The sequence below is a fragment of the Tenrec ecaudatus genome, chromosome 12 (assembly GCF_050624435.1).
Source record: "Tenrec ecaudatus isolate mTenEca1 chromosome 12, mTenEca1.hap1, whole genome shotgun sequence".
NCBI classification, from domain to species: domain Eukaryota; kingdom Metazoa; phylum Chordata; class Mammalia; order Afrosoricida; family Tenrecidae; genus Tenrec; species Tenrec ecaudatus.
In genome coordinates this window covers 84,680,887-84,825,065 of record NC_134541.1, presented here as the reverse complement: position 1 = coordinate 84,825,065, position 144,179 = coordinate 84,680,887, and the positions used below count along the sequence as shown (strand labels likewise).

Below are 144,179 nucleotides of genomic sequence, written 5' to 3'. Positions count from 1 at the left end.
AACTAGGTTTAGGGTTAGGGTTTGGGTTAGGCTTAGTGTTAGACCTAGGGATAGGGTTTCAGTTAGACCTAGGGTTAGTGTTATGGTTAGGTTTAGGGTTAGGTTTAGACCTAGGGTTAGTGTTAAGGTTAGAGTTAGGATTAGGATTAAGTTTAGTGTTAGAGTTAGGCTTAAGGTTAGGGTTAGACCTAAGGTTAGGTTTAGGGGTAGGGTTAGGGTTAGGGTTAAGGTTAGACCTAGGGTTAGGGATAGACCTAGGTTTAGGGTTAGGGTAAGATCTAGTGTTAGGGTTAGGATTAGTCCTAGGGTTAGGGTTAGACTTAGGTTTAAGGTTAGGGTTAGACCTATGTTTAGGATTAGGTTTAGGGTTAGACCTAGATTTAGGGTTAGCGTTAGGCTTAGGGTTAGGATTAGTCCTAGGGTTAAGGTTATACCTTGGGTTAAGTTTAGGGTTAGGGTTAGACCTAGGGTTAGGGTTAGGTTTAGGTTTAGACCTAGGTTTAGTGTTAGGGTTAGTGTTAGACCTAGAGTTAGGTTTAGACTTAGTGTTAGGGTTAGGGTGAGGGTTAGGTTTAAGGTTAGGGTTAGTGTTAGTCTTATGGTTAGGGTTAGGGTTAGGGTTAGACCTAGGTTTAGGGTTAGACCTAGCGTTACGGTAAGGGTTAGAGTTAGTGTTAGGGTTAGGGTTAGGCTTAGACTTAGGGTTAGGATTAGTCCTAAGGTTAGGTTTCGAATTAGGGGTAGGGTTTGGTTTAGATGTAGTCCTTATCTTAGTTTTACGGTTAGTGTTAGGGTTAGGATTAGACCTTGAGTTAGGGTAAGGGTTAGGGTTAGGATTTGGGTTAGACCTATGGTTATGGTTAGGGTAGGGTTAGTGTTTGGGTTAGGGTTAGGTTTAAACCTACTGTTAGGGTTAGCGTTAGGCTTAGGGTTAGGTTTAGGTTAGACCTAGGGTCAGGGTTAGATTTAGGGTTAGGGTTAGGGATAACCTAGATTTAGGGTTAAGGTTTGGGTTAGGTTTAGTGTTAGACCTAGGGATAGGGTTTCAGTTAGACCTAGGGTTAGTGTTATGGTTAGGTTCAGGGTTAGGTTTAGACCTAGGGTTAGTGTTAAGGTTAGAGTTAGGATTAGGATTAAATTTAGTGTTAGAGTTAAGTTTAGGGTTAGGGTTAGACCTAGGGTTAGGTTTAGGTTTAGGGTTAGACCTAGGTTTAGGGTTAGGGTTAGTGTTAGACCTAGATTTAGGGTTAAGGTTAGTGTTAGGGTTACAATTAGGTTAAGGTTAGACCTAGGGTTAGGATTAGGGTTAGGGTTAAGGTTAGGGTTAGGTTTAGACCAAGGATTAGGGTTAGTGTTAGGATTAGGGTTATGTTTAGACCAAGGGTTAGGGTTAGGGTTAGACCAAGTGTTAGTGTTAGGGTTAGTGTTAGGGTGATGGTAAGGGTGAGGGATAGGGTTAGTGTTAGGTTTATGGTTAGGTTACGGTTAGCGTAGACCTAGTGTTAGGTTGAGGATTAGCGTTAGGTTTAGGGTTAGTGTTAGTGTTAAACCTTGGATTAGGGTTAGCATTAGACGGAGGATTTGGGTTAGTGTTAGGCTTAGAGTTAGGATTAGACCTAGGGTTATCGTTCGGGTTAGGGGTAGAGTTTGGGTTAGGGTTAGACTTTATTTTAGTGTTAGGTTTAGGGGTAGTGTTAGGGTTAGACCTAGGGTTAGGGTTGGGGTTAGGTTTAGGATTAGATCTAGGTTTAGGGTCAGGGTTAGGGTTAGTGTCAAGGTTAGACCAACGCTTACGGTTAGGATTAGGCTTAGGGTTATGTTTAGGGTTAGACCCTAGGTTAGGGTTAGTGTTAGGGTTAGACATAGGATAGGGTTAGGGTGAGACCTAAGTTTAGGGTTAGGTTTAGGTTTAGGGTTAGGTTTAGACCTAGGCTTAGGGATAGGGTTAAAATTAGGCTTAGACTTAGGATTAGAGTAAGACCTAGTGTTAGGGTTAGGGTTAGGGTTAGAGCTAGTGTTAGGGTTAGGGTTAGGGTTAAGAATAGGGTTAGGGTTAGATTGGGGTTAGGTTTAGGGATAGGGTTAGGTTTAGGGTTCGACCTAGGTATAGGGTTAGGGTTAGCGTTAGGTTTAGAGTTAGTGTTAGGTTTGCAATTAGGTTTAGGTTTAGGGTTAGTGTAGGGCTACGGTTAGACCTAGCGTTAGGGGTAGGGTTAGAGCTAGGTTTAGGGTTAGGCTTAGACCTAATGTTAGGGTTAGACCTAGGTTTAGGTTAAGGGTTAAGGTTAGGGTTAAGGATAGACCTAGTGTTAGGGTTAGACCTAGGGTTAGGGTTAGGGTTAGGGTTAGACCTAGGGTTAGGGTTAGACTTAGGGTTAGGGTTAGGTGAATATTTAGGGTTATTGCTAGGGTTAGGGTTAGTTTTAGGGTTTCATCTAGGCTTTGGGTTAGATTTGGATTAGGTTAGGATTAGACCTACGGTTAGCTTTAGGGTTAGGGTTAGTGTTAGGGTAAGGGTTAGGGTTAGGTTTAGTGTTAGGTTAGGGGTAGGTTTAGGGTTAGGTTTGGGCCTAGGGTTAGGGTTAGGATTAGGGTTAGGGTTAGACCTAGGGTTAGCATTAAGGTTAGTCTTAGGGTTACGGTTATGATTAGGGTTAGGATTAGGGTTAGTGTTAGGGTTAGACCTAGTGTTAGGATTATGGTGAGGGTTAGAGTTAGGTGTAGGGGTAGGGTTATGTTTAGGGTTAGAACTAGGGTTAGGGTTAAGGTTAGCGTTAGGGTTAGGATTGTTAGGGTTAGGGTTAGACCTTGGGTTAGGATTAGACCAAGGGTTAGTGTTAGGGTTAGGGCTAAGTTTAGTGTGAGGGTTGGTTTTAAGGTTAGACCTAGGGTTACGGTTAGACCTAGGTTTAGGGTTAGGATTAGACCTTGGTGTTAGGGTTAGGTTTAGTGTTAGATCTAGGTAAGGTTAGGGTTAGGATTAGGGGTAGGGTTAGGGTTAGACCTAGCATTAGGGTTAAGGTTAGGTGAAGAGTTAGGGTTAGGTTTAGGGTCAGGTTTAGGGTTAGTGCTAGGGTTAGTGTTAGGGTTAGGTGTAGGGTTAGACCAAGGCTTTGGGTTAGGGTTAGGTTAGGGGTACACCTATGGTTAGGTTTAGGTTTAGGGTTAGTGTTAGGGTTAGCGATAGAGTTAGTGTTAGGGTTAGGAGTAGGTTTAGGGTTAGGATTAGGGTTAGGGTTAGGGTTAGACATAGGGTTAGGGTTAGTGTGAGGGTTAATTTTGGGGTTAGGTTTAGGGTTAGGGGTAGGATTAGGTTTAGGGTTAGACCTAGGTTTAGGATTAGGGATAAGGTAAGGGTTAGGTTTAGTGTTAGGGTTAGGGTTAAGGTTAGACCTACGGTTGTGTATAGAGTTAGGGTTAGGGTTAGAGTTAAACCTAGGTTTAGGGTTAGGGTTAGTCCTAGGGTTCAGGTTAGGGTTAGGATTAGGGTAAGGGTTAATGTTTGACCTAGGGTTAGGATGAGGATGAGGGTTAGGTTAAGGGTTAGACCTAGGCTTTGGGTTAGGTTTAGGGTTATGGTTAGTGTGAGGGTTAGGGTTAGTGTTAGGCTTAGGGGTAGGGGTAGGTTTAGGGTTAGGGTTAGGCCTAGGGTTCCGGTTAGGATTAGGATTAGGGTTAGACCTAGGGTTAGGGTTAGTGTGAGGGTTATTGTTGGGGTTAGGTTTAGGGTTAGTGGTAGTATTAGGTTTAGGGTTAGACCTCGGGTTAGGGTTAGGATTAGGGTTAGGGATAAAGTTAGCATTAGGGTTAGTGTTATGGTTAGTGTTAGGGTTAAACCTACTTTTATGTTTAGGGTTTGGGTTAGGGTTAGGTTTAGGGTAAATGTTAAGGTTAGAGTTAAACCTAGGATTAGGGTTAGTGTTAGACCTTGGGTTAGGGTAAGGGTTAATGTTAGACCTAGCGTTAGGATTAGGGTGAGGGTTGGGTTTAGGGTTAGGATTAGCAGTAGGGTTAGGGTTAGACCTACGGCTAGTGTTAGGGTTAGCGTTAGCATTAGGGTTAGGGTTATTTTATTGTTAGGGTTAGGGTTAGACCTAGGGTTAGGATTAGTGTTAGGGTTACGGTTAGGGTTAGATTTAGACCTAGGGTTAGGTTTAGTGTTAGGGTTAGGGTTTGGGTTAGACCTAGGGTTAGGGTTAGACCTAGTGTTAGTGTTAGGGTCAGTGTTCGGGTGAGGGTGAGAGATAGGGTTTATTTTAGGGTTAGGTTATACCTAGTGTTACGGTTAGGATTAGAGTTAGGCTTAGGGTTAGTGTTAGGGTTAAACCTAGGGTTAGATTTAGGATTAAAACTAGGGTAAGGAATAGAGTTAATGTTAGGGTTAGGGTTAGGCTTAGGGTTAGGGTTAGACCTAGGGTTAGGGTTATTGTTATGGTTAGCGTTAGACCTATGGTTAGGGTTAGGGTTAGATCTAGCGTTAGGTATAGGGTTAGAGTTAGGTTTAGTCCTAGGGTTAGGGTTATGGTTATGGTTAGGTTTAGACCTAGAGTTAGGGGTAGGTTTAGGGTTAGGGTTAGTGTTTGTGTTAGGTTTAGCGTTAGACCTATGGTTAGGTTTAGGTTTAGGCTTAGGGTTAGGTTTAGGGTTAGACGTAGGTTAAAGGTTGGGGTTAGGGATAGGGTTAGGGTTAGGATTAGACCTATTGTTAGGGTTAGGGTTAGGGTTAGGTTTAGGGTTAGACCTAGGGATAGGGTTAGTGTTAGACCTAGAGTTAGGGTTAGGGTTGGTTAAGGGTTAGATCTAGGGTTAGGGTTAGGGTTAGAGTTTGGTTTAGACCTAGGGTTAAGGTTAGGTTTAGGGTTAGGGTTAAAACTAAGGTTAGGGTTATTTTTAGGGTTAGTGTTTGGGTTAGGGATAGGGTTAAGGTTAATGTTAGGGTGAGGGTAGGGTGAGGGTGTGGGTTAGGGTTAGGGGTAGAGTTAGGTTTAGGGTTAGGCTAGACCTAGGTTTAGGGTTAGGCTTAGAGTTAGGCTAAGGGATAGTGTTAGGGTTAAACCAAAAATTTAGGGTTTGGGTTAGACCTAGCGTTAGGTTTAGGGTTAGGGATAGGGTTAGTGTTTGGGTTATGTTAGTGAAATAGTTAGACATATGGTTATGGTTATGGTTATGGTTATGGTTAGGGTTGGGGTTAGGTTTAGGGTTAGAACTAGGGTTAGGGTTAGGGTTAGAGTTAGGGTCAGGGTTAGGTTAGGATTAGGGTTCAGGTTAGACCTAGGGTTAGGGTTAGTCCTAGGTTTAGGGTTTTTATGGGTTACGGTTAGTTTTAGGCTTAGGGTTAGACCTAAGGTTAGGGTTTGGTTTAGGGTTAGGGTATGACCTAGGGCTAAGGTTAGGGTTAGGGTAAGACCTAGGGTTAGGGATAGACCTAGGGTTAGGGTTAGGTTTAGGTTTAGAGCTAGGGTTACGGTTAGAGTTAGGTTTTGGGTTAGAGCTAGGGTTAGGTTAGGGTTTGGGTTAGGGATAGTGTTAGTGTTGGGGATAGGATTAGGGTTAGGGTTAGACCTAGGGTTAGGGTTAGTGTTAGGGTAAGGGTTAAGATTAGGGTTAGGTTTAGGTTAGTGTTAGGGTTTTGGTTAGGGTTAGGTTAGACCTAGTGTTAGGATTATGGTGAGGGTTAGCGGTAGGGTTAGGTTTAGGGTTAGACCGAGGTTTAGGGTTAGGGTAAAGGATCGGGTTAGTGTTGGGGTTAGGGTTAGGATTAGGGTTAGGGTTAGGGTTAGGGTTAGATTTAGACCTTGGGTTAGGGTTAGGGTTAGGTTTAGGTTAGACCTAGGGTTAGTGTTAGGGTTACAGTTAGGGTTAGGGTTAGATCTAGGGTTAAGGTTAGGGTTAGGGTTATGTTTAGGATTAGACCTAGGGTTAGCGTTAAGGTTAGGGTTAGAGTTAGGGTTAGGTTTAGGGTTAGACCTAGGGTTACAGTTATGGTTAGGGATATATTTAGACCTAGGGTTAGGGTTAGGGTTAGGTTTAGACCAAGGTTTAGGGTTGAGGTTAGGGTTAGTGTTAGGGTTAGACCTAGGTTAGGGTTAGGGTTAAGGTTATGGTTAGACCTAGCGTTAGGATTTGGGTTAGGGTCAGGGTTAGGTTTAGGGTAAGGTTTAGACGTGGGGTTAGGGTTAGGGTTAGGGTTAGACCATGGGTTAGGGTTAAGGATAGGTTTAGGGTTAAGTTTAGATTATGGTTAGGGATAGGGTTAGACCTAGGGTAAGGGTTAGGGTTTGGGTTAGACCAAGAGTTAGGGTTATGGTTAGGGTTAGGATTAGGGTAAGACCTAGGGTTAGGTTTAGGGTTAGGGTTAGGGTAAGACCTAGGGGTAGGGTGAGGTTTAGGTTTAGGTTTAGGATTAGACCTAGGGTTAAGGTTAGGTTTAGGGTTAGGGTTACGGTTAGACCAAGGGTGAGGTTTAGGGTTAGGGTGAGGGTGAGGGTTAGTGTTAGTGTTAGGGTTAGGGTTAGACCTAGGGTTTGGGTTAGGTGTAGGATTAGATTTAGAGTTAGTGTTAGGATTAGGCCTAGGGTTAGTGTTAGGGGTAGGGTTAGGGTTAGACCTAGGTTTAGGGTTAGGTATAAGTTTAAGTTTAGACCTAGGGTTAGGATTAGAATTAGGGTTAGGGTTATGATTAGGGTTAGAGTTAGACCTAGGGTTAAGGTTAGGGTTAGGGTTAGGTTTAGGTTTAGACCTAGGGTTAGTGTTAGGGTTAGGGTTAGAGTTAGTGTTAGGTTTAGGGTTAGACCTAGGGTTAGGGTTTGGGTAAGATTTAGACCTAGGGTTACGGTTAGGGTTAGGTTTAGGTTTAGACCTAGGGTTAGGGTTATGGTTAGGGTTAGGTTTAGACCTAGGGTTAGGGTTAGGTTTAGGTTTAGATTACGGTTAGAGTTAGGGTTAGACCTACGTTTAGGGTTAGGGTTAGGGTTAGACCTAGGGTTAGGGTTAGGTTTTGGGTTAGACCTATGGTTAGGATTATAGCTAGGGTTAGGGTAAGACCTAGGGTTGGGTTTAGGGTTAGGGTTAGTGTAAGTCCCAGGGATAGGGTTAGGATTAGGGTTAGGGTTAGCGTTAAGTTTAGGGTTAGGCTTAGTATTATGGTCAGGGTAAGTGTTAGGATTATGGTTAGACCTAGGTTTAGGGTTAGGGTTAGTTTAGGGTTAGGTTTAGAGTTAGGGTTAGGGTTAGGCCTAGGGTTAGGGTTAGGGTAGGGTTAGTATTAGGGTTAGACATAGGGTTAGGGTTAGGTTTAGGGTTAAGTTTAGGGTTAGGATTAGGGTTAGGGTTAGGTTTTGGGTTAGACCTAGGTTAGGGTTAGGGTTACGGTTAGGTTTAGGGTTAGACATAGGGTTAAGGTTAGGGTTAGGGTTTGGTTTAAGATTAGACTTAGGGTTAGCGTTAGGTTTAGGGTTAGAGTTAGCGTTAGGTTTATGGTTAGACCTAGGATTAGGGTTAGGGTTAGGGTTAGATTTAGACCTAAGATTAGGGTTAGGGTTAGGGTTAGACCTAAGGTTAGGGTTGGGGTTCGGGTTAGGGTTAGGGTTAATTTAGGTTAGACGTAGGCTTAGGGTTAGTGTTAGGGGTAGACCTAGTGTAAGGGTTTGGTTTAGATCTAGGATGAGGGTTAGGGTTAGGGTTAGGGTTAGGGTAAGACCTAGGGTTACGGTTAGGGTTAGGTTTAGGATTAGACCTAGAGTTAGCATTAGGGTTAGGGTTAGAGTTAGGGTTAGGTTTAGGGTTAGACCTAGGTTTAGGGTTAGTGTTAGATTTAGACCAAGGGTTAGGGTTAGGTTTGGACCTAGGGTTAGGGTTGGGGTTAGGGTTAATTTATGTTAGACCTAGGTTTAGGGTTAGTGTTAGGGGTAGCTCAAGGGTAAGGGTTTGGGTTAGCTCTAGGGTTAGGGTTAGGGTAAGACCTAGGGTTAGGGTTAGGGTAACGGTTAGTATAAGACCTAAGGTTAGTGTTAGGATTAGGGTTAGGGTTAGGTTTAGGTTTAGGGTTAGGGTTGGGGTTAGGGTTAGGGTCAGTGTTAGGGTTATTGTTAGACCTAGGGTTATGGTTATGGTTAGGGATAGGGTTATGTTTAGACCTAGGGTTAGGTTTAGGGTTTGACCTAGGGTTTGACCTAGGGTTAGGGTTAGTGTTAGCGTTAGACCTAGGTTAGGGTTAGTGTTAGGGTTAGGGGTAGGCTTAGGTTTAGGGTTAGGTTTAGACCTAGGGTTAGGGTTAGGGGTAGGGTTAGGTTTACGGTTAGACCTAGGCTTAGGGATAGGGTTATGGTTAGGGGTAGGGTTAGGGTTAGACCTAGTTTTAGGGTTACGGGTAGGGTTAAGATTAGGGTTAGAACTAGGGTTATTGTTAGGTTTAGGGTTAAGGTTAGACCTAGGATTAGGATTAGGGTTAGCGTTAGGATTAGTGTTAGGGTTAGAGTTACACCTAGGTTAGGGTGAGGGTTAGGGTTAGGGTTAGATCTAGGGTTAAGATTAGGGTAAGGGATAGATATGGACCTAGGGTTAGGTTTAGGCTTAGAGTTAGGGTTAGGGTTAGGATTAGACCTAGGCTTAGGTTTAGGGTTTAGGCTAAGATTAGTGTTCGAGCTAGCGTTAGGATTTGGGTTAGGGTCAGGTTTAGGTTTAGGGTTAGGTTTAGGGTTAGGGTTAGGGTTCGGTTAGGGTTAGGTTTAGACCTAGGGTTAGGGTTAGGGTTAGGATTAGGGTTAGGGTTAGGGTTAGCATTAGACCTAGGTAAGGGTTAGGGTTAGGGTTAAACCTAGGGTTAGGGTTACTGTTAGGGTTAGGTTTAGGTTAAGGTTAGGCTTAGACCTAAGGTTTGGTTTAGGGTTAGGGTTAGGTTTAGACCTAGAGTTAGGGTTAAGTTTAGGTTTATGGTTAGGGTTAGGGTTAGGATTAGGGTAAAGGTTAGGGTTAGACCTAGGTTTAAGAGTTATGGTTAGATTTAGTCCAACGGTTAAGTTAGGGTTAGGGTAAGACCTAGGCTTAGGGTTAGGTTTAGGGGTAGGGTTAGGGTTCGGGTTAGATCTAGAGTTAGGATTAGGCTTAGGGTTAGGTTTAGGTTTAGGGTTAGGGTTAGACCGAGCGTTAGGGTTAGGGTTAAGTTTAGACCTAGGTTTAGGGTTAGGGTTTGGGTTAGGTTTAGGGTTAGGATTAGGGTTAAGGTTAGGGTTAGCTTTAGACCTAGGGTTAGTGTTAGGGTAAAGGTTAGGGTTAGTGTTAGTGTTATACCTAGGGTTAGGGTTAGGGTTACTGTTAGGGTGAGGGTTAGGATTAGGGTTAGGATTAAGGTTAGGGTTAGGGTTAGACCTAGGTTTAGAGTTAGGTTTAGGTTTAGTTTTAGGGTAAGACATAGGGTTAGGGTTAGGTATAGGATTTGACCTAGTTTAGGGTTACATTTGGCATTAAGCTTAGGGTTAGGGCTAGTGTTAGACCTAGGTTTAGTGTTAGGGTTAGGGTTATACCTAAGCTTAGGGTTAGGGTTAGGGTTAAGGTTAGACCTAGGGTAGGGTTTGGATTTAGGGTTTGGATTAGGATTAGACCTAGTGTTAGTGTTAGGGTAGGGTTAGCTTTAGGGTTAGGGTTAGACCTAGGGTTAAGGTTAGGTTTAGGGTTATACCTAGGGTTAGGGTTAGGTTTAGGATTAGGGTTACGATTAGAGGTAGACCTAGTTTTAGGTTTGGGGTTAGGTTTAGTGTTAGACCAAGGGTTAGGGTTAGACCTAGTGTTAGGGTTAGGGTTATGGTTAGGGTTAGGGTTAGTGTAAGACCTAGGTTTAGGGTTCGGTTTAGGCTTAGGATTAGGGTTAGGGTAAGTGTTAGCGTTATGGTTACACCTAGGGTTAGGGTTAGGGTTATGGTTAGACCTAGGGTTAGGGTTAGGGTTAAATTTAGACCTAGGGTTAGGTTTAGGGTTAGGTTTAGACCTAGGGTTAAGGTTAGGGTTTGGGATAGGGTTAGGTTTAGGCTTAGGGTTAATTTAGGTTAGACCTAGGTTTAGGATTAGTGTTAGGGGTAGACCTAATGTAAGTGATAGGGTTAGACCTAGGGTTAGGGTCAGACCTAGGGTTACGGTTAGGGTTAGTGTTACGGTTAGAGTTAGACCTAGGATTAGGGTTAGGGCTAGAGTAGGGTTAGGGTTAGGGTAAGACCTGGGATTAGTGTTAGGATTAGGGTTAGGGTTAGGTTTAGGTTTAGTGTTAGGGTACGGGTCAGTGTTAGGGTCAATGTTAGGGTTATGTGTAGACCTAGGGTTAGTGTTAGGGTTAGAACTAGGTTAGGGTTAGGGTTAGGTTTAGGGTTAGGGTTATGGTTATACTTAGGGTTAGGGTTATGGTTAAGATTAGCGTTAGACCTAGGGTTAGTTTTAGGGTTAAGTTTAGACCTAGGGTTAGGATTAGGGTTAGGGTTAGGATTAGTGTTAGGTTTAGAGTTAGACCTAGGGTTAGGTTTAGGGTTAGACCTAGGGTAAGGGCGAGGGTTAGGGTTAGGTTTAGACCTAGAGTTAAGATTAGGGTTAGGGTTAAGGTTATGGTTAGACCTAGCGTTGGGATTAGGGTTAGGGTCACGGTTAGGTTCAGGGTTAGGGTTAGACCTAGGGTTAGGGTTAGGTTTAGACCTAGGGTTAGTTTTAGGGTTAGGGTTAGGATTAGGGTTAGGGTTAGGGTTAGACCTAGGTTAGGGTTAGGGTTAAACCTAGGGTTAGGGTTAGTGTTAGGGTCAGTTTAGGGTTAGGCTTAGACCTAGGGTTGGGGTTAGGGTTAGGTTTAGACCTAGAGTTAGGGTTAAGGTTAGAGTTAGGGTTAGACCTAGGTTTTAGTGTTAGGGTTAGGTTTAGTCCTACGGTTAGGTTTAGGGTTAGGGTAAGACCTAGGTTTAGGGCTAGGGTTAAGAGTAAGGTTTAGGGTTAGGGTTAGTCCTAGCGTTAGGTTTAGGGTTAAGTTTAGACCTAGGGTTAGGGTTAGGTTTAGTGTTAGGATTAGGGTTAAGGTTAGGGTTAGGGTTAGACCTAGGGTTAGTGTTAGGGTAAGGATTAGGGTTAGTGTTATACCTAGGGTTAGGTTTACTGTTAGTGTTAGGGTTACGCTTAGGATTATGGTTAGACCTAGGTTTAGAGTTAGGTTTAGTGTTATGGTTAGGGTTAGGTTTAGGGTTAGATGTAGGGTTAGGGGTAGGGTTAGGGTTAGACTTAGGGTTAGGGTTAGGTTTAGGGTTAGGGTTAAGTTTGGAGTTAGGGTTAGGTTTAGAGTTAGTGTTAGACCAAGTTTGAGTGTTAGGTTTAGGGTTATACCTAAACTTAGGGTTAGGCTTAGACCTAGGGTTAGGGTTTGGGATTAGGGTTTGGTTTAGGATTAGACCTAGTGTAAGGGTTAGGGTAGGGTTAGGTTTAGGATTAGGGTTATACTTAGGGTAAGGTTAGGGTTAGCGGTAGGTTTAGTGTTATACCTAAGCTTAGGTTTAGGATTAGGGTTACGGTTAGGGTTTGACCTACGTTTAGGGTTGAGGTTAGGGTTAGGTTTAGGGTTAGGGATAGACCTAGGTTAGGGTTAGTGTTAGGGTTAGGGTTAGAGTTAGGGTTAGGTTTAGGGCTAGACCTATTGTTAGAATTGGGTTTAGGGTTAGAGTTAGACCTAGGGTTAGGGTTAGGATTAGGTATAGACCTAGGGTTAGGGTTAGGATTAGGTTTAGATCTAGGGTTAGGGTTAAGGTTATGGTTGGGGTTAGGGTTAAGTTTAGTTTAGTTTAGACCTAGGTTTAGGGTTATGATTAGGGGTAGACCTAGGGTAATTGTTAGGGTTAGACCTAGGGTTAGAGTTAGTGTTAGGGTTAGGGTTTGGTTTAGACCTAGGGTTAGGGTTAGTGTTAGACCTAGAGTTAGGGTTAGGGTTAGTTTTAGGGTTAGAGATAGGGTTAGGGTTAGATTAGGGTTAGGGTGAGGGTGAGGGTTAACCCTAGGGTTAGGGTTAGGCTTAGGGTTTGAGTTATGGTTATGGTTAGGGAAAGGGTTATACCTAGGGTTAGAGTTACTGTTAGGGTGGGCAATTAGTTTCTCTCTCTCTCTTTTTTTTTTAACATTTTATTAGGAGCTCATACAACTCCTATCACAATCCATACATATACATACATCAATTGTATAAAGCACATCTGTACATTCCCTGCCCTAATCTTTCTCAAAGCATTTGCTCTCCACTTAAGCCCCCTGAATCAGGTCCTCTTTTTTTCCCCCTCCCTCCCCGCGACCCCCTCCCTCATGAGCCCTCGACAATCCACAGATCATTATTTTGTAATATCTTGCCCTATCCGGCATCTCCCTTCACTCCCTTCTCTGTTGTCCGTCCCCCAGGGAGGAGGTCACATGTAGATCCTTGTAATCAGTTCCCCCTTTCCAAACCACTCACCCCCTACTCTCCCACTATCACCCCTCACCCCCTGGTTCTGAAGGTATCATCCACCCTGGATTCCCTGTGCCTCCAGCTCCTATATGCACCAGTGTACAACCTCTGGTCTACCCAGACTTATGAGGTAGAATTCGGATCATGGTAGTTGGTGGAGAGGAAGCATCCAGGATCTGGGGGAAAGCTGTATTCTTCATTGGTGCTACATTGCACCCTGACTGACTCATCTCCTCCCCTAGACCCCTCTGTGAGGAGATCTCCAGTGGCTGACAAATGGGCTTTGGGTCTCCAATCTGCACTTCCCCTTTCATTCACTATGGTAAGATTTATTTTTTTGATGATGCCTTATCCCTGATCCCTTTGGCACCTCGCAATCGCACAGGCTGGTGTGCTTCTTCCATGTGGGCTTTGTTGCTTCTGAGCAAGATGGCCGCTTCTTCACCTTCAAGCCTTTAAGACCCCAGACACTATGTCTTTTGATGGCCGGGCACCATCAGCTTTCTTCGCCACATTTGCTTATGCACCCATTTGTCCTCTGCGATCATATCATGGAGATGTGTAGCCAATATATGATTTTTTGTTCTTTGATGCCTTATAATGGGTCAATTCTTCCCTGAATACTTGGTAGAATTCTCTTGTGAAGCCACCAGGCCCAGGAGATTTTTCGTTGGTAACCCTTGCTTGCCTTGTCTATTTCTTCCATTGCTATGGGTCTGTTGAGGTTCTTGTCATCCATCTGCGATAGTCTGGGAGGGATTGTCTTTGAAAATATTTGTCCAGGTCTTCCAAATTTTTGAATTCGTTAAAGTATAGACCTTAATAGTATTGTGTAATTATCCTTTTGATTTCATTAAGGTCTGTTGTAATGTCCCCGGTTGCATCCCTCAGCCTTGCAAATGTCATTTGTTCCTTCCTTTCTTTGGTTAGGTTTGCCAGAGGTCTATCAATTCTTTTAATTCTTTCAAAGAACCAACTTTTAGTAGCATTAATTTTTTCGATACTTTTCTTCTTTTCCCTCTACTGTATCTTGGCTCTGATTTTTATTATATCTATCCTCTTTCTATTAGTAGGGTTTTTCTGTTGACTCTACTCTAATTGGTGTAAGATTTGTGTCAGCATATCATCGACAAGTCTCTCTTCCTTTTTAATGTGTGTGTTTATTGCTATCAGCCTATCTCTGATAAATGCCTTTGCTGTATCCCACAGTTTTGGTACATCATATTTTCATTCTCATTGGTTTCTAGAAACTTCCTGATTTCATCTCTGACCTGGGTCAATACCCACTCCTTTTGCAATTGGAAATTGTTCATCCTCCAATTTTTGTATTTGTTTTCTTCACCGTCCTTCTGTTAATTTCCAGCTTTATGGCACAATAATCGGAGAGAGATGTATGTATAACCTCTATGTGCTTGAATTTACTCAAGTTCAACTTGTATCCCAGCATGTGGTCTATTTTCGAATATGTACCATGTGAGCTTGAAAGGAATGTGAATTTGTTTGCATGTGGGTAAAAAGCTCTGAAAAACATCAAGTCAATTCGTCCAATTGTGTTATTTAGATTTGTAGTCTTCTTGTTGAGTTTCTTTCCTGATGATCTGTCTTTTTCAGAGAGTGGTGTATTAAAGTCACCAACTATAATTGTTGAGCCTGTGATCTCTTTGTTCATCTTTTGGAATTTTTGATTCCCGAATTTCACAGGTCTCTCGTTAGGTGCATATATGTTTATTATACTCACTGTTCTTGGTTTTTTGTTCCCTTGAGCATTATATAGTGCCCCTCCTTGTCTCTTGTTATGGCCTGTGTCTTGAGGTCAATTTGGTCAGATATTAAGATTGCTACCCCTGCTTTTTTTACATTACCATTTCCTTGGTATATTTTTCTCCAGCCTTTAATTCTCAACCTGTTTTTCTCTGCAAGCTTGAGATGAGTCTCCTGGAGGCAGCAAATAGATGAGTTATGTTTCCTGATCCAATCTATTAGTGTCTGCCTGTAATGCCTGCGTTCAGGCCATTGTTATTGAGCGTTATTATATCCATCTGTGGACTCTGTGATATCATCTTGTACCTTTTGTGTTGGACATTTTCCTGTCTACCTATCTTATCTGCTTGTGTTGTGTGTGTGTTTTATGTTTGCCTTCTTTCCACTATTGAGCTGACGCTATCCTGGGGGCTGTTTTCTCTTTGTCGCCCTATGGGTGGAGTTGTCCTATGTGATGGTCTCTTTTTTGTCCTCAGTGAGTGTTGATCTGCATATACTGGATAGGCAAGGATCTTTTGTAGGCCTGGGTTTCTTTTTATATATTCTTTGAGGTTGTCCTTGTCTGGGAAGACTCTTACTTCTCCATCTATCGTAATAGATAATTTGGCTGGGTAAAGTATTCTTGGGTTTGCGTTGTTTACCTTCAATTATTGGAATATGTTACTCCATTCCCTCCTCTTCTTCATTGTTTCTGCTGATAGAGCTGAACATACTCTTATTGGGGTACCTTTATACGTGACTGCTTGCGTTTCCCTAGCTGCTTTTATGATCATCTCCTTTTCCTCATAGTTGGAATATTTGACAATTATGTGTCTTGGTGACTTCTTCTTGGGATTCAGTCTGGCTTGTGTTATTTCAGTCTCTTGAATGGTCGCCTGATTTTCATTTATTAAGCTGGGAGAGTTTTCCTCTAAGAATTTTCTTGCTATTTTCACTGTTGACTTCTGTATTGTGTCTTATTCCGGTAGTCCAATCATTCTAATATTGTTTCTTTTTAAAATATCATTTTATTAGGGGCTCATACAACTCTTTTTACAATCTGTACATACATCATTTGTGTCCAGCACATTCATACATATGTTGCCATCATCATTCTCAAAACACCTGCTTTCTACTTGAGCCCTTGGTATCGGCTTCCCCTTTCCTCCTCCCCCAAACCGTTGATAATTTATAAATGATTACTATTTTATATCTTACACCATCCAATGTCTCCCTCACCCAGTTCTCAGCTGTCCGTCCTCCAGGGAGGAGATTACATGTAGACCTAATGAATATCAATGCAAAAATACTTAACAAAATACTAGCCAAGAGAATACAAAAATATATAAAACAAATAATTCACCATGACCAAGTGGCCTTCATACCAGGGATGCAGGGATTGTTCAAACAAAAGAAAGACCATTAGTATTATTTGTCACATTGAAACGAAGAAACATGAGAACCACATGATAATAGCAATAATATTCTTTCTTTGCATAGAATCAGACATGGCTCTCACGTTTTCTTCAGCTATTTTGATTGTCTTATTTGACTACTTTTTCTATTTGCTGAGGTCTGCTTGGTTATCCACTAGGTCAGTGGTGCGATTCTCTGCCTCCTCAAGCCTAATGGCAAGGTCTGTCATTTTTTCACTGGATTCTGTTATTTCATCCCTTAACTCTTGTCTTTCCCGTTGGTGTGCTGCCTTTATCTCCGCTATCATTTCATCTTTTTTCTGCATTTCTTCCGTCATATCCTTTATGATTTCAGGCAGCATTTTGAAAATTTCTTTTTGTGGCAGGTCAATATCTGCTTCTTCTATGCCCATCGTTAGGTTCATGACTTCTTCTGGCATTGTCTTCTGTTTCTCCTGCTTTTTTGTTGTTGAGCTGTTAGTACTGGTTGTTGTTTACATGTTGTTTTAGAAGAGCCTGGAGCCATCTTCCTGAGTCGAAGAGCCCTGGGCTCTCTCTTTGGGGATTCATGTGAGTACTTCTATGAACTACCTACTGGTAGCTGTACTTAGGGGTCAGATTATTGCTATATCTTCCGGTGGTTTCACACTTATCCTAGCCGTCCAGTATTCTGTTACTTGGAAAGTATGTTGGATATTCCTCTTATGTGACACTGGTCAGGTTGTTGTGGGCCAACAAGGGCGTCGCTTCCCTGGACGATATTTAAGTAGGCTTCACGGTTCTCAGAGCACCTCAGCTGTCCTGTGGTGTTTTCCTCTGCAACTGTAGTGCTGAGGAGGGCATGTGGGTATTCCCGCCTTGGTGTAGAGCTCTGTAGCTGGCAGGGGGATTACCATTGACAGAGAGATCGCCTTTGAGGTTGGGTGGATGTTCCCGCAGTAGTGTGGAGCCCCACCAGTGGTGGTCAGGCGATTTCCTCAATCACTTGTAGGGCCTCCTGGTTGGGATGTAGGGAGAACCCCCTGCTGCTTGGTGTCTAAAGAGGATGAGCGTGAATTCCCAGCTGCTTGCCAAGCCAATAAATGCGGTTGGAGCTCCCCAGTTGGGCCTTCAGAGTTTCCCTAAGCAGAGGGGAGTGGCCTGAAGGCCGCCAGTGGCTTGTGACAGAAAGAGAGTGAAAGGAGAGGAGAAAGAGAGAAAGAGGAAGACACAGACTGGAGCAACAATGCCAAGCAAACTGACACCCACTCTCACATACACAACTAAAATGCACAGAGTAAACAAATGTGAAAACGGTTTTTTAAAAAAAGGAAAGAAAGAAAGAAAAGACAACAATGAAAAAAGAGAACTGAATCTGCTGAGGCTGGGGTAGGAAAAAGAAGAGCTAGAAGAGGAGAAAAGAAGAAAACATGAAAGAAGAACATAAAGAAAGAAAAAAGGAGCGAAAAGGAAGGCGAAGGAGTGAGAATTTTAAAAATAGATAAAGAAATAGCTGACCCCGTGCTGTGCTGTGATCTGCACTGTCTTAGGGGTTAGGCTGCCCACTGGGAGGACAGGGTTCCCCTAGGTAGGGGTCTGTGAACCAGCAGTGAAAGGAGTGAGAGGGCGAAGTGAGAATCATACAAGCAGAGAGAGAAGTGAAGAGAACAAAGAAAGAAAGAGGAAAAAGAGAATATAGAGAGAAGGGGGGGAAACCCCAATTGTGTTCACTAATATTGGCAGTGATGGTAAAGAGGGAGGAGAGAGAGAAGGAGGAGACCGAGAATAAATAGATAGCTGATCCCTAATTGCTTGAATGTGTGTCCAGAGGGGCTTAGACCCTGCGCCACAATGGCAGGTTGGTGTTACTTTCAATGCCGGGACCCAGTGGTGCTGAGCAGAATTGCTCTAGTTGACAAGATCACCTTAGAGCCCCAACTGAGTTTTCCTCAGCAGTGTGTTGTAGATGTTTGTCCCAGATGCCCTGTGTGATGTACAGCACTCCCACGGTGGGCAGGCTGGAGTTCCTCCTGCTATTTGGGTTGATTTGCCCTAAGTGGAGGATAGTGACCTGGAAGCCAGTAGGGATATATGATAGGAGAGAGTGGGAGAGAAGAGGAGAAAGAGGGAAAAGGAAGAAAGGAAAAACCCAACACAAACCTGAGCTCTTTGAGACTGACTGCAGTGGCAAATATGGGATAGTGAATAGAGAGAGAAGAAATAGAGTAGTAGGTAAGGAGGTAACTGGGACTTGATCACCTGTCCTTGAGGCTGGAGGAGTTCCAACTCTTCCTCAAGGTAGCGGGGTGGTGTACTTGTTTGATGTAGGGTTCCACAGATGCTGTGTGGGTTTACTTCAAAGACAAGATCGCACCCGTGGCCAGGCGTCAGTTGAGTGCTGGAGTTCACTGGTGTACCTGCCTTGTGCTGTGTGTAGCACTGCAGCAGGGCTGAGGGCTGGAGTGTTCCACCGCCCTGTCAAGGGCCCCAGGACAGGCAGGGCCTCCCCAGCTATGTGTAGAATCACTAAGAGGGAAGTTGGGCTTATTGTCCTATCTAGTCTACTGGTGCCTACTAGATCAATGGATTTTATTTTTTCTGTTATTTTATTTTATTACCCTGGCCAGCTAGAATAAAATCAAATTGAATTGTCTCCCAAAGTCTCTGGGCTGTACTTATGTGCGGTTTGAAGCTGACACTTGCTACAGCATGTCTTTGATATGCAAAAAGCCACCCAGCTCTTAGCTGAGTTCTGGCATTCCTTAGCTAGGTTTCTTCTTATGCTGATTTATGTTAAGCCCCCCAATCCCCCACTGCCCATGTGCTCCTTGGAGCTGAGCAACCAGACTTGGGTTTGAGTTTTAAACCAAAAATATATATTTGACTCTTTTGTTATTATTATGCTTGTGATGTACTCCGATTTGGGGGCTGTCAGGCTGACCCCCAGACGGGGAGATCCAGCTTATCAGGGGGGATGTTTCCTTCTCTGCCAATTGGAACTAAATTTGCTCCCTGGACTCCGACTATCTGCCTATTTTCTTCCACACCACAATCTATCTACCTGGGGTAAATACCTGTTTTTTCTTCTACTTTAAATTCTGGCTACCTGCCATTGCCGCTCCTGCATGGGGTTCTCGTGTTTGGGATTCTGTCCCCTTTAGGACTCAGCCCTGGAGAAATCGCTGCTCCCAGCAAGGGCGCAGCTGGTACCCGTGGGCTCGCCAAAGCTAGAGCACTTTAAAGCATCCTTGGTTTGCTTTGTGAGTGGAAATCACATGCAAAAAAAGGGGTTTAGGAGAGACCCTAGTGCCCTGGTTTTAATTTCAGGATTCCACCTGCCAATTTCCTTCACCTTACCTCCCAATTTTCTGGTCTGGCAGCAGGAGCTCTAGCTGAATGAGTCCTGTCGGGTCAACATTATTTTACTTCTCTCTTGGAGTTAATTACTTTCATTAAGTGCCCAGATGTCCTGAATTTTTAAGAACAACCCTGATCCCCTGCCTTTTTCTCTTTCCATTAAAGACCATTATTAAATACATAATGTCAATATATTTTTATCATTACCCTTGGTAAACCTTTTCCTGTCAAACCAAGCCAGTAGACCGTGCGTTTCCAAAATGGCAGCAGTGATGGATGTGGATACCCGAGCAGCACCACCGGTGGTGCGAGCAAGAACCGCTTCGAAGTAAAAAAGTGGAATGCAGTAGCCCTCTGGGTCTGGGATATTGTGATTGATAACTGTGCCATCTGTAGGAACCACATGATGGATCTCTTTAGAGAATGACAAGATAACCAGGCATTTGCCACGTCAGAAGAGTGTACTGTTATCTGGGAGTCTAAGCATGCTTTTTATTTCCACTGCCTCTCTCTCTGACTCAAAACATGGCAGGTGTGTCCATTGAACAACAGAGTGGGAATTACAAAAGTATGATGTGTTAGTCTGGGTAGACTAGAGAAACACATCCAAGGAGACTCATATGTGTGTAAGAGAGAACTTTATATCAAAGAGCAATTGTACATTAAGAAAACATCCCAGCCCAGTCCAGATCAAGTTCATAAGTCCAATGTTACCCCATACGTCAATACTAGCCCATAAATTCCTCTTTAGATTCACACAGCCATGCAATGATGCTGAATAATGGGAGATCACAGGCCAGTGGCGGTAAGTCTTGTGGATCCAATAGTGGTGGAAGCATTAAGCGCTGGCATGGGCTCCACGTGCCTCCTCCAGCTCTGGGGCTCTGTCTCCTTCAGTGTAGCTCCATGTGGCTTGTCAGCAGTAAGATGAAGCAGAAAGAATGTGTCTGGCCTCCAGTGCACTATTTATTTCCTTCGGGCCTCTGAATGAGGTCATCAGGCTGTGACCTGGTTGACAGTATAGACTCCATCTCTTCGCAAGTTGACAGGAAGTTATGTAACTGCCACATATGGGCATTAGAAAAAATGAATTCTTCTATCAAGCTTAAATGTTTTATTATTCATTAAAAGACTTGCTAGAACCACGTCTTTGTTCCTTTGGCTTTTCAGTTTGTTGTGCTCATGCAACTGTATTATGTTCTGTGTCAAATAAAAGTCCAGTTGTGTTCTGAACAACAACAACAAAAAGAAAGCAAACCAGTGTCTCAATGTCAAAGCACCATTACCTGAACTCTTGGTATTCTCGTGTGTGTAGCAAAAGGAAAGCCACTGCTCAGACTCAAAAAAAAAAAAAAGTACTTGGTGCAATAGCTTATGGTCCTTCCAAACCTGAGAGTTTGAGTCTCATAATATCACATACTGGGAAGCTGACACATTTATTTGTATTTTGATCACTCGTTTGCTACTCTTGTTTCTTCCTGGCCTGTGTGGGTATTATTTTTGTATTTCTTCTTCTTGGAGGTGGTAAGTTCCTAGGATGTTCATTTTCTTTTTAGTTGGCATTTAATACATATATCATTCCAAATTTCAATCACATTAAGTAGAATTGTACAATTGTTACCACAATCAGTTTCCAAGCATTCTTTTTCTATGGACTCCTTGACATCATCTCTTTTTTACCCCATATCTACCACTGTACTCCCTCCCCCCAAACCCCTTATCCTACATGCTCTCCCTCTAGGTTCATTGATCCTAGGTTTCAAGTACTGAAAAACAGAAACGCATATAACACAGCTTCAAGAAGGTGACCTCCATTGAATAACTCCTCTGAGATATACTCTAATATGAGCAAACAAAAACTGAAGAAAACAATATAAACTGAAAATTTGGGGAATCAGATCAGGTCCAGCCTGCATCAAAAGGGGTGGGTGTTGGGGGCGGGGCGGAGAACCTACTAACGAAGTTTTAACTGTTGAGGTCAGATTTATGCCTTTGGTTTTCTATCTCCTCTCTTCAAGCACCTTGTTTAGTGACCACTCTCCTCTCTTCCCTCAATTTTAGATAGGGGAGGTCTCTGGAGGCTTACTTCCTACGGAGTTCCACCAGTGGATCTTGGATTTCCACTATTTCCCATTGCCTGCTACACACAGGATTCTCGCAATTTAGGCTCTGATGCTTATCCCACCGTCAAGTTCGGATTATATGGATTCCATCCTAGGATGTTCTTCTGAGAACATTAGAAAGGCTTGTGAAAAAAGCATGTTTTTCTGGACAGCTTACTATTCTAAGGAAAATGCTGGCTGGCAGCAACTATAAAGGAAGGAATGATGTTGTGGAGCCAGCACTGAAGGAGTAAATGGAAATTCTCACAGGCAGGCGGTGCAGCAGTGGGCTGGGCTCTCGGAGCAGGATGTTGGCAGATGGTCTGTTCCGGTGGTGGGTTTGATGAGTCCAGGGAGAAATGTATTTTCTGTCACCAGCTTTCTTTTTCCCTCCCTGACAATGCCCTTCTTCTTACACACCCTGAAGGGGTCCTTGAATTAAAGAAGTCCTGTTTGTTTCATGACAGTCTTTTTGCTCTAGCTTATTTTAATATTGCCGGTAGACTTTTCTTTCTTCCCTTTTTAATGTGCACTGTTTTATTCTTGGGGTGTTTTTTTTTTAGTATGTGTCCCAGTTATGAAGCCCAGAAGGGGCAGATGTATAGAGACAACAAATGATGTAATCGTTAAAGGGGATACAGGTGTGTTGAGGGGAATTGGGAAGCAAATCATGAATATGGGAGTGGGGAGATTGCACCAGAACTGATTGTGCTGATGTGTATACAACTCTTCTTTTAAACTATGACTGAACTATGAAAGTGTGTGCTAAGTGAATTATATCTCAATAAAACTATTGTGGGGGGGAGCCAGTTGCTGTCTATTGGATTGTGAGTCACGGTGGCCCACGGGTGTCAGACTGGACTGCGGTCCACAGGATCTCCGGTGGCAGGGGTTTCTGTTTGCATAGTCACTAAACTTTTCTTCTGAAACTCCTCTGGGTGGACTCAAATCTCCAGCCTTTTGGTAAATAGCCACGCACATAAATGATTTGTACCACCAAGGGATCCCTGTCTGGATACTAGAAAAAATCGATGCTTCCCCACTCACACAAACCCACTTTAGAGCCCTTCGTAGGGAGTCAGACGTGTTCTATCACGCACCCTTTGGGCAGCGCTTTACTCGTGGTCTCTCTCTCGGAAGGTATGGTTCTCCTGTCTACTTCTCCTTGAAGGGAGCTACTGACTTGGAAACTTTTCTCTCTTGCTTGGTATTTCCTATAAGCTGTAGTCACATTTCCTTAGAATTTCCCAAGCCATTCCTTATTGATACCTGTCATCCAATCATGCTTATTAACAATATCTTTTTACTTCAAAAGTCTCTTGTGGTATGATAGGTTATATCACCACCACACACACTGTCGGAAGCCCTGGATGTCACACGCACTCACTGCCATCGAGTGGATTTCAACTCATAGCGACCCCATAAGACAGAGGAGAACGGCCCCTGTGGGTTTCCGAGAATGGAGTCGAAAGCCCCATCTTTGTCCTGTGTAGTTGTGCAAGTGTTTCTTACTGCTGTTTGCAGTCCAATTCATAACTCACCACACCAGCATAGTGCCATGCCTAATACGTTCACACATGAGAACTCGAACGTAACACCTTACTCCTATCTGCTGTGGTATCACTATTCTACCAGCAGTCAGATTTAACCAGCTTCCTGCTCTGCATAACCCCAAGGTCAATGTCCGCAGAAAACAAGTGAGGTGGCGCATGACCCTATGAAGCAAGACTTCTGTGTAGGGAGACAAAAGACACATGTGCACCGAAATATGCATCTGGTTTTGTTGCCCCGTCCCTACCTCATGAAAGTCTCTTTGCCTTCTCTTCAACTGGCTCTGCTCTGAAGCCATGGCCTGTTCGATCAGGCTTCCATGCCACCCCAGTCCCCATTTCTTTTTCCTAGCTTCCACTTTCAATTTTCATGAGAATTCAGCATCAATTTCTTCTCTGGCTGAGAGGTCCCAGCTACTCTTTGTAGATATAGAGAAGAAAGGATTTCAAAAGGAAGCAGAGAGCTGTTAAAAGCCTCTTTCTGTCCCAGACTCACCAGACATGCTCTGACTTTCAGAGGTACCTGCCTGCCTGTATCCTGGCCCCACATCCACAGATCCCACGCACCACTCTCTCTTCCTCTGTTGGTGGCTAAGATGTACTCCGAGGACATTTAGGTTTGGAAGATGATCTTCAGCTTCCAGAGCCCTAGATTGTTAGACTACTGGAGAACCTACTGTTTGCATAAAAAGTTAGGGCTTCAGGTTTAGAGGGTTTGGGGGTGTTTTTTTCCCCCCTCAGCCTTTTATTGCATAAACAAAAGCAAAAATAGACTCTGAAAACTTCAAGCAGTGCATAAAGTTGAGCCACTATTACTAGCCTTCAGACCCAATTCACACCTAACAGAGAAGCAGCTTCTCGTGTTCTTTTTAATGCTTTCTGTTGGGTAAAAATGTTCATCCATGATAACGTAGACACATTCAAATCTCAGAGAGCTCATTTAAAGGGCTCCTCACCAAATTTCCCTCTTCCTTTCTCTCTCTCTCACAAGCTGTCCTACCGAAGCATGTGAGTGGTCCTAAGTGGTATGGTCGTCGGACCCAGCCTGAGTTGTGCTCACTGGAGACTGAAGTCAGGCATGCAGCAGATAAGCAAGGACAGAGCAGCCTGAGCAGCCAGCTCCACCGAGCAACATCTCTGCAAAGTGTGGAGGTGGGTCAGAATTTCCTTCTCCAACTTGAGTGCCTAATATCAGGTAAATATCTTAGTTCACATGGTTGTGAGAGAATGTAAGCAGAGAGAGTCTCATTCCCTGGAATTTTAAGTAGACAGGTGCTAGGGTTACCATTGGGGAATAAGATCTCATTTAAAATAAGATCTGGGTCTAGTTGTCTCCATGTGACCCTGGACACAGAGTGCTCTCCTTCAGACATTGCAACAGCAGAAATGTTTTCATTTGTTTCTCACTCCTTTCTGACGCTAGTACTGTAGTGCTTCGAAACTGTAAGACAGGAAATACTTACTACTCCCCTGCCGCTTTGGGGGCTAGCTTCAGCTCCCTTCTCCCAGTTCATTAAGTTACTCACTTCAAGTACCTGGAGTGAATCCCAGACACCTGCTAAGGGCCAGGTCCTCACTGTACTCCATGTCAAGAAGCATATTCATGATGATGCATCACATGTCCTAAGTAAATCACATACTTGTTAGATCTGTATTCAAGGATTCCAGAATGTTACTGGTTCCTCCTTTATGTGCTGTCAGATTGAAAGACGAGACCATATCAAGAACCTATCTTTAGTAAGGTAACTTGGAGTCCTGAATTGATTTTAATCTTAAACATTTGTAAGGCAGGGGGAAACAAATAAGCACACGTTTAAATCCTAAATTTTCTTTCATGGATGCATGTGCTATGTTGGGCTACACCATAAACCCAGGACATTTGCTTTCTGTTCTCTTTACATTTGGATCTGAAGTATGGTGTGGGTTGAATTATCATTTCCTGGGCTAATGAGACTCTGTCTTCATGGGGGCTCTTCTGATTTTTGAGGCCTTTTTGGTACTCAAAACTGGGTATGGAAAGGGTATTTTTAGTTTTTCAGTGAGTGGAAGGCATTAGGGAAGTGGGACTGAATTTACTGGTGTTGCTCTGACTTGTCATTTAAATTCAAGGGTGTGAGAGCATTGGAGGGTCGGCCCTAGACCTCTGGTAGACAAGACACCTAAGCACTGTAGACCTCAGTTACCCCAGAGAGACAGTGGACAGGGTGTGAGCTGAAGGCGCTACCTTGTCCCTTTGTCGCATGCTGGACTCCATCGGTAGCACGATGCTTCTTTCTTTCATCGCTTCCGTAGACTCTTCCTGTTGTCTGCTCTCAGCTTTCAGTCCTCAAGATTGCTCCTGCTTAGAATGCTGAGTCTTGGTCCAACCCAAACCCAAACCCACTACCATTTAACCTACTTGGGTTCTTAGCAACCCCATCGTCCTTAGTAGAACAGCTTCAAAGGGTCTCCAAGGCTGGTGCGTTCAAACCAACTGACTTCCAGTTAGTAGCCTTGTGCTCAAGCACTATGTCACCAGGACTCCACCGATTCCATATGTGGGTATTCACTTGGTCACTACATACACCATAAGATTTTGACAGAATCAGATGCTTCTGGGTGTCCTCGTCTTTTCTCTTGGTGTAAGGTAACCAAGACAGTTGACTGCATGTGCCCACTTAAAGTGCTGATGACTTAGGGGGTAGGAACACCAAGTATGATTTCACAAAGTACGACATGCTCCCTATTGCCACTTCTGGCATTCTCACTTTCAATAAGGAATTTATGATCCACGTGCTGCTGGTGTACAGATAGCATGTCCACTTCAGTTACACAAAAGAGCTTTCCAGTGCTACATGTTTGTTTGGTGTTCTGCAACTGCTTTTGATATTCTCCAAGGGATTTATGTATCCTTTCCATTTTTCCACAGAGTTTCAAGTCAGATGAAGAACCTGATGGTGCCAAAGAGCCTCAGAATGAGTTATTTGAGGCACAAGGTAAAACCATGACCTCATGCTTGGTACTTTGAAAGATCCAGGACCTGGATTGTCAGCAGTGTTGCTGTGACAAGAATAGTTTCCTGGAGAGTGCAGTGTGGGTAATCTCCCTGGACAGCCTGTTCTCCGGATATACTTATATAGAGAGCGTTGCATCAAGAAAATAGCTCACACAGATGTAGAAGAAGGCAAATTCCAAGTTGAGCAAGTTCTAGGCCCATGATGCTGATGTTAGGGTGCAGGGTTATCATGACTGTCATAGCTTTGGGAGTTGATGGGCCCAAAAGGAGCTGAAAGACAAAGGTCTATGGCTACAGAGGGAAATGAATTCAAGGTTGGCAGATCAAGCCTGTGGCTAAAGAGACGAATAAGTCCAAGCTTGGTAAGTCAGGTGACAAGCTACTGATAACTCCCAAGGACAGCAAGCAATACAGGAGACCACTGACTCAAGTCTTAACCTGTGTACAACTGAATCTGGGCTAACCCCATTTACATATTTATTATTTTAAAATAGTTTTATTGGAAGATACAAGGAGTTACCAAAAATGGATTTTTTTCAAAGTTATGTATTTAATTTTTTTTTACAAAACAACCATGTCACCGTCAAAGTACTCTCCATTACACTTCATACATTTGTCACACCTGTGATTCCATTCTTGGAAACATTTTTCAAACTCATCTGTTTGGAAGGCTGACAGTACCTCTCCAATTTTTTTCTTCATCTCTGCTTTTGTCTTCAAATCTCTGTTCTTTCATTTCCCTCTTCATTCAAAGAAACAAAAAGAAGTCACACAAAGTGAGGTCAGGTGAATAAGGTGTGTGGGGCAAAAGAGGCATGCTGGTTTTTACCAAAAACTGGCACACTGAGATGGCTGTGTGAGCAGGGGCATTGTCGTGGTGGCAGAACCAGTCCCCTGTCTGCCACAAATCAGACCATTTTCATCACACACTATTATGCAATCTTTTCGGATCCTCTAAATAGAAAGCTTGATTAACAGTCTTACCTGGTGGAGCAAACTCCAAATGCATGATGAGTTGACGTTTTCGTTCATTCAGGAAGTTGACAAACATCCAGAATGAGGTTTGTCATCAATCAATATTTTACCTTTTTTGAAATGAGAAAAACACTTGAGTTTTTTCCCATAGCACTGCCCTTGTAAGCTGTTTTCAACATCACAACAGTTTCTGCAGTGTTTTTCCTTGAGTAGGAAACAAAATTTCACCACTGCACACTGTTTTCTTAAATTGGCCATCTCAAAAAGCAAGGTTTCAAGCAAAACTGCTTTTATGAAAAAATTCACCGTGACCAGAGAAAACCTTCCCAGTGCCACGGGGTGCACTAACTCAGAGCAAGTTGCTCGATGCATACTTAGCAGGAAACATGGGTACTATGAAAGCTCCACTCTGCCCAGCGCAATTCTGGTCTGGGGTTGGTGGTGGTGGGGTACTCCCTCATATTTCACCTATCATACAATTCAATTGTTCTATCCTATTAAGAACGTTTCTGCAGTTATCACCACAATGAATTTCAGCGCATTTTCTCATGAACTCGTTGTTAGTTCCTAATTTGCCACCAATCACTCCTACCATGCTCTACACAATTATCAAGCCGGTTACTACCTCTGTGAATCTACATAGCCTGGACTTTACATACAGAAAATCATTGAAAAGACAAACTGGAAAACAATGATTAGAACACAGAGAAAAACTTCATAGGAAAAAAAGCAAAATATTAAAAACTGAAACAACTTTAAAATGAGTCAAAAGGGAGATCAAATAGCAAGATATTAAAATGTAACCTAAGTACAATGGACTTAATCAACTTTGCAGTGTTCTGTCTCTAACAAGGCTCTTAATATCCCAGGACTTTGGTCCAAGAAGATTCCCCAGAGGCTTAATCCATCCAAGCGACCCTGCAATTGGATTTTTGGCTTTCACTGTCTTCTATAGCCTTCTGTAAACCACATGTCCAGAATTCAAGCTCTGATACTGTTTTCTCCTGAGATTTGGATGTTATTTACAATCCTTGGATTATAAAGGCAGGTGTGTTTCCTCATGTGGGCTTAGTTGATGCTTCACTCACATAGCTACCTGTTTGAAGACGAGCTTTTAAAACCTCAGCCACTATTCTGTCTGATAGTCGGGCACCAACTGGTTTTTTTATCACATGCTGTTACAGCCCTCATATTAGCAGTGACCTCTTCATGAGGGCAAGCATTGAGCGGGGCCAGGCTATGATGCATTGGGCTACAATTAAGTGCGAACCCCAAATCCATTCATATATCTATAGTTTATATGGCTCTGGTTAACTTCAGAGATTATTATGATTTTATGATAGAGAACTTTATAAATCATCCCCCTAGGGCATAAGGTAATGTCTTTTATTTAGCCAATTATATAGCATTTTAAAATGCTGAAGAAAAATTATTTAAGTATAGATAGGCTTCAGACTGTAAAATATGAATTAATGACATGTACATAACAAGACACTATTTATAAACAAGCAGTGGGATCAGTGATAAGACAAAAATTGCAGTAATTCACAGAAGCAGAATCATCCCTATCAGATGAATACATTTCATAAGAAAAAAGAAGGGCATTAAGTAGTAAATATATGGTAATCCCGGGCCACATTGAATGGGCATCATTAATAGAGCACCCTGAGAGCAAGAGAGCTGAACCACAGTCCAAAGACCACCAATTCCATAACCTTGGGATAGCAGTCATCTGCTTCTTCTCACACTAAGTCATATAAATATTAAGTCCAAGAAAGTCTGTCTGTTCCTTAAAACGGCTACAGGTGAGTGTGAACAGTTCGAGCAGTAGGACAGATGTGTGCCTTGAAAACACAGTTCAAGGTCCCAGTAGTCTACAGCGCATAGCCTGGTTCACCAAGGTCTGGATGGAAACTAGATGAAATGAAACCAAGTAGGAACATAATACCGGGCATTTTCTCCCATTGGATTCTTTACGAGTATTGTTCATTGTTTTTCTCCAGCCAGTTTAACCATTGATAGAAATGTAGTCGCCTTCTTCAAGACATACATTCCCCTGACCCCACCTCCCATCTTTTTTCTGTAACTGCCCTCAGGATTCTATCCTTTTTTTTCAAATTGGAGAATTTGGCTCTGATATTTCATGGTGGTTTTCTTTTAGCTTCTATCTCATTTTGGTTTTCTTAACTTTTTGAATAATTATGTACTCCTGTGTTGTTGGTCAAATTTTCTTTTATAGTTTGTCAAAACTATTTTCTTTGTATGTATTTTTGTTACTTCTTTTTCAGGGTTTTTAATGAGACATAGATTATTTCTCTTGATTCTTTTGTTGTTTTTTGGTGGTGGTTTTTCTTGTCAGTTATAGTCAGAGTGATCGTCTTTGAGCTCACTGATTTGATTTTCCTTTTCAGAAGGAAAATCTATTCCTCAAGTCATTTACTGTGTTGCCTAATTCTGTTATCTCATTGTTTATATTCTTAGATTCCCTTTGATTTAAGATTTCTTCTATTGTTTTCCTGAGTATTCCCTACATGTCTAAATCATTCTTCGGAATCCTGTTTCTTATAGTTCCAGGGCCTCTTTTTTCAGAATTCTCTATTGGATCTGGGCAATTTCCATTTGTTTACATTTGTTTTTCTTGATGTTTTGGGTTTTCTGTGGTTGATTGCTGTTTCCTCAGAATCCTAGTAGTAGTGCCAGTGATATGAACACTTAGTTGGCTTTGTCTAGTGATGTGGGAGAGGTCTAATAGAAGGTGGAAAATATGGTGAAATGAAGGAAAGGGGAGAGAGATGAGTAAGTGGTGAAAGTGTGGGGGAAGATACAATATTGTTTTTAGCTTACCATTTTCCTAGACAGTTTAAATGGCGTCTTCTTGGCATTTGGTTTTTCCTACCATTTTAGCCTTATTCCCCACCTCAGGGACCCAATGTGGATGTTCTGCTAGCTGCTGAGTATTCCAGTTATGTAAATCTGACTTACACAAAATGGATTCTGGAACTGGTTCATTTGCTACAGGGTGGGTTTGGAGAGCCACCAGCCCACCTGAAGATGAACTTGAAGTAAGAGACTCCGTTACAATATTGACCTCCATGTGCCCCCACACCAAATGGTGGGTCACAGTGATGTTTTAGGCCTTCTAGAATTGGTCTCAGTTAGAGCCAGTGTCCAATAATCCCTAAAAAAATCTAATTATTTCTTTTCCCACAGTGAACACTCACTCTTGTAAAATGCTGATGATCCATTTGAGGAAGGCTGACAAAAAAAAATAACAGAAAATTTTGTCATTATAGTGGGGGTCCTTCCACAGGGAAACATAGCCCCTGCTCTTTTTAATGGGTTATGGGTCTGTAAACTATCTCACCTCAGGGAATGATTGAACAATTATGACTCTTCTAATCATTTGAGTTTCACTGCTGTTCACTTGACCCAGATTTTTTTTTCTGCTTAGACAGATCAAGTAAATATTCATTAGGTTTCCTATGTTTTTCACTCCCAAGGACTTCCTGCCTAAGTAGACAATACCATGAGTCCATGACAGTCAAGCTGTTCTGATTCCCACTTTGACTCAGCTGTCCATTACAGTAGCCACATCCACCTGTCCCTGTCAATTAAGTGCTGCCATTTGGCCCCTACTTCCCTGCAACCCAATCAGCCCAAGTGTAGTTAGGTGTCACTATTCCAATAAGTCCATTTCCACAGTGAAATGTGACTTACATAAAATAGCAATCTTCAGAGATGCTGGGACTACATTTGCAATTGGGCTCCCTCCTCTTGCAGTAAAGGTGTGAGTTCTACTCCATGTGCGTCTGTAGACCCATCCTGATTAATCCATTATAGCATGCCCAACTCCTTAATCTTGTGGATACCTTCTGCTACAATATACTTTGACTGGACTTGTCATTGAGCATGATTTATTTATGCCATCATACAACCCACGAATCAGCTTCACTGAATCAACCAAAAAGTGTCTTAGATTGAAACATTAAATTTATATTCTGCACTTAGTGGGCCCATATCAGTAAACTAAGACTGATCCAACTTTATGTTCTACACACCATTATTAGCCATTCTTATATCTATATTCTCTACGTTTCTGGAAATTCTTTTGGAGTATAGTGTACCTCTGCCTGGGTCGCCATGTATATGTCATCTTTTAGAGCTTGCTGGAACATAAGTCTAGTCTTAGGTCTAGAAGCAATAATGGGTGGTGAATTCATTAACTGGAAACATTTATCAGTATCTTTTAAAGCATCTCCTCAAGCAAGGCTCCAGTAAATGCCCAGGATTCATATCAGCATGCACTATTGAGTTAATCTTTTCATGTGGTGGGAAGGGATAATAGTTTTTTTTACTGATCATGAATTAAGATGGAGCAATCTCTTCAGATGGAAACAATCTGCTGTTAGCTAAAGTAACATTATGGAAATTGGGGGCTCAATCCACCCGTCTTCTTAATTATCTGCCTGTATCTCCCCATCCCAAGGCGTAAGAGTCCGTTTTGTTCCCAATCAATATTCTCAATTTAACAGCATTTGAGGTTGAGAATTCAGTTGGCACTATAATTCATCATTCTTAGGATATTACTCTTGAGTTTATTTTTTCAGTAATATCACCTCTGTTACCACAAAAAGAAAACCTTTTTTTTAAAGAATAAATGTAAACTTTGAAGTCTTTTATGCATTTTTTGATCTTTGACTCTGAAGTCCTGAGTTCATGTCTTTCCTTCTACCAATTTATCTTTTGTAAGTAGGATAAATAATCAGCTTCTCCATACTGCTTACCCCGAAACAATTGCAGAAGAATATCAAACATGCTATCACTTAGAGCATCAATTTCCACCAATTCCTGATGTGCGGGTGGTGATACACTGCGTGCATCGAGTAGTGACTGTCAGACAGGGTAGAACTGCCCTCTGTGGATTTCTGAGACTAGTTATGGGAGTAGAAAGCTTCATCTTTCTCTTCCTGGTGGTTTTGAACTGCTGACACTGAGGTGAGCCCAATGTGTAACCACTACAGCACACCGCACACCACGATTTCACAGTGCCCTTTATACGCATGGGGGCAGTTATTAGTACCTTCAAACCTGATCAGACTTGGGAACCAATTGAGAAAATTGATCTGTACAACTTTGTTTCTCTAGAATCACTCTTGGAACCAAATGTTTTACACCGGGTTCTCCAGAGAAGCAAAAATTGTGGTGTGTGTGTGTGTGTGTGTGTGTGTGTGTACTGCTATACTGAACCCAGATCTGGATTCTCTCCTCTGGAACACCAGTTTCCTGTGAGCTCTTTTCCTATAGTTACACCAGAGTAGGGTTTTTGTGCTTGGTGAAGTATAGGGTAAACAGAAAAGATGACTCGCATTGAGATTAATTGACACAGTGGCTGTAAAATGAGTTTTAGGATGGTGCAGGACCAGGCAGTGTTTCCTTATGTTGTACAAAGTGTCACTATGAGTCAAAACTGACTTGATGACATTTAGCAATGTAATCTATATGTGTTTTTTATTTATTTTCTTTTTTAATATCAGTGATTGTTTATTTATTTACTTATTTGTTTTAAAAGATCATTTTATTAGGGGCTCATACAACTCCAATCACAATCCATACATACATCAATTGTGTAAAGCACATTTGTACATTCAATGCCCTCATCATTCTCAAAACATTTGCTCTCCACCCAAGCCCCTGGCATCAGGTCCTCATTTTTAACCCTCTCTCCCCCCTCCCCCCTCCCTCATGAACCTTTGATAATTTATAAGTTATTATTTTCTCATATCTTGGTCTGTCCCACATCTCCCTACCCCCACTTTTCTGTTGTATGTCCCCCAGGGAGGAGGTCACATGTAGATCCTTGAAATCAGTTCCCCCTTTCTAACCCACTCTCTCTCTATGCTCCCAGCAGCGCCACTCACACCACTGGTCCTGAGGGGATCATCTGCCCTGGATTCCCTGTGTTTCCAGTTCCCATCTGTACCAGTGTACCTCCTCTGGTCTAGTCAGGCTTGCAAGGCAGGATTCAGATCTTGACAGTGGGGTGGGGGGAGGAAGCCTTTAGGAACTAGAGGAAAGTTGTATTTTTTCACGTTGCTACATCGCACCCTGACTGTTTCGTCTCCTCCCCAAGACCCTTCTGTAAGGGTATGTCCAGTGACCTACAAATGGGCTTTGGGTCTCCACTCCGCACTCCCCTGCTCATTCACTATGGTAAGATTTTTGTTCTGATAATGCCTTAAACCTGATCCCTTGAAACTTTGTAATCGCACAGGCTGGTGTGCTTCTTCCATGTGGGCTTTATTGCTTCTGAACCAGATGGCCGCTTGTTTACCTTCAAACCTTTTAGACCCCAGATGCTATATTTTTTGATAGCCAGGCACCATCAGCTTTCTTCACCACATTTGGTTGTTCACCCTTTTTGTCTTCAACGGTTGTGTCGGGAAGGTGAGCATCATAAAATGCCAATTTAAAAGAAGAAAGTATTCTTACATTGAGGGAGTACTTGAGTGGAGTCCCAATGTCCTTCTACTACCTTAATACTAAACCTATAAATACATGCACATAGATCTATTTCCCTAGTCTCATGTACAAATATATTTGCATATGTACATGTCTTTATCTAGACCTCTATGAAAACCCTTTGCCTCCCAGCTCTTTCCTCTATTTCCTTTGACTTCCCTCCTGTCCCACTCTCATGCTCAGTCCCCACCAGTGTTTCGGCAATTCCTCTTAGTCACATTACCCTTGATCATGCCCAACCAGGCCTCCTACACCCTCCTCACCAGCAATTTGGATCCCTTGTTGTTCCCTTGTCCCTGGGTTTGTTAACACCACTTCCTTACCTCCCCCTCTCCCATGTCCCACGGAACTATTGGTCCCGTTGTTTTCTCCTATTGTTCATCCAGCCTATCTTATTTAGACAGACCTGTGGAGATAATAACATGCACAAAAACAAGACAGAGCAAAACCAAGCAACAATATACAACAAAATAACAACATACTAATGAGAAAAAACAAAACACAACAAGAAAGAAAACTTGTAATTAGTTCAAGGATTGTTTGTTGGTCTTTAAAAGTGTTTTCCAGTCCAGTCTGTTGGGGCATCATGCCCTGGCCCCAAAGTCTACCTTCAGCATTCACTGGGGACCTCGCCACTCTATTCCCTTGCTGTTCTGTTACACCCCTTAATTATTTTGCCTCGATGTGGTGGGATCCTATTGGGTGCAATACCCACACTGTGTCTCTGGTGTTGTCCTCTGTAGAGATATGGGTCAGTGAGGGACGTCATGTCTCATAGTGGGGCTGGCCATGTGATCCTCTCTGTCGACTGACTGCTCTAATTGGGAATATCAACCTCATGGCCTGGTGGTCCATGATGTGCTCTACTCTCTCCTCCTCCCCCTTCATATGCTCCCATATGCTCTGATCAGATATGTCCCTTTTCCAGAGCTGTAGATTCAGTGCTGTCCGTTGAAATAAATTCTTCTGAGGGGAGGGGCAGGTGTCCATTTGGTTGGTGTTGGGGCCAGCCCCCCAGACCTCTCCACTGATTCACTACTCCACACCGGCATGTTGCATTCACATCTTGGAGCACCGGGTTGAAATCTGGTCCCTCTTTCCCTATGGAGACAAAAATAGTACCCTCCCATTGGGTGGGTTAGTGTCCTGTGCCCCCGCTACCCTTTTCTTTATTATTATTTTTTTCTTACCCCACCTCCGTTTTAGTTGTGTACCATGTGTACCCCTGTGTTTGGTCTGGTCCCTGCCATATTATGTGGTCCTTGCCCCAGGAATGTTTGTATACCGTAGCTTTTTCCCTATGCCTCTTTTGCCTTTTTTTTTTAAAGATTACCTCAGCAGCCTTTGAAGTCTTTCCATATTTAAGTCAGTGCTATCTGAGGTCTGTTTTCTTTTTGCCCTCTGGGTGAGGTTGTTCTATGTGGTGGGCTCTTATTTATGCTTGGTGGGTGTTGTTCTTCTGCCCATACTGGGTTTGCAAGGATCTTTTGTAGGCTGGATTTCTTCTAACGTATTCTTTGAGTTTTTCCTTGTCTGGGAAGACTCTTACTTCTCCATCTATATTGATAGATAATTTGACTGGGTAAGGTATTCTTGAGTTTGCATTGTTTTCCTTCAATTTTGGGAATATGTTATTCCACTCTCTCCTCTTCTTCATAGATTCTGCTGATAGGTCTGAGCATATTCTTATTTGGGAACCTTTGTATGTGATTGCTTGCTTGTTTTTCCCTAGCCGCACTCATGATTTTCTCCTTTTCCTCTAAATTGCATAATTTAATTCTTTTGTGCCTTGGTGACTTCTTCTTGTGATACAGTCTTGCTGGGGTTCTTTCAGCCTCCTAAATGGTTGCCTGGTTCTCATTCACTAAGCTGGGGAAGCTTTCCTCCAAGAATTCTCTCACTATTGTTGCATATGACTTCTTTGTTGTCTTCCTCCGGTAAGCCAATAGTTCTCATGTTGTTCCGCTTCATAACATCAGACATCACTCTTAAGTTTTCTTCAACTTCTCTGATGATCTTATTAGATTTTTGTTTGCATTTGTTAAAGTCTGCCTGGCTGCCCTCCAAGTCACTGATGCAGTTCTCTGATTCCTCCAGTCGATTCTTGAGTTACGTGAGTCTGCTACTGGTTTTTGTTATCTCCTCCCTAAGCTCCTGTATTTCTCTTTTATTTATGGCTTTTACCTCTTCTATCATTTCATCCTTTTTCTGTATTGTTGCCCCATATCCTCTATGAATCCAAGTAGCATTTTGAAAATTCCTTTCTGTGACTGTTCAATGTCTCCTTCCTCTATGCATGTCATTATGTTCAGGCCATCTTCAGGCATTGCCTTTTGTTTTTCCCGTTGTTTCGTTGAGGTCGTTTGGGCTGATGGCTGTTTGCCTTGTGTTGGTTTAGATGAGCCAGGTGCCATTTTCCTGTGAGTTGCATAGCACTGGCTCTCTCTGGGAGACTTGTAGGAGAACTTCTTCGAACTGCCTATAGCTTATTTCACTATGGAATTAACCTACCACTTTATCCTCCTATAGCTTCCCTCTCAGGGAAGTGACCCAGAAGGCTGGTGGGTTGCCTGCTTTGGTGTTGCTGAGGTTGGGCAGAGGTTCCTACAGCAGCTTGAAAGGTTGAGGAGTGTTGGCTGAGCTACCTTAGGACTCCAGGCACACATGTAGGAATTCCCCTGTTAGATGTTTTAGCAGAGTATCCCCTGGTGGAGGTTGGCAGGCCCTTTCCCAGCCTCCCTAGCTACACAGGGTGGAGTTCACCTAGCTGGGTGTGGCCCAGGCATACATGCCCTAGGCTAAGGGGAGTGGTCTGGAGAGACCAAGAAAGAGAAAGAGGAGGGAAAAAAATCAAGCCCGCTGAGCCTGTGGGGGGCAGGGGAGGGGAGGATATAGTGAAGACATGGAAACAAAGTAACAAATGTAGCTGAGTCCCGATCCCCCGCCAGTGGAGCTGCAAGGGTTTAGTCCCTGCTCTGAGGCGGCAGCAGCAAGCTGTGGCTGTGTTGAGAAAAGGCCCCTGTGCAGCCCTCCAAGACTGAGGGGGCACAGAGAGGAGCTGCAAGGGTCCAGTCCTTGCCCCGAGGTGGTGGTGGCAAACTGTGGCTGTGTTGAGACCAAGCCGCTGTACAGGCTCCAAATGGTCCCAGGCTCCAGCAGAGACAGTGGCAGGGCCAAGTTCAAATCCAGCCGTCCTCCACTGAGGTAAGCCAAAAGCCCCCAGCCCCTCAAAACCATGTGGGTCTGAGCCTACTTATCATTATGATGCTCCTCCTGCATTCCAGCAGTGTTGAAATTCCCTCTAAGCAACTCTCCTGGGCTGAAATCTGCAGAGTTCCTCTGGTATGTATTACTCCATCGCCATCTTGCCGGAAATCTCTGTTGTTGCTTTTTTTTTTTTAATCTCCCCCCCTCCCCAATCTTCTCTTAGGAGCTAATACAGACATCATACCATTTCATAGTTCAATCTCATTAAACAGCATTGTGGTATTGTGACCAAAATCCACTTCAGAGTCTTTTCTTCCTCATTGATATCAGTTCCCCCTACTAATGCACCCCACCCACCACTTCCCCCACTGCACCCCCAGGAACCCTTATTCTAATTGTTGTTTCTCTAGCTTCATTTATCCTGTGTTTCATATACCAAAAAACATTGAAAAACACATAAAAAGCGTCAAGAAGGCTACCCACAATGACAAAATACAACAGAGATAAAACCCAATATTATAAAAAACACAGAAAATATTAAAAACCAAATCAAGGTCAAATGTATCAAGTGGCAAAGTTTTAACCAATCAGGTCAGGTTTATCATTTTAATCTACAACAGTCATCTCTCCAATATTCTCTGTCTGATAACCAGCTTATTCTCATCTCTCAATTATGGTCAGAAGGAAATCACCAAAGGCTTATTTCCTATGTAGATCCTGCAAATATATTTTGGCCTTCTGATGTCATCCATTGCCTTCTACACACCAGAATCTCACAATATAAGCTCTGATAGTATTCCATCCTTAATATCTGGATTATATAATTTATAATCCTTAGGTCATAGATGTTGGTGTGCTTCTTCCATGTGGGCTTAGTTGACATATCACTTAAATTGCTGCTTATTTGAAAACAACCCTTTAAGAACCAGATGATGATAGCCTGGCACTATCTAATTTCTTCCCTGCACTTTGCTATGCAACCGTATCTTCTGTGTTTCATTTGTGAAGGTGAGTAATGAGTAGGGCCATGTCATCAGAAATAATTGTTCTTAGCCTGGAGCTAAAATTAAGTGCGAGCCCCAAATCCATTCCCAGATCTATGTTTTTAATTTGCCTCTGGCTCACCTTAGAGATATCCTTGTTAGTTTATGGTAGCAAATGATATCAATCTTCTCCATGGATCATAGGACCTTTTGTTTATAGTGTCATTAATTAAGCTATGGTACTAATTTTTTGAACACTAGTGAGAGAGGGAGATTAAATAAGGGTAGGCTAACTATATCTCAATATCTAGATTATTCATTTTTATAGAATAAATCCTTACCTGACTGGATGCTATTTACTTAAAGAAGTAGAGTTGGTTATCAGGCAAAACTTGCAATAATATTCACTGATAATGCCATTCAGGTCTGCCAGAATAAAACATATCTTAATACAGCAAGTAAGGCATTAAAGTGTTAAGTCAATGTTGGTCTACCTACTGAGCTAGGTGTTTATATAAATGCATGTATGTGATCATGAGGTGTCAATAGGATCAGGTATCAGGCATCAAAGAACAAAATATCATATTGTGAATGAGGAGGAGTGAGGAGTGGAGACCCAAAGCCCATATGTAGGCAACTGAACATCCCCTTACAGAATGGCCACAGGGAGGAGATGAGTCAGTCAGGGTGCAGTATAGCAATGATGAAACATGCAACTTTCCTCTAGTTCTTTAGGCTTCCCTCCCCCACCCTCATCATGATCCCTTGTACAAATCCAGCTAGACCAGAGGATGTACACTGGTACAGATAGAAACTGGAAACACTGGGAATCTAGGACAGATGAACTCCACAGGACCAATAATGAGAGTAGTGATACCAGGAGGGTAAGTGGAAGGTAGGGTAGAAAGGGGGAACTGATCTCAAGGTACATATAACCCTGTCCCTGGGGAGTGAACAACAGAAAAGTGGGTGGAAGAGACATTGGACAGAGTAACACATGACAAAATAATAATAATTTATAAATTATGAAGAGTTCTTGAGGGAGGATGGGTGGGGAGGGAGGGGACAAAATAAGCTGACACCAAGGGCTCAAGTAGAAAGCAAATGCTTTGAGAATAATGATGGCAACAAATGTATAAATGTGCATAACACAATGGATGCATGACACAATGGATTGTGATAAGAGTTGTACGAACCCCCAGTAAAATTATTTTTAAAAATTAAAATAAATGCAAGTATTTGATTGTATGTGTGTGATAAAACACATAGACACAAGTATGGATATTTCTTATATATAACCCAATAACTCATTATTAAGATTTGGGGTTTTCAGGGACAAGGGAATAACACATGATCTAAAATCGATGGTAAGGAGGCTGTAGAATGCCTGGTGGGTTGATCAAGTGCAATGTAGTCAAGAAGAATTACTGAAAGCCAAATGAAGGTCAAACATGATAGTGGGACAAGAGGAAAGTAAAAGGAAATAGAGGAAATAACTGAGGCAAAAGATATTTTAGATGCATAAATACAGGCATGTACATGTGTAAATATATTTATATATAACAATAGGGACATAGATCTATGTACATATATTTATATGTTAAATAATAAGGTAGCAGACGGACATTACTCAACATGGCTCAAGTCCTCCCTCAATGCAAGAACACTTTGTTCTAATAACCTGGCATTCTGTGATGCTCACCATCCCGACAACAATCGCTGAAGACAAAATGGGTGCATATGCTAATGTGGTGAAGAAAGCTGATGGTGCCCAGCTATTAAAATATATTAGTGCCTAGAGTCTTAAAGACTTGAAGATAAAAAAGCGGCCATCTAGCTGGGAAGCGAAAAAAGTCCACATGGAAGAAGCACACCAGCCTGTGTGATCATGAGATGTAGACAGTATCAGGTATCCAGCATCAGAAAGGCCCAAACAAACAATCATATTGATTCAAACACTGGGGTAGGGAGGGGAGACCCAAAGCCCATCTGTAGATAATTGGACATTCCCTCACCATAGATTCACAAGGAAGGAACAAGCCAGCAAGGGTGCAGTATAGCACTGATAAAACATGCAACATTCCTGTAGTTCTTTAATGCTTCCCTCCCCCAGCCCCACTATCATGACCCCAGTTCTACCTACAAATCTGGCTAGACCAATAATGAGAGTAGCGATACCAGGAGGGTTGGGGACAGTAGAGGGAGAAAGGGGGAACTGATCCAAATGATCAATGTAAACACACACACACACACACACACACACACACACACACACACACACCCTAGGGTGAGGAACAACAGAAATTAGTGAAGGGAGACAGCAGACAGTGTAAGATATGTAAATAGCAATAATTTATCATTTGTCAAGGGTTTATGAGGATAGGAGGGTGGAAGAGGGAGGGGGAAAAAAGGAGGATCTGATACCGAGGGCTCAAGTAGAAAGAAACTGTTTTGAAAAGGATGAAGACAACATATGTGCTAAAATGTGCTTGAACTAATGGTTGTATGGATTGTTGCAAGAGTTGTAAAAGCCCGCAATAGAATGATAAATAAATTTTAGATTTGAAGGATTAAAGCCATAGTCTTTTGGGACATCTCATTCATTCAGTATAATTTAGTTTATGAAGTTATGTTCTACTTTTTAGTTTGTTGAATTTTTTCTGGAGTTTCAAAAGATTATGACTGGTCACCTAAGGTACAACTTAGAGTTCTACTTAAAGTGAACCAAAGAGTAAGATGGAAACTAAAGACCCGAAGAAGAATCCAATCCAAAAATCACATCCACATTTACCTGAGACCAGAAGAACTAGATGGCTACCATTACCTAATTAGTACCATTGTAGATGGCTCCTGATAATAAAACCATAAATTCCTATTATATAAAAACAATAAAAGATAGATCTGATCTGGAAGACTTAACATTATTGATATGAAATAATCTTTAAACCTTGAACCAAAACTCACCCTGAAGTCTCTTTATAGCTAAATAACACATTAGCCCCCAAACTAATAAATACCACCCATAAGTACTGTGTCTTTTTAAAGAGATCACCCATATGTGACCCTGCTAGACATTGAAGCCAGATTTAAATGAGGATGTGGAACAAGGGATACCATTGCTGATGTCAGTGGATCTTGGCTGAAAGCAGAGTACACCAGAGGTTGCTTGTGTTTTATTCACTAGGCTAAACTATCTCATGTGTGAATCATAACAGTTTGGATAGCCATGAGAAGAATGGGAATTCCAGACCACTTCATTGTGCTCATGTAAAACTTGTGCATGGACCATGAGACAGTTGTGGGTACAAACAAGGGTATCCTACTCAGTATAAAATCAGGAAAGGTGTGCATCAGGGCTGTGTCCTCTCACCACACTTCTTCACTCTGTGTGCTGAGCACATCATCAGAAAAGCTGCATTTCATGAAGAAGAATGGCAATGATTAGAAAAACATAATAACAATTTGTGATGTGCAGATGACATGATCTTACTTGATGAAAATCAGGAGGACTTGAATTAATTTCTGATGAAGATCGAGGATTAAAGCCTTTAGTATAGATTACATCCCAATATAAAATAGATCAAAATCCCCACAACTGGACCAATAGGTAACTTGATAAATCGAGTAGAGATTGAAGTTATCAAGGATTTCGCCTTGCTTGGATCTGCAATCAGTGCTCATGAAAGCAGCAGTCAGGAGATTAAATGATGCGATACATTAGATAAATATGCACAAGATCTCTTTAAACTGTTAAAAAGTAAGGATGTTACTTTGAGGACTAATGTGTGCCTGACCCAAGCCACGATACCATTTTGACTGTATCATTTCAGTTCCCTCATGAACCTTTTCACTTCCCTTGCGTACACATGGAAATTGGATATTGAATAAGGAAGACTGAAGAATAATTTATGCATTTGAGCTATGGTGCTAGCAAAGGATATTGAAAGTACCACAAACTACAAAAAACAAATCTGTCTTGGAAGAAATAGAGCAGGGAAGCTCATTAGAGGCAAGGATGCCAAGACTTCATCTTCTTTCCCTGTGCATGTTATCACGAGAGACCAGTAACTATGAAAAGAGGAAGCCCTCGGAAAGATGAATTGACACAGTGGCTGCAACAAGGGCCTTGAACATATGAACAATTGTGAGCATGGCACAGGGCCAGGCAGTGTTTCGTTGTGTTGTACTTAGGGTCACTATGAGTTGGAAATGACTCAGTAGCACTGAACAACAACTAAAATAAGTTTAGAGTCTTTCTACCTAATATATATATATCCATCATGTCCTGTCGTGTATCTATCCATCCCTCTATCCAGTTGTTCCTCCTTAATTTAGAAAACCTTACTGGTGTTGGTACACTTCTCCTAAATTCTTCAAGTGGTACCACGTTTAACTATCTTCCCTTTATTTCAGGCCAACTTCAAGTCTGGAGCCCTCTGGAGCTCAGCAGCCCCTCCTTTCATACCCCTGAGATCCAAGCCCAGATAATCTGGGAAGAGCTTGGCGTTGGCAGCAGTGGTTTCCTCAGTATGCAAGAGCTGACTCTGGTCTGTCAAACCAATGGGGTTACAAGACCTTGAGAAAGAGGTGAGAGAAAGCCTGAGACTGACCTGTCTCAACCACTTTTCTTTGAAATGTTTGGTCTGAAAACTCTCACCCTCTTTTAGACTATGATTCAGACATATCAATTTCTCATTAAAACTCTTGACTGGCTTCAAAACTCCTGTCAAAGAATATATCTCAGACCCCCCCCCCCATTGTGATAAACTCTCACCACTGTAGGGCAGTTGTGCCAGGCACTCTTAGACACAGTCACTCAAGATCACCGTTCCCTGCCTGCCAGGCTGATTGTACTACGGCCAAGTAAGGCCTCTTTAGAACCTGTCTGTAGTCTCATCAGATGGGAATAGAGGTGGAGTGTTATATTGCAGTCCTCACTCTTCATTAAAGCGCTCTTGGCCTAGCTGCTGTTATCCTGTGACCCACTGGAGCCAGGCTGGTTTTTGTGGGTACATCTTCCACCAACATACTGCAAGTTCCCAGCCACAGCAGATAGGAAATAAGTTATTTATGGAGTTCAGGCAGTTTGAATGACTCAGCTACTGATTATGGAACTAAAACAGACATGGTAGTATAGATTTCCCTTGAGACTGATAAGGAAAAATATTTTGGAAATACAGCCAGTTGGGACCTAGACAATTTTGAATGTGGATGAAGATGAGCAAGCTGCCCTTGTTGAATGCTTGATCCAAAAGTTTGGAGAAGCAGGAGGCCCAATGGTGACATCTGGGTTGAGCTGCCTGTTTGTGGAACCTCTGCATCAAGCAAAACATGTGTTCTGATCCAGGTGTATGACTTTTGTTTAGGAAATGGAAGATTTGTTTAACAAATTGGATCAAGATGGAGATGGCAGAGTAAGTCTTGAGGAATTCCAGCTTAGCCTGTTCAGTCATAGACCCAATTCACTTCCGAAATCTTCTACTCCCATCGAACTGAGTGATCCTTGGACTCATTACCAGGTAAAATAGGACAAATAAATTATGAACCACATTAAGTATTATCTTTCTGATGACTGCAACCATAACCGTCAGCATCTTTCATAAACCTGTCCTCTCTGAGTCACCTGACTGTTGTCCAGGAGTTCAAGAGGGATAAGTAACAGAGATATGTGTTTGAGATTCTGGGGTCACACAGACCTCCATAACTGTATGTCCCTGGATGGCATGCTCATCTCTGAGCCTCATGCTCCTCATCTATAAAATGGGGCAATTGTGATGCCTGCCTCCCAGGTTTTGTTCTATAAGACCAAGTAGTGTCTGACATGACAGCTTCAGCCATTCTTAATTGTGGGATAGAGAACATTTCAGTAGGGAAATCCCTTTTCCCTCATACCATGATGCAGCAGGAGAGCAATGTCAAAGAGCATTCTGCAACATCTCCCTCGGGCAGCCCTTTTGATTTAGGTCCTGAGTCTGGATTCCTCCCTCCTATCCCTGGGTTTTATGTCTTGCAGAAGTACCAGGTCTCCGTGCAGCTTTAAACAGAACAGATTTAGGCAGTTTCCTTAAATCATAGCATTGCTCAGTGACTGCTGGGTTAGCACTTTCCGAACAGAAGAAATTCCTTCTCCCACCACAGAGCAGACTGCTCTAAGGAATTCTTGCTTTCTGCACAAGGATGTGGCTGACTCCCATGTTGTGTGGGAGGCAGAGTAAAACCAGTGTGATATTCTTCACCACTGAGTAGGTACTTCTGAGAGCATAAGTTTTTCATTCTAAAATCAACAAGAATGCAGGAAGAAGATATTCAAAAGCATTAAGGAGAGATTTCAGGCCATATAAGGTAAAAAAAAAATCAGAGTATGGCCCTTATATGTCACTGATTGGGTTAATTGGCAGATATGACTTCCTTGAAGCAGAAGAGCAGCCCCATGTTCCCTTTGTATTCATCTGAAGTATAGACTAATGTGGACACTGAACTAGGGATGGATGTGCGCATAGTTGGCATTAAAGAATCAAGATAGTGGCTATAGAGCCGTACCGCTTCTTGTGCCATGCACACCTTCCTGAACAGATGCTCTCTGGCCAGAGGTGTGAGTTTGTAAGGAGGAATCTTGGGGAAATGACCTAGGCAGGCAGGTATGTCTTCCAGGAGACACCCACATCAAGTGAAGTGTGATCCCTGTTTGTGGATTAAGATTTGAACATGGAAATGGGTTTCTCTTCTTTGTCAAGGATTTTCTCCAGGGTAAGTTGCACTGAGGCTAAGAACTAGGGAAGATACAGAAACAAGGGTAACTCATGTCCAAATGTGGAGACCTAGGTGTTGCTGGAAGCTAGTGTAGGATAAGGATCTCAAAGTGGCACCCCTGAGCCTGCAAGGGCAGGATCCCTAAGAGTTCTGTAACCTCGAATACCACTGAAGTATGGGTCCTATGGTAGTTACACAATCTGGTGTCAACTTGTGGAGGGGTAGAGTCTAGCCTATCAATCAGGTCATAGCTTGATGACCTCATTTGGACCCACCACGAAGATAAATAGCTCACTGGAGGCCAGATAGACACAGTCTCTGCATCGTCTTCCTTCGGACAAGTCACATGGAGCTAGGCTGATGAAAGCCAGAGCCTTAGAGCTGGAGGAGCCACGTGGAGACCCACACCAGCACTGAGATGCTTAGACTGCCACTGGATCCACAAGATATTTTACTCTCTGATCTTCCTGCATTCAGTATCATTGCATATGTTTTGTGAGTTTGAAGAGGACTTTATAGATTGATGTCAGACATATGTGCTAATATCAGACTTACGGACTTGATTTGAACTAGGGTGGGATGTTTTTGTGATATTCAACTGCTCTTGTATATAGAGCTCTTTCTACACACAGATGGGTGTCTATGAATTTGTTTCTCTAGTCTACTCAGACTAACACATTATGGTCCCTTGGGAGTGGAGTACTAGATAAAAGAATCATAAAGATGGAGAGTGGATGTTTGTTTGATCTCTGCTTCATGATAGTGCTTCTTTGGCTAGCCAGAAGTCAGATATGGCCATGCAGTTTACTGGATAGTTTTCTGGAAAGAACATGGGAAGTTAAAGTTTGGATTCTTTTCATTGGTTGTAGTCTTTGGTTATTCTTGTGTGAAATGGTGAAAATGTGATTAATGTATATTTTGAGCTCAGGGGACAAAATCACCCCTTGAATTTCTCAGAGTTGCTTAGTGAAAATGGCTGACAGAAGGTCAAAATGGCTGAGAGAAAGCTGGCTGGAGGGGCAGGGAGCACTTCAGGCAAGACGGCAACTGAGTAACACATAGCAGAGGGACTCTGCAGAAATTAGCGCAGGAGAGTCACTAAGGGGGATGTTGTGCACTGCCTGGTTGCAGGAGGAGCGTCATAAAGATAAACAGGCAAATATCCACTCGGTTTTGAGGAGCTGGGGGCTTTGTCTTACCACAGTGAAGGCTGGCTAAGGTCTAACCTTAGCCCCACCACTGTCTCAGCCAGAGACGGGATCATCTGGAGCTGGCACAAAGGCTTTATCTTAACACAGCCACACTTCAACTCCGAATTGTGGAAGGGTTTAAACCCCTCCAGCCCCAGGGTCAGGGATGGGGTTAAGCTATATTGTTACTTTTGTTTCTCACTCTTCCTTCTTTCCCACTACAGTTTCAACAGGCTCTTCTTTTTTTTCCTCTCTCTTTCTCTTCCTTTTAATCTCACACACCACTGCCAACCTCCAGGCATCTCCTCTTATCCTAGGGCTTTTACTCAACAAAGAGGCTAGAGATCTTAATATTACAATTAGACAATTTGACCTGATAGATGTGCACAAAGCTATTCACCCAAATACAAAAGAATTTACATTCTTTTCAAGCCCACATGACACATATTCAAAGATAGAGGTGCTGGGGCATTAGATGAATCTGCATAAGTTTAAGCACATTGATATATGTACCTCTCTCTCTGACCACTGTGTCATAAGACTGGAAAACCAACAAAAGGAAGATGAAGAAAACAAGGACAAACAATTGGAAGATGATAACTCTCTTGCAAAAGGAGTGTGTGCTGGCCCAGATCAGAGATGAAATTAGGGAATTTCTGGAAATCAACAAGAATGAGCACATGATGTACCAAAACTTATGGGACACAGCAAAGGCAGTTATCAGAGGAAGTCTCATAGCAATACATGAACACATGAAAGAGGAAGAGAGACTTATGATTGATATGCTGGCACAAAATTTACAGCAACTAAAGCTGAGTCAACAGGACAAACCTATTAATAGATTAAGAAAATAAATAATAAAAATCATGGCTGAGATTCAGAAGAGGGAAAATAAGAAAACTATGGTAAAATTAGTGCTGCTAAAAGTTGTTTCTTTGAGCAGATAAATAATTGACAGGTTTTTCTTTTCTAATTTGTCATTTTTTGTTGTTGTTGTTTTCTTTTGTTGCTTTGTTTTGGTCCGTCATGTTTTTGGTGCATATTATTATCTCTGTAGGTCTATCTAGATAAGATAGGCAGGATAAACCATCTGGAAGACAAAACGGGACTGACAGTATTGCAGGGACATGGGTGAGGGACAGGTGGGGGAAAGGACATGTGTGTTAAAAGCCCAGGGACAAGTGAACAACAAGTGATCCAAAAATGATGGCAACGAATATGTAGGAGGCCTGGTAGGGCTTGATCAAGGGCAATGTAACCAAGAGGAATTACTGAAACCCAAATGAAGACTGAACATGATAGTGGGACAAGAGGGAAGGCAGAAATGATCACAATGATCTGCATATAACCCCCTACCTGGGGGACGTACAATAGACATGTGGGGGATGGGAGACATTGAACAGTGTAAGATATGAGAAAATAATAATAATTTATAAATAATACTTTATAAATTATCGTGAAGGCAGGAGTGTGGGGGAGGAAGGGAGAAAATGCTTAGCTGATACCAAGGGTTCAAGTAGAAAGAAAATATCTTGAGAATGATGATGATGGCAACAAATGTACAAATGTGCCCGACACAATGGATGTATGAATGGATTGTGATAAGAGTTGTATGAGCCCCAATGAAATTATTTTAAAAAATAAAAATAAATAATGAACCCTGGCTCTGGCTTGATGCTGTCAGAGGCCTAATGCCATATTTTCTATCAATAGAAGCGTTTAGATAATGAGTAAGATAACTAAATAAGCATCAAATTTGACTGTTTTACGAATAGAGCTTCGGATCTGATGCTACTCTGTTTATACTGATTTTTTTTCTGTTTATTATTATTGATATATGATTGATAGAAATGATTATTGGGAAATTTGAAAATAGAGAGCTTGTAAGCCCACTTGTTTCTAGTCATTAAAACTGGATTGTTAGATGGGTTTAGGACACACCCGCAAAGAAGGCTTTGAAAAAATAAGCTCTGAAAAGAAAAGTGTCTTCAGTGTTGAGGACATTTAAGGGTGAAGAGACTTGCCAAGGGCTGTTGACAGATTGACAGGGGGAAAAAAGGGAACTCTTTGGATATTTAAATTTTGAACTCGTGGTTTTGTCAGAAGCTGGGAAAAAATCTGGAACCATGAAGAAAACTACTCTCTGGGGCTGAATATTACAGGGAGCCTGTGGGCAGGCTGAACTGCTTGCTAGGCGACCACCCAGATCCACTTGTTGAGTGGAAGTGGGCGAAATGCAGCAATAAAGAGACAGATTGAGTCTGGCCACTGACACTCATGGACCTTGTTTCAGGAACGTGAAGAGAAAACGAGAGTGGGTTGACTGGTCTGAAATTCATTATCTAGCGCAAGGGGGCTAGGCTTGTTGAAAATTTGTGACAGTGCCCATGGTCTAGAAGCGAGGTGACCAATGGGCACCATGTGGACGCTAAGTGAAGCAGCCCACATTGAGTTGACCAGAATCCGACCAGATGAAGAGATTTTTGAGCCTGTGAAGTAGAGATATTGCTGCAGAATTCATGGATAGCCTGTCCTGATTTGACTTTACTATGGATGGGGAGTTCACAAGGTTCTAACTGGGATGAAGGTTCCTCAGAACACGGCTGATGTAAGTGGGCAGTATAGAAATTTTATACCTAAAATGGAGATGATAAAGGCATGAAGTGGTTGGCTACAAACTTTCATAGGTGCTGGAATATGTACATAGGATTATAGGTTTAAGTGTGTGTTCCTTAACTGCGATGCTTAGGCATAGAATATTGTTTTGTCACTTATATAATATGTTTAAATGAGGATGGCACATACTGAATGTTACACTTATTAGTTTTATCTTGTTAGTTACAGATATGATTTTATTATTTTTTTGTTAAAAATTATGTATGGGTAAAAAGTTGTGTAAAAGTGTCAACTTGACAAAGGTTGGTCTGTGGTAGTTACATATTCTGGTGTCAACTTGTTGAGGGGTGTTGTCTAGCATGTCAATCAGGTCACAGCTTGATAACCTCATTTAGGCGTGCCACTGAGATAAATAGCTTACTGGAGGCCAGATAGATACAGAGGCCAGATAGATACAGATAGGTGCTTCATCCTCCTCCGGACAAGCCACATGAAGCTAGACTGATGGCAGATAGAGCCATGGAGCCACATGGAGACTCATGCCAGCCCTGAGATGTTTATAATGCCACTGGATCCACAAGACTTTCCATCCACTGGCCTGTGATCTTCCTGCATTTGGCATATTGCATGTGTTTCGTGAGTCTGAGGAGGATTTTATAGATTGGGATTGGACATATGTGCTAATATTGGATTTATGGACTTAATCTGAACTTGGGGTGAAATTTTTTCTCAATATTCAATTGCTCTTGTGTATAAAGCTTTCTCTTAACACCTATGAGTGTCTATGAATTTGTTTTTCTAATCTACCCAGACTAACAGGTCTTTCAGCACAGCAACTTGACCCATTATCCTGCTGTCATAGCCATCTACTCTTCCTGTCACGTGTATTTCTACATACAGCACACACTTGTACACATATCCACACAGTTTGGACCCATCCACTGTATACATGTACACCCACTATATATACACACCTGATACATGTAGTCAATGCTACATGTATACACCCAAACTATAGATGCGTCTGTCATACACACACACACACACACACACTTAACTATACACACACACTATATATGCACATGATACAAGGTGGTACCCTCCCAGAACTGGAATTGTGCTGGGCAGAGTAGACCTTTCATAATATGACTTTTTCTCCCTCTTTGAGAGCTCCGAGTTGCAGCGCCACCTGAGAAGGTTCTCTCTGGTCACAGTGAATTTTTTGTAAAAGCGGTTTCACTGGAACCTTGTTTTTCATGATGGCGAATTTAAGAGAACAGCATGCAGCTATGAAACTTTGTTTCCTCCTCAGGAAAAATGCCAAAGCAACTGTTGTGATGTTGAATACAGTTTAGAAAGACAGTGCTATGGGAAAAACTCTAAGTGTATGAGTAGTTTTCTCATTTCAAAAGAGGTGAAATGTTGATTGATGGCAAACCTCATTCTGGACGTCCATCATCTTATCGAACAGATAAAAATGTCGATTTGTAGTGCATTTGGAATTCGTTCCACCAGGTTAGACTGTTAGTCAAGCTTTCTTTTAGAGGATCTGAAAAGATTTCGTAACAGTGTGCGGCAAAAACAGGCCTGATTTATGGCAGACAGGGGACTGGTTTTGCCACCATGATAATGCACCTGCTCACACAGCCATCTCAGTGTGCCAGGTTCTGGCAAAAAGCAGAATGTCTTTCTTGCCCCATGCACCTTACTCACCTGACCTTGCATTGTGTGACTTTTTTTTTTGTTTCCTCGAAGAAGAGGGACATGGAAGGATAACTATTTGAGGACATAGAAGAGTGAAGAAAAACACTAGGGAGGTGCTGTCAGCCATCCAAACAGATGAGTTTGAAAAATGTTTCCAAGAATTAAATTGCAGATTTTACAAATGTATCAAGTGTAATTGAGAGTACTTTGTAGGTGACAAGTTTGTTTTGTAAAAGAATTTAAATGCATGCCCCATGGTTGCTGGGCACTGTTGGGCAGGTACAGCTTTCCAGCGATGGCAATGGGCCAGAGCGATCCTGGGATGCATGCATGGGGCTGTTCCTTTTCAGCAGCCTCCATAGCCCGGTCACTGGTACATGGAAAAAAATTAAATACATAGCTTTGAAAAAAATTCCAGGGGGGGTACCACCTACTATATGCACACAAATTGTAAGGCACACAAACTCATGCCCACCACACACACTGCTAGTGTACGTAAACATCATAAACACAGTGCCTACACATCCCTTCACTATACATTCTGTATGCATTCACTGCAGAGATATGAGTGTATACACAGTATATAATACCTTTGGGGCATAGAATGTCAAACTGAGGAGTGGGCGGATTCAGTCTTTCGTTTGTGGAGCACAAAGTCCTACCCCTCTCTTGATACCTCTCACCTGAGAATTGCCCATTTGCACTGTCATTTTAGGGCAGAAACTGGAAGGAGGCCAGGGTGGTAGAGTCTCCTGTATTATTTCAAAGTAGAGTGTGCCATATCTTGTGTGTGTCTCCACAGTTTGGCTATAGAGTGTGATGTTTGACCATGTCATGTGGTATACCTGTTAGATAGATAGATAGATAGATAGATAGATAGATAGATAGATAGATAGATAGATAGATAGATAACCTACTTACTAACAGGTATACTAGCTCTGTACTGATGTCATATATATATATATATATATATATATGACAGCAGGAGAATCAGGTGGACATGGTATAGGGGAAACCCATTCTGAGCCTCATATTTTCTAGAGTAAGTGGCTAGAGGGTTCATAGCAGTTCCAGATGCATTTGAGTATCTGGGACTCTCCATTGATAGCCATGGTGCCCTCTTCCACCTGCAAACAGAGTAAAATACCTGCTCTAGAGTGTTGTCCAGTTGGCACGCAGAACACCCAGCGTAGCTTAGTAAGCTCGGTGAACAAGCTCCTTCATTAGAGAATTGGTGACTCAGTGAGTACAGGCAGAGGAGGTTTCTGCTCCCTTGAGCCTGACTCAGGAAGTGTACTGCTGGGAGAAGATGAGGGATGAAGGGTGGAGAGTATAGCCAGGACAAGCCTGGTGGTCATCAGAGAAGGGACCGGAAAGAGTCCAGGATGAGCCAGAAAGAGCAAGAGGAGCATGATTTAAGCTGTGGGGCTGGACTTGAAAGGGCTAAAAAATAGCTAGGTATCCTTCTATCTGGAGGCCAGCGAGCCGGTGTGTCAGAAAAGAGGAGTTAAGGGTGATTGAGCAAGGTATTGAGGGTCCCAGATCCAGATCCCAGCCAGCAAGGCAGTGAGGAGAGGGTAGCTGAAGAGCCATGAGCAGGTTGGAGCAAGGTGGTTTTTACTCTGAGGGAGGCAGGAGCGCTGGATGCCTGGAGCAGAAATGTGATGACCTGAAGGCGTGGAGAACACTCATTCTTACTCCCAGGGATTCCTGACAACACATATTTACTGGAAAGGGCTCTGAGGTAGAAAAAATTTAAGGGAAATATTTCTTGCCCTTGTGGATTCATAGAATATCTGAACGTAGCAGGTCAGCTTTCCGCTTGAGAGACTTTACCATCATCGTAAGACTCCCCTAGCTTGCTTAGCTGAAAGCTGCTTGCTTCTGTATTCCCAGTAATGTGCAGTTTCACACACAGGGAAGCCCACTCTGCTTTTGGAGCCTCTTAGGAATTTCTCCATGATGGCAAGCCCCTCTTTAGGCTCTTCCTTTGTGAGGCCCTGTGTACCTTGTTCGTCATGCCAGAGAGATGCGGATAGTTCACGGGCTGCACTTACAAACCCAACTCACACTCATCCTCACTGCCATTGACTCAGTGTGGACTCATAGCGACCATACAGGACACAGTAGTCCTGCCCTGGCAGTTTGCAAGCCTGTAGCTCTCTGTGGGAGTAGAAAGCCCTGTCTGCTGCCTTCTGGCTCCAGAGCAGTCATGGCTGCTTTGATGAATCACGTCGCTGTGCCCAGCCCTCTCACCTTTGCTAGAAAGTGAAGAGAGCGATAACTGGTGAGGTTGTTCTTGCTAGGCAGCGTGCAGGTTTGTGCAGTGGGGGACACGAGAAACAAGAGATTGGGCTGAACAGACGTGCGTGCTCACAGCACTTTCTTGGTCCCTGGTGTACAGGCCACAGAGGAGAGCAGCTGCCACACGACCACTTCGTCCCTCGTGTCCATCTGCTCAGACCGGCACCTCTTCTCCAGCATCGATGACGGCACTGGGTTTGCATGCCCTGAGCAGGTGGTGGCTCTGTGGGCCCAGGAGGGCATTCAAAATGGCAAGGAGATTTTGCAGGTTTGGAAATGGATGGCCACAGCTGCTCCGCTGAGAATGGGCTGAGGGTGGGGTGGGAGCCCGAGAGGGTTACTGTGCTTGGCCTCTGCTCTCTGGCTTCCTTACTCCTGCTGCAACAGAGAATCCCAGACAGGGAAATTCTCGGGAAACTTTTCTTTTTGGCTATTAATATATAAAAATTTTATTTTTGAAAGAGCATAAATAAAATACAGAGAAAACAACAGTGATAAAAACACTCTGAAGGTAGGTTTTCATGTATTAGATACTTCCCCCTTTGCCATGCTAACCTTTCAGGCTTGTTGCTTGGACAAGGCAGCACTCCGACGGGCGTTGGAACAAGCACACTTTTGTGGTGGCATCAGAGTCAGAGAAGGTGCATGTGTATAGTCAGCACTGACCACTACATAAGGGCATGCATTCTGCCAAGTCCTTTGATCAAAAAAGACCTAGGTGGGAACTGTGCCACTTGGCTCCACAGGCCAGCCTCGCATTCCTGGAAGCCATGGGGGTTTCCTGCCCATGCTCCTCCATTTCTTCTGCAACTGGCCCAGGAGACTAGCCTGGTGTAGCTCTTGCTCTTGGACTTAGTGTCACACTGTGCAGTAGTCAATTTAAAATAAATATAGCAAAGATTCATTTTTAAACATTCATTGTTTCATTCTGTATATGTGGGTGGTAAGATGCACATAACATCTCTTTTTAAGTTTATTTTTCAAAATTCTGAGAGAGAAGGAAGATTTCATTTTCTGTAATACTTTTGACCATGGCTCATGTCCTCTGATACATAATTTTCTACCAATACAAATCATCAGTGTGTGTGTGTGTAGATAGATAAATAGATAGATAGATAGATAGATAGATAGATAGATAGATAGATAGATAGATAGATATTATGGAGATATGAAATATGTGTCAGGATTCTTTACATATATTACGTTAGGAGTCTCTCCCAGAATTCTTTTAGTTTGAAATGGTAAAAACTCAACTCCAAGTGGCATAAGAAAAAAGGAGAATGTAAAATAAAATAATAATTTATAAATTATTAAGGGTTCATGAGGAAGGGGGCAATGGGGAGGGAGGGGGAGGGAAAAAAGGAAAATGAGCTGATTCCAGGAACCCAAGCGGAAGGCGAATTTTGAGAATGACGAGGGCAACGAATGTATAAGGGTGCTTTACTCAATTGATGTATGTATGGATTGTGATAAGAGTTGTATGAGCCAAATAAAATGATTTTTTTTTAAGAAAGAATGTTAGTAGCTTACAGTGGTGGGCAGTTGGCAGAGTTAATTTAGCCACTGCTCTCTGTAAGTGCCTGTATCAGTACCCTTTCATCTCTAACTGCTTCCAAATTTTCCTTTGCTATCAAGTTAATTTCAACTCATCATGATGCTAGGGGGCAGAATGGACTTACCCCTTTGGGTTTCCAAGAATTTAAATCTTTATGGGAATAGATAGCCTCTACTTTATTCCTCAGGGAAATGGGGTGGTTCAAACTGTTGACCTTGAAGTTAACATCTTATTGCATTACCCACCACACCACCAGAGCTCCTTCCAGTGCCCTTAGCCTTGGGCAAAGTCTCCTCTCTATAGCTCCATACAGCCTTTATAATTATTGGGTTTAGGTGGGGGGAAGGGCCCCTCTCTTGCTATTAATCCCCATGAAGTACTATGCATGGAGTCATATTCTTCCTCATGTGTCCCTGGCTCAGGCACAGTGGGATCTCCTATTGACAGCCTAGGAGTTGGAGTGGGGGCGGCCCCAAGAGGAAAAGTCTCAGGCAAATGGGAGAGCCAAGGAAAATGGAGTCTGGAGTCAAATTGTTGAGAGACTTAAATTCATCTTGAATGTCCCTTGGGATTTATTTCTAGAGCCTCGAATTCAGTGTGGATGAGAAGGTGAACCTTCTGGATCTGGCCTGGGCTATCGACAACAAGCTCCTGATGGTCACTGGTGTCATTCAGCAAGCGGCCCTGGCCTCCTACCACCAGGAGCTGAGCTACCTCCAGTAAGAGGCTGGGAGAGGTTGTTTCAAGGCTAGGGGTGTGGTTTGTTCTCAGGGGTCCGGGACTGGCAAGGGTCTGGGCTGCTGCCTTGCCTGCCCCCACCACCCTCTATAGGCAACTTGTGATGGGACAAGGAAAAGGGTCTCTGGTGTAGGGAGAGACGCTTTGCCTCTTCCTAATAGGGCCTAATGAGCAAGGGGCCGCCTACGGTTATTCTTGCCACAGGTCTTGCATACTTGGTGAGAGGCTTAGAAAGCCAGATCTCAAAATCCTAACCTAATCCCCTTAATAATATCCCAAGCAGCTGAATCCAACTTAAAACTTCTGTGACTGACATTTTTCTTGCTATTATGGAGGTGCAAATGTTCTCCAGACCAGCCCACGAGGCCCCCAGGCTTAAGCCAATTGACTGAAAGCGCACAAAAAAAATTGCTTCTTAGACCTTTTCACTGAGCACAACGTGGCAGTTGGCACCGTGTTCCATTACAACAGAGCTCTGCTTTCACTCAACGGGTTATTCATGTTGTTCTGCTAAATAGATTCACAGGGACAAAAGTTGATAGTATTTTATAGAAAGATAACTTTTCCAACAGTTTTGTTGGCATATAAGTCATGTATCATACAATTCAGTGGTTTAGACATATTTTAAAAGAATTGTGTAGGCGTCACCACAATGAGTTTTAGAATATTTTCTTCATTCTGGTACCCGTTATTATTAACTCCCCATAGCCCCCAGTCTCCCCTGTCACAACCGGAAGGAGCTATTAATCTAATTGCTGTTTCTATAGATCACCTATCCCGGATTTCATATACAGAAAATCCTACAAAACAAAATAAACACAAAAAAACCTCAATTCAAAAGCAAGTCGACAATAATAGAAACTAAAACGAATAAAGTCATTTAAAGTCAGGATACACCATTAGAGAACCATTCTTCAAAGACTCAAAGACAAGGCTAGCCCGCACTCAACACCATCATGTTGGCTGTTTTTTGTCGTTTATGCAGACCCAGAGTTTGAGGGCCCTGCAACGGTATGTGCTTCTGTGGGAAGCTGACAGAGTAGTAGCTACATTTGACAGTGTCTCCTTCCTGTGGGCAGGGGGCAAATGAAGCAAATGGTGCAGGAGCGAGACAAGGCAAGACAGGACCTGGAGAAGGCTGAGAAGAGGAACCTGGAGTTTGTGACAGAGATGGATGACTGTCACTCTGCCATGGAACAGCTCACGGAACGCAGGATCAAGTAGGTGCCACCGAGACAGCTTCTGGGTCAGAGCCTGACACAGTAGCCCTCTAGAATCACAGCAGCTGTCCCCAATCTGGTCCCTACACCCTGGCCAGAGGGTGGGTGAAGGACAAATAGCTGCTACCCAAGTGGCAGTGCTTTAGTTCTGGTTCATTGAAGGCCTTACTTGAGCCAGTAGAAACCAGAAAATGTGACTTTTTGTTTTGTACCATCAGTCAGGGGCCTCCAGAGTAACACGGTCAGTACGATAGATGGGTGTTCATATGGGTGGAAACATGGAGGGATACACGTGATTCATTTATTTTAGAAAACTGCCTCCTGGTTGTGAGGCTTGGCAATTCTAAAATCCATCGGTCAGATGGCAGGTTGGAGACTGTCTGCAGGATGGCTACGGTCTTAAAACATCCTTCTCCTTCCAGAAACCTTAACGTCTGCTCGGAAAACCTTCAACTTATTGCATAACCCCCCCCCCCACACACACACACACACACATCATGGATCATGACCTGTTTTACTGAGGACTGACAGGCTTAAATGCTAATCATATGTAATGCCCTCATAGCAATACTAAGCCAATATGTTAATAAGCAGTGGGGCCCCATGGCCTACCCAACGGCACACATGAAATTAGCTATCACAAGACTCCTTGAAAGATGAGGGTACAATAGAAGCATCAACTGAACTCTGGGTGGGGCTGGTGCAGTATGCACTGGCTTCTCATTCTATATGCCTATGGGCTGCAGACATTCGTCTCTACCCTACCTCTACTCTCTTTGCTCAATCCGTTGGACCTGCCCTCAGCTCAAGGAAGACCTTTAACTATTGTTTGTGCTTGTGATGGGTGTTATGTAAGATATTTTTGCAAACAGCTTCAGGAGTTCAGCAGGTAGCACTCAACACAGCGAAGGTACCCCAACACCTCAGTCTTACCTCTCATCACCCTTCATACTGAACAGTCTTAGGGGGAACTCTATATGGTATGTTTGGTGATGGCTTCAAGGCCAGAGAAAAGGATGTAAGAAAACCTAGCCACATATATATCCACACTGCATCAGGGAGAAGGTTTTTTTCACCCCTATTGAGAGAAAAGTCTTGGCCAGAGGTGGCTAAACTCAGCTAGTGATTCACCTTCCTGAATCCTTTGTTTACTGAAGGTGCTCTGCTGGAAACAGCTGAGGCTACATGAAATGATCTTCTACATTTCTCTTTCTCTCATACTGGCTCATGCCAGAAGTCAGAACACTGGCTGCCTGCTCCCTGGTCTGTCTTCCTTCACTGGTGGGCAAGATGTCTGTGGGGCATGCCCTTTTAGAATCCTGCTTCCTTGCCCCTAGCCCCTTGCCCTTTGGGTAAGCTGAGTCCTTTGGTCTCCTCATCTCTAACCTGAGAATGGTAATGAGCCCTGTCTAGCATGGAGGGATGACCAACACAATATGTCGAGCTTCCTAATTCTGATGACTGTGCATAGGCCCAATCATGTGCCTCAGGAAACAGAGAGAGTGAGAGAGACGTCAAAAATGATGCAGAGTCCTGGCGTGGTGAAAAGGTTGGCCCCTTGGCACCTTGCCTCTGTGTGGGGTCATGTTCTCCTGGAAGGACCAGCAGTGAATGTGGTGTCCAGTGTCTGGTCCCTGCCTTCAGAACACTCATACTTTCTATCAAACAGGCGGCTATAAAGTCTAAAACTGTCAGTAGATATACAATCTTCCAGAAGGCCAGGCCATGTGTGACACTGGGGAGGTAGTTTAAGGAGGTGTCCCAAAAAAGGTACCCTCAGTCTCTCCTTTGTGGGTATTGTAGACACCTGGAGCAGGGATACTGTGGACAATTGGCCCTGCTTCGCTCAGAGTTGGAGATGGAACAAGAGCTGCTCTGGCAGCAGACCAGCATGCAGAGGGCTAGGCTGGAGGAGGACCTTGAAGCCCTGCGCAGGGAGGAAGCCTGCTTGCAAGAGAGGCTATCATTGGTGCTAAAGGTATGAGGGTGCTATACAAAGAAAATGCATGTGCACAAAGCTGGGAGTACATAAAGCTTGATTTTCTCCTCACAACTGTGTTCCCTGACAATTGCCCCAGCCAGCTCTAGGGTAGTATAGCTACTTCGTGGCTATTGCCTGCAGCTCTGAGCTGGTAGATAGGGGCCAGGGAAGGTCTGCAACAGCATCTGGCACCCCTGCATCCCCAGAGACCAGGAACATATTGTGGCTTTAGCAAAAAAAAAAAAAAAGCCAGGACCTGAAGCTCACCTAGCAGGAGCCCCACTGTATTTCCAGGAGCTGAGAGGTTCATGGGTGTGTGCCACCCAGTCCTTACCACAGCCGGCACTTGATCCCCAGGGATTACTTCTCAGGAGAGACAGGAAGGCCCTGAATCCCTGTCTTAGTTGTGAGGCCTCTGGGGAGAGGATGGCATAGCAGGTGAGAGGCAGAAGTAGCTGAGCTGACTGTCTCGGTGGACTTTCTTCCCAGTCCTTTTTGCACTCCAGCCTGCCTGCCTTCTCCGTTTTCATCTTGGCTCCTTTTTTCTCTCCCTTTCTACCTGTCCTCCCTCCCTTGATGTCTGTCTCCCTTACTCCAGCTCCTGGCTTTTCAACCCTGCGGAGCACTCAGCAGAGCCTTACCTCTTAGTTATACACTGTGTCTCAGAAGTAATTCCACATCCTTCTGATTCGTCATTGCAGCTTTCAAGTGTCTGTAAACACTGGACTTTTCCCTGACTGGATATATGGACTGCATTGATGTTATTTCAGATCTCTTATTTAGAAGTACACCCTGAAATCATTTGTCTCTAATCTTCTTTCCTAGCTTATTGCTGTTGAGCTCTTGAAGTGGGAGAAGTAGCGGCAGTGGGAAAGCACTGGGCACTTCAGTGTCTGCATGTCTGGCTTAGGAGCTGGTCTACTAAAGAAATGTTATGGGGGCCACCACGCACCTCCTCTGGCTACACACAGAAGAGGAGACTCCAACACCAACCCAATGCCAATTGGCACAGGGCAGAAGTTAAAGATGCCTCCCCCCACCATCTTTATGCTATTCTAACGCCAACCATCCCTAACCTTCCCATAACACTCTTCTTAGCTAGATTCGGTCATTTATTTCAGTGACCACATACAATTCACAGACAATATTCACAATTATCGAGTTAATCAGGGAAATGTTAATGATACAGGTCTTTTGTCTACAATACCATGCTGATAACCACCTCTTTCTCTGGTCCCAGGCCTCTCAGTTGCATAGTCCCTTGGCTTCTGTTTTGTTCCATGGGCCAGGAAGCCTACCACTCTGCCTCGTGGTCTCAGTGTTGCTCCTTGCGCTGTCTCATGTGCTCAGTGCCAGGGCTTCTGCTGCCTCCACGACTTACGGCATGGATCTCACATGTGCCCCACTGATGGCTCTTATTTCTTGATGGACAAAGGATTCTCTCTCTGCTACTGAGATGCCGTGCAAGGGCATCACTGTCCGACCCATCTATGAGTGTTTCACATACCCGATTTGCCTAGTCCCACCCAATTATTTGATGAGTGTTACAAAGATATGGATAGAAGAGCCCTTTGGATCATTTCACTTCACCCCGGGCTACCTTTTGGCTCTTCTAGACATTGCTCCTTTAATACATGAAGAATTGCCTCCTGCCCACTGACATCTAGGATTTGTTTTCACAGTCGTGGTGACCCTGTTAACAGTCACTCGTACTTCAGTCATATCATCAAACCAGCATCTTCTCCTCGCCTCCTTTTACCTGAGCCCATGGTGAAAAGAGGACACTCTTCAATGGGGACTTTCCCTTGACTTGTTCTTTTTCTTTTCTTTTTCATATTGATACTAATACACCCATAAAAACTGGTAAACCAGCTACTTCATTACCACTCCCTATTTTAGATATCCCATTGCTAAATTGTCAATCCCTAACAACCAGTCCTCTGAGGAGACAAGCAAATTTTTGATCAGAAGAATCTTTATTTATGATTTAAACTTTGAGCATCTGTTTCCATAAATATAATCCAATCCAGGGAAAGCCATCAAATTAGAGCAATGTATGCCAGATCATAGTGTCAACATTTATCTTGTCATTCATTTGGGTTCTGGTCAACTCAGCCCTAGAATCCAAGGTAGATCAAATAGGTACCAGTATCAAGCTTGGGAGTTCACACACACCTCCCTGTACTTTAGATTAACTGGCCAATTCATATATTCTCATCAACCCTAACTCCCCATGGCCTAGGTCCTGATCATCAGCTTTATAATTCACAACTCATGAAATCTCCCAATGTCTTCCCCTCTTCACTCACATTTTCAAACTTCAGACCAGCCAGCCCCTCTCTCTCATCTCTAGCTTCTGGGGCCAGATCAGCAGGTGCCAATAGAACATGCCAAAATGCAGGCTGTGTCATCAGTGCGGCAGTTCCACCACTCCCACCCAAGTGGACCCAAGTGTCAGCACAGTGAGCGTACTAGGCTGCCGCCAGCTCCCTTAACTTCAGTCTGTCAGGAGCCATTCTCTGAGAGGAACACACTTCTCCCTGCTAAGATGACTCTAAAGGCAGGCAGCTCAAAATTCAAAAGGCCAAACCGATTTTTCTCCTACTCATTCTTTCAGTTGTTCTGGGTGGATCTGCATGTCTTTGCAAATAAGTGCAAAAGTACTGGTAGCAAAGGTTCTGGGTGAGGCTTCCATCCACACTGGTGAGAGCTTTCACTGCTCTCTCCAAACCAAACCAAACCAAACTCACTGCAGTTAAGTCAATTCTGACTCCCATTCAGCCTACAGGGCAGGGGGTAGAGCTGCCCTTGTGGGTTTCTAAGATTGTAACTCTTTACAGGAATAGAAAGCCACATCTTTCTCCCATAAAGTGTCTTGTGGTTTGAACTGCTGAACTTGCAGTTAGAAGCCCAGTGCGTAACTACTACACCAACAGGCCTCCAATACTCTACTTGGACTTAAAACAAAAACCCATTTCTTCAGGGAAAATTCCTAACTCCCCTTTTAACAAATCCAATAAGAATAGGCTGAATGTGAACATACAAGCTCTCTGTAATCATAAAACTGAGTATTTGTTTCTATCGCACATGATACCTATTTATAACACTAGTCAGGAGAAACCTCTATCCAACAGTCAGCTAAACACATAAACCCAAATACATCATCCTTTTAAAAACACTCAGTTCAATGTTCTTTTCTCCACCCAGATTATCCCATTCGTATGTCTACGGACTTGGGCCTCTGTTAGGGTACATCCAGGAAACCCTGGCCTTCTTATTAACTGTTTTGTTTAACCAGCCTGGTATTTCCTTCAGGCCACTCCAGAGCACTTTCACGCCCTTGACATCTCTTACATTTCTTTCAAGCACTGCCATTGTTTTAGGTAGGTACCATCATGTAGGTTTCGACCTTATGCATCTATGCCAGGTTCTGCAATATCCTCACAGTTTTTCCCGTTGAGCCTCCTGTTGCAGCCATGGTACCAATCGATCGCATCGAGAGCCTTCCTCTTTTTCACTGTCCCTTTGCTTTATCAGACATAATGTGTTCCCCAGAGGCTGGTCTTTCCTGACATGTCCAAAGTGTGCCCATCTTAGACTCTTAAGGTGCACTATAGCTGTATTTCTTCCAAGACAGATCATTTTGTCCTTTCAGCAGTCCATAGTAAGAATAACCAAAGGAATAATCTAAGAATCAAAATTTTCACTTCCCTTACCCTGACCTTTCTTTTGTAAAACCCCATGCTTTCATGAGCCTGGAGCCATTGCAGTTAATTCCACTCTTGACACCAACTGATGAAATGCCGTACGTCTGACCTCCTAGCTACACAAAGGGGGAGATTCCAATGCCACACCAGCCCAAGCTAATTGCCACAAGGCAGAATGCCTTGACCCTCTATCCTTTTTTTACCCTTATCTGATACCAACATCCCTCAGTTGGCACGCTACCTCTCTGTTGGGTTCAATAATGTATTGCAACGTCTTCAAAAAAACTTACAGGCAATGTTCATGGTTATAGAATTGCTTAAGGAAGCTAACCAGTTACAGAACGTTAAGGAAACAGGCTTTTTGGTCTGCATTGCCTCTTCTCACCCACGATGGTAGGCATCTCTTTCTTAGTGTTGCACCTCTGCCCTCTACCTCATGAGCTTAGCACTGCTCCTTTGCTTTGTCTTCTGTTCTCAGTGCCTTGGCCTCTGATACTTCTGGTGCCTCCACTACTTCAGGCAAGGATCTTACATGTGCTCACTCCTGGTGTTTCCATCTTGATTAACATGGAATGTTTCTGTCTGCAACTGTTATCATTCACTCTTATATACACAGTGCAATGGGAAAACCAACAAATTCCCTCAGTTAGCATTTCACATACCCTATTTGCTTGATATGGCCCCAAAATTTGGTGGGAGTTACAAAGACATGAATAGAAAAGCCATTCCAAGTAATTTCACTTCAACACAGCTGCCCTCACACCCTCCACCACTACAGGAACTCTTTCAAGGAAAAGCAGCTTGCCTCCCTGTAACACCTCTCCCTTATGGAAAGGTGAGAAAGTTACCATTGCGTCATTGCTTGCGTTATATAGCTATTAAACCACTGGCCTGAATCTTTTAGGAAAACAGTCGATTGCAGAAGGAGATCTTTGAAGTTGTGGAAAAGTAGTCAGATTCAGAGAAGCTGGTGCTGAAACTGCAGAATGACCTTGAGTTTGTGCTGAAGGACAAGGCAAGTGCTTCTGCTTATTCTGAGTCTTTCAACTAGAATCATGGTCAGTAGTGTGGGCCATGTCTTGAAAATGATACTTGGGTGATAGAACTTTGGTTTTTTTCCTTACAAAAATCCTGTAATGGAGAGAAATCTATATAATATCTTTTTCTTTCCCCTTTTCATGACAAGTCACTGTGACCTAGTGCTACCCCGCGTAGTATGGCCTCTGTACTGATAAAGCCAGGACCCACTAATAGTACTTGGGATTAGCCAGAGAGGCCAAAGGAGCACTTAGAGCGTGGTGCCATCATATGTCATCTACCCTAAGGACGTTGCTGGGAAGGGAGAAGTTGCACCAGAGACAAGGCAGAAGTGCATCCCAGCCACCACAGGCTCCGGGTCCTAAGAAAACGCTGTTGGTGGCAAGACCTTTTAAACAAGTTTGAAAGTAGGTAGACTGGATGCTTTTTTCTAGAGCTACTGGAAAGTAGAAGTTAGATTCCCAGAAGGAAAGTGAGGAGGTGGCCCCAGGAACCTGGCCCAAGAGGACCTGCCTTACCATTCTCTGTATTGTTGCTTTCTTTCTGGGTCTGACATCAGCTGGAACCAGATGGCACTGCACTCTTCTCTCAAGAACAGTTCATGGCGATCCTGAAGGAGTATGAATTCAAGTGCAGGGTATGTGCCAGGGAAGTTTTGGGGGCTGGGCCGGGGGGGTTCCCTCACCATCCTCAGCTCTACTGCACTCACTCTTTTGACTGCTGTGAGCAGTCACATATTAATCTTGTATTGGGTCTTACATGCCAGCATTTTGGTTGTTGGTACCCAAACCTTCACCTTTGCTCATTCCCATCCTCTTCCCCAACCATTTCTACACTGGGGCAGGGTCAAAGCTTATGGGGAACTTAGGGTTTTCTCTAAAAGCATGACCCTCTGGCTGCATCAGCAGGTCTCTAGACCTCTTGTGCAAAAGAGTCCAAAGAACTCTACTTCTTGTCTCATTGTACCTGCTAAGAGGGTGGTGTTCAACCATTAGAATGGACAGAACTGTAGGTGACCAGTGTCTGTGTAGCTCAACCTAGCTGATAGCTATGAGAGTGGCTGAGGTTTGAGCAGGCCATGTTCAGGCCCTCCTTTTGGAGGTTGAAAGAGGAGACCACTGAGAGTATCGTCTTGAAGAGACCGGGCTTCTACGTTTAGCCTTGATTCTGCTGAAAAGCCTCAAATTTGATGACGTCTACTTGCTGCGTGTGGAAGGTCAACTTGATATCTAAAAGTGGCCTCATGTTATAGCCACAAGAATGTCCCAAGAAACCAGGCCCAGTGCTCCAGACTTGACGGCTGCTATTCTTCTACTGTATATCTTTCTTTAAAAACAAAGTTGTTGTGTGGGTGTTTTTTAATCATTTTATTGGGGGCTCTTACAACTCTTGTTACAATCTATACATCAATTGTATCTGACATATCCGTACATATATTCTGTCTTTCTTTTATAGACATTTACTTTCCATGGAGCCCTTGGGATCAGCTCCTCTTTTTTTCTCTCCCTTCTCCTCCCCCAACCCCAACCCTCGTGGCCCCTTGATACATTGTAGATTGTTAATTATTTTCAAATCTTACTCCGACCGCCATCTCCCTTCCCTTCTAGTTTCTGTTGTTCTCCCCCCTGACTGGGGGTGCGGGATTATATGCTATTCATTGCTATTGGTGTCCCCTCTCTCCCCACTTCGCCCCCCTTCCCCCTACCCTTTTGTTGTCTCTATTCCCATTCCTGTTCCTGGTTCCATGTGTCGTGAGTTTTATCTCTTGCCTATGCCTATGCGCATGCTCCCGTCTAGTCTAGATTGGGAAGCGGCACTGAGGTCGTGATAGCGGGGAGTGAGAAGCTGTTGAACTCATTGGAGTACAGTCCTTCATAGTACTGTGCAATTACCCTTTTGATTTTATTAGGGTTCATTGTAATGTCCCTTGTTTCATTCCTCATCCTTGCTATTGAAATTTGTTCCTTCCTTTCTTTGGTTAGGTTTTCCATGGTCTTTTGATTCTGTTAATCCTTTCAAAGAACCAGCTTTTAGCTGCATTTATTTTTTCCATAATTTTCTTGTTTTCCCTTTCATGAATCTCAGCCCTTTTTATTTTTCTTTTGCAATTTGTAGGATTATTCTGCTGACTGCTCTAATTGGTGTAAGTTTTGTGTCAGCACATCAATCATACGTCTCTTTCTTTTTCATGTGCTTACATATTACTATCAGACTTTCTCTGATAGCGGCCTTTGCTGTCTCAAAGGTTTTGGTAACTGTATTCTCATTGGTTTCTAGAAATTTTCTAATTTCATATCTTTCTGAGCCAGTAACCACTCCTTTTGCAATAGAGAGTTATTTTTCTTACAATTTTTTCCCTTGTTTTCTTCATCATCCTTCTGTCGATTTTCAGCCTTATGTTATAGTGGTCGGAGAGAGAAGTCGGTATGATCTCTTTATGTTTGAATTTACACAGATTCGACTTATGTCCCAGCATGTGGTCTATCTTTGAGTATGTGCCATGGGGGGCTTAAAAAGAATATGAGGGTGTTTTTGCATTTTGGCGGAGAGTTCTGAAAATATCTATCAGGTCAAGTCATTTAATCATAATGTTTAGATCTGTTGCCTCCTTGTTAAGCTTCTTTCCTTGTGATCTTTCTCAGAGAATGGTGTATTAAGGTCACCTACTATAATTGTTAGCCTGTGATTTCTTTTATCATCTTTTGGAGTGTTTGATAAATTTTGTGGACGTCGCGTTGAACATGAATATATTTATTATGTTCACTGGTTCTTCATCTACTGTTCCCTTGAACATTATATAGTGCCCCTACCCCTTATGTCTTGTTATGGCTTGTACCTTGGGAACTATTTTTACAATCTGAGGTTAGGATTGCAACCTTTGCTTTTTTTGAATGGCCGTTTTCTTGGTATATTTTTCTCCAGCCTTTGATTCTCAGCCTATTTTTGTCTGTAATCATAAGATGTGTATCCTATAGGTAGCAGCCCAAGGGGTTGTGTTTTCTAAGTCAGGCTGCTAACCTCTGCCTTTTATTGGCTGAGTTCTGTCCATTGTTATTCAGGGTTATTATATCCAGCTGTGGACTCTGTGATGTCATCTTGTACCTTTTGTGTTGAATGTTTTCCTACCTCCCTTTCTTATCAGTGTGTTGTTCATTTGTGTGTGGTTCATTCTGCCCTTCTTTGCCACTGTTATCTTGGGGGCTGTTTACTCTTTGTTTACATCTGGGTGGAGTTGTTTTATGTGGCAGTCTCTTGTTTTTGTTTGGTGAGTGATGTTTTTCTGCCCATACCGGTTAGATAAGGATCTTTTGTAGGGCTAGTTTCTTTTATCGTAGTCTTTGAGTTTTTCCTGTCTGGGAAGACTCTAACTTCTCCATCTATCTTGATAATTTGGCTGGATAGAGTATTCTTGGGTTTGTGTTATTTTCTTCAATTTCTCCTCTTCACAGTGTCCGCTGATTGGTCTCAACAGACTCTTGTTTGAGTTCCTTTATAGGTAACTGTTTCTATTTTCCCTAGCTGCTCTTATGAGTCTGTCCTTTTCCTCTAAGTTGGATAGAATAGCTGTTATATGCCTTGGTGATTTCTTCTTGGGAATTCAGTCCAGCTGGTGTTATTTTGGCCTCCTGAATAGTTGCCTAGTTTTCATTTATTAATCTGGAGAAGTTTTCCCCTAAGAATTTCTACACTATTTATTATGCCATTGACTCCTTTGTTGTGCCTTGTTCAGGTAGTTCAATTATTCAGATGTTGTTCTTCATAGCATCAAACATGGCTCTCAGCTTTTCTTCAGTTTCTTTGATTATCTTGGCTAACTGCCTTTCCCATTTGCTGAAGTCTGCCTGTTTATCCTCTAGGCCACTGGTGCAATTCTCTGCCTCATCAAGTCTTTTGGAGAAGTCTGTGAATTCACTACTGGATTTGGTTATCTTGTCCCTGAGGTCTTTTATTTCCCTTTGGTGCGTGGCCTTTATCTCCTCTATCATTTCATCCTTTTTTTATATTGCTTCCCTCATATTCTGTATAACTCCAAGCAGAAATCCTGAAGATTGCTTTCTGTTTGCAGATCAATGTCTGCTTCTACTATACATGTCATTATGTTCAGGACTTCTGGCATTGCCTTTTGTTTCTCCTGTTTTTTCATTGAGGTTTTTGTGACTGGTTGCTGTTTGTGTTGTGTTGTTTTAGAAGAGCCTGGTGCCATTTTTCAGAAAGTCAACAAGCACTGGTCTCCTACTTTGGAAAACTCATTGGAGTGCGTCATTGAACTGCCTGCAGCTAAATGTACTAGGTCAGGCTACCACTTTTTCCTCCTGTGGTTTTACTCCTTACCTAGCCAACCCGTATCCTGTTATTTAGAGGTTACGTTGGATGGTCCTCTCATGGGACTCTGGTTGGGTGATTGTGGACTGGGGAGGATGACACTGCACTGGATGATCTTACAGGAAGCCATGGTGGTGTGGCCCACAGCGGCTTGGAACACCTCAGGGGAAGTGCGGGGGTGCTTCCTGCAGCGGGATTGCCACATAGTGTTGATGGGTGTGCCCACTTTAGTGTAGAGCACTGCAGATAACAGACGGAATTGTTCTAGTAGCAAGATCTCCCATATAGGTAACACAGATGCTCCCACAGCAGTGTGGCACACTGGAGAGGGCTCACAGAGCTGTCTTAAGTTGTGTAAAGCACGGCAGCAAGTAGGAGGAAGTTCCCTCAGCCATGTGGGACCACAGAGGACGGGGAGGGGCCCAGGGACCCTCCCAGCCACATGGTGCACCGTGGAGGGTGGTTGGGATTTCCATCATCTGCTTACAGGGCTTTGGAGGGTTGATGGGAGTTCTCCTAGATGTTTTAAGGGGAGATTCCCCCATTTGAGGTGTGGCAGAAGACAGGCAAGATTTCCCCAGCTGCTTGTAAGGCTACAGAGGGCAAGTGGACAGGAGCTGCCCCAGCTGAGTGGAGGATGGATGCAGTTGCTCTAGGCAAAGAGCAGTGACCTGGAGCCCAGCAGTGACATGTGAAAGGAAAGACAAGAAAGAAAAAAGACCAGGTGGTGGGTACCAAGGCCAATTAGACTGTGGAAGAAGGGAGAGAGAAATAACAGCCCCAGTCTCCTGACTGTGGGGCTGGAGGGGTTTAAACCCTGCTGAAAGGCAGCAGTAAGCTGTGGTTGTGTTGAAGTTAAGCCTTTGTGCTGGCCAAGAGAGCTCAGATCCAGCCGAGACTGTGGCAGGGGAAAGGCTAAGCCATAGCCAACCTCTACAGTAGTAGCCCAAACCCCACAGCTCTTCAAGACCTAGTGTCTGCTCATCTTTAAGATGCTCTGCCTGTGACCCAGAAGAGTGATATTTCCCTCTCAGTGACTCTCCTCCACTGATTTCTGCAGAGTCCCTCTGGAATGCTACTCCATCACCATCTTGCCACACAGACCTATTCATCTTTTTCTTATTGAAGTGTTTCAATTACGTATATCATTGCCAAAATCTTTTTCCTAATCTGTAGATAACATTTTTACTTTTTTGATGAAGTTTTTGTTTTACTTTTCTTAAGTCCCAGACTTCAATTTTGTCTTCTGTTACGTGTGTATCCTTCATTAATATTTGACATTTTGTGTATCCCCTGCAATAGGACTCTTAAGTTTGTCCATGTTTTCTCATTGATTTTCTGGTATTTATTTTTCGATATTTGATCCATATTATATGTTTTTGTGGGGGTGTGGGGCATTAGTCTTATTTAATTATTCTGCAAGTCGAAATCCAATTTTTCCTGCACCATTTGTTAAAGAGACTCATCTTTATGTGGTTATTGTAAATGGTATTGATTCCTTGTTTTCTTTTCCGGAGTTATCTTTGTTAGTATGCAAGAATCCTGTTGATTATTATATGTCAATTTTGTTTCCTGCCATGTTGCCAAATCTTTTTATATTTTCTAGCAATATTTTTGTTGAGCCTTTGGTGCCTTCTATGTATAGAATCAGATCATCTGCAAATAGTGACAGTTTTACTTCTTTGCCCATTTGGATTTTTAAAACTTCTTTTTGTGTCCTGATAGCTCTGGCTAACTTCCAGTACAATGTTGAATAAGAGTGTTAATAAGGAGCATTGTTGTGTATTTCCATCTGAAAGAGGAATGAGTGCTTTCAGTTTCTCCCTATTGAGTAAGATGCTGGCAGTTGGTTTTTCATATATGTCCCTGATTTCATTGAGAATTTCCCTTCGAATCCTATTTTTTAGTATTTGTATCTAGAATGGCTGTTAGATATTATCAAATACCTTTTCTGAATCAATTGAAATGCTCATGTGGTTGTTTTTCTTTTTTATATGGTAGATCACATTCATTATTTTTCTCATTTCAAACCATCTTTGCATCCCTGGAACCAATCTCACCTGCTGTGGTTCTTTTGCTTAGCTTTTTGATAGATTGTTGGATTCTGTTGGCCAGGATTTTGAGATTTTGCCCCTATATTCATAAGGGATATTGGTTTACAGTTTTGTTTTGTTTGAAATATTTATTTCTGTTGACAAATAAATGAAATTTTGTCTTAAAGCATGGTGCAGCATGGGTAACAATGTTCACTCACGGTACTCACATGTGGGTGTATCTGCATGTGGGCGGACCCACCTAGAGACAGATAGAGGAGCGGTGTCTTGGTTCCTAAGAACATTGGTAACACAGAAAAATATGAGAAAAAAGACAAAAAGGATGGTAATAGAAATAAATTAATAAAAATATCTATTAAAGACAACAAAAGAGAGACAATGGGAAGAAAACATAAAATTTAAATTTACAAGACATATTTTTGTTTTAAATTCTATACCATTGGCTAAATTAACTACACTATCAATAAAATTGCCTTATGCCCAAGGGGATGATTGATAATGTTCTCTAACAGAAAATAACAATTATATCTCTGAGGTGAACCAGAGCCAGATGAACCATAAATATGTGAATGGATTTTGCGCTTGCACTTAATTCTAGCCTCAATCTAAGTACAATTAGTTCTTATGAAATGGCCCTATTTGATGCTCGTCCTCATGAAGAAATCACTCAAGACATGAATGCTATAGGAAAGTGTAATGAAGAAACTAGATGGTGCCCACCTATCAGAAAAAAATAGCCTCTGGGGTCTTAAAAGCTGGTCTTAAACAGCCATCTAAGTGAGGGATCAACTAAGTCCATGTGGAAGAAGCACACCAGCCTGTAAGATCCTAGGATTTTAACTCATGAAATTCAAATCTGAAGGAGGGAATGATATCAGCTTCAATTATGAACACCTGGTTTTAAGGTTGTGGATAACATTTGCAAGCTCTGGGGAATCCTCTCTGACCAGAGCCATGGGATGTGAACAGCCCTGTTATCAGACAGATAGCATTGTAAAATTGGTTATTGCAGATGTATTTAAGTTAAAATTTATACATCTCCCTTTTGACTCATTTTAAATAAATTCCAGTTCTTTTAACCTCTGCTTTCTTTTCTAGAGCTTTTTTTAATCTGTTTTCTTTGTTATTGTTGTTAGGCTTTTAAAAATACATTTTTCTGTATATGAAATCCAGGATAACTAAATCTATATAGACAATGGTTTTGGGGGCTATGGCAGGGGAGGTTGGGGGAAATAACATGAATACAATAAAGAAAAAATGTTCTAAAATTGATTGTGGTGATAATGATTATTACAATTTATCTTAATATAATTGAGCTATTGTATGACATGAATACAATAAAGAAAAATGTTCTAAAATTGATTGTGGTGATAATGATTATTACAATTTATCTTAATATAATTGAGCTATTGTATGACATGTGAGTCATATGCCAATAAAAGTGTTTTTGTAAATGAATTAAAACAATTTTTCCAAGCTGTTCTCAGCCTGCTAATTGTTTCTGTCTTGGAAATTTCAACGACAATATGTTCCAGTGTTTTCTTTTAGGATCTGTGGTGTTTTGGGTTCTCTCTGCTTCCTGGAGAATTATTTTCTCCTCCTCTGTTCTGTTAAGGAAGTATTATTCCAGAATTTCTTATATGGATAGAATCCCACTTCATTCTTATGTTTTCTTCAGATTCTTTTGTTCTTTTAGCTGATTGTATCACTCATAAATTGGAGTTAAGAGATATGCCTTCAAACTCACCAATTCAGCTTTCCATTTCTTCAATTCTCTTACTCTGTTCTTCTAAATTGTTGCCTAATTCTCTTATCTTAATATTTTCTGCATTTCTTTTTAGAGGTTTTTGTTGAAGATATCTAGCTTTTCTATTCTGACCATTGTTCTCACAAACTCTTTGTTGAAAGTACATGACAACATTTTTCTGAATTCAATTTATGATAGTTTCAGCGCCTGTTCTTTTTAAGAAAATTCCTTGAGATCTGAGTGTTGTTCATTTGTTAATCCTTCTTCTGATGAATCAGGAGTGACTGCTGCCACTGCAGCATCGTGGCCGGGTATTACGGTTGGGAGGGCTGCTAGATTTTGTGGGAGTCGATGACTTTGTTGAGTAGTGCCAGAAATGAATAATAGAAGAGGGGCGGGGGAGGGAAAAAAGGCTTTGGGCAGTAAAAGGCTGTACTAAGAAAAGTTGGGAGGGGGAGGAACACTGTACTTGAGTGTATTCTTCCCTAAAGCCAAGAGCTTCTTAACATAGTCCGTCAAAGCACAGGCAATCTTCAGGAAAACTATCATGGTGCCAAGTTTGTCCTTGGGATAGCCTAGGCTGGTCCTTTGGGACCTATGCTCCGGGAACTGTGCAGGCCAGCTTGCTTGGAGAGCTGGAAGCCACATGGTACCTGCGTGCTTATTACACGTGAAGCTTTGGACCCTGCTCACAATGATAGTCTTTGAGGAGTGGAGCTGGGTTGCTGTAGCCAGCAGTGCAGAATGGAGCTACAGATGGGTAGCAGGAGACCACTGGGCGCCTCTTCAGTGGACCTGCTCTTTCCTTCCCTTCTCCGCTTGCTCCCACAGTCTCTGATATGTGGAAGCCTCCTTTTACTTCACTTTCAAGCCATTGTCTGAGATCACAGGCCACCTGTCTTTTCTTAGGGCCTAGTCTATCCTGGTTGTTACATAAGGATCTACCTGTGTGTATGTGTTCAGTTGGACATGTTCTAGTCCCCTTTCTTTAATGTTTTTAAAAGTTTCTATAGAACTGGTGTCAGCACTTCTGAATTTTTTATGAAATATCCCAGTGAAGCCATCTTGCCATTGACTTTTCTTTTTATATATATTTTTGGTCTTTTTTGAAGGGGTGGAGCAGGGGGTTAATCACATTCTGAATTGCTTATTTCATAATTACTCTGCTTAAACCTATTTCTATTCATATTAGTTTAGGTATGTCGTATATTTTCAGGAATTTGTCCCATTCATCAGCACTTTCAAATCTGTTACAGTTCTTTTTCATAGTGTTATGATTCTTTATTCAATGAATATGTTGTGTTGTCTCCAGATTCATTTCTTTTGATTATTTGCCCTTCCCCCCCCCCCCCCCCAGTATATCCAGTAGTTTGTTTCAGTGATTCTTTTCAAAGAACCAACTTCTGGTTTGACTGATTTTTTTCTGTTGTTTAACTGTATTCTATTTCATTTCTTTCTCACTGGTATTTATTATTCATTTCAGCTAGTATCTTTGGCCTCTTGCTCTTCCTTTCCTTTTTGTTCAAGTTTTCATTTAAACAATTGATTTTCATCCATCTTTTTAAATATGGGCATGTATTGCTATGAATTTCCCTCTGAGAATGGTTTGTGCTGTGTCCCAAAGGATTTGGTATGTTGTGCTTTCCTTTATATTTGATACCAAGTATATTTTTATTTCACTTTTAATTTCTTACATAGAGAAATTGTTTTCTAGTCGTACAATATTTAATTTTGGTATAATAATAATTATTCATTTTTATTCTTCCTGTGATTGATTTCTTACTTCATACCATTATGGTCAGAAAGTATGCTTTGTATGATTTTAATGTTTTAAAACTTGAGATTTGTGGCCTAATCTGTAGTTGGTTCTGGAAAAATTATCCTGTGAAAATGTCTGCTGATGATGGATGGAGTGTTCTAAGTTAAATTGGCTTATGATTTTCTTTATGTTCTTAATGTCCTTATTGATTCACTTTTTAAATGTTCTGTCGAGAACTGAAATTGAAGGTTTCAAAACTACAAATATTAATAGCGGCACTGTAATTTTTTCTTTGATATTAGTGTTTCTGTCATGTTTATGGACAGGTTAGGTGAATATATGCTAATAATTGTTGTATCTTCTTGAAGTATTAGCCCTTTTATTATGTAATAGCCTTTATCAGTATGACCACACTCCTTTTTTTGGGTGCTGGTTGCACGGAACATTTTTTCCATCGTTTATTTTCAGTCAGTTTGTGTCCTAATGTGAATGTGTGTTTTGTGTAGGTAACAAAAGATGAATCATGTTTTTTATCCAGTCTATCACTCTGCCTTTTGTGTAAATATTTTGGCTATTTACATTTTCTTCATTCTTTTAGCTAATTGGGTTTTGAGTTTCTTTTATCTGGTTTCTCTTTTTATCAATTTTCCTGTTATTTTTTGTATTTAGCATATTTTGTTATGAGCTTTAATTCCTCTTTACATATTCTCTTAGTGGTTACTACAAATATTATACTATACAACATGCAATTACAGTAACATTTAGCATGCAATCAACAATGAATGTGAAATATTAAGTATTCCTGGTTTACTGTTCCCTCTCCTTTTTCTGTTGGTGAATCTCCAGTGACAGTAATGTGCACCCTACATCCAGTAGTCGTAATATGTACTTATTTTCTGAGATCTCTGTCTGACTCCTTCCTCCCCCTTTGTGTACATTTGAGTGTTTGATTAATGTTCTTTCCTTTCCATTTAGAAAACTTCCTTAAGTACATGTAGGGCTGGTCTGGTATTGCCAAATTCCCAAGGCTTCTGGTTATTTGGGACTCTTCTTCCCTGTTTCAAAGAAATGCCTTGACTTAGTGCTTTTCTGTTGTTTCCTTTTTAATTAAAGTAGGGCGATGCCATCTATCGGTTGGCGTGTGTCACATATTGGTATAAGGAGCCCTGGTGGTGCAGATTGGTGTGATACTGCTAACCACAAGTCAGCAATTCACATCCATTTTCTCTGTAGGGGAAAGATCAAGCTATTGCTCCCATAAACATGTACGCTCTCAGAACTCTAGGGTAAAAAAATAAACCAAGAAACCATGGGGAGCAGTTTTACTCTTCCCATAGGGACACGAACAGTCAGAATCAACTTGAAGGCAGTGGGTTTTTACCTGTTGTTATGGAATTAAAGAATTTCCGATTTATTACCAAAGGTTTATAATTCATTACTGTGCTTAGATTTCTGGTGTTCAAATTGTGCCAGACAGGTCAACCTATCTGCTAAGTTTTTGCACTGCACCATCATTGTTTTGGTTGTTTTATTACGTGGTTCCTGAGATACTCCAGATTTACCTTGTACATTGCTGCCATTTACCCCAGAATCTGCCGTTTCTCCAATGACTGCCGGTTCATTTGACAAGAGAATGATTCTTGAGGTCGATTAGGTTACCAGATGGGCTCATTGCTACAGGGATATTCTTGCTTGTTGGCTGAACTCAGTGTCTTACACTCATTCTACAGAAGGAGAAATAGCATGACCTTTCCCCCTGCGTAGCGCCCATTCTTTTCCAAATTTTAGCGTAAAGTTTCACTGTAATTTACAATGCATATTGCAAAGCACAACAACCATGCTTCTTCCCTTTGTCGCTGAATTTTCCTCCAATTTAGCTATCATTTTAACTTTCTTTCTCTTTCTCTCAGCTGGTAATCTTTGTTTTCTCGATGAGGCTGCCCTTGGCAAATATAAGATTTTAGTCAGATCGCTTTCAGTGGCAGTTTTTACTGCTATTGTGGACACTACAATGGATTTATCAAATGTTCTTTCTCTTTAAGCATCATTTCAGCTTTTTCTTTTTTTTCCCAACTGTCCATCTTGATTTTCCTGGTGAGGCTGCCTTTGATAAAAGGAAATATAAGATGGTAACCCGCTATCTTTGGTTTGATACTTTTTTCTGCTGTGTATTTTGCTGGACACCATAATGGCTTTCTGTGGCCTCTGTAAGAAACCCAGAGTCCTTTGTTCTTAATGCTGTGATAGACCTTAGTGGACTTGCTACTTCACAAGACTTTCCCCAGATTCCTTATCACCTTCAACATCCACAGTCACCCACTTAAGCAAGTGATAACTTAAAAACAGTAGTCTGACTTCCATCCTTCCAGAGAGCCACCAAGTAGATGTGCTAAGGCCCTGCTGCTCCAGCTCAGGCTCCACACATCTCTACCAGTTGTAATGGACTATGCTCCTAGGTTTTGTGTTACTAAATCTCAAGACAGAGAGACTTCGACTCGTTGTATATCAGGCATCAGCTTTCTCACACTGCTGAGTGGTAGGGATGTGTCTAAAGGAGTCCTAGTGGTACTTAGTGGCTATGTTTGGGTGCTGTTAAAATCTAGGTCAGTCGTTCAAACCCATCAGCCAGTCTGTGGGAGCGAGATGAAGTCGTCTGTTCCTGTAAAGATTTTCCACCTCAAAAACCGAAAGAAGTAGTTCTCTGCCCTATATGGTCGTTGTGAGTCAGAATCAACTTGTTATCAGCAGTGGACATTTTCAGAATACCTATTTGGAATATAAGAAGAACCACACAAGAAGCAGGCCACCAGATAAATATGACTGTGGATGCTGCTTCCAAGATCCGTGCTGCCCAGTGGAAAGGGAAATGAGCTGCAAGTGCACACAGTTGACGCATCCCACTGCCGACTGCGAGGCTGGCAGTTTGAGTCCACCCACATTGAAAGGGATATTGAAAGAAAGACCTGGTGATCTACTTCTGAAAAATCACCATCGAAAACCCTGTGAAGCACAGTTCTACCCTGACACCCATGGGATTGGCAGTACTACTCAACCGGGTGCCTAGCAAGACACCATTCTTTGTGGGATTTTTCCTATTTTAATTACCATCCATTGCTTTTTATTTTTTTAATCATTTTACTGAGGGCTCGTACAACATTTATCACAATCCATACGTACATCCATTGTGTCAAGCACATTTTTACATTTCTTGCCATCATCATTCTCAAAATATTTCTTTCTGCTTGAGCCCTTGGTATCAGCTCCTCATTTTTCCCCTCCCTCCTAACCCTTCTCCCTCATGAATCCTTGATAAATTTATAAATTATTATTATTTTGCCATGTCTTACACTGTCCAGCATCTTCCTTCACCCACATTTCTGTTGTCTGTCCCCCAGGGGGTGGTTATATGTAGATCCTTGTGATCAGTTCCTGCTTTCTACCCCTCCGTCCCTCCACCCTCCCTGTTTCGCCGCTCTCACCACTGGTCCTGAGAGGGTCATCTGTCCTGGATTGCCTCTGTTTCCAGTTCCTGTGTGTACCAGTATACATCCTTTGGTCTAGCTGGATTTGTAAGGTAGAATTGGGATGATGATAGTGGGGAGGAGGAAGCATTGAAACTAGAGTAAAGTTGTATGTTTCATCATTGCTACACAGCACCTTGACTTGCTCATCTCCTCCCTGCGACCCTTCTGTGAGGGGATCTCCACTTGCCTACAGATGGGCTTTGGATCCCCACTCTGCACTGCCCCTCATTCACAGTGATAATAATATTTTTGTTCTTTGATGCCTGATACCTGAACCCATCAACATCTCATGATCACACAGGGTAGTGTGCTTCTTCCATGTGGGATTTATTGCTTCTCAGCTAAATGGCCTCTTTATTTTTAAGCCATTAAGACCCTAGGTGCTATATCTTTTGATAGCCAGGCACTACCAGCTTTCTTCACCACATTTGCTTACGCACCTGTGTTGTCTTCAGCGATCGTGTTGGGAAGGTGAGCCTTATGGAATGCCAGTTTAATAGAACAAGTGTTCTTGCATTGAGGGAGTACTTGAGTAGAGGCCCAATGTCCATCTGCTACGTTAATACTATAAATATATGCACATAGATCGATTATTTCCCCATTGTCATATATAAATATGTTTGCATATGTACATGCCTGTATTTAGACCTCTATAAATGTCCTTTGCCTTCTAGTTCTTTCCTCTATTTCCTTTTACTTTTATCTTGTCCCACTATCATGCTCAGCCTTCATTTGGGTTTCAGTAATTCCTCTCAGTTACATTACCCTTGGACAAGCCCTACCAGGCCTTTTACACCCTCCTCATCACTGATTTTGGATCACTTGTTATTCCATTGTCCCTGGGATTTATTAACACCACTTCCTTTCCCCCACCTCTCCCTCTACTATGTCCCCTGGAACCTTCGGTCCTGTTGTTTTCTCCTCCAGATTGTTTATCCAGACTCTTTTATCTAGACAGACCTGCAGAGATAATACTATGCACAAACCAAGACAGAGCAAAACAAAGCAACAAAAAAGAAAATAGTTCAAGGTCTATTGACATTTAGGAGTGTTTTCTGGTGGAGTCTGATGGAGTGCCACACCATGGCCCCAAAGTCTATTTTTGGTATTCCCTCGAGACGTCCTTGCTCTGCTCCCCTTGCTGTACTGTTGCACGCCTTTAGTGTTTTGCCTCGGTGTGGTGGGGTCTGATCAGGCATAATTCCCTCACTGTGTATCCAGTGTTGTCCCCTATAGGGCTATGGGCCAGTGAGGGATGTCATGTCTCATATTGGGGTTGACCATATGGCCCTCTCTAGCTATTGGCTGCTCTGAGCAGGGATATCATCTTCAAGTCTTGGTGGGCCAGGATGTGCTCCACTCTCTCTTCCTCCCCCCTCATTTGCTCCTGTGTGCTCTGATCAGACATGTCCCTCTCCCTGAGCTGTAGCTTCAGTGCTGCCCCTAAGGTAAATTCTTCAGGGGGCAGGGGTGGTTGTCCACATAGTTGGGATTGGGGCCTGTCTCTCAGACCCCTCTACTGGTTCCCTGCTTCATGCCAGTATGTTGCATTCACATCTTAGAGCACCGCTTTGTAGTCTGGTCCCTCTTTCCCTGAGAAGATATGAATAATACACTCCCCTTGGGGGAGTTAGTGCCCTGTTCCCCAACTACTCATTTGTTTTTGTTTTTTCTCTCTTTCCCCTTCCTTTTTAGTTGTCTACCATATGTATTCCTGGATTTGGTCTGGTCCCTGCCATACTCCCTGAACCTGAACCCAGGAATGTTTATATACAATAGTTTTTTCCCTAAGCCCGTTTTGCACTTTTTTTTTAAGCTTTCCTCATCAGACTCATATAGTACTTCTCATTTTCTGCTTGGCTTACTTCGCTTAGTATAATTTCCTCCAATTCTTTCCAATGTGCTTCATGCATTCATCACTACTTTTTTTCTTATTTTTTTAATCATTTTATTGGGGGCTCATAGAATTCTTATCACAATATGTTCTTGATCCATTGTGTCATGAACATATGTACATTTGTTGCCATCATCATCCTCAAAACATTTGCCTTCTATTTGAGCCCTTAATATCTGCTGCTTATTTTCCCCCTCCCTCCCCACTGTCCCCTACCTCATGAACCCTTCATCATTAATAAATTATGATTATTTTGTCATATACTACACTGTCCGATGTCTCCCACCGCCTTCTTCTCAACTGTCCCTCCCCCAGGGAGGAGACTATATGTAGATTCTTGTAATCAGTTCCCCCTATCCACCCCACATTCTCTCCACCCTCCAGGCATCGCCACTCTCACCACTGGTCCTGAATGAGTCATCTGTCCTGGATTCCCTGTGTTTCCAGTTGCTATCTGTACCAATGTACATCCTCTGGTCTAGCCAGATTTGTAAGGTAGAATTGGGATCATGATAGTGGAGGAGAGGAAGTATTTAAGAACTAGAGGAAAGTTATATGTTTCATTGCTGCTACCCTGCACTCTGACTGGTTCATCTCTTCCCCACAACCCTTCACTAAGGGGTGTCCGATTGGCTACCAATGGGCTTTGAGTCTCCACTCTGCACTCACCCACATTTTCAATGATATGATCTTTTGTTCCTTGATGCTTGAAACCTGATCCCTTCGACAGCTCGTGGTCACACAGGCTGGTGTGTTTCTTCCATGTGGGCTTTATTGCTTTTGAGCTAGATGGCCACTTGTTTATCTTAGAACCTTTAAGAACACAGACGCTATATCTTTTGATAGCTGGGCACCATCACTTTTCTTCACTACATTTGCTTACACACACGTTTGTCTTCATTGATCGTATCAGGGAGGTGGGCACCCATTGATATGATTTTTAGTTCTTTCATGTCTGATAACCAGTCCCTTCTGCACCTTGTGGTCAGACAGGCTGTGTGCTTCTTCCATGTTGGCTTTGATGCTTCTCAGCTAGATGGCCGCTTGTTTATCTTCAACGCTTTAAGATCCCAGACGCTTTGATAGCCACGTACCATCAGCCTTCTTCACCACATTTGCTTATGCACACATTTTTCTTCAGCAATCATGTCGGGAATGTATGCATCCTGGAATGCCAATTTAATAGAACAAAGTGTTCTTGCATTGAGTAAGTGGAGGCCTAATCGTTTTATTAGGAGTTCACACAACTCTTATCACAATTCATACATACATCAGTTGTGTAGAGCACACTTGTACATTCATTGCCCTCATCATTCTCAAAACATTTCCTCTCCACTTAAGCCCTTGGCATCAGGTCCTCATTTTGTCCCCTCCATCCCCGCTTCCCCCTCCCTCATGAACCCTGGATAATTTATAAATTATTATTTTGTCATATCTTGCCTTGTCCGACATCTCCCTTCAACCACTTTTCTGTTGTCCACCCCCTAGTAACAAGGTCAAATGCAGATCCTTGAAATCGATTCCTCCCTTCCAACCTACTCTCCCTCTACGCTTCTAGTAGTGCCACTCTCACCACTGGTCCTGAAGAGATCATCCACCCTGGATTCCCTATGTTTCTGGTTCCTATCTGCACCAGTGTACATCCTCTGGTCTAGCCAGACTTGCAAGGTAGAAATCAGATCATGATAGTGCAGGAGGATGAAGCATTTAGGAACTAGAGGAAAGTTGTATTTTTCATTGTTGCTACATCACACCTTGACTGGCTCGCCTCCTCCCCTACACCCCTCTGCAAGGGGATTCCGGTGACTGACAAATGGGCTTTGGATCTCCAATCTGCACCCCGCCCCCCTACCTCATTCACTATGGTAAGATTTTTTGTTCTGATGATGCCCGATACCTGATCCCTTCAACACCTTGTGATCGCACGGGATGGTGTGGTTCTTCCATGTGGGCTTTGTTGCTTCTGAGCTAAGTGGCTGCTTGTTTGCCTTTAAGACACCAGACGCTATACCTTTTGATATCCGGGCACCATCAGCTTTCTTTGCCACATTTGCTTATGCACCCATTTGTCTTCAGCGATCATATCATGGAGGCAAGCACAAAATGTTATGATTTTTTGTTCTTTGATGCCTGATAACTGATCTCTTTGGCACCTTGTGATCACACAAGCTGGTGTGCGTCTTCCATGTGGGCTTTGTTGCTTCAGAGCTAGATGACCACTTGTTTATCTTCAATCCTTTAAGACCCCAGACGTTATATCTTTTGATAGCCGGGCACCATCAGCTTTATTCACCACATTTGCTTATGCACCCGCTTTGTCTTCAGCAGTTGCGTTGAAAAGGTCAGCATCACAGAATGTCAATTTAATAGAAGAAAGTATTCTTGCATTAAGGGAGTACTTGAGTGGAGGCCCAATGTCCTTCTGCTACCTTAATACTAAACGTATAAATATATGCACATAGATCTATTTACCCATCCTCATATATAAATATATTTGCATATATACATGTCTTTATCTAAACCTCTATAAATGCCCTTTGTCTCCTAGCTCTTTCCTCTATTTCCCTTGACTTTCCTTCTGTCCCACTATCATGCTCAGTCCCGACCAGGGTTTCAGCAAATCCTCTTTGTTACATTACCCTTGATCATGCCCTACCAGGCCTCCCAGCCCCTCCTCACCACTGATTTAGATCACTTGTTCCCTTGTCCCTGGGTTTGTTAACACCACTACCTTTTCCCCCACCTCTCCTATGTCCCTCCTGAACTGTCGGTCCTGTTGTTTTATCCTCCAGATTGTTCATCCAGCCTATCTTATTTAGAAAGACCAGCGGAGATAATAACATGCACAAAAACAAGACATAAAAATACCAAGGAACAATATACAACCAACCAACAACAATAAATCAATGACAAAAAAAACACAAGAAAGAAAAGTTTGTAGTTAGTTCAAGGATTGTGTGTTGGCCTTTAGGAGTGTTTTCCAGTTCAATCAATTGGGGTACCACACCCTAGCCCCAAAGTCCACCTTCATCATTCCCTGAGGACCTCGCCGTTCCATTCCCTTGCTATTCTGTTGCACCCCCTCAGTGTTTTGCCTCGGTGTGGCGGGATCAGATCAGGCGTAGTTCCCACACTGTGTCTCCAGTGTTGTCCCCGGTAGAGCTATGGGTCAGTGAGGGGCGTCATGTCTCATAGTGGGGCTGGCCATGTGGTCCTCTCTGTGGACTGGCTGCTCTAATCGGGATAATCGTCCTCAAGACCTGGTGGGCCAGGATGTGCTCCACTTTCTCCTCCTCCCCCTTCATCATCACCCATGTGCTCCCATCAGATATGTCCCTCTCCTGGAGCTGCAGATTCAATGCCATCTTTTGAAATAAGTTCTTCTGGTGGGAGGGCCAGGCATCCTCTTAGTATTTGTCATCACTGCTTTTTAGTGATGTGTAGTACTCCATTGTATGTATATACCACTGTTTTTTAATCCAATCATTTGTTGGTGGAAATTTGGGTTGTTTCCAACTCCTTGCATTCGGATTTGTACCCTTGTGGAACTGCTGTTCAGGTCCTTTGCCCACCTCCTCGGTGGGCAATTAGTTTTTTTCTCTTTGGAAACTAGCAGAGTATTGTAGATTTTAGTAATAAGGCCTTTGTCTGATGTGTCAGGCTAAAGATGTTTTCCCAGTCCGTGGGCTCTCTTATTACTCTCTTGGTGAATTATTTTGATGTACACAGATGTTTTATCTTCAGTGTATCCCACATGTCAATTTGTGACTCATGTGCATTTGTGTCCTTCCCTGTTTCTGCTATCCCATGTATTCCCAGTGCCAAAATTCTCAGATTGGTCCCAGTTCCCTTATTGATGGACCTAATAGTTTGGAGTTTTACCTCAAGGTCTGTGATTTACCTTGAGTTTATTCTTGTGCATGGAGTCAGATAAGGGTCATGCTTCATTTTTCTGCAGGTAGATATCCATTTTTTCCAACACCGCTTGTTAAAGAGGGTACCTGCTTTTGATATTTTGGGGGCTTTATCAAAAGTGAGTTGTCTGTATGCTGATGATTTTATTTCTGGGTTTTCAGTTCTTTTCCAGTAGTCTAAGTATCTGTCATTATACCAATACCTCCCAGTTTTGACCATGATGGCATTATAATATGTGCTAAAGTCAGGTAAAGCAAGCCCTCCCACTGTGTCCTTCTTAGGGAGTCTCTGCTAATTCTGGGCTTCTTCCCTCTCCATATGAATTTGGTAATCAGTTTTTCCATTTCTTTCAAGAAAGATGAGGGTAATTCTCTCAGGATTGCATTAAAGTTATATAGTGCCTAGGAGAGAACTGACATCTTTACTATATTGAGTCTTCTGATCGACAAAAATGGGATATTCTCCCATTTGTTGAATCACTCTTGGTTTCTTGTAATAGTGTTCCATAGTTTTCCTCATATAAATCTTTTGTTCTTTTAGTCTGCTATTTCCCTAGATATTTTAATTTGTGCTTGGCTATTGTGATGGGTACCACCTTTTTGACCTCCTCTTCTGTTATTTTAGCTGATATGTATAGCAGTCCAGTGGACTTCTGTTTGTTGATCTTGTATCCTGCCACTCTGCCCCTTTTGGATCTTTTGGGATTTTCCATTTATAAAATCATGTCATCTACATATAACGATAGTTTTACCTCTTCCTTCCCCAGACGAATACCTTTGATGTCTCTTCTTTGCCTTATGCTGCGAGCTAAAACCTCCAGTACGATGTTAAATAAGAGTGGGGACAAGGGGCATCCTTGTCTGGACCCTTTTTCTGTGGAATTGTGTTCCTCTTTTCTGCATTGACTACCATGTTGGTTGTTGGTTCTTCATATATAGCTTGTATTGTCTTGAGGAATTGTCCTTCCATTCCTATCTCCTGACGTGTCTTAAAAAGGAATTGGTGTTGGATGTTGTCGAATGCTTTTTCCACATCTATCAATATTATCATGTGGTTCTTAGAGTTTTTCATGTCAATGTGGCACATGATACTAATGGTCTTTCGTATGTTGAACTATCCCAGGTATGAATCTTGCTTGGTCATGGTGAATTACCATATATACTCGTGTATAAGCTGAATTTTTCAGCACAAAAAATGTGCTGAAAAACTGGGGTTTAACTTATACGAGGTGTAATATCTCACAGGTGATTGTCGTTCCTCCGCTGTTCATTCAAAGCCCCACTGATACTGCAGGGCTTTGAATGTTTGTTACTCACATCTAACCAATCAGAGCCATCCTTTGACGTGGAAGGCTCCAATTTGCAGCTGAACTGGTCAGGATGTGTCCGTGGCTGCGCTCCGTCTCTCCCCTCTGGTCTCTGTGTTAGTTCACATCCTGCATTTCCCACCCTAGGCTTATACTCAAGTCATCAGTTTTTCTAGTTTCCCAGGTAATAACTAGGTACCTAGGCTTATACTCACGTCGGCTTATATTCAAGTATATATGGTATTCGTTTTATATACATTTGTATTCTATTGGCAAGTATTTTGTTAACAATTTTTGCATCTGTGTTCATTAAGAATATTGGTCTGTAGTTCTCAATTCTTGTAGGATTCCTGCCCTGTTTGGGTATCATATTTATACTTGCTTCAAGAGGTTGCCGTCTTTTCTATGTTCTGGAAGATTTTGTGTAGGATTGGTGTCATTTCTTCCCTAAATGCTTGGTAGAATTGTCCTGTGAAGCCATCTGGTCCAGGGAATTTGGGGTTGGTAATCCCTTGATATCCTTGTCTATTTCTTCTATTGCTATGGGTCTATTGACATTCTTGATGTTCCTCTGGGAAATTCGAGGGAGGGATTGTTTTTCAAAATTTGACCATGTCTTCCAAGTTGTTGAATTCATTGGAATACAGTCCTTCGTAATACTCTTTAATTATCATTTTGAATTCATTAGAGTCTGTTGTAATGTCCCCTCTTTCATCCCTCATTCTTGCTATTGAAATTTGTTCCCGTCTTTCTTTGGTTAGGTTTACCCACGATATGTTGATTCTGTTTATCTTTTCAAAGAACCAACTTTTAGCAGCATTAATTTTTTCCATAGTTTTCTTATTTTCCCTCTCCTAAATCTCAGCCCTGATTTTTATTATTTCTTTTCTTTTGCTATTAGCACGATTGTGCTGTTGACTCAGCCCTAGTTGCTGTAAATTTTGTGCCAGCATATCAATCATATGGCTTTCTTCCTTTCTCAGGTGTGCATGTATTGCTATGAAACTTCCTCTGATAACTGCCTTTGCTGTGTCCCATAAGTTTTGGTACGTCTTATTCTCATTCTCATTGGTTTCTAGAAATTTCCTAATTTCATCTATGATCTGAGCCAGTACACACTCCTTTTTCAGTATAGAGTTATTCATCCTCCAATTGTTTGCCTTGTTTTATTCATCTTCCTTTTGCTGATTTCCAGCCTTATGGCACAGTGGTCAGTGAGAGAAGTCTATATGATATCAATGTGCTTAAATTTATGCAGATTTGACTTATGCCCCAGCATGTGGTCTATCTTCGAATATGTGCTATGTGGGCTTGAAAAGAATGTGAAATATTTTGTATTTTCATGAAAAGCTCTGTAAATATATATCAGGTCAAATTGACTAATTGTAGTGTTTAGATCTCTGGCCTCCTTGTTGAGTTTCTTTCCCTGTGATATTTCTTTCTCAGAGAGTGGTGTATTGAAGTCACCTACTATAATTGTTGAGGCTGTGACTTCCTTTTTCATATTTTGAAGCATTTGTTTGACGTATTCAGCAGGTCTGTCATTTGGGGAATATGTTTACAATGCTTAGTGGTTCTTTGCCTACTGCTCCCTTGAGCATTATATAGTGTTCCTCATCTCTTTTTATGGTTTGCACTTTGAGGTCAGTTTTATCCAAGATTACGATTGCAACCCTTGGTTTTTTTTTAATTGCTGTTTCTTTGGTATGTTTTTCTCCAGCATTTGATTCTCAGCCTAGTTTTGTTTGTAGTCTTGACATGTGTCTCCTGTTGGCAGCAGATTGATTAGTTGTATTTCTAAACTAGTCTAAACTAGTCTGCTAGCCTCAGTCTTTTAATGCCTGAGTTTAGTTCATAGATATTCAGGGGTATTATTTCCATCCGTGGACTCTGTGATGTCATCTTACACCTTTTGTGTTGGGTGTTTTCCCACCTCCCTTTCTTTTTAATGTAGTGTGTGTGTGTGTGTGTGTGTTTCATTCTTGACTTCTTTTCACCCTTAATCCAATGCTATCTTGGGGGCTGTTTTCTCTTTGTTTCCCTCTGGGTGAGGTTGTTCTTTGTGGCAGTCTCTTACTTATGCTTGGTGAGTGCTGTTCTTCTGCCTATACTGGATCGACAAGGATCCATGCTGGGTTTCTTCTAATGTATTCTTTGAGTTTTTCCTTCTCTAACAAGACAATTACTTCTTCATCTATCTTGATCAGTAATTTGGCTGTGTAGAGTATTCTTGGGTTTGCATTATTTTCCTTCAATTTTTGCAATGTTACTCAACAACTCTCTCCTCTTCTTCATAGTGTTCTCTGATACCCTGTTTCCCCGAAAATAAGACAGTGTCTTATATTAATTTTTGCTCCCAAAGATGCACTAGGTCTTATTTTCAGGGGATATCTTATTTTTCCATGGAGAAGAATGTGGTACACGTTTATTGTTTATTGTTTTATTAAAAGAGACCTCGTACTACCTGTCTGCTCTGACTGCGCTGCAGCCAATAGTGAGCTGCGTGGTGGTGCCCACCACTATGATCCAGAGTCCAGAGTTACGGTAGCTTCGGGGGTGCTGATTTTTGGGGAGGTCTTATTTTTGGGAGATGCCTTATATTTCAGCCCGAGGCAAAACTGTAAGTAGGTCTTATTTTGGGGGGATGTCTGACTTTTGGGGAAACATGATAGGTCTGAGCATATTCTTATTTGGGAAACTATGTGATTGCTTGTTTTTCCCTAGCTCTTCTCATGATTTTCTCCTTTTCCTCAAAGTTGGATAGTAAGTATGATGTGCCTTGATTTCTTCTTGGGTTTCAATCTGACTGGTGTTCTTTCAGCTTCCTGAATGGTTGCCAGGGTTTCATTCATTAAGCTCGGGAAGTTTTCCTCCAAGAATTTCCTCTCTGTTGCAGTTGACTTCTTTGTGGTGTCTTCCTCTGGTAATCCAATAATTCTAATGTTGTTCCACTTCATAGCATCAGACCTAGCTTTTAGGTTCTCTTCAGCTTCACTAATGATCTTATTAGATTTTTGTTCGCATTTAAAGTCTCCTTGGCTGTCCTCTAGGTCACTGGTGCAATTATCTGCCTCCTCCAGTCGATTCTCGAGGTCTGCGTGTCTGCTACTAGTTTTTGTTATCTCTTCCCTGATCTCTTGTATTTCCCTTTGGTGTATGGACTTAATCTCCTCTTTCATTTCATCTTTTTTCTGTATTGTTTTTCTCATATCCTGTATTACTGCAAGAAGTATTCTGAAAAATTCTTTATGTGGCAGATAAATATCTGCTTCTTCTATGCATGTCGTTCGGTTCAGGACATCTCTGCCATTGAAGTTTGTTTCTCATGTTTTTTTGTTGAGGTCATTGGGCCTGATTGCTGTTTGTTTTAGAGGAGCCAGGTGCCATTTTTCAGGGAGTCAAAGAGCACTGGCTCTCTCTGGGAGACTCGTAGGAAAGCTTCTTCGAACTGCTACAGCTAATTTCACTATGGAATTAGCCAACCACTTTATCCTCTTGTGGCTTCACTCTTTCCCTAGTCAACAAGTTGGATGGGCCTCTCCGGAGATGCTGGTTGGGTTGTTGTGGATCCACGAGGATGGTGCTTTACTGGGTGATCTCACAAGAATCCATGATGGTGTGGCCCATGACGGCTTGGGTTGCCACAGGTGGCATGCAAAGGTGCCCGCTGCAACAGGAGTGTCACAGAAATCTGGTTGGTTGCCTGCTTTGGTATAGAGCACCGTGAATGGTGGGCGGAATTTCCCTGATCAGGTAGATCACTGCATAGGTTAGGCAGAGGTTCCCACTGCTCCGTGGAAAGCTGGTGAGTGTTTGATAAGCTTTCTTAGTCTGTGAGGCACTACAGCAGGCGGGAGGAAGCTCCCTCAGTAACGTGGGACCACAGAGGATGGATAGGAGCTCCCCAAGGCACACAGGCAGGATTTCCCCTAAAGAAGGGGTGCCGAATTTCTCCAGCCATGTCTTAAGCACTACAGAGGACCGGCAGGTGGGCTTTTCCAGGGAAGAAGTTGGGCAGGATATCCCCTGTTGGAGTGTGGGTGGGCTTTCCCAGCTTCCGGTTATGCTGCAGAGGGAGGAGCTCGCCCAGCAGGGTTGAGTGCAGGCATTAATGCCCTAGGCTAAGGGTAGTGGTCAGGATGTTGCCAGTGCTGTGTGAGAGAAAGGGGAAGAGAAAAAGAGAAGGAAAAAAACAGCCCACTGAGACAGGGGGATAGGGGGGAATAGAGAGAAGAGAGGGAAACTGAAGCATCAATATAAATGAACCTGATCCTTGACCATGGGGCTGGAGGGGTTTAATCCCTGCCCTGAGATGGTGTCAAACTGTGGCTGTGTTGAGATAAAGCCCCTGTGTTGGCTACAAATGATCCTGGCTCCAGCCAAGACAGTGGCCGGGCCAAGGTAAGGTGACCAGATTTTAACATTGGTATAGCAGGATACCATTGATAAAACTCATATCCTGGTGAAATTGCCACATGGCAGCCGAAAACCGTACATACCCTCATTTGTTGTCCATTCTTTCCAAAAATTGGGACTTTTTAAAAACACCATAGACACGAGAAAAAATGTTTAAAAAGCGGTACGTCTGGTCACCTTAGGCTAACGTCAAACCCTAGCTGGCCTCCATTGTGGTAAGCCAAAAGACCCAGCTCCTTAAAACCTATTGGATCTCTGCCTACTTATCTTTCTGATGCTCCTTCTGCGACCTGGCGGTGTGGAATTTCCCTCTTGGTGACTCTCCTGCACAGATTTCTGTGGAGTTCCTCTGCTATGTGTTACTCAGTCGCCATCTTCCTGGAAGTCTCTACCATCCATTTCTTAACAGATTTTTGTGAGAACTTTTTTTTCTCTCCCACTTAAAATTAATATACTTTTCCCCTCAAGAGACTGTAATTTACCTTTGTAAATTACAGAAAAATGGCTTCAAAAATTCATGGAAAATTCCTTTACCTTTTAATCCTATTTCCATGAGTTATTTGTGGCTCACTCATACATGTTATTCCAGTTACTATGGCTCCATAAGAAATTATCGCCAACACTTAATGGCCTAAAATAGCAATTAAATATGCTCATAGATTTTATATTTTGTGGGAAGGAACTCAGACATAGCATAACAAACATGTTTCTTCTCTGCCCTATGATGCCAGGGCCTCAGCTACACACCTTACTGGCTAGACCAGAAATGTCTGAAAGCTCGCTTACCATGTGGCTGCCTGATGGGCCAGTTTGGGCTTCTTCACAGTTCAATGTCTAGTGTCCCTCCAGAGTACGTTTCCTAAAGGAGAAACCAGGTAGAATCATACTCCTATAGTCTCTGGGAGCACTGCTGCCGTATTCATTAGGTCTGAAGAGTCCCAAGTCCCCCATCCCCAGGTGCACAAAAGGGAAAGTGACCACACACCTCACATTCCTTCACGAAGGGATCTAGGGTCCCTGAGTAAACCGCATGGAGTGCATAGCTGACCTCTGGCTACATCAAGGAGAAGAATCCTACGTAGCTCCATCAATCAAGGCCGATTGCCACAAAATAGAGATCAGGCATGCCTCCACCCTCCATCATTCTTTACCCTTTTCTGATAGTAACTGTTTCTTCCACAGCATTCTACTTTTGTGCTGTGTTCTATAATCCATTGCACTGGTCGCACAGAGCTCACAGGCAATACTCACAATTAAGAGAGCTTTTTAGAGAACTTAATGGGTTACTACAAGCCAAGATCAGAAAACACTAAGGATACAGTCATTGGTCCACAGTATCATCTCGCCTCAATCAAGTCTTTCTCTAGTCCTTAGTCTCTGTGTTGCTCTTCAATTCTGTCTCGTGTCTCCTTGCCTCAGCCTCTGACTTTGCCTTGTTCTTTCAGTCTGTCCAGTAATTTCTGTTTCACAGCCTCTGGTTCCTCTTGTCTTTAGACAGAGATCTCATTTGTTCTCCACTGGTAGTTCTTTATCCCTTAAGTTCATGGGATTCCTCTCTGTTCCTGTTCTAAGATAACACATCCCTATGGCCAGGGAAGTGGCAACGAAAATGAACCAGTCCACTCTGTTTTGTGTTAGACATGCCCTATTTGCAAAGTCCCACCTAATCATCAATGGGAATCACAAAGACCTAGACAGAAGAGCCATGCCAAGAGACTTCACACCACGATAGTCCCAGAGACAGGCGCTTCTTGCCTTCTTACCCTTAAATCTACAAGTGAGAGCTGTGTCTTGGGAGATTCGCCTCTAAACCCTGGCAACCAAGTGTGCTTTTTACAGTGCATTTCCTCAACTCCTGTGCAGACAGACCACTGCAGCCAGGTGCAGATTCAGGGCAGCCTCCCAGCATTGCCTGTCTGTCCTGCAGCCCCCACTCTATGTGCCTCATTGGGCCTCAGCCATCCATGTGGCCCTTCTGCTCTGCTGGGTGGCATTTTGTTTTAAGATGATGGCAACGCCTTGACAGTCAAAGCTGCAGAACCCTCTGGAGAAAGGACACCAGTGAGTTGCTTTTCTTGCCCACACCCCATCACTGTGGTGGACTTGCACACATTCCTGTTGAGTCAGATGTTGGTGATCTGCATTTCTCCTCCACATTCACTTCACTTAAAAAAAAAATTTAGCCCCTGCTATGATTCTAGTGATAGAAGGCGATGTAGGATTTAAGAAAGCTGAATTATCCCTGTCATGTTTAACTCACTGCATAGTTGGAAACTTATAGTTTGAATGTTACATGTTTGCTGTCAGGAATTGAATTTCCTTTCCACTGGGCATCCTGCAGACCCTGCGGTGCTGCATTGTTCCTTGGGCCTTGCTGTGTAGCATGGGGATTGCAGGGCCATCTCTACTCTGCTTATAGGACCTGCAGGACCGCAATGATGAGTTGCAGGCTGCGCTGGAAGGCCTACAGACATGGATGCACAAGACACAGAGTAGCCCATCTAGTTTCCGGCCAGATGGATGCCTGCCCCCAGCAGATTGCTCCGAAGGTAGAGGATCTTCTTGGGGAAAGGGTGGAGTCCTTGTTCCAGCAAACTGGGCTATCTCTCAGACCTACCCGTAGTTTGTGTCATGGGCCACTTCCAAGCATCATAGGGTATATTGAGGCACAAACACCTGCCCCAGACACACTGGCACCACCCGGCTGAGTTCCTTGTAGCTGGGAATTTATGGAAGGGGATGGGGGCTTTATCAACTGTAATGAAATGGCAGCAGTTATGTGATCTCACAATGACCTCATGAGAGGCATGTCCATCACTCGTAGATGTTCCAAAGCCACCTCCAGAGTTGTGATTAAGATGAAGGGACTTGGTGGTGAGGTTTCAGCATAGGCTAGAGACAGAAAGAGTGAGGGTATGTGACAGTAAATAAAGGAGCTATATTTCCTTTGCCCAGGTCACAGACCAGTCTCTATACAGATTGTCCTCTGAGCTGTAAGCTGGTTGATGTGAAAACTCTTTTAATAAAAGAGATAAATTATATCTAAAACATATTAATGACTCCCTGATGTTCAGAGAGAGCTTGAGATTTGTCCCCTTGAGTGTCAGAATTCGTCAGAATAGACCTGTGCCAGCGGCGCCTGCGCAGGACACAGGTCAAGCACTGGAAGCAGTTGGGACCTGTGTGCATAGGCGTGCATATCTGCTTAAAAGTAGATATCTCTGGCTTCAGGATCCTCTTAGTGCTGAGGTTTATGACAAATTCCACCTACAGTGTAGACTGTGTTTGATTAATCTCAGCTCCTTCAAAAGACAAGAACAAGGAGGTAACACAGATGCCCTAGAGTTTTGTCATAGTCCTGTATAGCCAGGGGTTCGTTCTTGGATCAGTGCCCCCAACTGTGCATCAGCAGACACCGTGGCAAGTCTCTCAGCCCTGCTGCCAAAGCTCTGATACACAGTGGTTTTGTGTGCTAAGTTTTGGCCACTCCCTCACCCCAGGGAGATCTGTGGACACTGACAGGCCACTCCCTCACCCCAGGGAGATCTGTGGACACTGACCTGTGGATCTTTGGCAGTTGAGCATTTTGCATCCTCCTCCCTCCCAGTTTTGTAGTGCTCTAAAGCTATTTATTTAATAAAATGTAAATGAATTATAGCTAAAAGAGCCAACCTGGGAACCTTAAGTTTTCTCTGAATGTGGGTACAGCGTCTTTGGACCCCAACATAACCTGCTCACCTGCAAATGGCAGATTGGTGTCTTGAAATCCTGTGAGTCAACAGCCAAAGGCCATTAGACTCATTTGGGAAATGTGGGATGGAGCCTGACACAGCCAGCTGCACCACATCCAGAGATGCCAAGGGTGCTGTGACATCCATTTAAGGCATCCTACGTATTCTTCCACACAACAGACAGGTCAGCCATCCCCAGGGAAATGGACACTGTGTCCCCTCAACTACACAGAATTTATGGCCCTCAGCACGAACCACTGACCCAAAACCTGGGAGACAAGGCCCTGAAGTCTTGGGTCTGCTCGAGACTGGGGACTGCGGCACCAGATCACAGACCTAGGCTTCATGCCATCGTTAATGAAACCTAGCAGTTTCACAATGTGGCCTTTTTATGTACTGTCCTCCCATCCCTCTGATGGAAACCATTTTAGAAGCAGCACCAAGGCTCAGTTGACCCTTCCGATGTTTGTCTGCTGCTGAGAGAATAGTAAGAAGCTGGGTTGCAGTAAGCCTAGTGATGTGGACTGTCCAGCCTCACGGACCTCCTGTCAGCCCAGGTGACTGCGCAAGTTGACAGTTCTCAGTTTCCAAGGCAAAGTAATTCTTTCCAGAGGTTCTCATTCAGGTTTTTGTCTTGTCCCTTATGTCAAAGTTTGTCACCATTTTCAGGGTGACAATGAGAGTAGAGGATGACTTTGCCACGTCCCATCCTTGACACTGCAAAATGAAGACTGAGTCATGGCATAAATGCAATTCTGAGTCTCAGACCAGCTCTCTTCCAAGCCCTAGCAACACACGTAGTTCAAAGATGTGCCTTGTGTGCCTTGTGTGCGGAGTGGTGATTCAGGTCGGAAAGCGAGTCCTTGCAGTGCTCTCAAGCACCATTCCTCATTCCACACGTATGGAATGTGCCTGACTGCTTTATTTATTATTATTATTATTATTATTATTATTATTATTATTATTGTATTTTAAAATCATTTTGTTGGGAGATCTTACAAGTATAACATTCCATAGTTAAATCACATCAAACAGTGTTGTACAGTTGCTACCACAATCTGTTTCAAAACATTTTCTTTTTCTTGAACTCCTTGATATCTGCTCCCCATTTATTCCCTCCTTTGCCCACCATACCCCGCCCCAGGAAACCTTACTTTATTTTTTTCCATATCTTGCACATCCAATATATCCATTCACATACAATTCTGTTGTTCGATCCCATTGAGTGGGGTTATTCAGTCATCAGTGCTCTCAGCTCCCTGTTATCTCCTCCCCCCTTCCCGTACCCTCAGGGAACCGTTACTCCATTTATTGTTTCTGAAGGGTTATCTATCTTAGCTTTCATGTATCAAATGATATTAAATATACGATGAACCTACATCAAATCTGATATGATTAAAGAGGCAAAACAAATAAAAATCATAATCATAAGGGGAGGGAATATTAAGGAACTAGAGGATAATTATGTAGTTCATCAGTGCTATACCACACCCTGGATTTATCATCCCTTCCTGTGTCCCTTCTGAGCGTGACTGTCCAATTACCAGAGGGGCTGTGATTTCTGGGTCTCTACTACATCCATGCCCCTTCACATCAATTTGGTTGCTTATCTTTTGAACTTCTGATACCATTTCTCCTCAACACCTCATGATCACACAGGCTGGTGTGCTTCCTTGTGGGCTGTTTCTTACCTGCTAGTTGGGCACTTATTTAACTGCAAAGCATCTAAGACCCCATATGCTATTAATAACCAGGCACCATCAGCTTTTTTTAACCACATTTGCTTATGCACCCATTTTGGCTTCAGCAATCATCTGACCAGTTTATCGAGCAACACACAGACTTACTGCCATCAAGTTGATGCCAACTCATAATGACCCTATAGGACATGGGAGACCTGCCCCTGTGGGTTTCTGAGACTGTAACTCTTGATGGTGGTTTCAAACTGCTGACATTTCAGATCACAGTCCAATGCATAAGCACCATGCCACCAGAGCTCCTACATATCCTGAAACCCAGCATTATTTGTGTGATATAATAATGTGGAGGAGGAGGAGGCCAATTTGAAGTCTTTAGCTAATAAACAGGCCATGAAGTGTGTCTGGCCACCTTCACACACAGTGAGGCTCATTCCCAGGCATCACACTGCCCAGAGGCATGTGTCACCAGGTCACCCCACTTCTTCCATCTCCCCACCTCCTCTATGATCCTGGCATCACCAGGGAATAAACTTGAAGTGAAGTACAAGGGGGCCTTACATTCATGGACAATTCCATTATCTTTTTCTTCCGTGTTCTGGAGGTTTTTTGAAGTCCCTTCACACGGTATCACTGCCACTTTGTAGGAACTTGAAGGGTGTGATGGGCTGCAGGAGCCTCCTGAGCAATCTGTTCTGGTGAAAGTGTGAAATGGTTCTAAATGAGTGTTTCCTAACGTGGGCAATGCTGCCCCCTGGGGGGCACTGGAATAATCCGTGGGAGCTGCCAAAGCAAATAACCTACACCCTATCCTGGATTAGGGATAGGCTATTGTATAAAAGTTAATTGCCAGAGGGTTGCTGGGTAACTATTTTTCTGAAAATTGGACAGCTGACCAAATAAGTTTGAGATCCTTTATTCTACATGGATACAACATAGCAGATCACCAGTGATGCGTGCTGTCGTACGCCAGTGCGGCAGGACTCCACCATCACTGCCTTTCCCTTGAAAAAGCACATGTAGAATCTGTGCTTTGTTGTCCCTTGGGAATAGGAAAGCTGTAAGAAACCTGTAATGTCCTCACTGAGCTAAGCTGAGATTTCCTCTTCTTCGCAGGCTTTTTCACATGCGTTACAGCTCCTACTCCAGTGAGCCTCGAAACGGAACTCATGATGGAGCAGGTGAAAGAACGTTACCAAGACGTCAAGAGCCAGCTGGAGATGAAGGTAGGTGTGAGGGGTGCCCGAGGGGGAGCCTGGGGCTTCCTTTTGTGCACAGAGAGCCGTGCTTAGTGCTGACCCTTCTCCAGGCAGCTGCCTTGGATTTCTCTGGTTGGTGAGCGGGGGCACTAAGAAGACAGTTTGAGGGAAATACAAGCAGAAATGACTGTCAGTGCCTGGCCCAAAGTCGCTGGGGGCTGGCATGCTGAGTGCAGCCCTGCCAACTGCTGTGCGGGAATTCACACCACCTACCTCATTCTTAGCATAACTTATCCTTGGCTTTGCCTCTAGTGGGATGCTGCATAGTTTCTCAGCCAGGATTACCCTGGCTCACAAGGTCTTCTCAGATGAAGTTAGCTCCTGCCTCTCCTTAGATGGTGACTAAGAGAATGTCCGCACACAGTTGCCATGTGCCGCGTTCATTCTACTTTCAGGACTCAGAGAGCCAGCCACCCTGTTTCCACCGGGACCTCTGAGCTCCTGGGTGCAAGTTACTTACCTAAACGGAGCTTGCCAGCCAACGGCCAGACAATATCTTCTCCCACGGGAGGTTATCCAACTGGTCCAGACAAGGCTGTGCCTACATCTTGAGCACTGAGTCTTGGGGATGTCACCGCTGCCTTTTCATCCCTGACTTCTGCAGGCCTCAGCTCCTTGGCATGCCCGACAACCTTGCTGTTTCCATGTCATATTGTCAGGGGCTAATGTTTCTCTTTCCAGGTAAACTACAAGCAGGAAATTGAACTAATGAAGAAAAACTTTGAGAAGGAGAAAAGGGAAATGGAGCTTATGTTCAAAAGTGAAGTCAGCATGCTAGAGAGCCAGAGAGCAGACCTGGAGGCGCTCCATGCACAGTCTCAGGATGCCCTTTGCAGCCTGCAGGGGCAGCTGTGGGAGATAAGGAGTGGGGGCCCACATTGCCCCAAGAAGTTGGCCACCTTAGCTCAGTGGCCAGATGAGAAGCTACGCCTGAGACACCAGCACGGACTACCACAAATCAGGTCTGCTGCCCTGTTTTCTTCTGGGTCCTCCTTCAGTCTGAAGTTCTTCCCAAAAACCCACATTAGAGATTTAATTCAGGAAATGACTCAACTGCAGTGCATGCTAAGTGGGTAGTTTTTCTCTGGCCACAGAGAGGAAGGTAGGAAAAAATAGGGCTTTGTATGAGTTGTTTTAACTTAAATTAGAAATATATATATTAAAACTTAAGTTATGAAGTAATTTAGTTTGTAGACTACTTTTAACACATTCATATTTATTTTCTGCCTCAGACTTCTCTGTAGCAAAGGAACAAAGTAGCAAAGCATCTTCCTTATTTAATGTCATGTTCTAATTTTCCAGTGCACGCGGTAGCATGTGGGCAAATGGAGAAAAAGGCTAAAAGCTCCTTTGCAATAGGGAGGCCAGTTATCTGCGAAGGTAGCTTTTCAAAGCTGTCCTAAGCGAAAGGAGCCCTGCTGGGGCTTTGGGTTAGCATCAGGCTGCTAACTACAAGATTGGTGATTCCAACCTCCCAACTGCTTTGTGAGAGAAAAACAGACTTGCTCCTCCAAGAAGAGGGACCATCTGAGAGCCTCGGCAGCAGTTTGCTCCATCCTGCAGAGCATAGGAGTTAGAATCGGTTTCATGGCAGCGAGTTGCTGTGTCATCACAAAGAAAAGCAATGAAAGATTTCTTTGGAAAACTGAGCGTATCAAGTAGGTTTCACTTAGTGGAATGATAACTGGTTGCTGCCAGCCCATGCCTATTTATCATGACCTCACTCTCCCACAGAGAATCTTGGCCCTCGCCAACTTGGACACCAAGCGGGCTAGAGCCCTGCTGACCAGACCTGCAAAGCCTCCTTGGGAAGCATTCTTAGCTGGGAACATGGCTCGGGTTAGAAGTGGCACTACGATGACCACAGTGGACCAAGCCATCTCCCGTGTCCTGTGACCTGGGGAGGTTGATGATCCCAGAGACAGTCTGCCTTTCTGTCATGGTGCAAGGAAATTGAGGCAGCTTGAGTATGGGCGGTAAAGAAAATCCTGGACTACTGAATTGTACCCTCTTCTGTACCCTGCCTTTCTGTTCCCCAAAAGATGACCACACAGTGGCCTCAGACCTGGGCGTTGCAATAACACATACTGCCCGCTAGGATGATCCAGAGCTTCCTCCTGAGAATTTTGCTTCATAGTATCTGAACCTGTGAACTGTCTGGTAAAGGGCGGGCTACTGTCCAGAACACCTTATAGACCATTGCCACTATTCCCAAGCCCTCTCAGGCTCTAAGAAGCAGCAAAGGGACATGTCTGGTCCCAGGAGTTTCCTTAACTGGCTGGAAGGCTGCTCCCACCCCCATTCCCACCCCATGTCATGATTGTGAGTCGAGCCATACTGCATGACTCTGATGAGCTGAGTTACTCTTGTTCTCCCAGGCTGACTGCTCTCAGCTGGGCCTCACTCCACCTCAGTGTTATTTTCCTGGGGCTTCTAAAGGCCTCTTTCCTAGATGTTTAAAATACTTTTTAGAGTAATTTCGACTAAAGGTACTTTTTTTTTTTCACTAAACTTTAGGCCAGTACTGCCCAATACAGCTTTCTGTAGTGATAGACATATCTTGTGTTTGCCTGCCCATTACAGGAGCCACTGGCCACATGGGGTCACTGAAAGTGACTGATGTGACCAAGAATCTGAGCTTTGATTTTATTCCATTTTAATCCGTCTAAATGTAAATTTAGTCCCATTTGACAAGTCGTGTCTGCTGCATTATCAACTAGATCCTGTGCATGCACTCTCTGAGCGCAGCTGGCACGGGTAGCGAGGAGTTGTGCACTTAGAACGTGCGCTTGGGCAGGCCTTTCTAACCCTGTGATACATGTGACATTCGTGTTTCTGAGCCAGGTCCATGTGAAAGTTTCTGTAGAAAGGGGGCAAAGGCTGAACTGAGCCAGAAACTCCTGTGGATGGAAGCAGCGCACTTGTTACAGCAATGGGACTGTAAAAAGAAAAAGATGCTTCAGAGGCAACTGCAGCTAGTGACAGACATGGGAGCCCAGCTGGACTTGGACAAGGGATAGAGAAGAGAGGCAGAAGGAGATGCTAGCCCAGTGCAAGAAGCAGCAACGCAAGTTGGGTGGGGGGTGGAGGGTGGAGGGTGGCAGGGAGGGCTGATGAGTAAAGAGCAAGCTAAAATTTGCAAAGTGTTTGCACTTGAAAAGTTAGAAACCACATACAGGAAGCAATTAAAAGGGCTTTCCCTGGAGGCAGAGGGGCTGAAAGCCTTCTTGAAGGAGGGAAAGGCAACTGCCTCCAGGCCTGCTGAGGTCCACAGAAGTCAGAAAGGAGACGGGACCAGCAGGGTCAGAACGTGGAGAGGCTGAGTTCCTGCGTATGCCAGGGAGGCATCTCACTGCAGATCCTGTCCAGAGCCCGGTCCCGAGAGCAGCCCCACAGCCCAGAGGACCCTCTGCATAGCTCACTATCAGGGCCATCCCATCTTGGTGAATGATATAGAGGTGGCTCCTGCTCCTTTAGAGACATGGGTGATCTATGCTATCCCCTAGAGGGGCAAGGCCCATGTTCCTGGAGAAACCCGTACCTTTGGCTAGCAGCCTTGCTGGTCAGAAGCAAAGATCATCTGAGCAGCAGGAGTCCAAAGCCACAGAGCAGCCCTTACTGGACATGGCTGGACACAAGCTGCCCCTCTAGGAGCCTCTGTGTCTTGGAAGGTGAGCATGGGGTAGGGACCACTAGGACAGGACAGCAGAAATTAGAAGATGCTGTACCGATAACAGAAGGTAGAAACTGTGCTGGAGAGAGAAAAGAATGACATGAAAACCAGGCTCCTACAGCTGGAAGATAAGCTTCTGGCTAGGGAGAAAGAAGCAGACTCGAGAGAGAATAACAGGTTTGCCCTCTATCCATTCTTAAACAAGTGGAACTGAGTCATCTCAGTCCCTGATGACTTGATTGCATAACCCCCTTTCCTCCTAGCAGGCTGGTAGACTCGGCACCAGGAGAATACCATGTAGCCCAGGTGTGCCCAAGCTTACAAGCCCAGTCTGGCCTGTACTCAGGCCGTGGTGTTGCTAGGTGCTGTGTGAATGCGAAAAGAGAAATTTTCCATACAGAAACCCCCAGAACTTCACCAAGAGGACTGCTGTGGCGTAGACTCAGGTTTTCACTATCTCTGTCGGCAGGAAATCTGTGCTTGTCTCACGGGGCCCACGAAAGACTGCCCTGAACCCCATTTCATTCCTTTGGGGTCTCTGCCTGCCAGCTCCAAGCACCTTCCTTTAGTCCCACTGTGTGTATTTATTGAAAGTGTCCTTGGCGCAGATCTACTGCTTCGTGAATTCTGTGAGAGCCCCAAGAACTGACTGGGACACTCGGATGTTGGCCGCAGAAGCCAATGCCTTCTAGAGAAAGCTGAGCTGAGAGGGAGTTCTTAATTCCACCAGCTGGGCAGGCTGCTTGAAAGGCCACAGGTGGAACTGGCCTTCTCGCTTGAGGACTTTGGCTGGCAAATGCTCTATCTCAAAAGCCTGGGATATAGGAAGGCCTTTCCCAATATTTTCCATTGATGGACCCATGTCCCTGAGTGGCTTAAAACAACACAGATTTAATATCTTACAGTTCTAGACACTACAGGTCAGAAATAGGTTAAAATTTAGCTAATTTCTTGACAGCTTAGTTGCATGTTACCTAGAACTGAGAGCTAAATTGTACTCTAATCGAGGTGTCATCAGGGTTGTGCCCCTTCCAAGGGGTTCTAAGGAGAACCCATGTACTTACTTTTTCCACCTTCTAGAAGCCACTCACATTTCTTGACTCGTGGCCTCTTCCACTTTTCAAAGCGTCCAATGGCTGGCTGAATCTAAGGCTGTGCCTCTTCTGCATCTTTCATTTAAAAGACCCTAGTCTGTACAATAGGCCCACTAGAATAGTCCAGAATAATCTCATTATCTCACAGTCAGCTGATCAGCAGACTTAATTTCATCTTCAACTGTAATTCCCCTTAGCCATGTAACATAATATTCACAATCGGGAATTAGAACATGAATAATGATTTACCAACTGCCATCGAGTTAATTCTGACTCATATCCACCCCAAAGGGCAGAGTAAAACTGATCCCTAGGGTTTGTGAGGCTATAAATCTTGATAGAAGCAGAAAGCCCCATCGTTCTCCTTTAGAGCAGTGAGTGGGTGGGTCTTTTAGCTGCTGGCTTTCCAGTTAGCAACCTAGAGTGAAATGCAGATGAATACAATACCAACTGCACCACCATGGCTTCCCAGAACAGTCTTTAGGAGGTCATTAATCTGCCAACCACAGTAGTGATCTGGATGTTTTTTATCTCTGATACATCCATGATGACATATCTTTGGTGTATTTAGGTGTGTATTTTTAAAAATATTCTAATGTTATATGCAATAAAAAAGTGTACTGCTATGATTTTATAAGAAATTGATCAGATCGTTTTACCAGCACCCAAAACAAGAAATAGAACCCTCCTGGATTCCCCACACATAGCCAGTATCCTGACTTCTAACTCCTTAATTTTGCCTGTTTTTGCACTTTATATAAAAGAAGCATACCATCCGTCCTTTCTTACCATATGTTGTTTGTGAGATTCTTCCATATTGTTGCTTAGAGCTATAGTTATTTCATTTGCACTTTATTTTTCATTCTCTTGCCTGCATTTTTCTACTGCTATGAAAGTTCTGGGTCAATGCAATATGTTTGTATGGAATGGAATTTTTTAGATTTTAAGATATAATAATGTTTACCTTTTTATTGACATAAGAAACAATGTGTCTTGTGCAAAACTCAACTACAACTCTTTTTTTAATGAAGTTTTTATTGTGAATTAAGGTTTACAGAGCAGATCATACTTTAACACTCTGCAATTCATACATATTTTGATGCCATTCATTCATTCCAGTCCCCTTAATATGCCCTCCCTTAGTCCACGACTTCCCTGTTTTCTATGTCCTTTTCTCCTCCTTTCCTAGCCTTCTGTCTTTGGGTGAATGCTCCCCATCTCATTTTAACGGTTGACTTTTCTAACAGAGTAGTGAGTTGAAGTCCAGACCCAAGGGAGCACAGTCTTAGGGGCCCTACCAGACGCTGTCTGACCAGTAAGCCTGGTTTCTTTTAGGATTTTGATTGACAGGTTCTTCTTCTCTTTCCAGGACTCTCTAGTGTGATTTTATGCAGAGCTGGTGGTGGTGGCGCCAGGCATCACCCCGTTCTTCTGGGCCCAGGATTGTGGAGACCGGTGTTCTCACTGTCCCTTCGACTAAGTGTTTTCCCTGTGTCTGTTTAACTGCCACCCCGCTGCTCTGCTCTGGACAGTGAGAGATCAGTCCTTGCACCCTAGACGGCTGCTCAGAGACCTTTAAGACCGCTGCTACTTACCAGATTAGAATGTAGAGCACTGTCTTTGTGAACTATGATATGCTAATGGATCATTTTGTCCCCTGCAACTATTGTGATACCACTCCCCCAAAGCCCAGTACCTTATTCCTTCAGAGTATCTGCTTATATTTAAGAAGTTGTCATAATTTTGTCCTCTGTTCGCCCCACCACATTCATGGATATATTTGCAGTAAAAGTAAATATACAAATACTCTCTTTTAAACACACACACACACACACACACACACACATATATATATATGTTTGTAAAAGTCTCCTATCTGTTCAGCCTGTGTGTATGTCCAAGTACTCACTTGTAGATTCCCCAATCCCCCACTGTTGTAGGACTTTGAATCTAACAGTGTTTGCGTCTGTAGTTTCTCACTCTTGCAAACTACCGGTGTACTCGCCTGCCTGCCTCCATCGTTTCTCCTGTGTGTTGCATTCCCCTCCGCCCAGGCTATCACTTGCCTGTGTTCTAGCCGCACCTCCCCCCCCCCCTCCTTTCCATCCTCTGCAACCATCAAAGAATGTTTTTATTTCCATAAGAAAACTTACTGTTGATTTTTATAGTGGTGGTCTCATACGATATCTGTCCTTTTTGTTTTTGACTAATTCCACTTGGCGTACTGTCCTCCGTGTCCATCCCTCTGTGAGGGCTTTGCAGGTGCATCGTTATTCTTCGACGTTGCATAGCATTTCATTGTGTGTTTATTGCACCCAAGTTTGTTCATCCATTCTTCCACTGCAGGGCATTTAGATTGTTCCTGTTTTTTGCTATTGTGAATAATGCTATGATGAACATGGGTCTGTATCTATTTATTTGTGTCATAGTTTTTATTTCTCGAAGACACATACCAAGTAGAGGGATTGATGTGTCATGGTATTTCTCTTCCCAACTTTCTCAGGGTGCACCATACTGCCTGCCACAGTGGCTGCACCATTTCCCAGTTCCTCCGGCAGTGTATGAAAGTGCCAGTCTTTCCACACCCTCGCCATCATTTGTTGTTATCTGTTGTTGTTTTTTTTAACCTTCCAGTTAATTTGGGGGGTGAGGTCGTATCTCATTTTGATGTGTATTTCTCTAATGGCTAATGATTAAGAGCATTTCTTCATATATTTTTGCCCCCCTGAATGTCTTCTTTGGTGAAGGATCTGTTCACATCCTTTGACCATTTTTTAAATTAGATTACCTATCTCTTTCTGTCGAGATACTCAATTTTCTGTAAATTTTAGAGATGAATCTCTTGTCCAGTATGTCATTGTCCAATATGAAATTCCACAGCCTTTGGCTTCTCTTTTGACTCTTGGTGGAATCTCTTGACACACACAATTGTCTACGTTTTCGGAGCCCCTAGTCATCCATTGTCTTCTGCTCTGAGTGTGTTCTCCATTACTTCTGTGAGGGCAGTTACATACTTGGTTTCACATAGTCTCTTAATTGTTCAACAGATAGGATGAGCAATCTTCAGTGTATCTGCGCTCCATGCCGCCAAAAGTAGAATTCCACCTCCACCTAACACAGTGTACACACCTAGAATCAGTCTGTTTCCCATACTAGAGCCAGAGTGACCATTTCAAATTTCATGTCCCATTTATTTGACAGCCCTACTCTAAACCCTTTGCTGCTTTTAAAGTTCCCATGACTTCTTTTTCTCTATTTTTCCCTTAGTGCCCCATGAGATCAAATGAAGTCAGATGAGACATACTTGTGCTTGATACTAGAACATAATGCATAAGATAAGCATGGCAAGGTTATATAGTACCTTGATTACTTAGATTGGGAAAATTAGACTCTAACAAGATGCCAGACAAAGACGTAGTTGGGGGGATAAATATCGACATGTGTTCAGGACAGAAAGTATGGGTTCAAAGCTCATTAGGGATTTTTTTGTTGGTAAAAATACTTGCCTGTCATAAATCACTTGTGTTGTCTTGGCAGAGACTCTTTAAGAATTGTTTGTCAGGAAATAATGTGGCCCAGGGTAGCCTTGGTCATGGAGTAGATAGTGACACCTGCCTTTCTCTGCTGAGGTATTCACTGTGCATCAGGCCGCTCCATAAATCAATATGTGTTTCTTCCTCAGTTTTTCCTTCCAGTGATGACCTTGGAGTATAGCAGGTGACAGTCTCACTAAAGAGGAAAATGTGTGCATATATTTTAAGCTCTGGTCATTCTTGTTTCTTAGATCCCTGCCAGGATTCACTAGCAGGGAATAGTTTTTGTAATGCCCCAAGGTCTCACATTCAGTATTACGCATTGATACCAACCATGGGCACATGGTTCCCAACTTACTTCTGATTGTCAATTGTGCTTGCAGAGCCGAGCTACAGAGGCTTTCTGAAGAAAACACATCGTTGACAAATGAATTGGGAAGGATTCAGCAAGAACTTAAAGTTGCAGAAAGAACAAATGATGTACAGAGGTAAAGGCTTGTCCAGGTTCAACTTAGGACCTTTGAGCTTGTGACCCAGTTTTCACATAGCAGAATGAGTGGTTTCCTCTCAGTAAAGTGAGTGTAGAAGTTACTGAGATAGAAAGTGGGGCGTATTCTCAAATCAACCTCACTTTCCAGAAAGCCAAGAGTGGATGAACCTAATTGGTCTCTGACCATGACATGACACATATGTAAAGGGCCCTGGCCTACCTCCACATGCAGGCAGCCCCTCTCATACCTGAATGCCTGGTCTCAGACGTAAAAGGTAGAACACGTATGTATGTGGCAGCATTGCCCACCCCACAGTGAGCAGCTGCTACACCCATCCTTCTTACCTCTGCCATCGTGGCATACCACCTTATTCGCTGTATGAAAGTACTCCGCATCACACCTGATGGTGAGGACAGGTGGACATAGTTTAGTACAGTGAAATGATCCTAGGGCCTTCCTAGACAAATACAATATCTATGTTCATGACTCAGTAATAATTTCAGGTGGACTTTTCACCACGGTTTATATTTGTATGTAGATATCGGCATTAGGGGTAGGTCTGGGCCCTAGGACACTGAGGCAGGAACAAGGGACAGGGAGTGGAGTGCTAACACTGGTCAGTGAGTTTTCACTGCTGTAGCCATATCCAAGGGCAGTCTGCCTTTTGATTTTTCTTCCAAATAAGAAGTTCAAGATAAAGTCAACTCTGACCTGCTGCGAGCATGGAGCATAGTTGATGGAGTAGCCATGACGGTCAGAATATGGATGGCAGGGGAAGGGACCAGCGGGGATTTGCATCATTACAGTTCTGAAATCCAGGAGGTCTTCCCTTGAAACCATTTTCTCCTAAGTTTACTACCAGACTCCATTCCCAGCAGATCGCAGTGAGGGTAAGATGGTTTGTGTTTGTGTTGCTGGTGGCTAGTTCCATACTTTGCTAAATCCGTAGTAATTTGCTTGACTAAGGATTGCCACGGAGAATGCTCCTTTTGTACAATCTGGCAAAATCTTGCAAGCGAAAACTAAACCCACTCTCATTGAGTCTGTAGAGGGTTTCTAAGACTGAATCGTTAAGGGGTGTGGGAGGCTATACCATTGACCTTGGCAGTTACCAGCACAAACCAAGGTGACACCTGGCTTTGGTTTCACCCTCCCTGATGAAAATTTTCATTTCCGCCTCAAAAAGAGTCACCTGACGAATCCCATCTGACCCTAGACCAAGGATGGGACCAGCCTTGTTCTCATGTAAAATGCATTGGAAAGGGGATTATTGGAGATGCAGTTAGTTTAAAATTTGGCACCTTGTCTTTTGATCTCTCTTAAGTTCCATTTTTAATTTGTTCCAGTTTTTAATACTTTCTGCTTTCTTTTCTAAATGTTCTTGTCTGATTTACTTTGTTATTGTTAGTTGTTTCTGTTGTTTTTAAAGTATGTTTTCCTATAGATGAAGTCCAGAATAGGTGCATCTATACAGACCCTAACTGGATTAATGGTTCTTTGGGAGTTTCACACAGTTGGTTAGAAGGAAATGGGAAGCTAATAACGACGAGTACAAGAATGAAGAAAATGTTCCAAAACTGATTGTGGTGATGATTATACAATCTTGATATGATTGAACTATTGAATTGTATATATGTGAATTATGTATCAATAGAACTTTTTTAAAAATTAAAGAATCGCCTGAGAACTTTGCTAAAATATTGATTGTGATTCAGTATATTTAGGTCAAAAATTCAAATTATCAACAGGGGTTGGAACTGGAATGAATCGGTTTGAAGTCCTAAGGGTAAACTTTCCTAAATTCTTCTGGCTTTAGGAGCTTGGGATCAAGATTGAACCATCACCACTATTATCAATCATAGCAGTAGCAGTAGTGTAGAGGGATCTGGGCCGTAGAATATGAGGGGAGGTAGAGGTGGGCCTTTTTGTCCAAGCCATGGTGGACTGTTACTAGAAGAAGAAAACTCATTAATTGGCAATGATATTGTTAATTTTGCTTTTTCAACAGGAAAGAAATTGATATTTTAAAGAAAGAGAAATATCAGGCCTGCCTTGAAATGGAAATGATCAACAGTCAGGTTTAGTATTACCACCTGATGTGAAGCTAATGAACTTTTCTTTCTCTCTTTCTTTAAAAACTATTTTCGAATATTATAGAGGACTTTGTTCCTCAACGATTTCAGAATGCAGTAACTACCTCCCTTGTCAAAAATCAGAAAGTTCGTGTGGATACATTACGGCCGTCAGGGACACCCCATTTTGGTGCTGCCAGCCATCCTGATAATTCTTAGAATCACATGTGGCATTTATATCATGTCTTCTTGTCTCTTTCTCTCGGTCTATTCTTTATTTTGGAGACCATGGCACTTTTGAATATTACATGCAATTGTTTTGTTCCGTGTCTTGAAGTTTGGGTTTGTCTAGTCATTGATAATAATTAGATTGAGATGAGGCTTCTTTGGCAGAAGTACAAGAGTAAGAGTTGTGCAGTCATCAGCACCATCAATGTCAGAACTCTTCCTTCTTCCACTCATTGTTAGCTTCCCACTTCCCGCATCCTCCCTGCCATGCCCCTAGCCAACTATCACTCCAGTTACTGTCTCTAGAGATTTACATAGCCTGGATTTCATACACAGAAAATCACACAAAGCACAAACAATGACAAAGCAAAACAGAGAAAAAACCTCAGTCAAAAGAAAATATAAAATGTTAGAAACTGCCACCAGTTAGAACCTCCTTGGGAATTCAGCCAGTCTCAGCCAGAATCTTAACAATGAGACACACTTTCACATAAACTAACAAGTACTAGCAGACCCCTTAAAATCCCCTTTTTTAATTTATCAGAAAACCACTATAACCAGAACACCACTTATGATTATTTCTGTCACCTAAATCCTACTCATGTATTCCTATCTCCTATTCCTTCTACCCAGTCAGCTCTATCATTTCTTCCTCATCTCAACAGAATACAATTTCCAGCCCCTATCTGAACTTTCTCCACTAACCCAAAGAGCAAGTCCTGTCCCTCCCTCCTCCTCCTACTCACACACAATCCAGAACCTTACATACCATCTACAGTTGGATCACTATGCCATGCAAACAACAGTCAGCAGTAGTAACCACAAAAAATCAAGATAAACAAAAGTCAACAACTGAAGATTACGCAACTTCATTGGAATACACAGAAAGTGAAGACCTTAAATTACCAGAAAGAGAATACAGGTGAATGATGTTTGTGACCATACAAGAGATTTGGGGATCAATTCTGAAAAAAGGAAGAAAGTGTGATACTAAAAACCTCACACCCCAAAGAAACCGAGAAACAAAACAATGAGATAACAGAATTAAAAAACATTGTATGAGAACTGAGCAATACCGGTGTTCATCGCAGCACAGTTTACAATTGCAAGGAGTTGGAAACAACCCAAATTTCCATCAACAGATGAATGGATTAAAAACCTATGGTACAGATGTGCTTTACATAATTGATGTATGTATGGATTGTGCTAAGAGTTGTATGAGCCTCTAATAAAATGATTTAAATAAAAACTATGGTACATACATACACTGGAGTACTACACATCACTAAAAAGCAGTGATGAATGCATGAAGCACCTTGCCACATGGGAAAAACTGGAGAAAATGATGCTAAACAAAGTAAGCCAAGCACAAAACACAAATACAACATGAGTCCGCTGAGGTAAACTTAAAAAAAAATGCAAAAGGGACATAAGGAAAAAGCTACTGTATACAAACATTCCTGGGGTGAGGTCCAGGTAGTATGGCAGGGGCCAGACCAAATCCAGGGACACATATGGTAGACAATTAAAAAGGTTGGGGGGGGGGAAGAAAATGAAATAAATGGGTAGCTGGGGAACAGGGAACTAACCCATCCAAGGGGAGGTTCTTGTTCATATCGTCGCCGGGAAAGAAGGACCAGACTTCTACCCCATGCTCCAAGATGTGAATGCAACATACTGGCATGAAGCAAGGAACCAGTAGAGAGGTCTGAGGGGTTGGCCCCAATCCCAACTACATGGACAGCAGCCCTTGCCCCCAGAAGAAAGTACTTCAGAGGATAGCATTGAAGCTACAGCTCCGAGAGAGGGACATGTCTGATCAGAGCAAATCGAAGCAAATGAAGGGGGAGGAAGAGAGACTGGAGCACATCCTGGCCCACCAAGCCTTAAGGACAATATCCCCACTAAGAACAGCCAATGCACAGAGAGGACCATATGGCTGGTCCCACTATGAGACAGGACATCCCCCACTGACCCATAGCCCTATAGGGGACAACACTGGAGACACAGTGTGGGAATTAGACCGATCTGACCCCACCACACTGAGGCAAAACACGAAGGGCATGCAACAGAACAGCAAGGGGAGCAGAGCAAGGAAGTCCCGAGGCATTATCAAAAATAGACTTTGGGTTCAGAGCATGGCACCCCATCAGGCTCAATCAGCAAACACTCGCAAATGTCAACAAACAGACCTTGAACTATTGACAGGCTTTTCTTTTTTTTGTCATTTGTTTTTTGGTGGTGTTGTTTTGTTTTCTTTTGTTGCTGTTTTGTTCTGTCTTGTTTTTGTGTATATTATTATCTCTGCAGGTCTATCTAGATAAAATAGGTGGGATAAACAATCTGGAGGAGAAAACAATGGGACTGACAGTTCCAGGGGGACATGAGAGAGGGGAAGGTTGGGGAAAAGAAGTGGTTAACAAACCAAGGGACAAGAGAACAACAAGTGATCCAAAATCAGTGGTGAGGAGCGTGTAAGAGGCCTGGTAGGGCTTGATCATGGGTAATGTAACCGAGAGGAATTACTGAAACCCTAATGAAGGCTGAACATGAACAAGAGCAAAGTAAAAGGAAATAGAGGAAAGAACTGCAAGGCACATAGCATTTATAGAGCTCTAAATATAGGCATGTACATATGTAAATATATTTATATATGATGATGGAGAAATAGAACTATGCATATATTTATAGGTTTAGTATTAAAGTAGCAGATGGACATTTGGCCCCTACTCAAGTACTCTCTCAATGTAAGAACACTTGTTCTATTAAACTGGCATTCCATGATGCTCACCTTCCAGACACAATCACTGAAGGCAAATGTGGTGAAGAAAGTCAATGGTGTCGGCTATCAAAAGATATAGCATCTAGAGTCTTAAAGGTTTGAAGGTAAACAAGTGGCCTTCTAGGCCAACCAAAGCCCACATGGAAGAAGCACACCAGCCTGTGTGATCATGAAGTGTCAAAGGGATCAGGTATCAGGCATCAAAGAACAAAAAATAATATCATTGTGAATGAGGGGAGTGCAGATTGGGGACCCAAAGCCCATCTGTAGGCAACTGGACACCCCCTTACAGAAGGGTCACGGGGAGGAGATGGGCCAGTCAGGGTGCAGTGTAGCAATGATGAACATACAACTTTCCTCTATTTCTTAAATGTTTCCTCCCCACCACTATCATGATCCCAATTCTATCTTACAAATCTGGCTAGACCGGAGGATGTACACTGGTACAGATAGGAACTGAAAACACAGGGAATCCAGGATAGATGAACCCTTCAGGACCAGTAGTGGGAGTGGCAATACTGGGAGGGTGGAGGGAAGGTGGGGGTAGAAAGAGAGAACCAATTACAATGATCTACATATAACCCCCTCCCTGGGGGATGTACAACTGAAAAGTGGGTGAAGAGAGACGTTGAACAGTGTAAGACATGACTAATAATAATTTATAAATTATTAAGTGTTCATGAGAAAGGGGGGCAGGGAGGGAGGGTAAAAAATGAGCTCATACCAAGGACTCAAGTAGAAAGCAATGTTTTGAGAATGATGAGGGCAACAAATGTACAAATATGCTGACACAATGGATGTATGAATGGATTGTGATAAAAGTAGTATGAGCCCCCAATAAAATAATTACCCCCAAAAAAGAACTGAACAATAGAATGGAAGAAAATGAAAATTGAATCTATGAACTTGAAGACAACCATGCAGACTTCAGCAAATGAGAGAAACAAACAAAAAAGTAAAATAATCTGAAGTAAACCTGAGGATGATGTGAGAAACCATGAACAGAAGTAATGAATGTCTTGTTTGGAATACTGGAACAGGAAGAAACAAACAAATCTACATATAAATTAGTAAGAGAATTTGTGGAGGAAATTTTCCCCAGTACTATAAAGGAGGAGATAATAACCATTCAGGAGACAGAGAGAACTCCAAGGAGGTTAGACCCGGGGGGTGGGGGTAGGGGACATGTATAGGAGGGCATCAGGACATATGATAGTCAAAATATTCAACTTCAAGGAAAAGGAGAGAATCTTGAGAGCAGCTAGAGAGGGAAAAAGTCACCTTCAGAGGTAATCAGATTGGAATAAGCTCAGAGCTCTCAGCAGAAAATATGCAGGAAATAAGAAAATGGAGCAACATAGATCAAACTTTCAAAGTAAAAACCTGCCAACCAAAATCCTGTATCCAGCAAAGCGATATATCACATATAAAGAAGAAATAAAGGTATTCCCAAACAAGGAAATAGTTAGAGAATTCATAAAAACAAAACCAGCATTGCCGAAAACACTAACCATATCTCTATGGTCAGAAAATCAACAGCACAAAAACATTATGAGATCGCCACAGTCCGTGCTACTATCCAGAAGTCAACACACTAAAACAACACCCAAAACAGTAGATCTAGACGGGAAACAAGGACATGAATAGATTCCTCCCTCCCAAACACAGATAATACAATATGATAGTAACTCACCTGCATTTGGAATTAATACCAATGAAAATCAATGGGCTAAATACCCCAGTCAAAAGACAGAGTAGCAGACTGGATTAGGAAACAAGATCCATCAATCTGCTGCCTTCAAGAAACACACCTCAAACTCACAGACAAAAACAGACTGAGAGTCAAAAGATGGAGAAAAATTTACTAAACCAATGATAATGAAAGGAAGACCTCACACAAATAGAAAACTACAAGCCAATATCTCTCATGAACATAGATTCTCAACAAAATCCTGGCCAGTAGAATTCAACAACATATCAAAATAATAATAATACTTCATGCCCAAATGGGATTCATACCACCATATAAACAAAATATAGAAGAACCAGATGATCATATTGATGGATGTAGTAAAAGCATTTGACAATATCCAACACCCATTCCTAATAAAAACAATAATTAAATATAAGGAAATTCTTCAATATACTAAAGTCCATGTCTTAATATCCAACAGCCAGTATCATACTGGATGGAGAAAAGCTGAAATCATTGCAATTGAAAATGGGAACCAGACAAAGATGCCCATTATCCCCACTTTTATTCAGCATTGTGCTAGATCCTAGCCAGAATCAAAAGGCAACAAGAGATTAAGGGAGTGCAATTGGGCAAAGAGAAATTAAGCTCTAGTTATTTGCAGATGGTATGATTTTATATATAGAGAAAAACCCAAGGTCTCCACAAAACCCTGTTGGAAATAATTGGAGCTTGTTTCAAATAAGCACCCATCTAAGTGAGATGTCAGTAAACTCACCTGGAAGAAGCACACGATCATCGATGATCCAAGGATTATCAATTATATAAACCAGATCTGAAGAAGGGAGTGCTGTCAGAGCTGAAATTTGTGAAATTCTGGTGTTCACAAAGCTATGGCTGACAGTGGGAGCCCAAAATACATGTTCAGGTTCTCCACAGGGAATAAGCCTCCAGTGGCCCCCCTCTGACTATCACTGAGAGATAGGAATAACCTGGTTATCAGGCAGCTGGTATTGGAAAGACGATTATAGTAAATTAAAATGATAAATAGGGCTTGAATGGTTAAAATCTTGTTATTTGAGCTCCCTTTAGATACACTTTGACTTTTATCTAGTTTTTAATATTTTCTGGGTTTTGCTGTTGTTTTCTAGATTAGGTCTTATCTCTGCTGTATTTTGTTATTTTGGTACCTTTCTTGATTCTCTGTTATGTATCTTTCTGTGTTTGGGGGTTTATCAAACCCAGATTGGGTGAATCTGTAGAGGTAATAACTGGAGTAAGAGTTCTTGGGGTGTATTGATGGGGAGGAAAGAGGTAATGGGGAGCTGATATCACGTAGTATGAAAAGGAAGAAATTGATTTTATGCAGTAATTGCACAACGCTGCTTGATCTGATAGAGCTATTGGTATGATGTCTGGATTATGCCCTAATAAAATGATCTGGGAAAAACATAAATTTTAAAAATCAATTTTCATTTACATCAGGGCTATCACATTTTTAACAAAACTCAAGTGAATATTCCCAAATTAATTAAGTTTTCCCACAAGTTTACAGGAATGCTGCTGCTCCACATAACACAATACTTTTTAGCGTTTTAATGAAGGTCGGGAAGACCTCAAAGATGAATTCAAGGCAAGTCACCTCAGAAGGCTTTGGAGACTCTCTTTCTGGGTTTCAAAGGAATCCTCTTTATATTTTCTCAAGGATGATCACAGAGACTTCTCAGGAAGACATCTGAAGAGAATGGAAAGCTGCGCTGGGGAGGAGGAAGAAGGACAGGAAAATGTACCACAGCGTGTGTTCTGTTACGGCGCCATACCTGCTCCTCCTGGAGGGTAGCAAGGACTGTCTGACGAGCTCCTCATTGGGAACGACCCATCCACCTGACGCAGCCTTATCTGCCTTCCACACTGCTCTGTGTTCCCAAGCTCAGAGGACATTTAAAACGAACATGATTTGCATCCCTTGAACATGACAAAACTCCCATTTGACATGACATAAATTGAAGAGTGAGAATTCTTTGGGAAATGAATAGAAAGATGAAAACACTTCAGAAGCATATAGGCATAGATAAAGATATGACACGAAACAGTAGCTTCATATTTTGATAGTTTTGTTTAATTAAGGTTTCTTTTTTTAATCATTTTATTGGGAGCTCATACAACTTATCACATTCCATACATACATTCATTGTGTCAAGCACATTCATACATATGTTTCCATAATCATTTTTAACAAGTTTCTATTATACAATGCTTTTATACTTACCCTTGTGTGTGCGTATTAAACCTACAAGATAAAAACGATATGATTCTGCTCATTGCTGAACCATAGGTATTCACACCAACGTGGGAATACCTTGGAACTGTGGTTGATCTCTCCCCTGAAAACTAATTGTTGTGAGAAAAAAAGAAAGGCAATCCAACAAAAATGTAATTTGATTCTTTTAAATTGTAATTTATTGAAAGATGCTCCTGACCAGTGGTTGACAGTAACTGAAATCTCTATGGTGAAAAACTGAGAAATTTTCTAGCAACTGTTGGAACACACGGCCATTTGTGTATACACCAAGAGGACATCTGTCAGACACTCTAATTTCCTGGCCCAGTGGTACTGAGAATATCAACAACTTACTGCCAGATAGATTTGGATATCAGGGACAGGTCAGAGGTCCTTTTGAAGAGATTCATATGCTTTAAGTTTCTTCCTCCCCCCCCCCCTCTTAACACGATGTTTTAAATAACTTAGATAAAAGTGGGAGGCCTTCAGAACAGTGGTTTGAATGTTCTTAATGGTCTAGATGTATTCTCACTTCTTCTCAGGAATAAAGCAGAGTTCTCAACTTCAGCATCATTGCTGTGTGAGACTGGATAAGTCTGTATAGGGGCTGTCCTATACACTGTAGGATATTTAGTAGCATTTCTACATGTCAGTAGCCACCCCTACCTACCCCAATTATGACAATGAAAAATGCCTCCAGATGTTGCCACGTCCCACAGTGAGACAAAATTACCCCTCATTAACCACTGAAAGGATCTGCTGCGGCTTTGTTTTTGTTTTCAATCATTGTTTTACCCTTTTTTGCTCTAGAGTCAGAAATACAAGGATCAGTTATCTCAGCTCAACCATAGGATCCTTCACCTGGGTGAGGAGGCCTTCGTCCACAAGGCTCAAAATGAGAAAAATCAAGTACCCGTTCAGTTGCTGACACTGAAGATGGATCGGGCTGGTCACCAGGTGAAAGAGCAGGTGAGTGGGCAGTGCAGAGTGGGAATATGAGAGCAACAACTTAAAGATATGGAGACATACACTGCCCTACACATAGCCAGGAAGCCTGGGAGAAAAGAACATGGAATATCATAGTTTTTTATAAATCTGCTTTATTTAGAAGAGTAGCATAAAGGAATTAAATCTTAAAAAAAGAGTAAATTCCTACAACCTTTCTGAAAAGACAAGTTGAAAATATAGATAGCAAGAGCCTCAAGAATCTCATTATAAGAAGTGAAACTTCACTGTTTGCAAATAATATGATTTTATATATTGAGAATCCTAAAGGGTCCACAAGAGACTAGCTGGAAGTCATAGAGGAGTTTAGTAGAGTAGCAGTATACAAGAGTAACAATTGACTTCTTCTATACCAGGGATGGGGGTACAGAAAAAGATACCAAGGAATCAGTATCCTTTGCAAAAGCTGAAATACCTGGGAATAAACTTAACCAAAAACCAAGACTTGTACGAAGAAAACTATAGAACATTACTATAAGAAGCCAACCGGGATCTACACAAATGGAAGCATATTCCGTGTTTGTGGATCAGAAGACTCAGTATTGTGAGAATGTTGATACTATCTAAAACAATCTACAAATAAAATGCATTGCCGATCCAAATTCTAACATCATTCTTCAAAGAAATGGAAACACTGATTATTAACTCCATATAAAAAGGGAAGAAACCCAGGATAAGCAAAGAACTCCCCAAGAAAAAGAACAAAGCAGGTGATCTCACATTACTTGACCCCAAAACCTACTTATACAGCCACAGTTGTCAAAACAGTCTGATACTGGTATACTGATACATGCTCCCTGTCACTAGCCACCCAGGAAATGCGAGTCAAAATGACCATAAGATCCCACCTAATGCCCATAACTAGCCCAATTAAAAAAAACCAGAATGTGAAAGGGAGGATAGGGCGGAGGTAGGGGGAGGAATGAGGAGCTGATGCCAAGGGCTCAAGTAGAAAGAAAATATTTTGAAAATGATGATGGCAACAAATGAACAAATGTGCTTGACACAATGGAAGGATTACAATAAGTTGTACAAGTCCCCAATAAAATGATTTTTCAAAAGAAACAGAACAACAAATGTTGGAGAGTGTGTGGTGAGATAGGAACTCTTATCCCCTGCTGGTGGACTGGTAAATATGTACAGGCACTCTGGAAGGCAGTATGGCGATACCTAAAACAGATGGCAACTGAACTACCATATGATCCAGCAATACCATTGCTGGTATGTACCCCAAAGAAATAAGAAGCAGATCACGGACAGATGTTTCCCTCCCCTATGGTCATCACAGCAGAGTTCATAGTAGCAAAAAGCTGGTGGGTGGGCAGGAAGAAGCTGGAAACAGCCTACATTACCATCAGTACAAGAGTGGATAAAAACTCTGGTACATACATACAATGGAATACATCCCTAAAAACAGCAATGAAACACCTCAAGTTGTAGAGGCATCTGGAAGATATTATGCTGAGTGAAGCTAGTCAAGCACAGAAGGATAAACACTGTGTGAGTCCACGATAATAGGAACATGCAGCAGAATGGGCACAAGTTCAAGTGTGCAGGCCATCCAGTCGTCTGGCTGGGGACCAGGCAGGCCGCTAAAGAGCCACACATCATCTGCTCAAAGTAAGTATCATGTAGGTCACTTGGCCGAAGGTCACCTCATGAGAGCTGGAATCAGATGGATGGGGTGGGGTTGATGCTGGTCCCTGAGAGGTAGCCATGTGGATTTGGGGTGAGGTCTCCCAGAGAGGGAATCAGCCCTGTCAGAGGAATGGGGCTTACTGATGCGAGGGGCAGCACAGGAAAGAAGAAAGGCAATGGTCAAATTTGGGGGAACATAGGTGCATGCCTGTTGAGGGGAGAAGAGGGAGGGCTGACATTGTGGGGGGAGGGGTGTCCAGTGAGGTTGCTCTTGGGAGGACCTGATGCAGAGGGGTTAAGTGGAGAGCAAATGCTTTGAGAGTGATTAGGGCAAAGAATGTATGGATGTGCTTTATACAATTGATGTATGTATATGTATGGATTGTGATAAGAGTTGTATGAGCCCCTAATAAATTGTTTAAAAAATAATAATAAATTTTTTTAAAGTTGTATGAGCCCCTAATAAAATGATTTTTTAAAATACTGTAAAAAAAGAAACCAAACTTGACCAACAGTTACCATGGGTGAAGGGGAAAGATCTGTTGCTTTGGGAGCATTGAGTTTCTGTCACTGTGGTCGATAGTTTGAAAAAGGATAACAATGATAGTTGTACAACATGAAGAATATTATTGAGCCTCTTCTCGCTCTGAATTATACAACTAGAAGTTGTGCAATTGGAAAATATTTCTGTATATTTGTGCCACAGTTAGAAAAAAATAAGTACATGAATTACAATGAGTACAAGGAAGAAGAAAAAGGTTTTGAATTAAATATTGTAACAATTGGACAACTTTTCTTGATCTGATTGAATTGTATGACGTGGGTGAAGTGCTAATACAACTGTTTTAAAAGATGTGATGCAAAACAATAATATGGATTATTCGGGAGAACATGATGCTGAGTGAAATTAGTCAATCACAAGAGACAGATATTGTATGAGACCACTACTGCAAACGGTTTTCATATTGAAAAATAAATAACGAGGTAGAAAGAAACTCCATGTGGTTACAGATCAGATCAGGTTTTCTGGGATGTTAGAATTACAGAGTCAGATCATGACCAAGAAAGCCCCATGGAGCACTTCGACTCTGACAAATACATGTGTTGCCGTGAGTTAGAACTAACTCCACAGCATCAGTTTTCGTTATTAACTGCTGTCTCTTGTTCCCATTCAGGATGACGCTTAGGGTTGCCCGTAGGCATGCCCTGTACCCAAGATTAAAGTTTCATGCAGAATAATTTCACTGCCCTTAAAATTCTCTGCTCCACCTGTTTGTTCCTCTATTGTTCCTTGAACTCCTGCTAGTCGCTGACCTTGTTTCTGTCTCTTTAATTTTGCTTTATAATTGGAATCATGCATTATGTAGCTTTTTCAAACTGGTTTCTTGTACTTAATAAGTACTTAAGTTTCCTCCATATTTTTTTTCATGGCTTGATGGCTCATTTATTTTTTTGCTAGATAATATTTCCATGATACAGATATGCTCGTTTGTTTAGCCATTGACCTGTTGAAGGACCTCTTGATTACTTCCAGTTTGGGGCAATAATGAATAAAATTACGATAAATATTTGTATGCAGGCTTTTATGTGGATACAGATTTTCAACTCATTTGAGTAAATACCTAGGAACACAACTGCTAAAACATATGACAGGCCTTTGGAATAGTGGTTACATTACCAGATAAGTATTGGACTGCTGACAGCGAGATTGACAGTTCAAATCCACCAGATGATCCGAGGGAAAAAGATAAGCCTATCTATTCCCATAAAGAAATCCTGTCAGAAACTCTATAGAGGGACGCTGTGAGTCAAATTGGCTTGATGGCATTGTTTTTGTTTTTTTGTAAGCCTATGTAAGAAACTGCCACTGTCGGATTCCTATGCAAAACACTACGCCCTGCGCCACACCTATACTCCTGACAGAGCTTGTTAGCATCCCATGTTCAGACAGAGGCTCGTAGCTAGTAACTTGTAGATGTGTACATTTCGCCCAAATACCATTTTAAATGTCTTGAAGTTAGTTCTTTTAAAACATAATTTTTTGATTGGTAACCTCCTTTTGTCAGGAAATACATGAAAAACAACTTAATACCACAGAAAAGCAAGTGGATAAAGTGGAAATGATCTTAAAGAATATGGAAATGCTTCTACAAGAAAAAGTAGATGAGCAGAAGGACCAGGTGAGTGATAAGTTCTTGTCATTTCCTCACAAACATCTTATATCTGCACACTTCTACCTCCTGGGTATTCACACAGCTGGTGTAGTAAGAGACTGTCTGGTCACAGACTCCGAGAGGCCATGTTCATTAGTTACCCCTCAGACTGAGCCTCTGTCAACACCTTATACTTGAACATAAAGTAATTTTCCACAGGATTCATAATTAATAGCAGTCAATAAAAGATTCTATTATATATATATATATAACTAGCTTGTTTATTGTACTTATTTTCTTTTGGGTATCATTTTAAGGTTTCTTTTTTGAGATGGCCACATAAGCTCAGGAAGGTTATGGATTTATTCATGCATCCATCATTCAGCACATTGCCTACTGAGCACCTACTGTGTAGGAAAGCATTTTTCTAGGTAGACCTGAGATAAATAAGCCCTCATGGAACTTAAATTCTAGAGCTGATGAGAGCTAATAATAAGATTGTAGTTGGCCAAGGGCTTTGAAGAAAACACATTTTCCTGGACTGTAGAGTCAGGGTGTTAGGGGAGACTATACTGCACAGATAAGGTATCTGAGCAGCCCCTTAATCATGACCTAACATATATGAGTGGGTAAAAAAGAAAAACAGGAAAACTCCACTCTGTGGAGCTTTCATAGGATGCATTGTTCCTACTAGCTGAGCATCGAGCAACTTGTTCTGAGTTAGTGCACCCAGCGGCGTCGCCTGGGAAGGTTCTCTGGTCACAGTGAATTTTTTCATAAAAGCAGTTTTGCTCACACCTTGTTTTTTTGTGATGGCTCATTTAAGAGAACTGCGTGTGGCTGTGAAAGTTTGCTTTCTGCTCCAGAAAAATGTCACAGAAACTGTTGTGATGTTGAATACAACTTACAAGGATAGCACTCTGGAAAAAACTCAAGTGTACCAGTAGTTTTCTTATTTCCAAAAAGGTAAAATGTCGATCGATAACAAACCTTATTCTGGATGTCCATCAACTTTCCAAACAGACAAAAATGTCCAAAAAATTCATCCACTTTTGCTTGAAGACAAATGATGGACCATTAAAAAGATGGGGAAGTTATCTGGACTATCTTGGAGCTTAGTTCAGTGAAGTTTAACAGAAGATTTGTGACAGGCCACCAAGAAGGAGTGTCAACTGGAAACAAGTCATTCTTGGAAAGAACAACTTTGAAGTGATCCAGACTTTTCTCAAGGTCATTACTGGTGACACGCAAACTTCAGTCAAGCCAGGGGAAGACACCATCATCACCCAAGAAAAACTCGTCAAGTGAAATTAAAGATCAAGATTATGCTCATTTGATTTTTTTGATGTCCATAATATAGTGCATTTAGAGTTCCTTCCACTAGGTCAGACTGTTAATCAAACTTTCTATTTAGAGGTTTTGAAAATATTGTGTAACAATGTGCAACAAAAAAGACCTGATTTGTGGCAGATGGGGGACTGGTTTTACCATCATGACAATGCAACTGCTCACATGCCATCTCAGTGTGCCAATTTTTGACAAGAAACAGCATGCCTCTCTTGTCCCATGCACCTTACCTGACTTCACTCCATGCAACTTCTTTGTGTTTCCACCAATGCAGAGGAACATGAAAGGACAGCTAGTTGATGATATAGAAGAGATGAAGCAAAAAAATGAGAGAGGTGCTGTCAGCCGTCCAAACAGCTGAATTTGAAAAAAAAAAACCAATGTTTCCAAGAATGGAAGCGCAGAATTGACAAATGTATTAGGTGTAATGGAGAGTACTTTGAAGGTGATAAGGTTGTTTTGTAAAAAAATTTAAATACAAAGCTTTGAAACAAAATTCCAGGTTTTGGGGGTACCCCATCGCATACCTCAAGTAGAAAACAGATTAGCATTGGGGGAAGCATGTTGCTCACTGGTGGAATATCACATGTGTTGTACTTGAGAATCCTTCCTGACAGGTGCTAAATACCGGTAACATTTCCTGATCACCAGACAGCCATAAATAGGCACCCACACACTTACACTTCCCTGTTCGTGGTTGTGGGAAAATAGTCTCGGCCCTGTAAAAGGTTTTGCTCTACCGAGTGCCAGGCACCATGCCTGTCACTGTTCTACTGTTCCTTTACTTCCTCCTGTCCCTCCCCTACTCCTCTTAAGTCCCCTTTCTCCTCTTCTTTCCATCCTGCCTTGCTCTTTTTTATTCCCCCACTCACTGGGAGCCCTCCTTGCCATAAGTATGTAAGCCCATTGTAAAGAAGCCTGGCCCTCTGGCCTAGCCCTCAGCCCTCCTCTCTGCTCTTTAAATGCCCTTCAAAGACTCTGTGCTCACAACCCTGCTTCTCTCCCTTCCATGCTCCTCTCATGGCTCAGCCACTGTTCGTCCCCCCTGCCTGGGTCTACACCTAATTCACAGCTCAGCTTTCAGAATGGATATAGACTCCAAGCACTCGTACCCCACTGATCTCACTCTGGTCCACACCCCCTCACTTTATGCCCTCTCTCTGGCCTTCCTGGTTCTGCCTTGCATACCGGCCTTGATTTCTTCTTAGCACAGGCGCTGCAATACCTCTGAGATCTCAGCTCGCCGCGCCTCACACCTTCCCATCTTCTTCAAAGTAAAAGTCAACCTTGTCACGGTGTCCTTTAAGGCTCTCTTAGATTTAGTGTCCACTCCTGCCCTGACTTCCTGTCTATGTTTCCTCAGGAGCACACACCTTCAGCTATGGTGGCTGCCTGCTGCTACCTAGTCACCCGAGGCCCTGACCAGCTGCAAGGTCTTTGTAATCTCTCTTCTTGCTACCTGGTGTTCACATAGCCCCTAGATTCCTAAACTTACTTGGCCTACCACCCCTTTTTACAGGAAAAAAAATCACTCATTGTCCACCTGACCATTAAAATCTTTTGTACTATTGCCCCTAATTCAGGATACGGTTTGGGTGTCTGCTTGTGTAGCGCCCCTGGATGCTTTGAGGCCCAGACATCGTCACTGGACTGTTTCACTGCTACCCAACGGGCAGTACCGCCCCCTTTGGGAAAGCCTGGGATAGTCTCTGGACTCTCATTTTACTCAGAACTCCGTTCACATGTCATCTTACAGGAACAGCCTCGGGGTTTCTGTAGACAAGCAAAACCAGTAAAACATGTATGTAAATATATTGAGAAAATTGTACTTCATGACTCACACACATGGGGGGGTTAGCACGTCCCATATCCGTGGGTCCAGTGGCAACTTGGAGACCTCTGCTGGTTCATGGGGTAGCAGAGGAACAGATGTCTGCAGGTTTATGAACTAGAACTGCAGGCCAGGCGTTAAGCAAAAACATAACAAAGAATCGAGACGGCTAACCACGATGACAAAATACAACAGAAATAAACCCCCATAGTTTTAACTGTTCGAGATTTTAGCTATTCAAGTCAGAGTTATCATTTTAATTTCCTATAGTCATCTTCAGTACTCTCATCTGGTAACCAGGTTCTTCCCATTCCTCAGTTTCATCGGAAAATCACTGGAGACTTATTCGCTGAGTAGCTCCTGCAAATGTATTTTGGCCTTCCGCTCTCATCCATTCCCTTCTGAAAACCAGAATCTCGCCTGCTAAGCTTTGATACTATTCCCTTCTTCCGATTTGGATTATATAATTTACAATCCATGGATAACAGATGTTGGTGTGCTTCTTCCATGTGGATTAGTTGACATCTCACTTAGATGGCTGCTTGTTTGGAAACAAGCCTTTAAGATCCCAGATGCTGTTCTGTCTGATTAGTGGGGCACCATCTAATTTCTTCACCAATGCTACCCTTAAGGGACCTGATCTCATTCAAGAACTTTTTGAAGCCCCCTTGTATTTTTGACCTTGATAGCTAAAGGTACACTGCTTCTGACAGGTATCAAGAAAAAGACATTGATTAAAGCAATAGCTATGTGCTGTCTTCCAGGAAATGTACTAATGTGCTCAAGCAGTGAAACCACATCTGGATTAGCAGTTACAATCAGAGCCACCACTGGTTAAGTTTATATCAATTCACTGTCACTCTCTTAAGATCCTTTTTTTTTTTTTTTTGCACAAGACAGATAGGTAAGTTGAATGAGATTGTGGTGGAAATCATCCCCCTCCATTCTTCAAGTCTTTATGGTGACATTAATCTCTGCAGGTTCTCCAGCAATGTAATACTGCTTTTGGTCTAATATTTCTTTGAGGAAAGTTCTAATGGCTTCCACTTGGCCTTTCTTACTGTAATAACCCTTTCTCCATGTGTCAGGGATCCAAAATTCTGCCAATTGCATATTCTGGACCTGGAGAGATTATTACAGGATTATTTCAGAGACCACTGTACCCACTGTTGGATAGGCATGAGCTGACATTTGGGCCTCCTAGAATGAGTGTCAGTTTAGTGCCATAGGGATCCTTTGAGAAATATTAACTATCTATATTCTGACAGTGTAGTGGATTTCTACCTCAGAGGATTCATAGGAGTTGTGGGCCTATACACTTGCTCATCTTGGAATTGATAGAGCCCTCTAAGCATCCCCTGCATGTGTGGGTATGTCCATCTTGATAAATCTACTCTAACATTCCAATTTACTTCAGCTTTTAGATCCCTTTTCCAGTATATAAAAGCAATTCAACTTCATTCAGTATAGGCCACTTCATAGTCCTCATTGTCGTCCCGCAACAATGTAACTACTAGGTACTTTTCTGACGCCGTGAGCTGAAACATCGAATGAAGACTTGCCACTTGGCAGGCTCATAGCACTACACTCAGACTGACACAGTTCCCACACCTAATCCCGAGGCCTTTGTTTCTCCTTGTGTTCAGTAGGAAAAGCAAGCAGTCTCTGTCTGGAGTATGCCATACCTCCTCCTGGGCCACACTTTATGCCTCAAAGAAGTCGTGTCACCGGACAGTGAACTTCACACTAGTTATTGTTCTAAAAGCAAAAAGTGCATCTTGCAAAGCATTTGCCTCATACAAAGATTCCTGGGACACAGCTGTGGGACTATGGTCAGATGAGGATAAGAGGGCTGATTTTACTCTCGAAGGTGATTCAGGCAAAGAAGGTGGGTTAATCCCTTCAGATGGGGGCAGGAGGCTGGTCCTTCTGAAAATAAAAAAAAGGTAATTCAACAATAAGGGCTCCATGTCCCTAGCTTGATCCTTTTATTGTCCACATTTTCCCATCTCAATTTTCAGGATCTCACATCTTCCCCGTCAAACCTTTCAACATAAGGGATTCAGTTGATGGTGTAATTAGCTATTCTTCAGCTAGGACTAAGGAATGATGGTGGTGTGTGGGTTACAAACTGGACTGTTAGCTAAAGGTCAGCGATTTTAAAAGCACCAGCCACGCCCCAGGTAAAAGATGAAGTTTGTGCTCCGATAAATATTTATAGCCCCCAGAGCCCTCGAGGACATTCGATTTTGGCTTATGCAGTCACTGTGCATTGCAGCCAACTCAGTGGTAGTGAGGATAAGACTCTGGATGGGTTTTCAGCAATCTCAACACTGCTACAAGAAATAAGACTTTATTTCAAGACCCAAATAGCAACTTTCAGGTCCTTTATGTACTGCTTGAGCCAGGACTTTGAAGCTCTGGACTCATCATTTTCTCTTTCCGCGTTGTGTATCTGAAAGCTGAACCAGCCAGCTTCACTATGCTTGTGGGTGTAACAAAAATGTTGAAAGATAATAATGAAATAGTAGTCACTCACAGCATTGTCTCTCACAGATGTTTGATCTAATGGTGGGGATATTATGCTTGTCTTTATTGCCGTTTACTATTGGAAGTCGAGCAATTAGTACTTTTAAATCCAGCCAGACTTGAGAATAAGTTCAGAAAGCATGCTGTAGTGGAGTTAACAAACCCAGGGACAAGAGAACAACAAGTGCTCCAAAATCAGTGACGAGGATGGTGTAAGAGGCCTAGTAGGGCTTGATCAAGGACAATGTAACTGAGAGGAATTCCTGAAACTCAAATGAAGGCTGAGCATGATAGTGGGACAAGAGAAAAGTAAATGGAAATAGAGGAAAGAACTACAAGGCAAAGGGCATTTATAGAGGTCTAAGTACAGGTGTGTACATATGTAAATATATTTATATATGATGATGGGGAAATAGATCTATGTGCATATAGTTATAGATTTAGTATTAAGGTAGCAGATGGACATTGGGCCTCCACTCAAGTACTCCCTCAATGTCAGAACACTTTGTTCTATTAAGCTGGTATTCCATGAAGCTCACCTTCCTGACATGATCGCTGAAGACAAATGGGTACATAAGCAAATGTGGTGAAGAAAGCTGATGGTGCCCAGCTATCAAAAGATATAACATCTGGGGTCTTAAAGGCTTGAAGGTAAACAATTGGCCATCTAGCTCAGAAGCAACAAAACCCACATAGAAAAAGCACAACAACCTGTGTGATCATGAGGTGTCGAAGGGATCAGATATCAGGCATCAAAGAACAAAAAATCCTATCATGGTGAATGAGGGGAAGTGCAGAGTAGGGACACAAAGCCCATCTTTAGGCAACTGGAGATCCCCTCACAGAAGGATCATGGGGAGGAGACAAGCCAGTCAGGGTGCAGTGTAGCAATGATGAAACATACAACTTTCCTCTAGTTCTTAAATGCTTCCTCTCCCTCCCCTGCCATCATGATCCCAATGCTACCTTACAAATCTGGCCAGAGGATGTAGACTGATACAGATAGGAAATGGAAACACAGGGAATCCAGGATGGATGAACTCCTCAGGACGAGTGGTGATACCGGGAGTGTCAAGGGAATGTAGAATAGAAAGGGGGAACCAGTCACAATGATTTACATAAAACCCCCTCCCTGGGGGACAGACAACAGAAAAGTGGGTGAAGGAAGATGTCGGACAGTGTAAGACATGACAAAATAACAATTTATAAATTATCAAAGGTTCATAAGAGAGGGGGACTGGGGAGAGGGGGGAAACAAGGAACTGATGCCAAGGGCTCAAGTAGAAAGCAAATGTTTGAGAATGATGATGGCAACAGATGTACAAATGTGCTTGACACAATGGATGATTGTGTGGATTGTGATAAGAGATGTAAGAGTTCCCAAGGAAAGTATATAACTAAAAAAGAAAGAAAGCATTCTGTGTTGGGCCGGGTTGACTAGAGAAACAAATCCAGAGATACTCATATATGTATAAGAAAAAGTTTTATCTCAAGAAGTAATTATGGATCAATAAAACATTCCATCCCAGTCCAGCTCTTCAGTCTATAAGTCGCTCTTCAGACTCATTAAGTCACATGCAATGATGCAGAATGCAGGACAATCACAGGCCAGTGGGTGTAGTTATGTGGATCCAACTGACCGTATCGTAGTGCTTGCAGCAGCCAGGAAAGTGAAGGCACAGAGAGTGGGGGAGGTGCCCAGGACCCTGCTTATGAGAAAGTCTCGCCCACAGAGAGTCACCATCAGGGTGTGACCTGATTGACAGACTAAACTCTACCCTTACACTTTCATATATCTTCAAGTTGACATGAAATGATGTAACTACCACTTATTCTTTGAGTTTTGTTCTTCTAGAATCACTCTTGGTGCCAAATAGCTAAGTCTGAGTTCTCGAGAGGGGTGCATCAGTGAGATGCACACATACATACATATAAAGAGATTTGCTGCATGGTAGGGGTTTATGCAGTTGTAGAGGTTGGCAAGTCCCAAACCTACCGTATGTGTCCAGTGGAAGCTAAGGATTTCTGATGACTTGTGGGGTTGTAGGACTGGTGAATCCACGACCTGCTGGTTAGGCTGGAGACTTCTTCAGGTTTATAACACAGGAACTGCAGATCAGGCAACTAGAGTGCAGGTCAAGAAAGAGAGCAAACTTTGCCACAACTTCCACTTCGATAAAGGAAGCTGGCCACACTCCCGAGGCAATTTCCCTTTCAACTGATTGGCTGTTCATATCAGATCACAAAAATGAAAGTTGATTCCATTATGAAAAAGCACCTGTCAGATTGATGAGAATCATAGTCTAGTCAAATTGAGGTTTACATTAGTCGTTACAGTTCCCTCAACCAACTAGCTGCCCCCCTCTTGCTCCTTGCTTGGTTTTCTCAGCACTTCCCCCATATGGCATACTAAGTTTGGTTCTCATTAGCATATGTGGTGCACAGCCCAGAGACTACGTTCACCACTGCTTCGCTAGTGCTAGAGCAAGACCTGGCATGTGGGCACTTACTGACTATGTTCTACAAGTGAAATTTGGTGTTGACTGAACCCCATGCTGGGATTCTTGTGCCCTTGTATTTTTTATGAGGTCATTGCTAGTGTTTCCTGTCATTCACATCTGTGAAACCGTATGGGTTTGGCAGAAAGCTCAGACCCAGGAAACAGCAGTGGGGGTCAGGGCCACAGTGATTCCTAGGGCAAGGGGCAGTAAAGAACCAAAAATTGTTGTCATTCTTTGCAATTCATTATTGTATCGTACAATAGCCTTTCTGAGAACTGTTGATTTGTGACTCTTGGGTCTTCCGGTTAAACTGATTCCCACAATTTCCCTTAAATTTTCTCCAGTACATAATTCATCATACCCTCAGTTGGAGGTCTCACTTCAGGGTAACAAGAAGTGTCATACACGCAATATTTTTGTTATATCCTTAAGAACCTAAAGTTATCATTTCAACGACCGTGGAATGAACAGGGTCGGGAGCATGTACCCCTTCCCTGCACTCACAGTAATGGGTGGCTCTCTTCCCTCTCTAGTTTGAAAACAGCGTGAAGTCCAATTTGCTGCTCAAGGAGCTTTATGTGGAGAACGCACACCTGCTAAAAGCGCTCCAGGTTACTGAAGAGAAACAAAGAGGAGCTGAGAAAAACAGCCTCATCTTGGAAGAAAAACTCAGAGCTCTCAACAAATTAATCAGTAAGATTTCTCCGGCATCCCTCTGTGTGTAAAGACTGCTTGCTTTCTTGGAATTCATTCTGAAAAGAAAATCTTAAAACCTGAGCCACTGTGATGCCTTAATCACTTGCAGCTTATTGGCCATGGTCCTCAGAAACAGGGCGACTGTGGTGTCTGGCTCGTTCCAGCAGCATCTGCTCTGTGCCAGATCCTGGGAACATACACGTGTTGGACAAGAGCACATTTTTATAAAACTCCCAATTTTACCACTGGGAAAACATGATGGAAACACTTGGTCAGGCCTGGCAGAGAAAGTGGGTTAAGATAATGCAGTTCCAATACTGCATTTTCGACTTAAGCTCTCATTGCCATCGAGTCAATTACAATTCGTAGTGACTTTGGCTTCAAAGATTAAAATGTAAAGTAGGGCTCTAGACAGCTTTATCATATTTTTCCTTTTAAATTTCATTTATGTTTTCTTAAGCAGACACACAACAAAACATACATCACTTCAGCAGTTTTTAATGTATACAGTTTGCTGATACGGATTATATTCCTCCGGTCTGTAGCCATTTTCAGCTTTTTTGAGTTGTTGCTCATCTGTTAGCATAAATTCACTCCCCTTAGAGTTCCAGGGGAGTCCAGGTGGCATGGTGATGACAGCGCTGGGCTGCTAGCCACAAAAGCAGCACTTTAAATCCAACAGACTTGGGAGAAAGACATGGCTGTCTGCTCCCATGAAGAGTTGCGGTCTCAGAAACGCACAGGGGCAGGTCTACTCGGTCCTGTAAGGTCATTGTGAATCAGAATTGATTTCATGGTAGTGTGGTTGGCTTTGTTTTTTTGTTTAAAGTCACAGGCAAATACTTCAAGTTGTTTTCCATTTTATTCCACATACATAGTTGTTAAAAGATCATCAAGCTCAAAGCAGACTTTTTTTTTACTAGTTAAGCCAAACTATTACTTGGTTTCAAGAAGACATTATGGTACATTTCTGGTTTAAGGGAATAGTTTTAGGAGTTCAGCCACCCTCCATAGCTCCAGAAAGTTGGGAATTGTGAGAATTTTATATTCTTGTCTGTATTTTTGCCCCATTTTGTTCAGGATCCTTCTCTGAACTCTTTGATCAAAATGCTCAGCAGTGGTAGCCAGGCACCATGCAGTTCATTTGGACTCGTGACAAAGGAGGGCATTGTTTATGGAGGTAGCTAATTAGCCATGCATTCCAGAATCCTACTCTATTCAATTCTGTTGTTCCACATGAATCGACACCAACTGTGCCTGACAACTGAAGGAGGAGGTAGAACAGAAGCACCAAACATGTTAATAAGCCAAATAATGGTATGTCCCATGAAACCATTACCCTGAACCTAAGAGCTTTACTGTCTGGTTATTCAGCTCTGTCCTCTGTTACACTTCCCAATGGCTGCTGATTGCAGACTTTCCAGAAGGGCTTCCCTCTGTAAGCAGAGTGTCCTCTAGACAATAAAGGAGAGGACTCTTGTTCGTTTGGAACCACTTTACCACATGTAAATATTGGTACTGTGGTTACACCTGCAGGCTTGTATTTATTGTACATTAATCTTTTTTTCATTGGAGTGTTTTTGCACTGGGAATTGAACTATATGTTAAAAAAAGATAAAAATATAGTTTTATACCAAAATTGATGGTCATTTGTTATCTGAATGTACTACTGTAATGTGAAATGAGTCACTGTATTTGCAGTTTTTCAATTAAAAAATATCTATATTTCAATTTTGTCCTTTGTTCTTCAATTATAAAATATCTCAAATAATTAGAAAATACAGTTTTAGGAGAAAACCCATATACCCATCAACTAGATACATTTAATATAATATTTTGAAATTTTTCTTTTTAAAAGATATAAAATATTTTAGATAGAGGTGAAGGTCGTATTCTATTGATTGCAACCTTTTACTCGTCCTAAAGGCACGCACTATCCCAAAGATGGTAAGTAAGTCTCCTGGTCTCTTTGTACATTTATTATATATGCATTATATAGTCTTGATTAGTGTCCACTCTTTTACTTTTGCATGTATCCATTGCAATGGCTACACAGAAACTCACAGACAAAATGCGTGATGAAAGAATTTAATAACTCAATAAGTTATAGTGCCAAGAGAAATGCTCAGGGTAGGTGTTTAACAGGACACATTACAGAGTTTCAGGTATGCTAATAAACACCCGAAGTGGCATACAACTCTGCTATGAGCCTCAACCCAAAGACATTCAGCTCAGGCTCTGGTCAAACCCAGGTCAGCAAACCCAGGTCTCCGAATTAAGTGCCCAGACTGAAGGACCAGGAAAACGTCAGTCTTCACAACCTAGAAATTGAAAACATTGTTCGGCACCCAGCTACCATGACCAAGTGTTATGAAAAGGATCACAACAGAAGGTTCTGTCTAGAGTGGGGGAGAAGTTAAGAACATAACCCTAAAGGATGCCAGGTTTACTGATCGAACAGAGATAGGCAGGACCTCCAAGATTTGCACTCTTCCCCTGCAGATCGGGAACTGAACTCAAATGGTACATTGACGGTATTGCTGCAATTATTGGGTTGAATCAGAATGCATATGAATTGTGGTAAATGATGTAAAAATATCACCTGATCTTTTGAGGGCAGGCCAGGTATGAGTGATAGACTTTTTCACTGGGGTCAAGGAGGGGAGCCAAGCCCTTCTTTCAAAAGATATTTTTAATTAAAAGTTTCTTTTTTCATATAACACTGTTTAGGAATGAATAAAATGTAGCACAAAACCTGTCTCTTTCAGCCCTGCCATGTTCCCAAACATGCTCCGCAGTGTTCCCCTTGCTCATATGATAAATATGATTATATCTATCCATACTTGTTTTATGAAAAATGCTCACACTGTACAAGTTGTAAAGCGGTCCTTCAAAAATTAAGGACTGTAAAAATTGTCCTTCAAAAAAAAGTTAAGTATTCCAAGATAAAAGCTGAGCGTTCATAGCTATTAGACTCCCATACAAGAAAACTTAAAGCCAGTCCTCCAACGTAAGAAATGTGAAGGAATGATACTAGAAAGTCACTCAAAGTTGAACACAAAAGGGAAAATGATGAGAACAAATGTACAAATGTGCTTGAAAATTGATATATTTATGGATTGTGATAAGAGTTATACAAGCCCCCAATAAAATTATTTTTTAAGTTGTACGAGCCCCCCAAAAACTGATTTAATAAAAAAGAAAGAGCTAGATCTGGAAATGGTGGAATGTCACCTGGCTTATATTCTTTTCTTATTTTTTGTACAATGACTATATTCCTTTCTCTCTTTTTTAATCATTTTACCACAATCCATATCTACACCCATTGTGTCAAGCACATGTGTACATTTATTTCCATCATCATTCTCAAAATACTTTCTTTCTACTTGAGGCCTTGGTATCAGCTCCTCATTTTTCCCCTCCCTCCCCACCCCCTTCCCTCATGAACCCTTGACAATTTATAAATTACTATTATTTTGTTATGTCTTACACTGTCCAACATCTCCTTTCACCCACTTTTCTGTTGCCTGTTCCTCAGGGAGGGGCTTATATTGTAGATCCTTGTAATCGGTTCCTCCATTCTATCCCACCTTTCCTCCACCCTTGAATTATCGCCACTCTCACCACTAGTCCTGAGGGGTTCATCTGTCCTGGATCCCCTGTGTTTCTTTCTGTACCCGTGTACATCCTCTGGTCTAGCCAGATTTTAAGATAGAATTGGGATCATGATAGTGGTGGGGAGGAAATATTTAAGAACTAGAGGAAAGTTGACTCATCCTTCCCTGTGGTCCCTCTGTGGGGAGATTGTTCCACTATCTACAGATGAGCTTTGGATCTCTGCTCCAGCCCTCTCGTTTTTATTTGTTATGTGTCTGCTGATGCCCAGTTCCTATGACTCCTCATGATCGCACCAGCGATGTGCTTCTTCCATGTGGACTTGTTGCTTCACTGCTGAATGGCAGCTTGTGTGACATCAAGCCTTTTAGACCCCAGACACTATATCTTTTAATAACCGGGCACCATTTGCCCTCTTCACCACATTTGTTTATGCACCTATTTTGTCTTCAGCGATTGTGTCAGGAGGGTAAACATCTCATGCTGCTGACTGGTTAGAACAAAACTTTCTCTTTTTTAAAAAATTTATATATTGGGGCTCATGCAATTCTTATCACAATCCACACATACATCAATTGTGTAAAGCACACTTATACATTCATTGCCCTCATCATTCTCAAACTTCGCATTCCGCTTTGGTTCCTGGAATAAGCTCCTCATTTTCCTTTTATCTCTCCCTCTCCCTCCACGCTCCCCTCTCCCTTATGAACCCTTGATAATTTATAAATTATTATTTTATCTTATCTTACACTGCCAGGCGTCTCCCTTCACCCACTTTCCTGTTGCCCATTCCCCAGAGAGGAGGTTATATATAGATCCCCGTGATTGGTTTCCCCTTTCTACCCCTCCTTCCCTCCCGGTATCACCACTCTCACTGTTGGTCCTGAGGGGGTTCATCTGTCCTAGATTCCCTGTTTCCAAATCCCAACTGTACCGCTGTGCATCCTCTGGTCTAACCAGGTTTGCAAGGTAGAAGTGGGATCATGATAGTTGGGGGGAGGAAGTGTTTAAGAACTAGAGGAAAGTTGTGAGTTTCGTTATTGCTACACTGAAGCCTGAGTGACTCATCTCCCCACTACCGCTCTGCAATGGATGTCCAGTTGTCTACAGATGGGCATTGGGTCCCCATAGAACAAAGTGTTCTTGAATGGAAGGAGGATATGAGTGGATGCCCAAAGTCCATCCCCCTACCTCAGGGTATTGCCATATAAATATATGTACATGGGCCAATACCTCTATTTTTGTAGATTAATGTATTTACATATGCACACCACTATTTTTATACCTCTATCCATTGCTTTGCTTCCTTGGTCCTTCCTCTGTTGCCTTTTACCTTCCTCCTGTCCCACTGCCACTTTCCCCTTATTTCTGCCTCTTGGTAACCCCCTTAGCTAGTCTGCTGTTGCTCCAACATTACCACCACCCCCACCTTGGATCCCTATATCCTCATTACTGGCTCTGACACCCCAGTTGTTCCCCTGTCCATGGCGCAGCCTGCTCAGCACCCCCTTCCTCCACCACTCTGACCTCCCAGGTCTCCCTGGAACCGTTGGTCCCAATGCTCTCACCTCAAGCATGCCTCCCATACCTATCCTATATAGGTAGGTACACCGACTATGACATAGCCCAAAATGATTTTTTAAAATAAAAATAGTAAATCAATAAGAAAAATTTTTTAAAAAGAGAAAAGAACTATACAAAAATCCTGGGTCTCTTCGCTGGCCTTCAAGACTGTCCAGGAGCTGCCTCTCCCAGCCTGGAGTGCATGTAGACCCTACTATGAAGCACCAAACCATGAGGACAGCATGGTCACATGGAAGGATGCATGAAGAGAGAGAGCTACAGGCTAGGGAGAGGAGCCAGCATGCCACACCCACACAGAGGCAGGCCAGGAGAGAGGAAGAGAAAGAGAGCGGGACTAGACCCCACGCTGGCACGCCAGGCTCGGAGGATGACGTCCCTGGGGGAAGCTAATGGAACACAGAGGGAACTGGACAACTGACAACAGCTGGTGGCATGCTGTCCCCTTGCTGGAGCAGACTGCGACAAAGTATATTTCTTGATCACAATTGAATGTAAACAGAATTTGGTAACACAATGAAACTGAAATACACAATTATATGGAAATTAAACCATTATACAAACAACCAGTGAATATTTAGAGTCAAATGAAAATGAAGATACAACACACGAAAACATTTGAGACTCTGAAACTGTTAGGGTGGGGGAAGGGAAGTATACTTATTGCCAATTAAGTGAAGGTTTACAGAGAAGTTCATCAGTTTTACATCGAAAAATTCATACACATTGATTTTGCACATCCACTCCAATACCTTCCATGTGCCATCCTACTTCCCCACTGGGCTTTCTCTTACCATCACTCCTTCTTTAGTAACCCTCTGGACTTTGTCATTGGGTAAATGCTGCCCTTTGGGTTTTAAGCTGTTGATGGTTTTAAAAAAGGTCATTTCAGTTCCACACCTAGAGGACATTGGCTATATTCTTGGGGTATGCTACTAGACTCCATTCAACCAGTAAACCCAGTCTGTTTTATGATCATGAGTTCTGTTCCACATTTTACCCCCATTCCATTGAGGACCTTCTAATGTGATTGTGTTCAGAGTAATAGGTAGCGGTAGTCAGGCACCATTTAGGTTTTCCAAGCTCAAGATTATAGAGACTAATGTTTGGGTTGTTCATCATTCTATTGTAATAATTGTATTCAACATGTCTTTTGACTTCACTCTTGTTTCCTCCGAGTGCAGAGAGACCAATAGTTACTACTGGCTGCTCATGCACAGTTTTTCTTATTTAAGTCACTTTTTTAAAAAACAAAAATTTCAAAAGAGGACCTGATGCAAGGGGCTTAAGTGGAGAGCAAATGCCTTGAGAATGATTGGGGCAGGGAATGTATGGATGTGCTTTATACAATTGATGTATGTATATGTATGGATTGTGGTAAGAGTTGTTGGAGTCCCTAATAAAATGTAAAAGAAGAAAAGAGAAAAAAATGATTAGGGCAAAGACTGTACAGATGTGCTTTATACAATTGATGTATGTATATGTATGAACTGTGAAGAGAATTGTATCAGCCCCAATAAATTGTTAAAAAAATAAATTTAAAAAAATTCCTTTTATTTTTTTTGTACTGTCCGACGTCTCCCTTCACCAACTTTTCTGTTCTGTTTTAATGTAATTTTTATCATTAAACTGTGAGTCTAATGGTAACAAAATAGAACGTGTGTGTGTCTGTGTTAAAATAGTCATTAAAGAATAGAATTCAGAGACAGAGAATTTTTTTAAGTTTTTAAAAATATTTTCTATTGTTACTTAGGTGAAGGTTTATAGAGCAGACATCAGTTTTACATTAAATAACTCGTTAAATCTACCATTGTCTTGTCATTTCCAATATTTTTTGCCAATCTCTTGTTTTATATTGTCTTCCCTTCACAAAAATAACACCTGTCTACCCTCTAGCTTCCACAGACAGAGAACTTATTGTTGACAAAGGCCTAAAAAACATTAAATGGGAAGCAGACACCTCTTCAATAAATGCTATTGGAAATACTGGCTATCCACTTGCAGAAGAACAAAAAAAAGGCCACTGCCTCACCCATGCACATAAACAAACTCAAGATGGATCAAATTCCTAAATGTAAAATCCAAAGCTCTCAGGATCAGAAAACTGGGACAAAACTAGGAACCCTAGTGCAGTAGATGGGCTATCAGAAATAACAAAGCTGACACAATCCATAGAAAACAAAATAGTGGGACATATTAAAAAATAAAAAACTTGCATACATTAAAAGACTTCATTGAAAGAGTAAAAAGACCCATAGACTGGGAAAAGATATTTAGTAATGACATAACAAAGGACTAATTACTAAAATCTACAGAATTTACAAGGTGGCAAGAAAAACAAACTAGTAGCCCTATGAAAAAGTGGGCAAAGGACCGGAGCAGATGATTCACAAAGGATGATACGCGAATAACTAATAAACATATGAGTAAGTTCTCTCAGTCATTAGCTATCCAGGAAATGCAAGTCAAAGCAACCATGAGATACCACCTAACACCCATAACTGTAGCCCAGTTAAAGTAAAAAAGCTGAGAACAGCAAATGTTGGAGAGTGTGTGGTGAGATAGGAACTCTTATCCTCTGCTGGTGGACTTGTAAATATGTACAGACACTCAGGAAGGCAGTATGGCGATACCTAGAACAGATGGCAACTGAACTACCATATGATCCAGCAATACCATTACTGAACATATACCCCAAAGAAATAAAAAACATCATAAGCAGACATTTGCTCCCCCATGTTCATCACAGCACAGCTCACAATTGCTAGAAGCGGCCTCCATTCCCAACAATGGATAAAAAACCTCTGGTACATAAACATGATGAGTACTGCGCATGCCTGAAGAACAGCAATGAGACCCCTCACGTCGTGGAGGGCTCTGGAAGACATGCTGAGGGAAGCGAGTGAAGCACGAAAGGACAAGCACTGTGTGAGTCCAGAGCAGCAGGAACAAGCAGCAGAAGGGGCGCAAGCTCAAGCGTGCAGGCCATGCAGTCGTCTGGCTGGGGTCAGACAGGCCGCTAACGAGCTGGACCAGTGCCAATGACCTACACTCATCTGCTCCTGGTGAGTATAGTGTAGGTCACTTGGCCGGAGGTCACCTCACGACAGCTGGGATCAAATGGAGGGTGCGAGGGGGTAGTGGCTGTTCGCTGAATAGTAGCCATTTAGATCTGTGGTGAGGTCTCCCAGAGAGGGAGGTAGCCCCGTCGGAGGAATGGGGTTTACTGATGAGAGGTGCCGCACAGGAGATGAAAGGGAATGGTCAAATTTGGGGGTACATAGGTGCATGCCTGTTGAAGGGAGGGGAGGGAGAGCTAACCTCCAGGTGGGGGACAAAAGACTGAGGATGCTCTTGGCAACAATAAATGGGAGGTGTCTTCAGTGGCATGCAATGGGTGGGCAGAACTGGTGTAGGGCATCTGGGGGGGAGTATCCCAGGAAAGCAGACCAGGTGCCATAAAATGCTGGGACACCAAATCCTGGATCTTTGGGGTGCATGCATGCTCCAGAGGCTACATCAGTGAGCCCCATATGGGAATCCCACTGGGTGAACTAGACTCTACCTCAGACACACTTGTAACATGAGGACTTAAGCTGGAAATACATGGTGCCTGAGGAAGCAGAAAACAGCTGTACCAAGAGTGGTGTACTGATGGTTGGTGGACAAATAAGGTCATGTTACATCAACCCCCTTTATGCTAGGTTAAGATATCTATTATTCTGGAAATCTTGTGACAGCCCCTCTACTGTGTGTTGCATGTGCTTGGGTATATTAAGGTGTGTCTCAGGGGTGCAGCACCATGGGGGTCACTTTCTTGAAGCTGTTATTTGTTTCTGCTTTTTAGTAAATGAGACCCAGAGACTTTGAGAAAGAAAATATAACAATAGTTTGTGGGGGGGCGAGGATAAAGAGGGTCGGGGGAAGTAAGAGGGAGATGATGTCAAGTAGTCTAGGAGGGAAATGTATGTGTGGAGACTGATTGTGGCAGCAATTTTACAATTCTGTTTGATGTGATTGAACTATGGAATAATACGACATTTGTATTAACTCCTAAGTTAGCAAATTTTTTAAAAAGCATAGATTCAGGAATGGTTTGGGGGCTCACACTTAAAAAGAATTATCATGGCCCTGCTCAGTACTCACCTTCATGAAATGATCACTGAAGATAAAGGTACTACAGCGAAATGTCGCAAAAAAGTAGATAGTAGCACTCACTCAATGCATGAATACTTTCTTTTATTAAATTGGCACTCTGTGATGCTCACCCTCCCGACACAACTGCTGAAGCCAAAGCGGGTGAACAAGTAAATGTGAAGAAAGCTGATGGTGTCCGGCTATCAAAAGAGATAGTGTCTGGGGTCTTAAAGGCTTGAAGATATACAAGCGGCCATCTAGCTCAGAAGCAACAAAGCCCACATGGAAGAACACACCAGCCTGTGTGATTGCATGGTCCCGAAGGGAACAGATATCAAAGAACAAAAAATCATATCATTGGCTGCACACCTCCATGATACAATCACCGAAGACAAACAGGTGCATAAGCAAATGTGGCGAAGAAAGCTGATGGTGCCCGACTATCGAAAGAGATAGTGTCTGGGGTCTTAAAGGCTTGAAGGTGAACAAGCGGCCATCTAGCTCAGAAGCAATAAAGGCCACATGGAAGAAGCACACCAGCCTGTGCAATCACGAGGTGCCAAAGGGACCAGGTATAAGGCATCATGCAATATATATATATATATATATATATATATATATATATATATATATATATATATATATATATATATATATATATATATATATATATATACACACACACACACACACACACACACCATAGTGAATGAAGGGGGAAGTGCAGAGTGGAGACCCAAAGCCAATTTGTCGGCCACTGGAGATCCCCTCATAGAGGGGTTTAGGAGAGGAGATGGGTCAGTCAGGGTGCGATGTAGTACCGATGAAGAACACAGCTTTCCCCCAGATCCTGGATGCTTCCTCCCGCCACCTACCATGATCCGAATTCTACCTTGCAGGACTGGATAGGGCAGAGGTTGTACACTGGTGCATATGGGAGCTGGAGGCACAGGGAATCCAGGGTGGATGATACCTTCAGGACCAGGGGTGTGAGGGCCGATGCTGGGAGAGTGGAGGGTGAGTGGGTTGGAAAGGGGGAACTGATTTCAAGGATCCACATGTGACCTCCTCCCTGGGAGATGGACGGCAGAGAAGGGGGGGGGGCGGTAGACTCTGGATAGGGCAAGATATGACAAAATAACAATCTATAAATTATCAAGGGCTCATGAGGGAGGGAGGAGCGGGGATGGAGGGGGGAAAAAAAGAGGACCTGATGCAGAGGGCTTAAGTGGAGAGCAAATGCTTTGAAAATGATTAGGGCAAATAATGTATAGATGTGCTTTATACAATTGATGTATGTATATGTATGGGTTGTGATAAGAGTTGTATGAACCCCTAATAAAATGTTTTTTTAAAAAGTACTAAATCTAAAAAAAAAAGAGTGGCTGAATTACAACACTAACTGAACCCTCTACTTAGAATGATTTCTGATGTTAACAGGAGAGCATGGATTGGGACTAAATGGGAACCTGAAAGTTACGGTGGAGAGGACTGTGCTACGCTGAGTTTTCTAGAGAAATAAATCAAACTACACTCAAATAACTTTATAGCAAAAATAAATTTACATCAGGAAGCCCAGCCCAGTTCAACTCAAGTCCATGGGTCAGATGCTAGATGAAGTCCCCTTTAGACTCACCCAGCTTCCAGCCAATGAAGCAAAGGCAAAGCAGGAATCGGGAAAATCACAGGCCAGTAGGGGCAAGAGCATCTGGATGTAAGGTCAGCAGGAAGAGGGCAGGGCACTGCAGCTCCTATGATCAGCAGGCCGGCTCGGCCATGAATCCTAGAGATGCAGAATCAAGGTAAGCAGGATGGAGGGAGAGGGAAGGAAAGTTGTCCATGGCATCTCTCTAAATTGGGCACCTCCTCCAAGGAGAGGGCCTTATTGAGATTGAACTCTACCCATACTTTCACACAGATGCATCAAACTGATATAAAATCGAACCATCATAGGGACACACGGAAAGATTATTCTCAGAAATATCAGAACATGGATCCTTGACATGCCATTGAGTTACTTCAGCCAACAACACTACCACTCACATCTGAAGAGTTTAATCCATCATTAGTAAAGCCATTGTCCCCTCCACCTGCACTTGAGCTTAGCCCAACTTTCCCTGCTGATAGGGAACCTGGAGTTGTATCTGGAGCATTCCCTGCAGCAGATGCCTTGCAAGATAATGCTGACACTTGCTGGGAAACACCTTCGACACTCATGCCTGCTTCGACACTGCCTCTAAACTTGTCTCAGTAATCCCAAAGGTGACCTCCAAATATTGATCCAGAAAGAGCTGTGCTATCCTCTTAAAGGACTGCTAGCATTTTCTAGTATGTACAGGCAGAGACCCGAGGAATGTGTGCGGGAGTGAGATGATGATGCAAGGAGCGAACGGTTGCATCAGTCTGAATGTGTTGACGTGGACCAACTAAGCACTGATCCTTCAGTCAGTGTTTCAGCACCAGACGTTAGGACAGAATCTAATAGTTTATCTGTTTGGTTTACTGAAGCAAAGCTTCTGCAGTGGCTTAGAGCAAGTTAAGTTGAAGTACCAGACCTAGCTTGGTATACTTTAGAGGATTAAGGGAATGGGCGTGTTTCAGGGCAGACCCATAGACTCACAAATGGAATGCACTGAGGACACACCTTTTCTCTCAGTGGGAAACAAATTTCTGAAGGGATCATAAGTATCTCTAAAGACTGCTGTGATCGATATTTTATTTTGAGCCAGTTTTGACAGTGGAAAATACCCTAATTAAGACGTTTGCACATAACATGGCTGATTGGGTCCCATGGTAGTAGGCGGTAAGCAGTAGCATTTAACAGAGACAAGGTGGGTGTGGTTGCCAAATGGTTAGCAGAGTCAAAGTAGTAACAGAATAGCCTGATTTGTATGGCATTGGATACCTAAGCAGAGTGTCCCTAGGAGTGAAATAAATGAGAAACCTACCAAATCTATCATTGATCTGTACAAGTTGAAAAATTCTAGGCCAGTTGAATAGCAGTCTAATTCAAATAGCCAGATATAGAGTCGCAAATGCTCGATCAATTCCCAAAAATTGAGCCAGTTCACAAACCCTTCATTTACGGGGAAGCCAGGTCCCTTTGAGGAAGGCACCCACTACACTAATAAAAAAATGCATAGTTAGCCTTTCTCCCAGGCCTGCCCAGTGGAAACTGCGCCTTTTATAAGTGACAATTCATTGGAGAAAGGAAATAATCAGACGTTGGGGATGGTTACTGGACATTGGCTCCAAACTGACATTAATCTAAGTGACCCTAAATTTTAAGGTCCCACAATCAGACTAGGAGCATATAAAGGTCAAGTTATAATGGAGTCTTAGCTCAGGTTGATCTCACAGGGGATCCAGTATGAGCCCAAACCTATCCTATAGTAATTTCCCTGTTCTAGAACACATAAATGGAATAGACAGACTCACTGACTGCCAGTACCCCATATGGCTACCTGACTCTAGAACATGGACTACTATGGCAGGGGCAGGAGTGGAAGCTAGTAAAGCTACCTCTACTTAGGAAAATGGTAAAGCCAACGCAATTATGTTTTCCTGGAGGGATTGCAAAGATCAGGGTGCAAAGATTGCACCATCAAGGAATTGAAGAATATAGGGCTGGAGACCATTACTTCCGAACTGAGCTGTTGTCTATGGGGGGACTAGCAAACTCTAGACCTATGTGGTTTGTAAGGGTCCAGGTATAAGCTGTGCTTACACACACACAAGCACCAGCAGCGGTTAAGCCAGTTTTTAGTGTGGGGTTTTTTAATCACTTTATTAGGGGCTCTTACATCTCTTTTATAACAATCCATACATCAGTGGAGTCAAGCATATTTGTACATATGTTGCCATCATCATTTTCAAAACATTTTCTTTCTACTTGAGCCCTTGATATCAGCTCCTTTTTTCCCTCCCTCACCCACCCTCCCACCCTCAAGACCCTTGATAAATTATTATCGTTTTCCTATCTTACACCATCTTCTGTCTCCCTTCACCCACATTGCTGTTGTTTGTCCCCCTCAGGGTGTGGGGGTTATGTCTACATCATCATTGTAATCAATTCTCTGTTTCTCCCCCTTCTCCCCCTACATTCCCCCTAAGTGGCCTACGCTGATAGTATTGTTACTCCCATTACTGTTCCTGATGTGTTTATCTGTCCTGGATCCCGTGTGACAAGAGCTCTTATCTGTACCATCTGGTCTAGCTAGATTTGTAAGCTAGAACTGGGATTTGTAAAGTAGAAGTGGGGTCATGATAGGTGGGTGGGGTGGGGTGCGGGAAGCACTAAAGAACTAAAGAAATGTGTGTCTCGTTAGTGCTGTACTGCACTCTGGCTGACTTGTCCCTCCTGTGAGGGATGTCCAATTGTCTACAGATGGGCTTTGAGTCTCCATCCGACTCCCTTCATTCACATCATATGATGGTTTGGGGTCTCCTGATGTCTGATACTGTTAGATTCCTCAGGTGGAAATACCTGGGTCATTGGCTTCCCATGAGAATGAATTCACACCGAAGCCTGGTTTGTGATCCAAGTGAATTTTTATAAAGGATAGAAGTGTAAAGGTGAAACTGAGGTACAGGGAGGAAGACAGACATAACTGACAGGACAAGGAAAGCAGAAACAGAAATAGCTTTATTAGGTGGGGCAGTAGGGCGGCTCCTGCGGCTCCCTGCCGAGGTTTCGTGACCTAGGTGGACAGGTCAGGGAAGTCCCATTCAGCAGCTGGGGGCGAGGGTTTTTACAGGGGTAGTGAGGAATGTATGGCAATTAGCATATGGGGTCTGGAGACCTGGAGAATTGCTTGTCATCTCCTTGCAATTCTGACTTTTCAGGGCCCTCCACTGGGAGGCGTGGTTGACAGTACTGGTTGACTCCATTGACTCAATTAAGCTCACCTGGCCTAGATTGAGGTCCTCCCAAGAGTACTGGCTTCGTCTCAACTGCCTGAATTTATTCATGCCATCCAGCCTGGAGCAGCTTCCCACAGTCTGTAAGGGTGGAGGGAGGCCTTGGCAGGTAGAGGTAGAGGTTTCTGTCTCTAGCTCCCTAACACTTTCTGATCCCATCTACACCTTGTGATCACACAGGCTGGGCAACAATTTTATTAAAGCATAGATAGAATCATTTCCAAAGAAAGTATGTGAGTCCTTCTGGCATGGTGAAAAGGATACCTTAAGCATAGATAAAATATGCTTTGCTCCCGGAATGTAGTGGGGGCCCCTTTCACAAATTAAGAAGGGTCATTCATTGTCTAGGGGAAGACTCCTAGTTTCTAAAAGACAGTTTTAAAGGGGAGGAGTTTGCCACTCCACAGATGTACAATTAGCTTTCTAATTAGTTATTTAGACCACCCTTGAGGCTCTTTAAATTGCAATCTCAGCTTTTGTCTCTGGATCAGTGTGCTGTCAGATTTATCTCCAGCAGCACTGCTGTGTGAGGACATTCATTAGGGCCTAGCTTCAAGGTTGACCTGCTTACTAACCTGCTCTCACAAGGTCTTCTGTTAATTCCCATATTGCAGGCAGAAAATGCCTCTTCTGTCCCTGTCAATTTGGTCAGTGCAAAAAACAGATGGATCTTTGAGAATGGCAGGGGGTGCCTGGAAACTTATCCAGGTGGTGACTCCAATTGCAGCTGCTGTCCCAGAAATGGTTTTATTGCTTGAGTAGATTAATATCTCTTCTAGTATCTGATAGCAGCTACTAATTGGGCAAATGTGTTTTTCTCAATTCCAGTTTTAAAGGAGCAGCACAAGCAGTTTGCCTTTAGCTGTTGTGGCAGTTAGATGTTATGTCAACGTGACCCTGTGGGAAACTGTAGCACTAGTCCCACCTATCAAACAGGTTACAGCCTGACTCCTCCTCCTAGGGGATATGAACTTTCAAATAAGAAAGACAATGAGAGCAGCAAGAGGAGATAAGCAGCACCTGAGAGGGGATTGAGGGGCAGCTGGGAGGAGGAGGATGACCAAGCAGCACACACTGCAGAGAACAGCGCAAAAGAGTTACTGAAAGGGATAGCACTTCCAGACCACAGGATTGTCACCATAAAGATAGGTAGACACAAATAGACTACAACGAGAGAGCAGAAACACCAGCCAATTAGAACCGCTTAGGGCATCTCCCCGGCCGCCTGAGGGGAGATTCCCTTGTCTTTGAATTGGGAAGCTAGCTGAGGGGGTGGGGGGTACGTGCCAGTGGGGTGTGATGGAGCAAAAGGATCATAATTCGAAGTGACCAGACTGGGACCAGGGAAAATAAAAATATAAATTTCTTTGGCTTCCTGCCAAGACCAGAAGACTGCCAGGGGAGATCCCCCATCTAGGACTCACTCCTAGTAGTGGGTACTTCACAGCTTACTGAGCCTCACAGGGCTGAGAACAGGGCAGCTGAAAGCAGGTGTTAAGTGATTAACACCAAGAGCTCCAGCCCCCTCCTGAGGTACCACTCAGCACAACCCCTGATCAGAAGACACCCCAAAGGCCTGGTACCTTAAATAATTGGGCCACTCTGAGGATTTATTTTCATATTACTTGTTACACATACCTGGATTGCATACACCTGACTCATTGACTAAGTATTTGCATCACAAAACAAGAAGCTGGAGCAGGTTTGGCAGGCAGAACAGGTTTTACAAGCCCAGGCAAGGAATTTATATAAGGGAGTTTATATATATCATTTGTATGATATATTACTTTATGTTTTTTCCTTCCGATCTCATTGGTTTATTTCCTAGACCCCTAACACCCCATCTACCTACTAGTTCGCACCCACAACAGAGACTAAGCTCTGTGTGAAGCTTAGTGTCCCGGACAAACATACATTAACAGCTCTCCTGCATCTTATGCTAGTATGATTTTTCCTATTACTATTATTAAAACTGTCATCTCTTACCCCTTTCCTTTCATTTTCCTTTCTTTAGTCTAAATATCCAAAGTTTTACTTCATAACATCATTAATCTGTCTTTTAGTTTCACTGTACTGATCATCAAAATTTTTCTTACATTTTCAGACTCATAAAACCAAAGACTAATACTACTATCACAATATTTAAAATTGTTTTTGCTCTCAAATACTAGTACCCATTGATCCATCGTTGCAAATGAGGCATTTCAGGGCCAAATACCCCTTCCTTTAACCTACTATATAACACTACCTGATCCTCCACCCTCTTTTTTAACCTACTGCTTCTTTCACTCTCCCAACACTCATAACATTTCCTCCCCAAATTTCATATGACTCCCTTAACACATAAATTAGCAACCTCCCTCAGACTCTTAATACAAACTATCCATTAACCCTCTACTGCACCACCTAATAGAGTTAACCAGTTCCAAATAACATCGCCTACGTAACACTCCCAATAGACTCCAAGATGACAAGGAAACAACAGAAGATATTAGTCACACACACACACACACACACACACACACACACACACACACAAAACAAGAGAAACAGAAACAAATAACCAAATAGCAATCAGACTTAAATGTAATACCTGAAACTGTACAAGTTATGGATTTCCCAGAAAAAGAATGTAAAGAATGATGTTTGTGCTCATGCAACAGCTGAAAGAAGTCTGAAAGGAAAAATAAAACAATAGAAAAGCTATAACCTCATTAGAGAAACAAACAGAAACACAAAAATCAAACACTACAATAAATAGCAGAATTACAAAGCAGGGGTGTCAAACTCAATTAAAAAGCGGGCCATTTGGTGCAACAGGCAAGATTCACATGGGCCACATCACATTTACAAATTTTGTTCAATTTCTATTTTGAAGTGAGGATTCAGGAATATGGATAGGATAATTAAAATACTATAATAGCTTTTATTTAAATATTTATTTTATTTAATGTATTTATAAAACTAAAATTATTGTTTTACCCTTAACTTGACAGTGCTTTCCTTCTACTAGTTTTCACTACGTCTTATGTTGTGACCGGAAAATATAACAAGGTAACTAATAAAAAACACCAAGATTTGGGCAGCTGACAAACGTGATGCACAATTGTAATGGCTTCCCTCTAAAAATGTTCACTAGCACTGCTGCTAGGTATGATCATAACAGCACAACCCAGAGTGCTATTTTTCACCTTTTCACTATTGGGATCTCTTTACATTATGTGACACTGAGAGTGGCAGACAGATCGCTTCCAATCATCACTGGAACTAGATCAGTGCATTTATACACATCCACAGGCCCCCCAAAAAGCACTGGGCCACATGTATACTCATCTTCAGATAAAGGGTTAACGAGGGAATTGTGTGTACGGTATTGCCTCGATCTCCCCTAAGTGCTATTTTCTTCATAACAATTTTTTCTATTTTCATTTTATTTTAGAGCATCGCAGGCCACAAAAAAAGCTCCTCAGGGGCTACATGCGGCCGACAGGGCCAGATTGACACCCCTGCTATAAAGGAAAAGCGGGAGGCTGTAAAAAAAATAGAGATACAGAATTGAAGAGATAGAAACCCAAATTAGTGAACTGAAAGACAAATCTATAGATTCCAATCTAAAGGAAGGACAAATAACCAAAAAATGCAAAAGAGACTGAGAAAAGCTTGATAATACTGTGGGACACCATTAAGAGGAACAACCTGCATCTTGTAGGAATTCCAGAAGAGGAAGAAACAAACAAAGTTACATCCACACAGAGAATAGTCCAAGAGCGCCAGCCAAAGAACTTTGCTCAATGTCTAAAAGAGAAAAAGACGATTATTTAGGAAGCCAAAAGAACCCCAGCCAGGAGAGATTCTAAAAGGCAAACTCCACGGCATATTGTAGTCAAGATGTCAAACATCAGAACGGAAACAACAAACAATCTAAAAGCACCTAGAGAAAAAGATCAATTACACACAAAGGTTCAGCAACTAAATATGGTGGTATAATACAATTATTTCAAGACAAGAAAAGCCAAAAGCAAGACCACCATTACAAAAAATACTCAATGAAGTACTGTGGCCAAAAAAACCAACAGCAACAACACACAAACCTGAAACCAACATTCAAGACAATTCCTCACAAAAACCAGCACACACGGAACAACACCCAGAGCAAGGGAACGACACAGGAAGAACAAAGAAACTGAACACAATACACATCCAAACACACAACACACGCATATATAAACCAAAATGGTGGAAACAAATACACATACATGTCAATAATTTCACTGAATGTTAATGTACTAAATACACCAGTACAGAGACAGAGAGAAGCTGAATGGATAAGAAAGCAAGCCCCATCAATATGCTGCCTACAAGAAAAACACCTCACAAACAGAGACTTGAAGACATTAAAAATCAGAGGTGGAACAAAAGCATACCCAGCAAACAGCAACAAAACTCAGCAGGGGTAACAATATTAATCTCCAAGAAGATAAACTTCAAGGTAAACAACATAACGAGAAAAGATTGAATACTACATAATGATAAAGGGAAAAATAGCTCAGAAAACCATAACTTTAATAGTCATCTATGCACTCAATGAAATACCTTTGAAATACATCAGATCCTCATAGAATTGAAAAAGGACCAAGACACATCGACAGTAAGAACAGAAGACTTCAATACACCACTCTCA

The 144,179-nt window shown here is 42.5% G+C and overlaps 1 protein-coding gene, 1 long non-coding RNA gene and 1 other non-coding gene across 3 annotated transcripts; all 3 read left to right on the top strand.

Moving 5' to 3' along the window:
* Positions 1–23,634: 23,634 nt before the first annotated feature.
* Positions 23,635–41,823, top strand: LOC142422566 (uncharacterized). The gene is made up of 3 exons (XR_012779094.1): positions 23,635–23,743; positions 25,500–25,566; positions 41,684–41,823. It is a non-coding gene; the product is annotated as an uncharacterized LOC142422566 (long non-coding RNA).
* A 20-nt stretch (positions 41,824–41,843) lies between these two features.
* LOC142422565 (ninein-like protein) lies at positions 41,844–89,550 on the top strand. Its single transcript, XM_075527926.1, has 9 exons — positions 41,844–41,857; positions 42,637–42,789; positions 51,935–52,102; positions 53,972–54,108; positions 55,207–55,347; positions 57,151–57,325; positions 61,940–62,050; positions 62,633–62,710; positions 89,431–89,550. Exons 2-7 carry the CDS (start codon positions 42,640–42,642, stop codon positions 61,985–61,987), a joined length of 819 nt encoding a protein of 272 aa, XP_075384041.1. The 5' UTR covers positions 41,844–41,857; positions 42,637–42,639; the 3' UTR covers positions 61,988–62,050; positions 62,633–62,710; positions 89,431–89,550.
* On the top strand, positions 49,780–49,911 carry LOC142423716 (small nucleolar RNA SNORA84). Its single transcript, XR_012779317.1, has one exon. It is a non-coding gene; the product is annotated as a small nucleolar RNA SNORA84 (small nucleolar RNA).
* Positions 89,551–144,179: the final 54,629 nt, after the last annotated feature.

Coding starts and splice junctions, on each gene's coding strand:
- LOC142422565 (XM_075527926.1), top strand. CDS start 42,640: ATGGAAGATTTGTTTAACAAATTGGATCAAGATGGAGATGGCAGAGTA. Junction 55,348..57,150: donor CTCACGGAACGCAGGATCAA/GTAGGTGCCACC, acceptor TGGGTATTGTAG/ACACCTGGAGCAGGGATACT. Junction 57,326..61,939: donor GGCTATCATTGGTGCTAAAG/GTATGAGGGTGC, acceptor TGAATCTTTTAG/GAAAACAGTCGATTGCAGAA.